Source organism: Typopeltis vanoorti, chromosome 16, assembly GCF_054136105.1.
Source record: "Typopeltis vanoorti isolate ZY-2024b chromosome 16, IOZ_Tvanoo_1.0, whole genome shotgun sequence".
NCBI lineage: Eukaryota > Metazoa > Arthropoda > Arachnida > Uropygi > Thelyphonidae > Typopeltis > Typopeltis vanoorti.
In genome coordinates, this window is record NC_143564.1 from 104,957,831 (window position 1) to 105,076,007 (window position 118,177).

The 118,177-nt window shown below is 35.9% G+C and overlaps 2 protein-coding genes across 2 annotated transcripts; one reads left to right on the forward strand and one right to left on the reverse strand.

The window, feature by feature from the left end:
* Positions 1 to 1,086: 1,086 nt before the first annotated feature.
* On the reverse strand, positions 1,087 to 59,851 carry LOC150098241 (acetylcholine receptor subunit alpha-like). Its single transcript, XM_090406495.1, has 6 exons — positions 59,779 to 59,851; positions 34,008 to 34,165; positions 23,667 to 23,711; positions 18,858 to 18,967; positions 13,351 to 13,889; positions 1,087 to 1,626 (listed from the first exon to the last, which is right to left on the reverse strand). The coding sequence occupies exons 3-6, from the start codon at positions 23,667 to 23,669 to the stop codon at positions 1,277 to 1,279; spliced, it is 1,002 nt and encodes a 333-aa protein (XP_090262621.1). The 5' UTR covers positions 23,670 to 23,711; positions 34,008 to 34,165; positions 59,779 to 59,851; the 3' UTR covers positions 1,087 to 1,276.
* A 9,324-nt stretch (positions 59,852 to 69,175) lies between these two features.
* Positions 69,176 to 117,119, forward strand: LOC150098242 (neuronal acetylcholine receptor subunit alpha-2-like). The gene is made up of 6 exons (XM_090406528.1): positions 69,176 to 69,310; positions 86,367 to 86,533; positions 89,799 to 89,843; positions 93,919 to 94,028; positions 109,206 to 109,599; positions 116,962 to 117,119. Exons 1-5 carry the CDS (start codon positions 69,229 to 69,231, stop codon positions 109,573 to 109,575), a joined length of 774 nt encoding a protein of 257 aa, XP_090262654.1. The 5' UTR covers positions 69,176 to 69,228; the 3' UTR covers positions 109,576 to 109,599; positions 116,962 to 117,119.
* Positions 117,120 to 118,177: the final 1,058 nt, after the last annotated feature.

Sequence of the window (118,177 nt, forward strand, 5' to 3'; positions counted from 1 at the left end):
TTTTGGGAACCCATACAATCTAAGAAAGGGACCATAACTCGTTTTAGTTTCATCATCCAACTGGAGACTATTTAATCATTAAATTTGTTTAAACTGTTTTTCTAAAGGTTGAATTATTATAAGGTTAGCCCTTTATGGAAAAGTGTTCTTAACAAGGCTCACTTTAGCTATATAACATATTATAAGTGCTAGGGCTCTAGCATTGGTCAGACTATCTACTCTGTTATTCACATAATATTTGCATTGTTAATTCTTCACTTACATTGCTTATATCTTGTTTAATTTTTGAATTTTATACTTAAGATATCTTTTGATACTTGGGCAAACATTTTATTACAAATAAACCTTAGAACATAACTTTTCCATTGTAATAAATTTTTCTTGGTAGGCATGGCTTCACATTTAAAAAAAAATTCACCTTTCATCTTCATTTTAGTATTTCATTAATGAAATACTAAAATGAATACTACAGAATTGGCTTTATTACCAAACTGTTGGGGTCAGGTGAGTAACTGTTCAATCCTCATCAGTTTTACTATTAAAAAAAAAAAAAAAAAAAAAAACATTACTGTAACAATGCCTGATGTGAATTTTGGTTTTTAGGTGTCATCATTATTATTGCAAGCAGTGAAAAAAAAACTTTTGTTGCTAGAGCAAATGCATTTATCAATCCATTTATTGCTAAAAGTGAAGATAGTTGCCCTATATTAATGTACAGTGTCAAGTCCTGCTGTAATCAGATGTTTGTGATTGTCTTTAGGTGAGAGATTACTTTCATCACCCACTGTCAGACTACCTCCCTGCTTGCTGCAGTCCTAAAGTGGCTTCAATAAGTTCCATATTTGGTCTTTAGCAGTTTCTGGATGTAGAAGAGAAAATTTGGAGGGGGGGGGGACTTGTTAGTCACTTATTACATGTTTTTCCTATGGAATGTGTATTGATATAGCTCGTGATCAGTGTTAGACAGTCTAATTATTCCACTTTAAAAAAATTGGCTCCATGTATAAAAACAATTATTCTTACACCAGAAATAAATAATTGGCTATCCTTACTTAAAAGGATGCTAATAAATGAAATTTGTACACAAGATAGTAAATCACTTTAATAATAATTATTAAGCAGAATTCAAGAATAAAATAACCATGATTGCATGACCTAACAAAGAGGAATCAAGCACCACTAGAAGACCTGGAAAAAATAAAGATTGGCAGTACAAAAAAAAAGTACAGTTTGACCACATTTAGTTTTTTTTCCCTCTCTTCATAGATTCCAAGGACTAAGTATTCTGACAGATGATGAACACAATTGTATAGATGATGAAAAGGAGTCTTTCTATTACTGTGGCAAATAAATGGCATTGTTCATCCACTGAAAGTTGACAACCTGAAGGTGCCACATTTCCATCCTTTTTGTTTGCATCTTTGTCATCCACTTCAATACCATTTCTCGAAGTAGCTTTTGGATTTGGGGAGAAAATGCATAACACTTTGCCGACTGTACCAAATATAAGTTCATTTAGGAAATTTGGGAGCCGGAAGCATATGCGAAACTTGAAAATGTTGAAGACCAAGATTTCCAGTAAAATTGCAGAAATTATAATAAACATCAATGTTTTCATATGAGTAACTGCAAAAAAAAATATTCATAAATTAAAAAAATAAGTCTGTTTTAAGGTGTCAATTAAATTAAGATGTTTATTATCTTAACTAATAATAAAAATGTGAAAAAAAAAATGTTAATTATTTTTAATTTCTTTCTTTAGCAAATCCCACTATATTTCTCCCCTTTCATTTCTCATGCTTATACCATTAATTTCCACAGATCATACTTAATGGAAAAAATCCAGATCTTTGCATTTAAATCTCCAATTATTAAAGTAATGTTCAATATATCCTAGAAGATTATTTGATCATAAGTTCACTTTTTCATCAACATAGGTGCTTGTAAAAAGATATTACTGTTCATCAAAAATCCAATCCAATATGTTTTCTACTTTTTATTAATAGGTGCTCTCTTTCTTAGATCTTGGAATATATGTTCACTTATTTCAACTGAATGGGGTATAATACCCTATCTAGCTCTTTAATTGCCGATCTCTGCATGAGTTCGGGTTGTTAAAAACCAAGAAATTAATTGCCGTGTTTATTTACAAATACCACGAGTAATAATTTTTTGCAATAAGCAAAAAAACATGGTGGGAGTAGAATAGTATTCTGACTAGAATAGAAATGGAGCAGATGATAACAGGGGAAATTATGTCCACACGGTGTTGAGATACAAGTGTGTGGGAGGGATAGTGGCAATTGTTCTGAAGCAGTATGGTGTGAGGTGAATCAATGAGATATTTAGGTGGGTGTTGCTATGTGAAAGAGAGAGACAAATGTATAGGTAAATTGGCTTAGGAAGCAAGAGAAGAGTGATCATTATGGTAATGTTGAATGGGATGAAGAATAGCATCAGGGAATAAGGAGAATAAATTGGGTTCTTGAAGGACACCTATCTTTGACAATATGTAATGGAGGGTACAAGATGGTTGTGAGTCATCTAATATCAGAGGAGGTGTAATCTTTCTCAAAATGACAGTTACCATGAGGTGATAGCTGAGATTGTCGCCAGCCATGAGAACAACTGTGAGGAAGGGATATGTGGAACTCCAAGGCCAGTGATTATGAAAAACTTGGGAGCTATCTCTTGTAAAGAGGAATTGGGCAGAAAGAGAACAACAGCAATGTCTGAGTTTATTCCAAAAGGTGAAAAGGCTAAATAAAGAATAAATGGCTTAATCTCTTCATCCATCCATTTCTTTATTTAGCCTTTTCACCTTTTGGAATAAACTCAAGCATGAAATCTGAAAGAAGAAGGCACTAACACAAGATGAATACTCGTAATAATTAATTGCATGAAGAGTACAAAGAGCAGCCAAGAAAGTAACTCACCTGGTCAAGGTAGAAATTAACCAAGCCAAGAAAAATCCTAGCGAGTTCAATATTGTGGTAAGTAGAAGAAAGAATGGGATGATGATAATGGTAGATTGGCAACTGCTGAGAGGATACAGTTGTATTCATTGAGCAGTTTGTCAGGATATTTCATGCTCATGAATGTAACACGAGAAACTTGAGTACAGAGAGTATTGGGGAGGATGGACTGATATTAAACCAGATATTAATAATATCTGGTTTACTATTTATTACTAATAGTCCCAGGGAATGAACAGCATGTAGGAAGTGGAGGGGGGGGGTAAGACTGAGACTATAAATTATCAGATATTACAAGGGTTGATAATAGCAGTAATTTCTTTTAGCATGGGTAAGTTAAGAGAAAGCAATGTTTTAGCAATCTACTTATGTACCAGAACATGGTGATGAATTCACTGGATAAGGGAGATGCTTATAAAGTAATATACTTGAATGTTTCAAAGGCGTTTGATAAACTATTACATGACAAACTGATGATTAAATTGAAATAGATGGGACAGGATAAGAGACTAATGAGACATAGCTAACTGGCTGTCAGGTAGCAGCAGGTTATGTATAGACGAATGGAATTGAATAATTATTTATTATTATTTATCTTGTATCTTAATAATATTGGGATACTGTCCAGCTTATTGGAGGCCTTGAGTGTCATGTAGCATTTTTATCTACTTAAAAAGTAGATAAAAATACAAAATATATACAGGGTGTTCGGGATAAATTTGACAGTTTCGTAAGGAAAAAGAAAATCTTCTTTGTATCTATTAAATTTAATGAATTGACAAAAAAACATTACAGGCAGAGTTAATTATAATACTATCAACAAGATTTACTCAAAATAACCACCATTAGCATCGATCACAGCTTCAATTCTGCTTCGGAACCTCGAACAAGCTGATGCTACAGTCTCCCTGGGAAGGGCCGCAAAAACTGTTTTAATTTTATCCATTAACTGGGCTTTTGTATTACTGGAAGTGCGATTGGTGTCTTTTTCAACTGCGCCCCATACAAAATAATCCATGGGGTTAAGGTCTGGGGAATTTGGAGGCCAAACATTTGGACTGGTGAAGTCATAGAAATTTTCAGACAACCATTTTTGACTTTTCCCAGAGGTGTGGCAAGGGGCCGAATCCTGCTGCCATACATACGGCCTACCATTGCCTACCCTTGTTATCCAGGGCTTGACTACAGTTAGCAACTCCACGAACAAAGCCTGAATTCCAATGCCAGGGTTCTTCAACACCTGCTCCTGCAGATTTGCGAGGAATTCTGCTGTACGAACGCAATCAGATAGTCTGCTAGGGATCTTTCTTCTTGCTACATCCTCGTAGTCACCATTGCAAGTCTCTAGTTCATGCCTGATTGTTTTTACTGTATTCAGGGAGCATTGGGCAGCAGTCGTAATATCCTTATTTTGATGGCGGGCACGAATCATCATGATACAAGTTATTCTCTTCCATGATTCAGGTGGGTTCCAGCTATCCATCCTTTCTGACATCTTGTATGTGAATGAAGAAGGGTCCAAACTTTTAAATGAAGAGAAGTGTGTGTTGATACATGTAACTTACGGAAAAATATAATTAATTATAAATATGTCAAATTTATCCTGAACACCCTGTATATAAAATTTTAAAAAAATCCTTAACCCACCCACAGTACAAATGTACTATAGATTCACAAATAAACCTTATATGGGTGGGATCCATATAAAAAATAAAATTACCATCCAAGACAGCTATCCTTTGTAGATGGGAAACCATTTCTGGTCAAAAGCTGCCTTATTTTGTTGTTATATTAATTTACCCATTATGGGCTTGACACTACAGCCATTTCCTCCCCCTCCCTCTTCATATTCATGGAGATTTTGATCTGATCTCCTGCATTCACTAGATGGATTAAAAGATGCATTTTATAGCATTCCCCACTGTATAATAGAATAACTCGAAAGGGAAAACAATAAAGGCCCTTAGCCTTCAAACTGCTCTGGGGATTGCTGGCCTTGTGTTTATGATGATAGTTTACATGTTGATAATTTCATCTTTAACTACTATTTACAACAAAAAAAATATATATATATTCACATATATATCAGTAGCATAATTCTTATGCTGCAGAATCCAGTAAGGTCAAATGAAAAAATACTAGGTAATACTTATTACCTAGTAAATGTTATACTAGGTAATTATTATTCCTTAACCAAAGCACTTTTTTATTATTTTTTGAAGATTAATTAAGTTGCATTCTTTACTAAAATCACTTAAGTAGAAATAGTCCTGAAATATAAATTTCAGTTTCAATCATTCCATTTATAATTAATAAAAAAAAAACAGTATCTGTCTATTAAGAAGTTAGAAACGACTTGTGAATTCCACCCACACACACACACAAAAAAGTTGTAGATAATGAAGAAAAACCTTGAACTTTTTTTTTTAATCTGTCTGACAAGGTTAAGTGGTGGATGTCATTCATAACTTACTTTAATGGCAATACACCAAAGAAACTAAATTATAGAGATGTTTATTAACTGGCTTATGTTTTCTAGATTGCAAACGTTACACTTTACAAAAAAAAAAAATGTATTACATTTGTGTAGGAGTTGATCTCTTTAAATAAGTCTCCCAAATACGTTCACTACCATTACCATAGTAATGGTAGTGAACGTATTCCTTACGTTCTCCAAGGCAGATAATAACAGATCTTCCAGTCTGTTCATAGTGGACTAAGTCACGGGAAACTTCATATGCTCCAGGATATCCACCCTAAGGACAAACTCCATCCTCTAACACAATGTTTCCCAACCTGTGGTCTGGGAGTAATTCAAGGGGGTCTTGTAGGATAGTTTGTTTTCATTAAACTTTATCTTATCATATTGCTCACAACACCTGTTGTTCACACCTGGCCTAATTGATATGCTCATATTCTTCTGAATATCTCCATTTATAACAGTACTGCATTGTCATAAATGACACATTTAGTGTTGTATAATTGTAATTTATTACTTCATCTTTATGATATGTAAAATATAAAAAATTTCGATCTTGGATTTTATGGGGGCCCCGGCAAATTAACATTCGCTACAGGGGGTCTGCAACTTCCAAAAGGTTGGGAAACACTGCTCTAACATATCCTGCTAGAGGATGGAGTCTGTTTTACAAAAATTTGGGAGAATATTATTCTAAGATCAACTCTTACACAACTGTAACACTTTATTTTTACAACCTTAGAGGATACCAAATTAGGACTTTTGTCCATTGCAAATTGAACTGTTTCACCTACCCATTGTCATGTGCAAACTGTAACTTGTTTGCACTGAAGATGCTGGTTTAAAACCAGCAAAATAAGCCAGTTTATAATTTAGTTCTGAATTATAATAATCTGAATATACTGCTATGTATGAAAGATTAATCACTGCATCCCTATTAAAAGTTGTGGTAAAAATAATTCCATGTTCTGAAGAACCATAGGCAGAACTTGTATTTTACTAGTAAACTAGTACACCAGCCTGGTTGGCTGAGGGTTAGTGTATCTGCTCTCCAGCCAAAAGGCTGTTGGTTCGAATCTCGCCATGGGCATGATGTTTATGATTGTCTGTGGAAATAGTAGTGGTTGGCATCATCTACAGCGTTGGTGGATTGAGTTGTGGAGTAGGTGCCCTCCCTCGACGAGTCTTTGGACTTCCTGGAGGTATCACGTAATAATAATAATTTTCCTCTAAGTAAAGTGGCAGTTTTCAAAAAGGTAATTATTCTAGAAAAAAACTAAAGCATATTAGTTAGTTTTCAAACTTTGGAACTGGATTTTAAATTAGATCACTAACTAGAACTTTTTCCTCCTAAGCTTTTTGTTAATTGCTGAACTAGCTGATCTCTATCACTGGATAGTAGGAATTTTCTATAATGACAGCCCAGAAAAATGTATCCATTGCCTATGCATGATTATGTGAATATTGTTATTTGCTGTATTCTTTTCACCCTCACTAAAATGTTGCAGGAACACTCACATAGTTATCTATAGCAATGGTGAAAGGCAGAGAAGAGAAAAACTTAGTTCCGTTAAGATCCTCTCAGACCACAATCTTGTACAAGTCTCCTCTCTCACGGAACACCCCACCTCTAATCACTCCTGACCTCACATTCCTACAAAGGAGCCAATTGGGATGACCTCTGGAATTTCTACTCCTCCTTTTCTTGGGCTGACTATTGCTTCCACTCACTTGTGAATAGGTCACAGCAGGTGTTAGGCTGGCTGGGGCATCGTCCAGTTAAACAAGAGCCCCATTGATTTCGCTAAGGAACCAAGGCAAACAGCAAAAAGTTAGCTGGAACAATTCCTGAAACACCCCAACTCAACATCAGAGTTCAAGATTGGTACTATCAACATAAGAAGCCTGAATGGCAAAGAAATGGAGCTAGCTGAGGAATTGGATAAGTACCAGATTGACATAATAGGGGTGACTAAAACTGGTGAGATATTTCTGAGCAATAAATACAAAATGTGATATTCAGCCAATGACAATCAAGGAAAAGAAGGGGTAGCCATAGTATTCAACACTAAATATTAGGCTAATCTTCTTGAATGGCAGGGAATATCAAAATGGGGAACTGGACAAAGACTTATTTGTACCTATGGTTCTACTAAGGTAGAAGTGGAGGAATTTTTTGAGGCTTTAGAGAAAGCAACTGACAATGAAAAATGAGAAGTTGGTCCTTGTTGAGGATCTAAATAGCAGAGTAGGAAATGATTGCCAGGCATGCAAAGATAACAATAATGGCAATTCAGGACATGGACTGGTTATTACTAGCACAATGTTCCAACATAAAAATGTGCACAGATTCACATAGAAGAGGCAAGGATTAAGAGAGTCTCATTGACTAAGTTATTGTTGATGTTTTCTCACTGGTGCAGGACACTAGAGTGTACAGAGGATTTGAAATTGGAAATGATCACCGTTTTGTCTTCAGCAGGATAAAATTGAATTTCATAGTGAAAAAAAGAACGTGCAAGAAAGTTTTAAAGCAAATAAAAGTTGGGCAGTTCTCAGATGGGAACTATAGACTAAAATACACAAAGATTATTGAAGAAAAAATGAAAGAGTTTGTGAACAGGAACCAAACCTTGGGGATTCAGTGGCAAATACTAAAGAAAATACAGCCTGGTTGGCCGAGTGTTTAGCAGTGGGTTCGAGTCCCACCATGGGCACGGATGTGGTGATGGGCAGTAGATGGCATTGGTGTAGTTGTGGTTCATTGTAAGTGGTGGAGGAGGAGAGTTGTAGAGTGGATGCCATCCCTTGATGAGTCTTCAGACTCCCTGGAGTGTTACATAATAATAAAACATTGATTGATTTAGCCAGAGAAACATATGGTGAGGGTGTCTGCAAGGATAGAAAAATCAGAACTCCATGGTGGACACAGGAAGTTAGAGAGGCAGTGAAGAAAAAGGAGAAAGCATATCGAAAGTTCCTGATAAATAACTCTCCTTCTACGCTTAGAGAATAGAAAGACGATGTAAGATAGCTAAACAAAAGTCATTAGGAGACTTTGGCAAGAATATAGAAAATAAATATCAAGTAGTGGCAAGATATTCTGGAGGTTAGAGGAAAGAATGCTATAAAAGGTATTAGAGATGAAAAAGTGACATGAAAACTGGAGAAAAATATATCCTTCATGTATGGCGTAATTACTTCGAAAAATTGCTAAATGAAACAATCGGTGACAGCACAGAGGTAAAACACACTCAACAGGCATGCAAATCCATACTTGAAGTAGAAAAAGTCATCAAAAGCTTGAAATGTGGAAAGGCAGCAGGAATAAATGATATTATTATTCAGACCTCCATGGAGTCAAAAGACTCATCACAGGAACTCCTTCCTAAGAAACACAAATTCTATCATACCACTCCTTAAACTCATTGACCCTTCTCGCTCTCACCACTCTATCAGGCGATGCATTCCATGGTTCAACCACCCTCCATGCAAAGAAACCACTCCTCCCCCTCTTGCTCAGTTTCCTTCCATAACTTCCAGGAATGGCCCCCTTGTCATCACTCCTTCCCGCTGTTCAACCAAGCGAAAGAACTCCCCAGTTGATCCTGTAACCACCTCTCAACAGTTAAAACTATCTCGATCATATCACTTATCCGTTCTTCTATCAACCAAACTCTGCAGTCCACATTCCCTCAGCCAATCCTCATAACATTGTACAGTTCTGAAACCGTCTTTGTTATCCATCTTAGTACCCTTTCCACAGTTAATTTATCCCCTTCAAATCCTGGAGACCAAATCGGAGAACAATAGTCTAATCAGTCTTATACAATGGAATGATAACTCTTATCGGGTCAATGTCCTTCTCATTATTGCAGCAATCCTCTGCATTACCTTCACCACTTTTGCAATATGTTCCCTAAATTTCAGGTTTCTATCAATCATCAACCCCAGATCTCTTGTCTCTCCTACTTCTTCCAGTATAGTTCCATACAGAGTATGCAGTGTCCCATCGATGTGTCCCAAACCTCAAGACCTTACATTTTGCTGCATTAAACAGACAACCTCATTCATTTGCCCATCTGTCAAGCTTATTCAAATCCACTTGCAGGGCAACCACATCTGCACTATTCCCAGCTTCGCATCATCTGCAAACAACTGAAAATCCCCTGCAGTTCACTGACAATGTCATTGATATAAAGGTTAAACAATATAGGTCCCAGTACTGGGCCCTGTGGGACCCCACTTGTAACCCTCTGCTTCCTTGAAACTGCCCTACCATACACAACTCTCTGATACCTATGGGACAGCCAATCCTGAATCCAGTTGACCTACTTGACATTCAGACCCATGTGCTGCAACTTAAATATCAGCTTATGTCGCACCCTTTCAAATGCCTTTGCTAAGTCCAAGAAAATGGCAGTATATGCATTTTCCTCATCTACTGCTCTTGTAACTTTATTATAAAGGCTAGCATATTGCTAAAACAAGAGCGCCCCTTTACAAATCCATGTTGACTCTCACAGATAACATTACCCTCATCTGCCCAATGCTGTATACAGTCCCTCACTAATTTCTCCAAGATCTTAACAACTACTGATGACACACAAACTGACCTATAATTAGACACTTCCGATCTGCTTAGACACCACCCTTATGCAATGGCACTAACTTACCTTCCTTCCATTCTCTGGGCACCTTTCCGACAGTCAGACTTTCATTGAAAAGCCAGGTCAAAGGCGCTGTCAGTTCTTTAGCACATTCTCTCAAAACTCATGAAATACCATCCAGTCCCACAGCTTTATTAACATCCAGAGTATTCAGTATTTGGAACACACTCTCCTCCTGCACCTCTAAACCTCGAACCTGCCCTATCCCTTTAGTATTAAAATTTACTCCAGGATGAAATACGCCAATAAAATATTCATAACAATTCCACTATGTCATTCTTCCACAATTATTTCTCCTCCTACTGGCCCCATAGCTAAAAAATTCCCTAGGATTTTTTTTGGATCTTAGGGCTAATATCCTCTCATATTCCAGTTTCGCCTTCCTTACCATACTAGTCACGCTCCTGGTCTGTGTCTTATATTCTTCATGCATCTGCTCTTCACCTGTCTCCTTATATCTCTTCCATAGCATCTTTTTTTGCATGCAGTTCCTGTTTAATATTGTTTGTCATCCACTTTAATCCAAATTATGTTCTCTTCTTCACTCGTGAAATACAGCTTACTATTGCTGCTAACAAATATTCCTTCACAATATCCCAAGCACTAATGATATCCCATCCTTCCAATTCCTCCCTCCATGAAACTTGTAATAGAGGGAACAAGAAGTCCAAGTTGACATCTAAGACTTATAATCACCTGCCTTAAAATTCCACATATGTTCCCGTTTCTTTGATACTCCTGCATGTCTATTCACCTTCCAAGTCAAAACCATATGGTAACTCTCTCTCCAACTGGTGGGAGAGATGTCATCTCAGTTATTATCAACTCTTCTGATGCTATGACCAAATCTAAAACTCTTGAACCTCTTGTTTCCTCTACTACATGTTGCCTAAGACATTTGTCCCTCAAGAATTCTAGAAATTCCGTTCCCTTATTACTACATGCATCTTCCTCTCCCCAATTTATATTGCTGTAGTTAAAATCTTCCATAACAATCATTCTTCTTGTACTTACCAAACTCAACTGTCTAAACATCTCCTGGTCCCCACCCTCTGTGCTCCTTGGTTTGTAGCAACATCCCACTAAATATTCTATCTTGCCTACCTCTACCTCACACCATATGCTTTCAAAATCGTTAGTGTCATTGCCTTCCAAAGCCTCCACTCTTAGAGGACATAAGTCATCACTTATCATAAGCAGTACTCCACCAGTATGCTTTCCCTTCCTATCCTGCCGAAAAATACTGTACCTAGCTACTTCTATTCCTGTTATTATGTCCTCTTCTGTCAGCCACGTCTCAGTGATCCCAATAATCTTTGGCCAGGCTGATGCTATCAGCACCACCTGGCCAAATTTATACTAATACTGGCATTAGTATAAAGCATAAAAATGCCATTGTTTTCTATACCCAGCATTATCCTCTCTAGACTCCACTGGGCTCAGCATTACCTGATGTCGTCCCCCTTCTTCCAAGTACCCATTCCCACAAGAGGCCATCCCTGCTACCATCCACCCTGGAACACACCGACTCATTCGGTACAGCAATCTCTCCAAATGCCTACGTCCTTCCTCATTCAAATGCAAACAGTCTCTCGCATACAGTTCCTCTCTGTCCTCAAACGTCCTCCAAGGACCCACATATTCCAATCCTCTCTTCTGACACATTCTAGCTATTATGTTATTCAATATTACTGCTCTTCTGCTCAGCTCATCACTATCATACCTAAACAACACGCACACTATCTTTCCTCTCTCTCTCTCTGTCTTCTTTCGTACAACCTTAAACCTCTCACTGCCCAATTTACATTACCACTCAAGTCATTTGTTCCTACCATCTTATCGACCCTTTCACCCCTCTTAATTGCCATAGCCTGACTTTCTCATTCCTATAATAAATATTGGTATGAAAATCAGTAATAACAAGACAATGACAGGCAGAAACATTGAAAATATCAAATGCGTTGTGAATGGCGAATCTATAGAACAAGTAAAACATTAACTACTTCGGCATAATTATTAGTGAAGATGGTAAATTAAATATGGAAATAGAATCAACAAAGAAATTTATTTGGAATAAGAGAGAAATTAGTCAAAACACTAAATTAGCAGTATACAAGACTGTGTTTAAGGCAATTTTATCTTATGGATCTGAGAGCTGGGGTCGAAATAAAATACTTGACTTAAGACTACAGACATGAGAGTCCTGAGAAAGCTTAGGGTCATGAACAGATAGCATCAATTGCAATATCATATTAAAAATGAGGATATTAGGAAAGAACTTGACATTCTTAGCATCCAGGAATGTGTTAGCATAGCTAATCTCAGGTGGTATGGTCATTTAAACAGAATGGGAGAGGAAAGATTAGAAAACAAGTGTTCTCTGCCAGGTTGGCAGGGAAAAGACCCAGAGGAAGACCTAGATATAAGTGGGTTGATACGAAAAAAAGTGCCTTAGAAGACAGAAATATAAGATCTGATAAGTTCGAGTCTTGATAGGCAACAGATTGATTTGGAGGAAAATTGTAGATAGGAAGTTAGTGATGCTGTAAATTTTTCGTGGAGTACTATCATTTCCTGTATACCCTCCTTGAGGGTACATCATCAGGAATTTGATGATGATGTTTGTGGTACAAACATCATCAAAGATGAACAATTAATCTCACAGATGGTCCATCTCTTATAGACTCACTTCAGTCTATCTCACAGGTACAGTGTTTCAGCACTGTGTCTATTCTGTGAGTAGTTCCAATGGTTACCACTTCAATAAATTGGTAGCCATCATTCCTCTGCTTTCTGTTGCAAATGTTAATACAAGAGTTGCAGCTGCCTGGCACACCCCTTTACTGTGCAGTTGCAAACACACCATACCTGCTCCCATTCATCCTCTTTTATTCCGTTTCACTTCTGTCCTCTGGAACAGCATTCTTCAAGAAGTATTCCAAAACAATTACCACCTGCAACTCTTCAGAAAAAAAAAACATCAAGGACACTATATCAGACCTCATCTGCACTTCACACACAGCACTAATATGTTTATAGGTACCCTTGACTGCTTGTGCATGGAATCAGTATAAAAGAAAAAAAAGAAGTTAATAACATACAAGTGCTGCCTCTTACTCTTCAGGAATGAAAAAGGTTTAGATTTCATATTATATCCAAAGAGCATGCATCTCAATTTTGTAACATTTAAAATAAAGCTTACTCCAAGGTGCTATCTTTTACCTACCTGAAATTTCAGCATCCATTGGGGACTTTGCTGATGAAGCCAAATATAGAAGACACACTGTTAACATAAGTAAGACAAAGCAACCAAGGATCAGCTTTTTTGCAGAGTTGTAAGGTAACCAAAACATGGCTAAAGTTAACAGAATAGCTACAAAACAAGGTCCATTGACAATCTCAGCACCACCAACAGATCGACGTCGCAAGTTAAAAGTGAAAATCAAAGTATAATACGGTTCTGGACAACAATCATATGTTATTGCTTTCCCTATTACAGACACATCCTTGACATCCCAGTGAGGATTATCATTGTGGAAATTGTTGAGTGGGACAGTGTCCTGGAATGGTTTAATAATCATGACAGTACCATCATATGTCCAACTTCCTAATTCAATAGTGCATATCTCTTCTTCAATAGAAAATTCTGATAATTTCCTAGGACACAAGCTGCGAATTGTTGCTGGAGGGACATATGTTATATGTCCTGATGAGTTGATTATTGCATGAGTATTCTCTGCAGTGTCCATGTCAGTAGTTGAGTAGCTGAAAAAATATTTAGCATATAAGAAAATTACCATATTATAATAGTTCGAGTATTTTTTTAACTAAAGATTTAAAAAAATGTAATACATCAAAATATTCGAGTGAAAGAATACATGGTAACTATAGTCACATGGATTGTTAATATACTGTCACATACAAATTCGTAAATATACATTGTAACAACTTAAATAGCTACACCAAAGCATTTAACCATGATTGTATAGTGCATTTTTGTGCCTTTTACGTTAATTTTATATGCATCTTCATCAAACTTTGAATTTACTATTCTAAAAGACTATCAGTATTAGTTTTCTGGTTTTGATAATCCTTAGCACTAGGCTGCCTGAAGAGACTGTTACAAGTTTATTCTAGTTGCCAACTAAAGTAACTTTTTATTATTATTACCCCAAGACCTCATGGAGTCAAAGAATGATCTGGGAGGTCCTTTTATCACACATACATATTTCATCATACTGAGCCTTAACACACTCAAACTCCTTGCAGACACCACACTCTCAGGCAAGACATTCCAATCATTCACAACTCTGCATGAAAAAAACCTGCCTCTCACTCCCCTACCTACACCCTCTTTATACAGTTTCCAGAGATGACCGCTGGTTCTCCCACTATTCTCTGTAGAACTTCTCCACCATTGATCTTATAACAACCCCTTACCAACTTGTAGGTCTCTATCATATCTCCCCTCTTCCTCCTCTCCACCAGACTCTGCAAATTACATCTTCTCAATCTTTCCTCATACTCAACATTCCAGAGGTCAGAAACTACCTTAGTCAGTCGCCTTTGCACCCTTTCCAATATCTCTTCATCCTTCTGAAAACCTGGTGACCAAATCCAGGCACAATAGTCCATGTGTGGCCTAATCAAAGCCTTATACAACAGAACAAGAATCTCCCTACTTCTAGGGAGAAGTAGGGAGATTCAGTGTCCTTCTGGGAATGTTGTGGAGGTGTCCTCTGCAACATTCCCAGAAGCCTTTGTGTTGTCTTCACAATTTTGGCAATGTGTCCCCTAAATTTTAGATCCTTATCCACTATCACCCCCCAGATCTCTTATTTCCTCTATCTCCAACAATATATTCTCACCAAGCATAAATTCTGCAACCCATCTTTGTTTTCCAAAGTTTAAAACCTTACATTTTTTTCTCTGACTAGTTCCTGAGTAAGTTTAACTTTAGCACAGTTACGTAATGTTTCCTTTCCTGGAACTTGGGTTTTAATTTTAACCCTACATCTCCAAAAATGACTATAGAACTTTATTACAGACAATAATATGAATTTTATGATATAGAGAAGCAGCAATTGTTTCTTCAGAGTTTAGACATGTGCATATTAAATGCAACAATGTCAAAATCTTCATGATATTAATTTATTATTAATTTCATATGTGAAAATATCTATGGATAATATTTCTTCAGATTGTTGTATTTTATTACATTATTTTCAATAAATAATTTCTATTAGTAATTATAAGCAATTAGCATATCTCTGAAATGTACTAACACATTTAACAAAAAAGGATTGCGATATCTTTCCCGTTGTTACTCAATTGCCTTTCACAACCAAATAAACTTGGATTATCAGAAATCTGATACTGTTTATGATATGGCAAGTTAACCCTTACATGCTAAGGCTGAAAATTGTGTGTTCTGGCCAGTTTGCCTGCTTTTCAGGATGAAAAAGCCTCCCACCACTACCCAAATTGTGAGAAAGCACAATGTAATAACATATCAGAGTTTACATGGATTCTAAAACATGCCACAAACATATTGCTGGATATTAAGAGTCACTGCAGTAAGTGACAGCTTGGTTAGTAGAAGAACAAATATGGCCAAAATTTGAGATGCTGCTTCTAAGTTAAATATTATCATCTGTAATAATGGAGCTTAACAGGGCATGTCAGAATTAAATGGAGTTTATCCACTTAATAATAACCAGACCAACTGTAAATGAGAGGTGGAGGGGAACATGCAAAAAAGGACAGTTTTCTTCCTTCATTTTTCATCCTTCCACACCTCCACAAGTCATTGTTCAACCAGTTTTGGCTAAATTTGGAATATAACTTATTGTTGAAGCTCTGAGAAATTTGGTTTAATCCAAGTGAAAACTGGAATTATGAAATAATGCAGCTTGAATTATTTCACAATTTCAACTAAACTTGGTATATAGTGATTTCTAACATGGCTTTTTGACCCTCTGAAAAATTCAGTTCAACTAACTGGACTAAAGGGAGAGCATTTGTAAGGAGGGCATAACCTAACCCAGTTGCAATTCAACCTGGAATATCATGGTTTCTTACACTGCTAAATGTTACCTAAAAAAAATTCATCCTGACCTAAAGATAGGGAGGTTACAGGAGTCCCCCCCCCCCTTTCTCGGAAGACAGGTCACATTCTACTGACAATTGTCACATAACAGAAGAAAAACAAAAATAAAGTAAAATGCTACAGCAATTACCACATGTTATCTCATTCAACAGATTTTACCTTGTTTTGTTTTACTAGCTTGATCTAAACATAAGTCATATGTCAAAAATAAATATGTAAACAAAAATGAAAAATTTACTGCTAACTAAGAGGCAGACTGCAATTTATATATGGCCACTTTGTTTTGTTAAAATCTAAATTTCCATTTGAAGTTCACAGTAGTAACAGTAAAAACTGTCACTATAACCTTAAAAATGATGTAGTCAAGTAGCCACTTTTAAATTGCAACAAGCTTCTGCTTTCTCATGTACTTTTACTTTTTTAAATTATTCTAGTAAGTAATCCAAACCTGTGGAAGAGTTAATCCAGTACACTGAAATTCTAATATCTGAACATATTATATACTGGTCCAAAACCTAAGGACACTATTTCTGCAGATTAAACCGCAAATTCAGACAAATAAGATTTCAAGTAGAAAGCAGGTACACATTCAAATTTTCGAATCGAGTGCAAAGGGATCACGTAGTAGCACTTAACAGGATAAAAGGCAATGGAATCCACTAAGTGAGTTGTGTTTGAAGAAGCTCTTTGTGAAGGAATAAAGTTGCAAACTTGATGTCTTGTAATGTCTGAAAGACATCATCTAGATGAGTTCGCATGGGGAAGAATTATTGGAAAGCTTGAAGGCTACAGAATTACTGATATTGCCAGAGAGTTTGAAATCACATAGTATTGTATCCAAGCTCTGGGCAGCACTTTAAACGTTTGCTAAGAGATCATCCTTTCTCTACCATGGAGCATGAAGATAGATTTTTGGTTATAAAAGCAAGATGTAATTGCCACACCATGGCAGATCAGCTTGCAAGTCAGCTCCATTCAAGCACAGGTATGTGGGTATTTCAACAAACTGTGGCAAGATATCTGCAATAAGTAGGCCCACATGCAAGAAGGGCTTTAGTCTGCATCCCTTTATCCACAGCTCATCGTAGGGCATGTTTTCAGTAACATTATATCCATAATAATTGAGCAAGACACCAGTGTGCTAGTGTACTCTTAACAGATGAATTGCTTTAGTCTTTCCTCTGATTCTAGACTACACTTGATCTAGCTTGAAAGTGGTGCAGCTTACCATTGCAAGAATGTTCTTGAATGGGATAGATACGGCAATATATTGGGGTCATGGTGCAGAGAGGCATTAATGTTAATGGACGCACCGAGCTACAAGTGCTCAAAAAAAAAGGGGCCTATGACTGGTGAAATTTTATAGAAATGAAGTTCTTTAACATCATGTTCAATTGTTCAGTGGTACTGTAGGTGAATTCATTTTTATGGATGAAAGTGCCATACCACATTATACATGAGCAATAGATATATTTCTGGAGACCAAGAATATGAATCGAATTGAGTGACCAGCACGCTCTCCAAATCTCAACTGCACAGAACACATTTGGGATGCAATAGGGAGATTACAGCAGCACTTGTCTGTCATACTCCCTTCACTGGTTGGTGTTAAAATTAGTGAGTATTGGGTCTGCTATCACCGATTGGCTCAGTCTCCATATGTTAGGACTACAAAGCAGAGCCTCATCTCTTCCTTACGGGGAATGAAAAGGTGTTAGTGGACAGTGATTCTAAGCCAAATATTGACTACTGTCACAAGAATAGTTAGGCCCAAATATATTATATTAATATTAATCAATCAGCTATAAATCCTAAGTTGAATATTATCCATCCACCAATGTCATTCTCCAGGAGTTGATCAATATGACATAGCCTACTGTTGAAGTGTTCAAATCCAGGTTAAAAAGCATTTTGAAAATAACTAGAAAACTACTCAGGATGCATATTTTTTCTTCTCCATGTTCCAAATATCACTGCCCTTCCTACACCTTGTAGAATTCTATAGTGAAAGGTTAACTGTTCCTCAAGGCTTCTCTTGACACAGCAAAATTTATTATATCTTGGTTTTGAAGATAACATGTGAATCTAATTGACTGGCTGGCTCATGTAGAGCAATCTTAACTGAAAGAACTCAGTATAGTCATTCATGAAGAATGGAGATAACTTTCCAATAAAAGTCTGCAGGATTGAAAAATTGTCACTTATGATACAAACATGGCCCGTAATAACGTAGCTTCTAGGGAATATCAATTTCTTTTCTCTTGCATCTTCTGTTCATATGTAGATTTTTAAAATTATTTACTATGTTTTGATTATCCTACTTAATAATCTGAGTTAACTATATATATATATATATATATATATATATATATATATTGTGTGTGTGTGTACACACACACACATTGGAGTAAAAGTCAACCCCTTGTAATTAATCTTATTTTGAATTTACATAAAACCTAATATCATTCGTGATGTTTTAAAAGAAATAAGTAACCTTTAAAGCCTATAAAGAACAATGTCATGAATTAATTTCAGATAGACAAATGACATTAACAATGACAGATAAATGTAATAATAATGCTAACTGTGAATATAAAAAAAAAGCAATTAATGAATGATAATACCTGTTAAAAACAGCAATGTCAGGTTTCCATATCTCATCATTAGGAACATGCAAGGATTGAAGGCCATCATAATCAGCAGGATTCCACCTCAAATAAATGTCCTGCCATTTCTAGAGGTTTATTAAAAAAATGCTAGTATAAATCAAATATTAATATTTTAAAATGTAAACTTCTAAAAATTATGAAATTGAAAATTCAATTTTAAACGTGTAGAATAAAATTACCTGATTAAACTAGGGTTTAACACTGCAGATAGGGAGATGCAAGGGAAAGATATCAGCAGAGCACGGAAGCTAGTGAAGAAATATTTATCAAGAGCAAATTGCATTTTCCTCAAGTGAAAAAAGAACATGCTTTGGTGTAAAGTGGATGAATAATGAAATCCAACAGGAACTGCATATGAAAAAGTATAAAAACAGAGGTGGAGTGCAGATGCATGGGGAATATGATCCAAGCTAGGAAAGTGACTAGTATAATAGTAAGAAGACAAAAATCAAATACTAGAAGGGATTACAGTAGAGTCCAAGGAAAATCCTAAGGAATTTTTTCATTATGTGGAGTTAGTAGGAAGTGGAATGACTGTGGACGAATGATCCCGTTAGATGTAAAAGGGACTGAAGTGAAAAATGCAGATGACGTAGTGGACTGTTTAAGGATCACTTTACTGGGGCATTTCATCCTGGAAAAGTAGGTTTTATTCCTGAAAGGTGGGAAGTATTAAAGATTTAGTGCCACATTAGAATGTGCTTCAAATAGTAAGTACTCTGAAAGTCAATAAAGCAGCAAGAATTTTAAGAGAATATGCTAATAACTGAGAGCTCCATTTTTTTTTTATTTTATTCATATGGAGTTTCCTCCCTTTTCTCCCCTGTCCCTATTGGGGCAATTTGAGCCCCCTCATGGGGCTAAGTATTTATGGCAGTAGATCCATGTGTTCATGGGGCCGGTTTGCCTGCTTGTGGACAGCAGGGAAAAAACCCTGCTCTCCACACCCAAGACCGGCTAACTTGGCTATGGCTGAAGAAGATCCTTAAGCTTCTCACATCGGCAACAGGAATCGAACCCAGGACACTCCTTCTCCAGGCATATGGTTGCAAAGCGCAAAGCCACTAGGCTAACTCTGTGGACAGAACTCCATTGACATGACTATTCAATGAAAGTCTTGCTAGTAGGAAAGTGTAGAATGAAAGCATCAAACTATAGACCAGTTTGTATTTCCCTTGTAGCTAAGCTTTAGAGAAATGAATAAGAGATCATATACAATATGTAATAGATAGATGTAATATGTAATGTAATGCCATATATAATAGATATCTAAAAATAGATATATACTTCTGTTTGCATTCCTAAATATTTTCTACTACTATTCTGTCACTACTTGTTTCATTTAATAGTCAAAGTAATTACTCCAGACGATAGAATATCTTTATCTCGGTTTTCATGCTAACTTTATTGTCTTCGATTTCTTTTGTGGTACTCTTGCCTCAATTTCTAAGTTTTTTTCAGTAGGCTTTAGAACATTTTGCGACATTCCTGATATTTATCTCCTACATTTCAACCAGTCTTCCTATGACTTGTTTAGCTTGATTTGCAATAATAAAGTAAATGACTTTTTTCCCCAAACTTTTCAAGGATGCAAATCGATACAGTGGAATTACTGAGCTAGCACTTTGCAAGAGTATATATCATCTAGGTGGTGATATTGCAGGAATGAAGGAACCAATAACTTATAAGGGAATTGAAGTGAATGAAATGGAGGTGAATAGTATATTACAAAAGTTTAATGTGAATGCATTTGTGGGATTGGATGGTATACCAGCTTGGGTCTTATGTGAAGCAGCTAAAGAATTGTCAGTGCCCTTGACCATTTTTTTAATTTGAGTTTCGGGTCTGGGTTAGTCCCGAGGGGGTGGAAAGAGGGGAAAATAATTCCACTGCATAAAGGCGGTTCCAAGACTGCTGTTGCAAATTACTGACCAATCTGCATATCAGGAGTCATCAAGGTTTTGGAGAAAGTCAAGAGAAAAATACAGGAATGGATAGATGAAAATGGGATACTGTATGGGGGGGACAGCATGGTTTTGTGAAGGGTAGATCATGGCTGCAGTAACTTGCTCACATTTTATAACACACTGATGGCTTAACTGGATAAGGGTAATGGGTATACAGTGATACTGCTGGACCTTGCTAAGGCCTTTGACAGGATACCACATGGAATTCTAATCAGTAAACTGCAGCATATGGGGATGGATAGGAGGGTGGTTGATGGAGAGATATCAGAGGGTAGTTTATTCAGGGGGTAGAGTCCAAAAGACGACCTGTGTTAGTGGTGTGCTGCAGGGTTCTGTTCTTGGACCACTACTTTTCAATTTGTTCATTAACAATATAGAAAAGGATCTGAGAGGAAGTGTTTACTTGTTTGCTGATGATGCAAAGTTGGGTAGAGCAATAGTGAATGCACAGGATGTCAAAATTTTGCAGAATGATTTGGATAGATTGGAGGACTGGGCTAAGGAGAATGGATGTCAATTTAATGTGGTAAAGTGTAAGGTTATGCATTTTGGAGTGAAAAGATTAGCAGCAGTATACCACATTGGTGGAACTGTACTGCAGGAGATTGATGAGGCCAGGGATTTGAGAGTGTTGGTGGATAGGGAGTTGAAGTTTAGGGGGGAACATTGCAAAAGTGGCTAAATCAGCTCATCAAATCACTTGGTTACTGAAGAATACTTTGACGAGCAGAGACAAGCAAGTTCTTGTTCCTCTGTATCGAGCCTTGATAAGACCCCCATTGTGACTACTGTGCCCAGATCTGGGCGCCAGGGTTTCTTCTTGATGGGGAGAAGGTGGAGAGGATCCAGAGGCAAGTGACCAAGATGATAGCAGGTCTATGGAATGAACCTTATGAGAACAGGTTGAAGATTTGTTAGAACTAGGTTTTTTACTTGGAGAGTGGTGAATGACTGAAATAAGTTGCCAGAGTCTGTTGTGGGAGTCATGTCCGTGAATGAGTTCAAGGCAAAGTATGATAGATACTGTGTGGATGTTGAATAGTCGTTCTTGACATGATGTTTAGGGCCTCCCTCGATGAGTCTAGGAACTCCTTGGAGTTGCCCGTGATGATGATGATAATCTAGTTAACAAAGTATATTGCACATACTGCAATATTTCATTTTTGCATTATGAAAGCATAATGGAAAAATGTTTAAAATGCATGTTAAAATACTTTTCCTTACTTACGAGGACATAATGATACTAATGCTCATTCGATACTTATGTTAACATTGTTTTGATAGCACTTAAGTATATGGGTTGGCATTCTCTTCCCCATCATGTTTTTATTTGAAAAAGGATTTTTACCAACATTAGACTATGAATAACATCACAAAAAGTCGAAATCACACTGTTACCAATGGCAATGAATACTTAGAGTAAAAGTAGTACAGTAGTTTTTCTACATCACACATTCAGTTAAACACAGTATCACAAATATGTCGTTTTTTGGTTAAAGCCTAATTCTTGTTACAGCCCATTTCTTTATTACTGAAATGACTGACAAATGTCCTTGTTATCTGATCAGCCTCTATGTTTCCTATACAGGAAAACTTCGCTTAACGCGAATACGATATGCGTGATAATGTTAAAGCGATTGAGTGAAATGATACTATTTCCAGCTTTAAGCAAGTGATTAATCAGTTAACGCGATTTAGCGTAAAATTACGTTATGCGTAATTTTACGGTGCGCAAAAGTTTTTGTCGCCAATCTTCAGCGAGCGGAAAAGCTGGAAGTCATTAACAGACAAGAAAGTTGCGCAGTAATACGATGATTGTGCGAGACCTGGGATACAGCGACTCTACTGTTTGAACTATATTAAATAAGAGCAAAGAATACAAAGAGCAAGGAAAAGTTGCTACTGCTTCTTTTAGCATGCAGATCAGCCGAAATAGAAGCCATTTAGCGAGCGAGATGGAGCGTCTTCTATCACTCTGGATTGGGTATTATAACCAAAAAAGAATACCTCTTAGTACAGGGAATATTCAGGCAAAAGTTCTCAATATTTGTACCTCATTGAAAGGGACTAAATTTCAAGAGGAATGTGAAAGCTTTACTGCAAGTTTAGGATGATTTGACCGTTTGAAAAATCGAACTGGACGGCAGTGGCGGCCCGTACATAAGCACTGCGACACTGCAGCACCCCCAAGGAAAAAATGAAAAATTTTAATTTTGTTTATAAATAATAACAATGCTTACAACATTATATAAATGCAATACAACATGTTAAAGCTTATGTTTCGACAATGATTGAATAGTTAATTGGAAATGTTCGATTAACGCTTTAGATTACGAAACAAATACACTGCTATCTAACGCAGTGTCGATATTATCGCGTTTCCCCCCCCCCCCCGAGTTCTGGACTGGTAGGCCGAATCTCCTTGCATTCTGATGACTCGAATTTTGAAAACTCGAAAGGGGGTTCTTTCCCCCCTGGTGCATACCCCCCCCCGAGTTCTGGACTGGTAGGCCAGTTCTCCTTGAATTCTGAAGACTCGAAAGGTTTTTTTTTAAGTTCTTACACTGATTTTAAAGGGAAGCCAGTTCTGTTTTTCGTACTGAGAAGTTTTGTCTCACTAAAATACAGGTTGTCTTTGTTTAAATGTAATACAACACGTTTTGGTCATGTCTGCTTGATTTGAAGTACCTAATCAATATCTAAAAACGAAACTAACATTTCATCTTATTTTTAATACACGTTGAAAGTTAAGTGCAAGCATCTATCAGTATAACGTGAAATCATGAAGTTTACTCACCATGTTAAACCAAGCATCGATGGTGAACACACGTTTATCCAAGTCCTGAAATATAAAAGCCACATTTGAATTTACTCTTGACATCACTGTTAAGTTTTTATTAAAGTCAGGTTTATTTTCCAAAGATCTAAGTTTTAGATCTTTGGAAGATTAGTCCTAAAAATTTACATTTTTGGCTATTTCATTTTCATTTAATAAGAGCAAGTAACAATAGACGTTCTTGAAACGTCTGTGTAGCCCAGTGCAAGGGGCTGTAAAATGAATGTCTGCAAGTTAGAAAGAAGATGTATATATATGTGTGTGGGGGGGGTAAGGATATATTATTAAATGTGCCATTGGCAAAGATTTGTTACAATAACGCAATGCATATTCATCAAAAAAAAAAAAAATCAGCTACCGCCTTTTTATTCCCGTATACGGGGAGTAGGCGAGGCCATTTAGCCCTATCTAACTTTTGGAGACTGAGTGGACAGTTCAATCTCCACTGGTACCAATCAGAGATAGATGGCCCAAGGCTATCACTAATTAAGCGGTACACAGTGAAGAGAGACGGCTCAAATGTGCCGCCATCTCGTGGTCCCTAACACAATATATTTAATGTCTGAAATAATGTGGGTTCTACGGTCGATTTTCTTGAGTTTACAGGACAAAAAACCCGAGTTTCCGGGAGGAAAAACCTGCTTGCCCGTACCAGAGATCGACTAACTCGGGAACCGGTCGAAAAAAGGCTTAGAAAAATTTCCTCTAGTCGCGACTAGACTCGAAACCAAGTCTTCCTTTGTGCGGCCAAGCGCCGTGGTGTGCAAACGCCACATCCACTGAGCTACACAGGCTCTCACAATGTATATTAATGGTATAAAATTAACGCCTGCACATTCGAATGCAGATGTAAATATGTAACCCACCAGCTGTATAGCTGTGGGAATAGAAATTGATGTAAAGAGTAAAAATAACATGCATAAAAAAAAAAGAAATATAGAACTAATGTAACATATGTGAAAATAGATATATCTAAAATATGTGTAAAAAAAAAGGGACAAAAAAATGTACTTGCAAACTAATATTGTGAACATATTAGAATAATATGTAAACAACAACAACCATGCTATGTAAATATTGTACAGTTCCGAATGTACATAGCATGTTGATTATACAAATAAAAGCTCAGTGGAAGGGGTTTGTACTGTCCACAGCATTAAATCACTCGAATAAAGCATCGTAAGTTCAATCCTAGTAGCAGACTAGAGGAATTTTTAATAAGCCTTTCTACGACCAGTTCCCGAGTTAGTCTATCCCTGGCACGAGCATGCGGGTTTTTCTTCCCATTAACTGAAGAACCCACACTAGTCTCAGATAGTAAACATAGTGTTAGGATTAGGGACGACGAGATAGCGGCATTTATCAGCCGCCTCTATTCAACGATGCCATGATATGAAATATATGTTTCAACTTCCAGAGAGCTAAGCGAAACAGTGAGTTAGTAAACGTAAAGTCAGTAAACGTAATAGCTAAAAATTTAAATTTTTAGCTATTACGTTTTCATTTAATAACAGCAAGTAATATAATCAGTGATAGCCTTCTGCCAGCTATCTCTGATTGGCTACCAGTGGAGATTAAGCATCCCCATCAGTCTCAAAATAAAAAAAAGGCTAAAACGGCCTCTTCTATTCCCCATATGGGAATAAAAGGTGTTAGGTGATTTTTTTTTTTTTTTTTTTTTTTTTTTTTTTTTTGGACAAATGCAAGATAGTAAATAACTTTTTACAATATATGCATATAAAGCAGCGGCTTCCTAGACAAACACCGACAACGTCAATTTGAGAGTTCTTAATGTATCTTCATTGTTGCGTGACTCCTACAACAGCCGCCGCACATTCTAATTTAAAATGGCTACGTGTTTGCCTTATAAAAATATTACCGAATTCACTAAAATAAAGAGTCAAAAGGCTTCACTTCGGCGATGCAAAAATTATATAAATTAAGTGGATATTAAATCCAACATCAATTCAAAGCCGAATACAGAAACTATAAAAGTTTCGTGAGAAAATTGACCAGAGAGCTTGCGGGAATACACACACACACACTCTCTCTCTCTCCTGTCAATTTTCGCACGAAACTTTTATAGTTTCTGTATTCGGCTTTGAACTGATGTTGCATTTAATTACCGAATTCATATTTTTTGTTCTATACCAAGTGCGGCGCCTTGTGCGACTGCACCGGTCGCACACAAATAAAAGTGGCCGGGGAATGCAGTACAAAGAACCTCCTGAATCGTAAACAAATTGAAGAGTTTGAAAACTCTTCAAAAAACACATTACTTATTATTGGTCCCATGGTATCTGCCACTGAATGGGAATGATGTCAGCAATGCATGGGAAGCTTTGAAAAGATACTAATCTCAATCTGCTAATAATGCATTATTTGAATTGTCCCTACACTTTGAAGAACAAATAGAGTGGGAGTGAAATGGGTTGTAGCTTTAATAATCAAAAGATCTATAAGCAGAGGATGATGTATTATGAATATCATGAGATTAGGATAAGAGGGGTTACGTGATATATAAAGCGCAGGCTAGTGAAAAATTGAATATTAGACAAAAAACTAAGTTGGACATGAGAAGAAACTGGCTGTGCAGGCAACCCAAAAGAATTTCATCCTTATGCAGCAAATAAGAGAATGAATGAATGTGGAAGCATAACTTTAATGAATGCATGCAGTATTGTTCAAATATAAATAAAATAAATCAGCTAACGCCTTTTATTCCCTTAAGAGAGTAGGCAAACTTTTTTCTTTTTTTAATCCTATCTAGCTTTTGGAGACTAAGTGGGCGGTTCAATCTCCACAGGCACACAAGTGCTAACATCGCTTGGTACCTAACAGTAACAGGATATGCTTCTGTCCGAAATGATGGGGGTTCTATGGTCGATTTTCTTGAGTTTACGAGACGAAACATCCCGCTTGCCCGTGCCAGAGATCGACTAATTCGGGAACCGGTCGAGTTGCTCCAGTCGGCGACTAGACTTGAACATAGCTTCGTGCTACCTAGCACAGAGAATGCAAGCGTCACTTCCATTGTGCTATACAGGCCTATTGTTCAATAGTGAGTTCAAACACTTCGCTAAGATCAATTTGGTGTAGGTGACGTAGCACACAGTGCTATTGCCACATTGGATGAAGAAATAGAGTTGCATGAAGAGCCGGTTCTAGAATGTTTGCAGAGCCTGGTTAAGAATTAGGCAATAAGGACAGATGAGATATCAGCATGTATGCTAAAGGAAAGTTCAGCCGAAATGGTCAGGCCTTCGACATGCTTGTATAGTCGGAGTCTCATCTCAGGAAAACTCCCACAGAAGGAAAATGTATGATAATCCTATTTGGCCGAGTGATTAGCATATCCGATTTCCAACCAAAAGGGTTCCAGTTCGAATCTGGCCATGGATGTTTATATTTAGGTGGGAGATGGATTTATTTGCCTGGTATGAGCCCACTTCTCTGCTTATCAGAAGCCTGAAATAGAATAAAAACGTTTCGTGCTTTGTCCTTCGAGCAGGATTTCTGGACTATGTAAAAAAGAAATAAATACAAAAAGAAAATAAAATTAATAAAAAAATAAAGTAAAGATTTAAGAAAATCCTTAGTCCACCCACGGGACGAATGTGCTATAGGTTTTCATAAAACCTTTCGTGGGTTGGAGCCACATTACACACCTATCAGCATGTCTGGAGTGGTAGTGAAGATTTTAGAAAAGCTGGTAAGAATTCACATAAGACATGGATTGCCAGACAAATTATACTTTACAACAAAAAACATAATGGGTCATGTTTTAGCGATCTGCTCATATAAGTTACCGCTGAATTGGTTAAAGTGAATATATATACACTGGTGCTGTTGGATATTGCTAAAGTTTGGTAGGATACTACATGAAAGGCTGTTGCATAAACTGGAGAATATTGGATTGAAATATAAACTCCCGACTTGAATAAGTGGGTGGGTGGATGAATGACATACAGGTATCAGAATGTGAAAAACGGTGGGGGGTGAACTGCCAGATTTAAGGTGACGAGTGATGTTACCACATAGATCACTTCTTGGACCATTGGTATTCAATCTATAGATTAATGATATTGGGATTTCATTAGTAGGTGTTCAACTGTTTGCTGATAATGCAAAGAAAGACAGGGAAATTAGGGACAGCAATTACAGAATTATTTGAATAGGCAGGAAATGCGGACAAATGATTATAGCTATCAATTTAATGTTAATAAGTATGAAAAATCTTAAAGTTAATAGGATGGGAATTTGAAGTTCAAAGGTTCACACAGCAAAAACTACAAATACAACTCAGAAGAATTCATTTTTCCTCTTGATAAGACCCCACGTGGACTATATTGCACGTGGGGTCTTATCAAGATTTAATCTCCTGGGTTCGCACGCGATAATGGAGCTGTGGAAGAGGTGCACAGAAGCGTAACAAAGATGATCTCGGGATAATGGAATGTGGATTACCAAGACAGATTGCGAGGATGTGGACTGAAGACAGTGATAAACAGAAGTAAGAGGGGTGATTCGATAGAAGTATATAAACTTCTGAATGGGTGTTACAGAATATTGTCTGAAATATTTCGTTATATGGAAGGTAGGAGAGAACAAGAAGCCATTCATGGAAGTTTGTGAAATTCAGAAAGAGGTGAAAGGCAGATAGTTTTCTCACCGAGCAGTGGGTGAGTGGAACTGTCTACTTATTTAAGATAACTGCATTATCTAGTGAGAATCAGTTTAGGATAAGGTATGATGGTGTGCGCGACGTATGACCTCTCTCAATGTGCCCTTGACTCCTTGGAAGTCTCTAATAACACACCCGAAATTATATAATTCAGAACTGTAAAATGTTATGCACATAAAAATAAAAATATTAAAATGAGGACGTGAGAAAATGAAGAGGGTGAAAATAAGCAGCAAGTGCTTATTTTCATACACAACAAACTAATACATAGAATGGTGAATTCTCGTGTTAAGCATATCGATGTGACCATAGATACCTCGACATGCGATTGACAGCGACTAAACCAACCCGCTGGATTTGTTGATCTCAATGTGGTTGTGCGATTAGTTTCTCTTTAGTAGTTCTGGTTCTTCCATCACTAACATAAAATCAACTTCAAACAAATCTGATAGTAGTGTTACATGTATTGTAAAAGTATGAATTTGGGAAATAAGTCTTATGATGGAATGAATAAAAAAATTAAAAAATCAGCTAACGCCTTTTGGTTCCCGTATATAGGGAGTACGCTAGGCCATTTAGCCCTATCTAACTTTTGGAGACTAAGTGGGCAGTTCAATCTCCACTGGTAGCCAATCAGAGATAACTGGTCCAAGGCAATCACTAATTAATTGGTACTCAGTGAAGAAGGCGGCTAGCAAGTGTCGCCATCTCGTGGTGCCTAACCTTAACACAATACTTTTAACGTCTGAAAATAGTGTGGGTTCGACGGCCGATTTTCTCGAGTTTACGGGAAGAAAAACCCGCTAGCCCGTGTCAGAGATCGACTAACTCGGGAACTGGTTGAGAAAAGGCTTAGAAAAAGTTCCTCTAGTCAGCGACTAGATTCGAACGCCTTTCGTCGTGCGGTCAAGCGTCGTAGAGTGCAAACGCCACTTCTACTAAGCTACAGAGGATAATGCGAGAAGCTTAGCAACATTCAAAACAATTATACAGTATTGTGAAAAGTTTGCCACTGCATGCAAATGAGAAGAAAATTCTTATTAAAAGCATACAATAAAATGACATTTTGATTAGCTTGAATTCGAATAAAACGATATTATGAAAATCCACTAATTTCTTAGAGGGACCGTTAGCTCTTTATCACCACTTTTCATTCTTTCATTTCACGGTAAATGAAATCGTCACCATCTGCCAGCATGGCCACACGCGAAGAAAATGTGTTCTATGGTTGATTTTTTTAGCTACATAAACAACCAACCGTCTTTCAGTAAGAAAGAATCCTACTAACATGTACCAAGCCAATGAAGTCAAGATAAAGTTTAGTAAGAAAACATCCTACCTTCATGTAGCCCATGACTAGAACTGAACTGAAAATCTTCCACTGATATGAAGTGATCACAAAATTATACGGGCACTTCATAGCATAGTAATAAATCGCATAAGATTATGTATATGATCTTATGCGATTTATTATGTATATGATATCAATTTTTTTCTCTTTATCAATTTGCCTGTATAAATTTTAATCACATGTTGGGTTATTTCACTTTCGAGCAAGGCAAAAATAAAAATTGGAATTGTCCAACGAATATCAGGGGTACAATTTGGGACAGTTGTTTCAATTAAGTGCAAAACACAAAAATCAATCGCAATAATCTAAATGGTGCAGAAATTAATTTTAGATTTCAGCCCTTGGCCAAGTTAAAACCATAATAAGTTACTGATTGATTCATTAAAAAAAAGTAACTCTTCGTTACGTTGCTAATGTTTTCCTTTAAGATATGATTATTTTAAAATTTCACATTCAATAAAACTATATAGATCGTATTGAATACGTTATTAGTAAGCTGCATAGAATTTTTTTAAAGAAAAAAAAACATTGCCAACTCACAGAGATGTGCGTACATTTTAATTTACTGATTATAAAAAACGTTTATATGAAAGGATGAGATTTTTAAATTTAAAAATGCCAGTATAACACAACCATCAGTTCTTCTGGAACTTCTGATACCTTGGCGTCTGCATCGCTCCAATCCCTTCCATTATTATCATTCTTAGCATATAATGATTGGTATGCCCCACTATCTTATATACTGCTACTGTTGCAATGCATTCTGTCTGGAAGCTGCGTGTATTCGCTGTTTAGTTTGTTTGCAAGACGAATATTCCTATCATCCCATATGAAAAGGCTAACTCACTGAGTTGGTTAAAAAATTTATTCTTAGCATCCTAGAGCAGAACCAAAGGGCACTGCATTACCGACTGAGCTCCAGAGGCTCATCCCTCCGCGTATTAACTGATAAAACTCCTGTAGAGGTATAGGTTTGGAAGAGTTTAAAATGCTTGTTGAACTACGGTCATCATGGGGGAGGGAGGGGCTGTAGGCCTCTCTTGAAAAAAAATCAAAAAGGTTCCTTTGGCAGTTATCTAAATTTCAATCATCTTCCAGAAGTTGCCCTTCTGACTCCACCATAAAAATGACCAGGCGTTACAAAATCCACACCAATTATAAACAGCGTTTGAACCGAAGGAAAAACTAGTATGCAATGGTCCATTATCACTGAAGCCAATATCAATATCTCAGCTAAATACCAAATTTCATTGATTAAATTTGAAAAATGAACTATTAGATTGTTAAAATTAAAGCAAAAATTACTCGCGACCTGGGTGATAAGGAATGAAATCTCCCATCTCAAGGGTTGTGGAATATTACAATATATGACATCATCTTCCATTCTCATACAAAAGTGCCAGTGTTTTTGCATCCTATGCAATAGGCAAAGTGGCCAAAGAACAAATGTAATACACTGAAATTGCAGTTACTTCAGTTATAATACCTAACGATATATATACCTAACGATATATGTCTTCTCTAAGACTTGTTTGGAAGCGGGTGTACCCCAGATACGTGCGTACAGGCGTTCCCATTGCATAAACCACTTGTAATTTTTGCATCTCGTCGTCTAGAACACATTGTTTCCAGATAAGTTCTTGCATATAAGGGTGGAGCATAATGGAATCTCAATCTCCGAACACCATCAGAGTTCAGAAAAGCGGAAATATCGTGTATTCTAATTTGAACGATGAAAATTACTCTAAATTATTTTGTAATAATTATTAATGCTTTGAAATAATTTTTGCAGAAAAAAATTATTTTTGGAAGAATTAAATTTAAGAGAGACATTTTTCGGCTACACATTTTCTATGATCAATCGATCAAGAATTCGGTCATCTTGTGTGTAGGCTGGAAGAAAAGCCCAATTAGATTAACGTTCACTTTCATCGATAGTTGAAATATTCATTCCTCAGGATTTATGTAAGTGATAGGTCCTGCACTAGGTTATGCAGGTATAGTATTTGATGTAGATACTAATTTAACAAGACTGACAAAAAAAAAACTAACTTAATATAGTGCCGATTTACATATTTTTGATTTAAAAAAAAAGCGCTGAATTATAGTTTATTTGAAGCGCCACGGTGCTTAATACTGAGGTATAACAGTTATCATGGTAGATACTGTCCGCAACTAGCGAAATTCCACACTACTGAAGATGTTGAAAGTTTATTTTTCACTAGGTTAGACTATAAGAAATTTAGTTTAATCCTTTATCCCAGTGAGAGCAAACAAAGTTTGCGCCTGAAAATATCTTCAGGACTGAATATAGTGTTGTACTATCTTACCTGGGTAAGTAGTGCAACACCAGGGCAACTCGTAGCAAAGGTGGAGCAAGCTATCAACACTCCTATCCCAGTATCTCCCATAATGCAAAACACATCTCCTTGTGGATATGTATACTGTTATGCATTAAGGGATTGGCCACTACCCAGACTAGTTTCGACCTTTATTGAGGCCTCTTCAGTGGGAGCCAGGCCCAGAGTTGGAGATACCAGGCAGAAGCAGTAGCAAGGTCATCTTTACCTATTTACCTTTACCATCTTTACCATTACCTATATTCAGTCCTGAAGATATTTTCAGGCGCAAACTTTGTTTGCTCTCACTGGGATAAAGGATTAAACTAAATTTATTATATTATAGTCTAAAAAAATAAAAAAATTTTAAAAATAATTTTTTAAATAAAATTTTTAAAAATAAAATAAAATAAACTTTCAACATCTTTCTCTAAATCCAGAGTAATTTAATAAAAAAAAGGTGGTAAACCTTTTGGCAACCCCTATAGGTAAAGATGACCTTGCTACTGCTTCTGCCTGGTATCTCCAACTCTGGGCCTGGCTCCCACTGAAGAGGCCTCAATAAAGGTCGAAACTAGTCTGGGTAGTGGCCAATCCCTTAATGCATAACAGTATACATATCCACAAGGAGATGTGTTTTGCATTATGGGAGATACTGGGATAGGAGTGTTGATAGCTTGCTCCACCTTTGCTACGAGTTGCCCTGGTGTTGCACTACTTACCCAGGTAAGATAGTACAACACTATATTCAGTCCTGAAGATATTTTCAGGCGCAAACTTTGTTTGCTCTCACTGGGATAAAGGATTAAACTAAATTTACACTACTGAAGACTTGGAAAGAAGGAATTTATTTATATTTATATAGTTGTAAATGGAAAACTCAAATTTAAGGGCCCTACACTAATATAGGTAACATGTGTTGAATCATGACAAAGAATTGAGGGCTAGAGGAAACACTCTTCCACCTCACAGTATGAGACCAGACGATCCACTATTCATCTGAAATGGCCTTCATGGTTCTTTCATGTTTTAGAAGGGATTCGAATCTAAGCATTTCCAGCCAAAGGCATCACTTAGGTATAGAGGACTATGCATACTTATGCATTCCACAAGCTATAAAATGTTATTATTATTAAAAAAGACTAAAACCAAACACTAAGTTAATAAAAGAGTAATATATCTGAGGATATACCTAATTCTTCCTATTGATTTAAAGAAAAAAATAAAAACACGAAGAAATTACTCCGCTAATGGATTTAACTCGACACCTAAAAACACGGCTCCTTACTAAGCAGGTTATATGTCTCGAAATTCGGTAGAATATGCCACTTAGTGCAGATTACTATAAACATGTCTTTTCTTTTAATATTATCTGTAGGTTCCTTTCTGAATTATGTGTAAATCGTGTTCGTAAAAACTGAATAAAATTTAAGATATCTTGCCTTCCAAAAAAAACAAATAAAGACAAGCTAGAAGAATCAAGTACGTGCATTCATTAATTAGCTGTAAAGTAATGTTGTATAATAAAAACACTTCGCTCGTGTCTAAAAATACGCTTCTTGTCCGGCATAGGCACTTTTTTTCCCCCCTTGAACTATAGTTCTGAGTATCAACAGTCTCTATGCAAACAAAAATGAACTTGGCCTCTTATGAGATATTCCAAGCTACCGATCTAATACTTCTATCGTGACAAGAAACAAAAGTAGAAACTTCATTATCGAGCTGTTGTTTATTCTTTCTCGTTCTTTAGTTTTCGCAGAAGGATTTTTTAGTAGGCGAACTTGAATTAGAGTACAATAGTGTAACATCTACTCCATTTCTGAATTTGAAAAGGTGATCAACACAAAATCGGTTTTAATATATAAATTAAAAAAGTACCAATCCTTCAAAAATATTAGCGAATCATTTAGTGAATTAGTGTAACTTACCAAATCCTGTACGTAGACAGGGCTGATATTAATACGTACAACCGATTCCTCTGTGTGGTGCTTAACAGGGCGCGCATTTTTATCGTAATTGGCAAAGAGATCTTTCCGTAACCTTATGATACTATTTTCTTCAGTAGGCTTAGATAAAAGTAGCCTCACTAGAAAAATATACAAACATTTCTTTAGATCTGATCACTTCATTTATTTTAAGTAGCATAATACTTCAGTATTCTAGAAACACTGATTATACGATTATTCTTCAAATACAATAATTTGTCTACGTGAATGATAACCTCCAAAACAGCTTGAATATAATTTTTATTAATCGAAAAAAACATTTAATTAAAAAAATCAGCCCTTACAGGTCTGTTTGTAAAAGATATATCCCTCAAGTCATAAATATCTGAAGCGAGAGCACGTCTAGCACAAATCAGAAAATTGTTTATAAAGAATGAGCCCAATTCGTAGACCTTCAACTTACTTCATCTTCCCTTCTTGTTAGGACCAATGGCCTATCACGGCCAAGTAAATTGCCTTGGTAGAAACGTGATTGCCGCATGATAAGACGGTTAATCTTGTCTGAAATTCCTTGTCTGTAAATTGCGTGTTCTTTTTCTGCGTGTGGAAGGTTAAAAAAAAAAAAAAAACCTTCCACACTGTACGAGACTGGCTAAATCACCCTCAACTGAAAAGCTAAACATCGGCAATACTCCTAAAAGCTATCGTGTTAAAACTGCTTTTTTTACATTACAACTTCAGTGTACACTTGAATTTTATACAAAAAAAAAAATAATAATCTCAAATTACAAAATGAGTGACGATATTAACAAATAATAGGCTCAATGACATTCTAGAATTAAATATAAATGGAATATCTCCTCAACGCACTGAAGGCCAATGAGGATTCGTAATAATTACGAAAAAAAAAATCCTTTTGATAATTTTCACATTATCCAAAAAATTTAATGCAACATCTAAAGTAGCATTTTATGCACATAATTTCTTAAACCAGTTGTACTGACGCTGAGCGATTTCATAAACCGAGTCATTAAAAAGAAGCAAATATCACTAATAACTAGAAAGTTTCTCGCATCGAGGAGCTCACTGATGTTTTTGAAATAACGGCCCAAGCAATCACGGCTGTAAGGTCAGTTTAGTGGGATGAAAAATCAAGCTTCCTAAAAGAAAATCCCTCTGATCTCTGTTGCGAGATCGGCAAATTCACTTTCATTTGAAAATTCCTTATAGTTTTTGTCTTTTGTACCTTAGACGGAATTGGAAGGTAGGTCTTTCCAATCAAAAAAATAATCCGAGAACTCTTTTTTTTTTTTTTTTTTTTTTTAGCAATTTTATTTACTAGAGGTTGCTTAACTTATAGTACACTATCCGATGAAAAATATCCGAACATCCCTTCATAATAATGGATAAGGCGCTACCTTAACAACTCAGTTCGGGATCAAATGTAATGATGTCATTGCGAAGTGGAATCGCGACCTAGTAGGCCTCTGCAAGCAACTCCAGCACCACCACAACTGTTCGCCAGGAGCTTAAGAACATGGGCTTCCTTGCAGCACAATCACACAAGCCTAACATCAGCAAGGGCAACATCGGTACAGTAGTGTATCACTGATTTTGTGTACGCCGCCACTGGACTTTGCAGCAGTGAAAATGAGTTTTCTAGGATGATGAATGACTCATCATCGGGCAATCCAACGGACGATTCCGGGTTTGGTGGGTGCCAGAAGATCGCTACTGCTCGAATATTTTGTCCCAACTGAAAATTTGGGGCTGTTTTTCATGGTTAGCTGGGCCCTTCTAGTTTCAGTGAACTAGAAGAACCTCATAGAACCTCAACACTGGGGTCAGTAACGACATCTAAACAATTCTATGCTTCCCACTTCATGTCAACAGTTTGGTGAAGCCCTTTCCTGTATTAACACGACAATGCTCCCATCCACAAAGCAAAGTCTGTGCAGGAATGGTTTGATGAGATGGATGTTGAAGAACTTGAATGGCTTGCACAGAGCCCAGATTTCGACCCCATCGAATACCCTTGAGAAGAACTGGGACGTCGATTGCGAGCCACGCCGAATCGTCCGACATCAGTGACCAACCTTACTAATGCTCTTCTGGAAGAATGGAAGAAAATTACCGCACCAACGTATCAAAATCTACCAGAAAGCCTTCCTAGCTTTCCATACCTTTCATATAGGAGTGAGAGTTAGAGGATGAGCAGGCGTCCATATATTTTTGATGAGAGTATACATTAGTATTGTGAATAAGCAATTGATGACGTTACTTATAACTAAAATGAAAATTATTGGCTAAGTAAATATGCAATCTAAATCAGCGCTCCACCTGCGTGTGCACGTAAATCATTTGCAACCGAAATGAAAAAATGCCAGCAGTTAACTTTGAGCTTCTTTCATTCAAGCAAAAACCGATTCCTGCAACAACCTGCAATATTCGGGTGCTATTCTTTTATTATTATTATTTATTTTTATTTTTAAACAGAGTATGAGTGCGTTGTTTTCAAAGTTTTATTTCAATGATACAAGATACTGATTCAAAAATACCGTTCTAATACGTCATAATGCCATCAGCGACTAGTCGTACATGTAGGTGGCATAGTTTTCCCTCCGGGAAACAGGCCAGAAGAATGCAAGTAATTAAATTGCATAATACGCTAGTTGCTTTGCAGAAAACAACTTAATCCACAGCGAACGCTAATTTCGCTTAAAATGCTCAAGACAGAAATGCATTCGCGGCATTTAAGCGAGGGGTTTCCTATATTCTTAACACTACATTAGGTGACTGAGATGGCAATGTTTTTAAGTAATGGTTTCCAATCTTGCATTAGATCTTAAACTTTAGCGTAAAGGAACATTGGACATCATATCCAATGAACATCATCTCCAGTTGTATTTACATCATTGTCTTAGTTATGGTTCACTTAACATACCGGTTAATACTCATACCGATTGGGATCTTAGCGACCTGAATGTGTCTCTCTCCCACATACAAAGTTCTAATCCATGGATTAGCACATTTTTCTTTGGACTTTCACTGAAAACACATTTACATTGAATTTTATGTTATAAAATATAAACAAAGTGTCTTATTTCCTAATCGGTGTATTATTTCATTTCTAAGGATGAGTGAAGCCAGTTAGGTCTGCTGTCATATTTGGTATTTTTTCAAAATACTGGGTGTTGCTGAATCTGTCAGAAACTTTTAATGCTAAAACTCAGCTGTCATCATCAGCCAAATTACGCATATGCTACTTAACGTCCAAAATAAATACTGACCATTTTAAATGTCACTCTGGCAAGCGTGTACTTTTCCACGATAGGATAACTACGACCTTCCTGCTTCCTCATTAGGCTCTAGGACTTCTTCCTGTCGTTCTTTTAGCAGAAAAGGCAATATCGATTAATGTAATTGATATTCTGGCCGAAATAGCATAGTACTTTTCAAAAGTCGCATTGGCATGATAATAAATGATAATAATTGTCCAAAATTTAATTACAGAATATTTCAAGGGCTATATACATCTTAATAATCTTTTTATATAAAAATATAGAAACTGTTATAATCTATATTTTTTTCCCTTTATGGCGCAAATGTAAGACGCAGGACTCTTCTGAATAACTTTCATTCATGGATTCACAGCGTCCCCCCCCCCCCAAAAAAAAAAAAAAATTGTTTTCATGCGAAGATGAGCTAGCCAATCTTAGACGTGAAAGATTCTAGTTATCTCGTAAAATAAATCAGCCTGAGAATGCAACATAAAAATACTCTGAGACCCCTTGGGTTTTCATGCCTCAGCAACCACAAAAACTAATCATAAAAAAATTCTATTAAATTCTCTGCTGTATGAATTTAACATATTTAGTAGTAATGTTGAAAAAATGTGAAAAAAAATTGCGTGATAAGGAAATTATTAACCTGTGGTGGTGGTTCTTGTTTGATCACAGTATAGACTCGAAGACTAATGCTGGAACTGAAGTTTTTAAAGAAAACGTCAGTATGCTCAAAACTACATGGATTTTCGAAACTGATTCGACCAGATTTCATTTTACGGGAACCTCGTTTTATTGTCTTAGTCCAATAACCATGAACAATTAATTATACTTGACAGTAATTTATTCTTCATTCGCCATATTACACTTCACGACTAGACTACTTGTACACAGAGGCTACTGACTTCACATCAATTGCCAAAGAACCCTATAATGCAAAACACATGTTCTTTCTGACGTGTATATTGCTATGCATTATGGGGAAGGGTCACTACTCAGACCGATATCGACCTTTACTGAAGATTTCATTGATTCAATATCCTCGGAATTCCAAAAACTCATGAGTGACCTAAAAAAGGCCACTCTCACGTAATTCAAGAAAGCTTACAAAAGTCTCTTAGCTCTGCTCGAAACACTGCGCCGAACTTCAACTTCACACTGAGAACCACAGACAAGTCCAACTTTACGCTAAGCCTTAGAGAACGGGAGGGCAAGTTGCCTCGTGGAGATGCTTCACGTGTAAACTTTGTTTGCTTACGCTTAGATAAATCATTAAAGGATAATATCATATATTGTGTCAAATATAATTTACTTTGTAACTGGTCTATGTGGCCAGATATGTCTGGCCACATTAGACCAGTCAGTATAGTATGTGGTCCCACTTTCTAACCCCCCCCCACTGTACAGTGGGGGGGAGTTAGAAAGTGAACTCGAAGAATGAACTCGAATCCACAGATGGATTCGAGTTCATTTTTCCAACGGAGAGAAAAATGTCTCGTCGTCTTGGATAGAACTCACCTGAATGCAAGTAGCGATCCTGCGTATACTAACATCACTGATGCTTTCTTCATAAAAGGTGTTTTTCCTTGCTGAACTAATGTGCTTGGTTACACTCATGAGCCAAAACACTGACTACACCGTAGTCTACTGGGCCCCCGTTGGACGAGATAACCGCTTACACTTGGCATTGACTTTAGTAGATCACAGAAGCTGTGAGATATTCTTGACCAACTACTCAGAATAACGTAATGGAAATCAGCGACCGAGCGAATCACTGGCGAGCCATTCCACAAGATACCACAAATGTTCAATGGGATTCAAACTGAAAGAATTAGGCGGCCGGGAGAAAGTACGAGGAATGCTTGGATGTGCTCTTCAAACATGCTTGCACAATGCGAGTCCTGTAATCGGGACACTGTCTTGCGGAAGACCAGATCCATCGGGCCACATTGCTACCATGTAGGAAATACCTGTTGAGAAACAATCCCTGGGTAAGAATTAGTGGTCAAGAGCGGTGTTTCAATAGGGATGAAAGGGCCAGGCATGTTCGTGACTGTACGCATGCTGTCACCACCAGCCTGTTTCTGGACAACCTTGCCACAATGTTTTGGCACGAATGTATTATCTTTTCAGACATAAATCCATCTAGAGTAGTAATGTCATGAACTGAACGAATTACCTAAATACATCCCTTCAATATACATGTAACACTTATTAAACGTGCAAAAAACAGCAGGTGAACCATATAATAAGTAATGAATACTCTTGCCAAACCATACAATAACATGAGATTTCGCCACATCGCATTTATGTAGATTAAATTCTTCGTCTTCATTTTCCAAACATTTCAATTTTAACACTTTAATTTATATTTTTAATTTTTTTAATACATATTTATATATACATAACATGTTCAATAATAGTAAATTTGATAATCATTATAGATCAAGTTTAATTTACTCGTAAATCCAGCCATAATCAATAACTAATTCTTCACTTCTGTATCACGTTGCTAAAGACCCCGCTCCCTCCGCTTTTTCTTTTTTTTCTTTAAACTGTAACATCATAAAATGAACCATTTATAATTCTCTTCTTCACCATCCAAATTATACCTTGGGCAACATGAACTCCTGCTGTTTTATATACGCCCGAACTAATTTCAATTAAATGTGCTAAATATATTTAGCACAATCTGATGAATTATTTCAATAGCAATTACAACTAACAAAGAGATTCTCGTTATTATCTAAATTCTTGTGTATGTATACTAGGGTCATACAACTCGTTAGGTTCCAGACCACCGTAGTATAGCGAATATCGTCATATAGTGAAGTGCTAATTTTGTTTTTTCACTTATACATGCATGTAGTGGTTTAATAACGTTTCAAAGAAGTCATGAATGTGCGTGAATGACGTGTACAAAGCATTAATTTACGTAATTTAAGCAACAGAAAAATTTTGAATAATTTGCAAAATTTTCAGAATAGTTATTCTTAAAAGCTTGGCTTATGGGAACACGACAACCGGTTTGGTCATCAGTCTACACGAATGACAGCTTTTCCATTTCAGAAATAAGATTGTTACGTTTACGCATAGAGTAGTGCAGCACGTTTAATTTTTTTCTTCGTTTTTTGCAATTGTCGTGCGAGGTAAGCTTAGTCTACTGCCTATCTCAGTGTTCGATACACCATCGTCACTAAATTTAATAATTTTCATCTTAATATCTAATATAGTTCTACGCGTCTTCTTATTGAAAGCAACAGCACCACTCCTACTTTGAATTTTACCTGCCATTATTAATAACAATAAAAGAAATAATTATAAACTGTTCATAATTTGCAGCAAAACACCAAAACAGAGAGATACCGAGGCAACGTTGTCGCAAACAAAAAGTTCACACAAACTGCGCATCAGTTGATGCACGGAAGCATCATGTCGCTGAAACCGTCGTATGAACAAAAACAACCTGTATAAATGAGTATTGGTCATAATTGAAACGTCATATGAGCGGATCGTTGTAAGGCGGGATATTATTATATTCATCATTCCTTTCTAAAGGATGTCTATTCAGCTTATATTCATCTAGTACTACCTTCTAATCAAATCAAATCACAGTTTACTTGCATTAAACTCAACTACTCTGCCGAATTTTTCACATGCTATGAAGAACTTGGGTTTTTCCAATGAACTGACTTTTCTGCCCAAACTTCACATCAACAAAGATAAAATATGCTCTTCATATCTGAAAACAGTCAGTCCTCGACTTATTATGGGGTTCCGTTCAGATGTATTTAACAGTTAACATGTCTGAATGCTAAAATGTGTATGTCTTTGTAATATTCTTTAACTAATTTCCTTTCTGCTTATAATGAAAGGTACAAATTATAATATAAAATTTCTGTATACAGCACTGCACTATAATAAATAATGAAACACGTGTACAGTTCTCTTGTGCACTTAGGAGTAAAATAATCAGATGGATATACACTGAGCTCCTGCTTTATCAATTGGACTATTCATCAGAAGAGGTGGGGAAGGCTAGATAATCAACAAATTCTTAAAGTTCAGGAAATGCAAAAAAGCGGGCATCTTTTCTTATATAACTCCGTCTACTATGCGAAATTTTTCCATGTTGAGATCCTTCAACAACCGAACTGCTTTATTAACAGACAAATTTCTCTGCCAATTTTTTAACTGTAAATTTTTCTTGCGGAGTGGGCTCCTGCTTCTGTTTTTTTTTTTTCCTCTCTCAATACCTGCTGCTTCTTCAACTGTAGGTGCTTCCAGCTCTACGAAGTCTTCGTCAGAGTGCTCCTCTTCCACTGTTTTCAACGAATGTTACATCTTCATTATCAACCTCCAACTCTTCGGCTAGCATTACTATCTGTCATCAATCTCTTATAAAGTTTCGTCTTTATCGAATCTTGTGATTGCATATAAGTATGCGATGCCCAGTCCACCAAAAGTAATCACTATCAAGAATATTCTGGATGCAATTCTTAGTTTTTCCGTTACCCTGCCTCTAATACCAATAAGACTACCTGGTCCATAATTCTCTACTTAATGTGAAGAATCGCCCACATTAGTTTAAATTATACTTGCATATTTTCAATGACGGCACTAATTTCAATTACAGTGCCTTCAAACATTCACTGAAGATAATGAAAAGCGGACACCTTAATATCGATTTGGTTCGTTTTTATTGTTTTCTCAATTACGAATGAAGCAGCAAAAGTTCAGCTCAGCGCATTATATCTGTTAATGCGCATGGGTTCTTCCGGTTGGTGTGTCTATTTTGTGAAATTCAAAACCTGAGTTTCCAGTGGGGGGGGGCGGCTCTTTCTGTATGAGACTGACTCGCCTTCGATTGAAAATCCAGAAGGATGTCGTCCGTACTAAGGATTAACAATGTTACATATATATCTGCTTACGACTAAAGAAAACATATCTTCTACATCTCACCTATCAACTGCTAAATCACTTAAGTTATCAACAATTTCATCATCCTGTATTACATTATTAGGTTCAATCTTGCTTTTCAAGAAGCATTTCTGTTCCCAATGATCGGTGTTCGAATGGACTCGCAAAATACTTATTAAATTCGACATCCATTGCTGAATTATTCAAAATTATTACCAAGGCCACTGTTTATGTTCATTTCGTTTATCATTATTCTTCACGTGTACAAACCCAATGGCTAAAATCCCTATAAACTGATAAAATATAATTTTGTCTAATCCCATGACATACAAGTTCATAGCAAAAAGATATTCTAAGTGTAATATAGATATTATCTACGCTGCGTATTTAAATCACACAAAAAATGGTAAAAAATAATAAATCCTTTATCCCTGGTAACAACCTCCCTCTTTTGATAAAGTGCTTTGTAGCAAAAAATATTATCCTGAAGAACATAAAAAAAATGCATATGCTAACAGCATTATGACAAGTCAAGCCTAGAAGACCACAAGTTGAGAATCCCTTCACATAGTAAAAAGAGGAAAAAAAAGTTGCGGTACCACAAAGAATTAAGTTGGAAAAGGTTGGCATCAGCAACGAAGCAATCATCCATCCCCGAATCTCAACAACCATGTCTGTATAAATTTCTCCAAAATTTTGAACAATGGCATTTTAAACCATTTTCAGCTCAGTAATCATAGACCACCCTTATTTTTACCACAAAAAAGTATCTTGATAGCAAGTAATATTTTCGTTACAGGGTGACGAAAATATTACTTTATTGCTTTCGACACTTTATCGACTGTGGTCCCTTACGTTTCCTGACGGTTGTTTTCTGCACTAAGAAGATGCTGGTTTTAAATTCAGAGAAATATTAGAAGCTTAATATCTATTTTTTTTTCTTGTGCATTGCTGTGTGTCAATAGTATACACACTGCTTGAAAAGAAATCAATAGACTCCCCCCCCGCAATTGGCAAGGTGCAACGTGCCATGTAACATCAGTGCAACTGTGTCCGCTGAAACAGCTGTCAGGTTTTTCCCAGTGCACGCCTACTCATATCTTGGTATTGCTTTTTTTTTTTTTTTGGTGTTTAAAGTTACTAATGGTGTTTATTTTGTTTTTAATTTATATATTAACTTACTAACTCTGAGGGTAGCATCCCGCGCTATGGGATTACACAAAGTCGTAAGACAACTTTTTTTTTTTTTCTCTCTCTTTTTCTAGACGCAGAGACTGAAACATGAATAAAATTTTCCCCGTTCCAACAAGGCCTATGACTTTAGGAGTGGAGATAGCAGGATTCAAGGAACCTAGAGTTCTCATATAAACTTTGAAGGAGACCACAGGAGCTGACATGTATTCCTTCAATCCCTATTAGGGAGGAAGATTTTTGTAGGAGCAAAAAATAAAAAAATAAAAATAAAAACATTGTTTCAAGAGACAAACTTCTTGAGGGTTCTCCGTCCAGGGGAAGCATATCATACCAACTATGGTAGACACTCAACTAAGAACATTAAAATGAAGAGCTTCTCCCATGGACTATCTTCAGGCGGGAGACCACGTACCAAAGTTTCAATAAATAGGGAAAAGTGAGCAATATCAAAAAGAGCGTCTCCAAGGCAGACCCCGCATGGTACTCCGGTGAAGCGACTTTCACAATGGAAATACGTTTGCCAGTACTTAATCGGCTAATGTTAAACTATCCCGGAATACAGAGGTAGTGCTTGCGTTACGGCTCGACAGAACATAAGGGAAACGAATTCCCCTGAGCTAAGTGTTTCAACTGTGTGAATGTCGGACACATTTCCAGCTAGTGCCCACACTCCCTGCAGCAAGTGCAACAATATCGAACACGAATTTACACCATATCCTCTACGCACATTCGCAGGACCTCGCAGCCTGCAGGGGACGCAAAGAAGTTGATCGAACTTTTCAAAAAAGTTAGCGGGGAGAAAACCTTCGCACAAACAATCTTGGGCAAAATAAAAGTCAGCTGCTATTTCAACAATAGCAGCCGAAACATCTAGAGCGACAACCGTTTCCTTTTCAGCCGCTACCACAACTCCATCGGCTACAGAAGAGGAAAATACAGCCACCACTCCACAGGCAATAAACACCTTGCCGAGATTCACAAAAGAACCAGATACAACTAGAATTATATCAGCCGAAAACACCTCAACGACATCACAGGTAACTGAAAAGCACAAGACCCTCCCCATAGTAGCCAGTGATCCCCACCCTCCTGCATAAGGAATTGAAGTCGAGGAGGGAGAAACCTTACCATCACTTCTTCACTCTTCCTTTTCTCCCTTATGTGGCACACCTGATCTTCCCCCTTTTTTAAAAAAAAAAATTCAGTAAGCCGATAATTGGTTTGGTTTGCTCTTTCACTGAGGAGTCACGGTTTGAGATTCGTTGTGATAGGATGACATGTTGCAGGTCTATCTGTTCGGCAATTTGGACCATCCCAGGTCAACAATCAGTGAATCATACTTAGGTGGAAGCTCATGGAATCAAGCGTTACCTGCAGCGGACGACCAACTACACTCACCCAAAATGACTATAGGGTACTACAAGGATAATATGTAAAAGTTGCCATTAAATGCAGAGTTCCTGGCATCGACTGGAACAATAATCTGCATAAAAACATTCAGAACCGAGGATCCCAAATGTGAGTTTCCATGGTAGGACTGCAATATGCAAGCCACACACATTACCTGAACTAACATACATACAGAGTCGTCTTCGGTGGTGCAAAGAGCGTGTACACAGGGATATGGAAGCTTGGAAAGCGGCGTTATGGACAAACGAATCGCGCTACACCTCTACCGAGTTGATGGACGGATTCGGCAGATGCACGGTGAACGTCTCTTACCAGAGTGCGCAACCCAAAATTCGGAGGTGGCGGTGTGATGGTATGATCCTGGTTTGACCTCGGACCTCTGTGCTGCGAACAATAAATTCAGAGAGCTATCTGAACATTCTGGACAATGCAATGATTCCTGCATTGTGGCGTTTCTATGGAACTGACCATTGTCTCTTTCAGTAAGTAAGAATGCACCACGTCATAAGTATGCAACTGCAAACCATACAGTTGCATACTGTAACTGCATGGTTTGAGGACATAACGTCATCACACTTGACGTTATGTCCCACAGAGAGCCACGATCTCAACCCTACTGAACCTCTATGGGATGAATCGGGGTGTCGGGTGAGGCCACGGGACGTCCGCCCTAGAACTGTCTAAGACCTCATTACATGCCTACAGGAAAAATGGTTCAAAATTTCCATTGATCGCTAGTGTACACTTGTGGAAAATGTCCCGTAGGCCTGCTACAGTCATCGCAGCGAAAGGAGGTCCTATATCGTATTAAGTTAGGCGCTATGGCTGTTTGTTCCTCACACTGTGGTGTCCGTTGATTTCTTTTCAAACGGTGTGTGTACACACACACACACACACACACACACACACACAATCTTTATTCATTTTTTAAATATCTGTGTAAGTCTTTTGGATTAGTCTTTTTAACATTTTCAAATAATGTCCGATTTCTTTGAGAATTCGATTATTCACTGCTAACTCTAGGTTTAGCAGGAAATTTACTTCTCAGAACAAACTTAAACATTAAATTCTACAAGATCTGCCTCAATGTAACCCGTTTTTTATTTTATTTTTTATTACTATAATGTTGCTCAATTGCCCAACTCTTATCGACCTTTTTTTTTTAAAAAAAAACTTACAATACCCATAATGCCTTATAATTATTACTTTTCCTCCTTAGTTTCAATTCTCCTTGTAAGGATAAATTATTACTAAAAACAATGGATTTCTATGTCTATAATTAAGTCCTCTAATGTTATCACTAGATCCTATCCTCTGTAATAAGTTAACATGTTTCAGATAACTCACGAATTTATTCCAAAAATTACTATTTGTTTTATTATCAGATGTTTCATTCTCCGGTCCAACAGTCATTAGCACCCACCTTTAATCTGCATTTAATTATTTATATAAGTAAAACGTTAATAATATTTCCTCCACTACGGAAACACTCCCATCAATTGTACAACAACGATTATAAAATCCTACACTGTTTTGAATATCTGTTCAGAATGATAATTGAATTCGTATAATCGATTACAACTAATATGCAACAAAAACACGCCTCTATTTTTATTATTCAGTCTCGTCTGACAATACAGTGTGCACTTCCGAATCAGAAATCTAAACAATATCCGGACTTCTCAGTTAATTTAAATCATGAACTTATTCTTTAAGCTTTCAGTTAGTGATAAGAGCGAAATGCCTTCCTCCCTTTCGTAATGGGAACATTCCTTCTCTCCCTTCTCTCACTGTCAGTCAAATTGCATTAAGTTTTCTGTTGTTTCTAAACTTTTATTAAAAACAAAAAAAAAGTTACGAATTTTGTGGACTTTCTCTAGTAATAGTGAGATCAATACCAAATCATTTCCGATTACTAACAAACAATATCAAAATTAATAATAAAAAAAAAACATTCATGTACAATGCACAGCCTACTTAGAATCCAATTAACTTTAATTAAATGCCCCTGCTCTGATCATGGAGACCTCACCATCAAATCTGTACCTTATATTAATAAAAGTTAACTTTTGATTTAACATTAAATTAGTGCCAAACATCACATCCCGCTGTAGTCTTTTGATTGTCCAATTTTAAATAATTTTCCCACCTCTTCTACCAGAAATCGCCATAGAATTCATTGGCAGTATTTAAAGTCAAATATGTGTCTAACGCACAGTCGGATAGGGATTTTACTTATACGAATTCATCCGCCGAAAGCATCGTCTATTTTCTCACAAATTACAAGATTTATCTGTCATCGATTTGTTACTTTCAATAAAAAGTATCGCCTTCTGTTCCCTATCGATTCGTAAGATAACTCAGCCACAGTTATACTCCACCTACAAACAATTCTCATCTATTTAAGCATTTTCCCCATAATTATATGATCAATTAATCCGATATCAGATCCCCCACCAACTGAATTATTCGACTTACCTGCTGCCTATTTATAAGTAATATATATTAGGTTTATAAATAAACCTAAAATATGCGTATTAGCTTCATACTTCTTATAGTCCTGGAAAAATTTAGCATGTGACAATTATCACACAGCGACTTTCTTAGCCAAGTTCTAATTGTTAAGAAACTGCCTCCATTATTTCTTTTTGGTTATCAGTCTAGTATTAATATAAACACAATACCACCATAATGAACTACTCACAATCTGTATTTCCCAACCAAATTCAACAATTTTTAAAACGTAATATGAAGTCAATAAAACGTGTCCGAACACTTACTTGCCTCTACACATACGCCACCTGTCAAACCAAATAGACCTATCTAAATGGCAATGCATTTATAATAGTATATTTATGCTCTTAACGAGTTTATGATCATAGAATTATGAACATCGCATAAATGATTTTACAAGAATTAAAAATCGTCATCACCGTCATCATCATTTATTCATATATGAATTGAGAAATATATACAGAAATATTCATATAACAAAAACTGGGGATGAAAGTAAGCCAAGTTGCTCTGTTTTGTGCCAACAGCAAATGCAACATGGTTTATGAACCTCATCTTCAAATAGAAGTTTGCTTATGCATTTCCAAAACTACTTTCTTGGTCTTCGTCTTCCTCCATGCTCATTAGTTGGCCTGTAGAGAGCAAGAGCACTGAACGTAGGTGAAGGTGGATTTTAAGTTGGTGTCCCAACCATCTCAGTTGACTTTTTTAAAATTGTTTCTATTAGAGGTATTTGCTGGCTTTTTTCAAGAATAACAGTATTAAGAATGTGATATTGCCACCATCATTCGAAGACATGTTGTCACAGAGCTATCGAGGATATTAACTGCTTATTGAGTAGTGATGTTCCATGTAAATATGACTTGATGGATGATTTTGTACAGACGAATTTTGGTATTTGTGGTGATGAGATTGAATTTTCAAATAACAGACTTTTATACAATTGAAGAGCTTTGCATTTCTTTTCACTATATTAATCTGAGTATCGACGTAGGAACCAAATTACGGAGAATCATTTATTTCTTGTCCGCGCGGTTAGCCTAGTGGCTGTGCGCTTCGCAACCATGTGCCTGGGGAAGGAGTGTCCTAGGTTCGATACCCGTCGCCGACTTGAGGAGCTTAAGGATCTTCCAAGTTAGCCAGTCTTCGGCGTGGAGAGCAGGGTTTTTCCTCAGTTTATCTGAGGTTTTACATCCCGCAAGCAGGCAAACCGGCCCCGTGAACACACAGATCTACAGCCATAAATACTTAACACCACATGAGGGAGCTCATCTCGCCCCAATAGGGACGGGGGAGAAAAAGGGAGGAAACTCCACACGAATAAATAAATAAATTTATTTCTTCAAGAATATGGTCATTTAGTTTAATATTTTCTTCTATTTTGTACATTAAGACTTCAGTTTTACAGGGTTGCATTTTATATAAATTATCTAAGTGGTTTCGGGCACTATGAATGTTATTCATAGTGCTTAAGTTAAGTAGTGATTAACTAAAGTTAATCACTACCACATCATCTGCAAAACAGATACTTGCTTATGTTGGTTTTCCTGACAAATCTTCGAGAGTTATTCAGTACCCATTTCCCGTGAGTCTGAATCCATAATTAAGGATAATGATAAAAAGATACGGTTCCAAAACAGTCTCCCTGAAGAACTCCATTGGAAATAGGAAAATCATCTCTCCATTAACTATAATCAAGGCCAGTCATCACACATGTGGATTTTTTTTTTTTTTTTGCTGATTACGACAGGAGATAATAAGAGAGGTGAACTGTTTTTCCGCTGATTAAACACTTGGGATATCTTCTTTGGAAAAACCAGTCAGTTCTGATGTTTTCAAAATCTTGTCTTCAGCCAGACGGGCATCCACAATAAGCCTTTGTCTCCGAAAGATCCTTTGTTTTTCCCATTGTGAGTGAGCAATACTATTGACGAGTACTGAACAGAAGCATTCTTAAATAGTTGTCTAGAACATGTGGTGAAGTATGTGACCAAGTATTTGGCATATACGTATATCTGCCTAAAAGTTTTTAATTCAGTTGCCAGTATGTGCATTTTAATCAGTGCGGTGAAAACTTCAGAAAACACGACATAACTGAAGCGAATGTATTTAGATGCACCATGCGTAGGACACGCAGCAGACAATTATTGAGAATACCACATGAATTATGGTATTCATGTTAAACAAAACAATTAAATATAGCTAAGATGGGATCCATGGCGGTGTGAATCCTTGTTACATTATTTGATAAGGACAAGGATATTGGCGACAACTACGCAATGCCATGGATCGCTCATTCTTGGACACAAACAATGTACGGCGGCAGTGGATCGATAGCCTGTGTTATGTTTTTATGGCAAGGAGCAGGAATTGAATGGTCTTCCTTGAACATTGCTGCCGGCCGAGTACACCTATTGATACTGATCATTTTAAACTATACTGATTAAAGATAGGAGTCTCTGCATCCAAATCTTTGGATGGAAAGATTTTTGCTCGAATCCCGTCTAGGGCGTGAACTTATAGGAGAGATTTTCAACTGAAGGTGAGTCAACCATTCTCATACGAGGGTGCCAGGGTTCGTCAGCAAACAGGCGAACCCCCCTCCGTGAACAGACGTATCTACAAACAGAATACTTACCCTTAGAGGAATGCAGCAGAGATTGGAAAGCCAGCTGCATTAAATTGTCTGAAACCCACAATTAGGGGATTCAATCTTGGATGGACAAGAATTTGGTGGGTGATTGGATGGACGAAAGCTACTTCCATAAATAAAACAGTGGATGATGCGCCATGTCACAGGAATTAGTTACAATGAGTTATATTAGTTATAATTAGTTAAGAGACGGAACAGAACAGAAACTTTAATGATCTTGCCCTTCCCGTCTCCTCTCAATACACCACAGTCACAGATTTTAATACCTTTTGAGTATCTTTGGGATGTGGTAGAAACTATTCCTAATAGGGAGACAACTACATCTAATAAAACACGTCAGAACTGCAGTATTTAATATAATTTTATGGGTGGGGCATATGAGACCGCCTTACTCACTAGCTGCTGAAAAGTTATTATAAAATTGCTTTCTCTCAAACACGGATGTCTGTGAATATTTTTTTAGATATTGAAATAAAAAAAGAAAAAGGATAATTAGATTTTATTCAAAAAGAATTAAACCAATAAACGTGGATTTTTAAACAAAATCCATATTTATTAACAGACTAAAGCAAACAGTTTGCAGAACTTGTAAAAATTATTATTTTTATAGCAACTATTTTACTGACAGAGTACGAGCTAAGATATTTTAGTCAGTGGCGTAGTTAGGGGGGGGGGGGAGAAGGGGGAAGTCCTCCCCGGGCGGCACTTTGAATCTTTTTGAACTTTTGCAGTTAGTTCTAAAATACAGTCTCGAGAACTCATTTCCGAATATTGTAATACTACTGCGAATTTTCCTCACAATTGCTGTAAGTGTTGCTAGTTGTGAGAGGAGTTTTTCTAAATAAAACTGATTAAGAATTACCTACATTACTATGAAATAGACTTCGCCAATGTCATCAACGATTTTGCTAACAGAAAAGCAGAAAAATAACATTTTAGAATTTAGAAATTAATGTTTTACTTCAAAAATAAACATAGTTTTAATTTATTTCCCTATACGTCGTTTTGCCTTTTTGTAATACTTTTGTGTATTGAGAGGGGCGACAAACTAAGGGACCGCCCCAGGCGGCAACAGCTCTAGCTATGCCACTGTTTTTAGTCGCATAGTTACCTTGATAAAGCAAAGATGCCATACCTCACGTATTTCGCCTTTTCAATTGCGCTTTCTTTTTAAGATATTAAAACCATACTTACCAGCCATTCTTTTTCTATCAATCTCTTCCAAGTTAATTTAGGCAGGCATCCTTTTCTTATTCTTTTTTTCCCTTTCGGAATACATATCAAAGGTAATCTCTCTCTCTCTCTCTCTCTCTCTCTCTCTCTGCTGTCCATTCTCAGTACATGTTCAACACATTTCCATCTGCGTTTTTTTCACTCATGATACTTTTTTGCTCATATTTCATATATATCATTATTTGTTACACGTTGGGATCAAAATTTTTTTAATATTTTACACAAATATTTTGTTTTTAAACTAATTTAGCTTTTTGTTTTGGTCAATTTCCATCATATAAGCCTTAGCATTGTTACTAAAGATCTTTATTCTGGTTTTATTATAATATTTGAGTGATTTCCATATATTCCTCAATTTTCTGAAAGTAATACTTGTTTTTGTCAATCTTTACATTATATCCATGGCAGTTTCGCCTTCAGTATCAACTTAGCGCCCACGTATGTAAAATTCTTAACTTCTCCTGTATGCTGAATGATTTTAATTTTTGTGGCATTTGCTATTCCATTTAAGAACTTACGTATTTATTTAAGACCAATCTTTTCATATTTATGCAAAGCTTCCGACTTCGCTTGTATACCAGTGTATTTTGATGATATCAAAATTATGTCGCCTGCATAATCTAGATCTTCCAGCTTGATAGATTCCATTTAATTCTGTTTCTTATACGTGTAACTTTTCTTATCCAATCAGTGACTATGTTAAACAGCAAAGTAGACATCATACAAACCTGTTTCACAGATGTTTCCATGCCATAAAGAACTTGGTTTATTTAGCTGCGTGGAGGCAGCAAACTTATATGGTATATAACGTAAATACTACACGTCTGCCACCACCACCCTACACTATGCTCATTAAAAAATATTGAAAAGAAAAAACAAGTTTTCCACCTACTAATTGCTTACATTCATAGGAATAGGAATGTAAGCAATTAGTAGGTGGAATATAATACAATATAGTCAAAATAAACTGAATTTTATTTTGGTTGTAAATATATAAAGATAATAAAGCCGACTAGTTTCGCACTAATACTTGTGGGCTTCTTCTGCGTTAAAACTACATAAAAATAAATGCAACGAAGGCGAACATGAACAATAACATTATATGAACATGTTGCACGTCATGTCTGGCTCTATTGTATTTATTTTTATATAATTTTAACCCAGAAGTAGTAACGAGTATTAGTGGCGAAACTAGTCGGCTTTATTATTTATTATATATTTGTAATCAGAAACTCATCTTGTCTTATTTTATAATTCATTATTGGTCGAAAGTCTCCGTATACAAATAATATTTTATTTATTCAGTTGTTTCATTTTAGTGTAAACGAAGGCATCATCACAGTAATCAGATTAAAAATATGAAAAAAAAAAAAAAAAAGAAAGAAAGAAAGGAAAATATATTTTAATTTAGCGGAATCGACAGACAGAAGTTAAAACCACAAATCTATTTAGACCGTTATAGTCGGTTATAGACCATTATCATCCCAAGTCCGTTCATATTAGCGCATAGATAACAAAAGTGTATAGATTTATAGTAATTTATATTAAATGCAACGAAATGTTAATGAATAATTAGTGAGTTGTGAAACAGCCTTGTGAAAAAAAAAAAAACTTTCATTACCAACGAAAAAACAGCGTTATTACGCAAAGACATAATTGGCACTTTCGTTTAAAGACATAATTGGCACTTTCGTTATTATCAAAAGAATGCAAGCAATTAGTAGCTGGAATATAATACAATATAGTCAATTAAGTAGCTTCACTTAATTGTCCATATTTGTGATCTTGCCAAAAGTTGCCTGGATTCTTTTGATCTTTGATTGTTGTTAGTAACAGCGATCTATTATTTATAGTATAGATGCATGTAAGCTTGACAGGCATATTTTTTAAAACTGATTTATTTTGAGCAAATTATCTTCACAGTAGGATAGACATTTAAAAGCATTTTATACAGCACACCTTCGCTTTTACGACCTAATTGGAAAGCAATCGTTAAGCAAGCGGTCGACAATCGAAACCTAATTTTTTCCAAAAGGTTAGTGTCATGAATTGAATTTGGAAATAAAATACCACAACGAAAAGACCAACAAACTAAAATACGACACCTAAATAATGAAATAATTACGAAACATATTTTTGTAAAAGTGATGTTAAAGGATTCACTATTTAAAAGCTTATAATAATAATAAGAAGAAGAAGAAGAAGAAGAAAAAAAAAACATGCAGTCTCTTCTGAAGTCGGTAAATTTCTTTGTAGAATGATAACGCATTCCTCACTGTGTCTAAAATCTTCAAGCTCCGTTCAAAATTTGGATCACCAATTTCCAAATTTCTGACTCGAATCTATTCTTTCAGAAAAAGTCTCAAAGTCTTTGTAATGTCAACTTAGTGATAGGATAAGATTGTTCACATTGTATTCTCGAATTCACATATATTAGTTCGCTGGATTGGAGATTGGCTGTCTGATAGGTATCAGCGAGTTTTCTATGGAGAAGCGATATCCCAGAAGAGGAAAGTTGCTAGTGGTATACCTCAAGGGTCTGTTTTGGGTCCATTGCTGTTTAATTTGTATGTAAATGATATTTGTATAGGTCTGAATGATAATATTGGTAATATGCAGTTGTTTGCAGATAATGCAAAGTTGGGGAGAGGAGTAGAGCGGATGCTGTAGCTTTGCAAGAGGACTTGAATACACTGGCTGAATGGGTAAATGAGTGGGGATATCAATTCAATGTTTCAAAGTGCAAGGTTTTGAAATTTGGGAAGCAGAGATAGGATGTAAAGTACACAATCGGTGGAAATATCTTGGAAGAGGTAGAGGAGATGAGAGATCTGGGAATGATTGTAGACAAGGACTTAAATTTCGGGTACATGCTACTAAAATTGTGAAGACAACACAGGGGATAATGGGAATGATGCGGAGGACACTGACTTGCAGAAATAATGATGTTATTCCTTTGTATAAGGCTTTGATCAGGCCACATATGGATTACTGTGCACAGATCTGGTCACCTGGTTTTCAAAAAGATGAAAATGCATTGGAAAAAGTTCGGAGGCGATTGATTAAGGTGGTTTCTGGAATGTAGAGTATGAAGACTGATTGACAAAATGCAATTTGCAGAAATTGGTGGATAGAAGGAGGAGGGGAGGATATGATCGAGACATATAAGCTGTTAAGAGGTTATAAGGAGGGTGTGAGCAAGGGAGTGAAGAGCAGGCTTTTTGCATGGAGAGAGTGGTGAGTGATTGGAATGAGTTGCCCGAGAGTATGGTGAGCGCAAAGACAGTGAATATATTTAAGGCGCGGTATGATAAACTGTGTGTATAACCTCGCACGATGAGTCTTTGACTCCATGGAGGTTTTTATAATAATATTCTCTTTCCGAACATTTAATGAAGGCATAAATATGCACTACATTGTAAATTATTTTAAATTAAACTGACAATAAATGAAGAGAGCGGCATCTAATAATAGTTCGCTACATTTTTTTTTTTTTTTTTTTGTGTGTGTGTTGCTTCCACCCACCAAAGGTTATATTTATTTGCAAACTACAGTACATTTTGTACCGTAGGTGGGCTAAGGATAATAATGATTTTCTATTTTTATAAATTTTATACACGTTTTAAATTTTTTTTTTTTACATAGTCCGGAAACCCTGCTATAGAGACCAAGCATGGAACTTTTGGAATTGACGTCAAGCCTATAATAAACGGAGAAGTAGTCTTATACCGGGCGATGAAATTCATATCCCACCTGAAAGCAATCATAAATACCCATGAACGGGGCGGGATTCGAACCCGCAGTCTATTGGTTGGAGAGAGGATACGCTAACCACTCGGCCAACCAGACTGGTAATTATAATAATTAATATAGTTAATAATTAAGCCCAATTATGATAATTTCTTTGCTAGACAATTAATTATAATTGGATTTAAGACAAACCATAAAAAGTGTATAAAATAAATATTAAAATAATTATCATTATTATTTTTTTCCAAATAATATTTGTGAATTCGGAGAAAATATGTGGTGCTTCTTATTTTTCAAACTATAAATATTATTAGGAGCGCTAAAGCAGCTAATAATGTTGTTGCAGAGGGACACATCAGATTAAAATAAATATATTACATGCTCAGCTATCAAACTCCCAGGAATTGCCCCTGATTACTTCAGAGGAAAGTTCCATGGCCAAGAATTGATAGCAAACTAACAAATCCTCTTTTATATAGATCTTAGATATAGATATATAATATAGATCTTAGAGCCATTGATCGTGAGCAGTGCCACAGCCAAATCTTTGCACAATCAAAATCGCACTATTAAAACATGATATACTCGCCAATAACTGCTTTTACATAGTGCTGCCAATTTTTGGTATATTCTTATTCTAAACAATAATGCATAACTGATTTAAAATTTTATGCGAGGCAACAATTTTTAAACATGCCTTCTTTACTCAACGTGATGGTATCGCCATTGGCTATTTATTAACAAATGGCGATATTATTAATTTATTAAAATTTGTTAACAAAAAAGCATTTGTTATTTATTTCTTAATAAGTTCTTTATATTTCATTTATTTTTGTATACAGTGAAAGATAGACAACGTAGCCAAACACAACGTCAAAATGACAAGAAAATTGCAGACCGTACAGTGGCTTCAGCTCTTCTCAGATATGATTCTCTAATTGGGAATAAATTTTCTCTAGAGAGCATAAAAAATTTAGTGTGATATAGCAACAGACTAGATCTCCAGATCTTCCTGAATCACTGACAAAATTACTGCCTTTTAAAGTATTTTTGATAACATATATACAAGCGACAGTCTGATAGAGAGTGTCTATCAGATAGACTAGGAAACACGTAGGATCTCAAATTGTATGTTTGAAATATTTCCACAGTTTGAACAATTGTGGGAATGGGTACTGTCATACAAGAAACGCAACTCATGATGACAGTTCTCGACGTTCCTCCCGAATCACTGACATCAGTGATTACAGGGATTACAGTTTTTTCCTGACAGAGGATATCGTGTTTCCATTCCACTTCTGTTATTTGCCTATGGGCTCACAGTGGTGGATCCATGTTTAGTAACTAGTGATAATGAGCACTTTTGTGTTCATTATCACTAGTTTATTCTCAACAACGACAACCTTGTTGTTGTTGTTGAGAATAAGTGACAGCTTCTTACAATGTGAATGGATGTCCGGAATGCTCTCGGCAAAGCACTGTCGCCACACTGTGCATGTCTAGTGAACGACAATTTTTCAGCAAACCTGGAGAGATATCGAATTACTACACATCGTTTTTCTTTGGTAAGTGCACACAGTCAGTGGAACATGGATAGGTTCACGAGTAAAAAATTCAGTAACTCAACTGATTTCTTAAGGTCAGATATCTCACTTAACAACCTTGCCGCACTGTCACAATGTTTTCGCTTGTTGTAAAGAGGATAAAGTTACAAATCTGCAATATACAGAAATATTAACTTAATCCTTCTGAGTCACTCTTGCAACACTATCAGGAAGCTTTGAATCAAGACTAAATAGAACTTTTTATTATTTATTATTATTATTTGACACCAGTGAGTCCAAGGACTCATCGAGGGAAGGCACCTGCTCTATAACTCCGTCTCCATCATTCAATCACAAACTGACCGCAACTGCACCAACACCATCTACCGCCGACCCAGCACTGGTATTCCGACACACAATCACAAACATCCATGCCCACTGCGGGATTCTAACCCGCAGCCTTTTGGCTTGAGAGCGGATACGCTATCCACTGGGCAAACCAGGCCGGCAACTTGAAGGTATACCTTCAAGCAGTGCTTTCCAAACTTTTCATGTTGGTGACACACTGTTGTAGACAAACATAATTTCATGGCACAGTAATTCAGTCTGATGTGCTTCTCAATGGGTCACGTGGTCCGTATTAATGCAGACCGTTCAACAGTTGATTCTTGCGTAGTTTCCTCTGTAGCCGATGGATTTTGTTCATCACAAACGTCACCTTCAGCTTTTCTTTTATTAATTAGAAACTTATTCATTTTACTTATCCATTGGTGTTGAATTAACGGGTAATTCAACACCAATTTGATAAATAAAACTGTGCGGATTTATTGTAAAGCTTTAACAGTAACTAAACATAAAATACAAACACCAGCTCTTCGTTTATTCACGTTGCAGTTAGAATAAACATCAATAATAACATCTGTATGAATAAGTGGTGCGCTTTATTTTTAGTGGTCGAACGATAATAATACGATAATAAGAACCGAGCGACTACTACGTGATAAAACCACGTGAATTCGGTTGCATTTATTCTCATTATTTATCGAAATATATTGATATGAAATATTCTTAAAGGTTAAAAATAATTAAAAGATAGTTTGTATATATAATTTTGACGGCGCTAACTAAAAGTCGTACCGGTACTTTGCGAAATGGATTCCACTGTGGAAATTTTCAGCGATTATTCTGTTTAACGCTTTATGTTCGCGCGACACACCTTCACACGGCAGCCGACACATTAACGTGTCGCGATACACAGTTTGAGAAGCTCTGCCTTAAAGAGAAGTAGAACAGTACGGCTGAGGCAGACCAAAATTCGGTCCAAAGTGTTGTTAATGTTATATGAGATTTCACATTTCGTACGAAGTGCTGAAAATCACTTGGAAAGAAGAAAAAATGAATAATAAACATGAAAATGATATTAAAATTATACACTCATTTGATTTTACTTTCAAGAGTTTCCACTAGTGCGGAGCAAATAACGATCTGTTGCTTGTCTATTTAACTTGTGATACTCTTGAATACAAGAATAACAGGGATTCATACCACAAATTCTATCTGATAAAGAAGAGAATATATGTATCTGTTTCTGAGGAGAAGATGAAGTATATGATCCTGCAGTGAATGGCTGACGAATAACTATTCTGATTTCACGAATTTTAATATGTGGCATAACTGTATACCCAATGCTAACTGAACATTTGAACATTGAATTCCATACATGAGAGAGATATTTAGAAGAAATCCAAGCGGAGTTCGGCTGTACTTTTAGAATGAGGCAAAAGTATGATTCGAACAAGAATGGAAGAACAAAATAACGAAACTATACGGAGCTCTGTTATCCCTGAATTGTCTACCAGTTGGGCATCATTAGAGAATGAAATGATCAAGAAAGAGCCTTACCATTTACATAATATAATTACCTTTGCTTCTATAAAAGGTATTTCCATTTCATGAAAATGCAGTAAAGTTGTCATTTTCGTAAAATGGGGTATGTGGCAAAATGTCAAAAATACCTGAAAACACGGTGATACTTTTTTAGAGTTAGGAAAAAATGTTCTTATGTACTACCCCATAAACAATTACGATTAAAGCCAGCATGGTTATGAGATGCAGCTAGTCCAGAATTTCTTTAGTTCACTTTTTAAATATAATTTCATTCGAACAAGGATGAGTGCTTCATTCATGGAGTTTTCTATGCATTCTTTCTTGGCCTTTGGTTTCTTATCTACTTTCAGCAATTTCAACTTCAACCTTCTACAAGGCTGAAGGTCCTTGTTTCATTTACTAGAATATGCAATGTTGCAGAAACCTCTCTCCTCCGCCAGAAGCTTCAGATGCATTCATCAGCGAATAGCAAATCAGGCCTAAAGCATAGCTAGTTATGAGGATATTCCAAGCTTCATGCATTTGCAATTTTGTTTCAAAAATGTACTAAAGCACAATCATTGTTTTGTGAATATTGACATATTTAAAAACTTGTCAACACAATTTTGAAAAGAGATTTCTTGGTGAATATATTTCTTAATGAAGTTTTATAACTCAAGCAATAGTACTTCATTAATTATTATTTTAGTGTTTCGCTGCATATCATTTCATTCAAAATGGCTCTCATTTTGCAATTACTGTCTTTTCACTCCTCTCTCTCTCAGCATCTATTAAAGTCAAATTATAGCATCTAATATGCAATAATTTGACTCAGTTTTTTAGGGCAATGTTAATCAGTATGCATTGTTAATGTTTAAGTTATAAGAAGCAACTGTAATGATAAACTTCAATGGGTAATGAAGCTTAACGCATAAGTGAAGATCGACGACTTAATATTCAAAGCTGCAAAAGTCGGATGTAAAAATAAGTCGGACTACTTAGACTCTCTCTAAGGTTCATAAAAGTTGTCTTTGTTGTTTCAAGAAATAAAATTGTTCAACATTTCAGGATGGTACACCAAGTGAAAAATCACTTTGGTGCTAACAATTGAAGTTACACAATGAAAGACAAGGAAAAACGAGCTAATAAATCGGTTTGTCAATGAAAGTATAACTGCTCAAAATCATCTCTGATTGGTGGTTTATTTTACGCTATCATTGGCAATATAAAAATATCAACAGCACTGATTTATAGAATATCTGTTCTAGATTTATAAAATTAAAACATTCTAACAAAATAGTTTTTATTAATATTATTATTATAGAGATGACGCGTGTCAAACGATACAACTTAAGGTCTGTCAATCATGATGTCAAAACACTTACCATTCAGAAAGAGAAAAGCAAGAAAAAACCAAAATGACGTGGAAAATGACAGCGTTCGTTTCCCGAGCTTCGTAACTACGTGCATCTTTGCCATACCGGCGACTGAAAGGGTTAAATGAAGCGATAACCAACACAGGAACAATTATCCCAGCCTTGGCACAGTTTCCGGCCCTTGTCAGGCATTTCATTAGTCTCTCATGAAACCAATTACCAAAGGGTACATTTTGATTTGAGTGGGAAAACTCTGACAGTATACTATCAGAATACATAGAATACACTCAACCTTTTCATTCTTATAATAAAGACATCATTCTTCTCTTTTCTAAAAGATCAATCTAGGTTGATTCTGTTTTTTGTTTTTTTTCCTGACGACCATAATAAGGAATATTAGTACGAAAATTTTACACTTCAAAGGAAATACTGATAAATATACAATCTTATTAGTACGGAGATGGAGTCTGAATAATCAGGGTACGGAAAAAGAGGATTGTGCAGTCAAACGAACAGTTTGAATAATAACGCTGTCACTCTAAGAATATGTCCAGCTTTTGGTGCTTGTTTATTTCTGAACATGAAATGTCATTTGCCCTTCTCTCATCCTACTTACTGCATTACTCGAAACGTATACACTTTTCTGATAATTCGACAACGAAAGGTTATTCACCTGTAGCATAGTATCGTGAATCTGCAGATAGTTGAGTAGCAAGATGAAACTTCTTAAAATTAAATTAACCAGCGATTTTCGTTAAGAAATTGCTATTCTGTTAGAAATATGTTCTTTTAAGAATGTAGAGGCAATTAACGAAGAGGAATGAGAAATGGTTGGTGAATTTGGAAAGGTACTATGCTCGGGTGGTGACTAGCGAATGCATTTAACTTAATCAGAGGAGAATGTGTGGAAATGTAGTCAATTCTGATGAACAGTGACAGTGAAAATATATGTACAAAATACATACAGAAAAAGACTCGAGCGAAAGAAAAAATAACTTCTTGGATACAGAGGAGGCAACACTTGTAACATGTTGTTCATGCGAAAAGACAGGAGGTTACAGTTAACTCACAGAAAGAGAAATTGCGTCTGGGCTAGAGATTTGTTAATGTCAAAAGTAAGAATGAAAGAATGAAACTTTTTTTTTTTTCGAAAAATTAGAGGATTAAGTTTTGCCATCGTTGAAGTTAAAGTTATCGGAAATTCACTTCAGATTGGTCTGGAAATCAAAATTTATGGCTAGAAGGATATTATACAAGTTTTATTTTTCTTTTTATAATCTATAGTTTTTAAAATGACAGTCTATGAAAAAAAGTGCAATGCACTGTTAGCAGCATACTGTGGAGATCTGACACTAGCTGGAAAAGGTTGTTCATATATTGAAGTAAATCAACAACTTTCTATCGTGGTATTTCAACAATGGTTTGATAGTTTGAAGACAAAGAACCACCGATCAGCACAGGTAATGTGCAACTCAGTCAAAGCAATAACGCAGATCAAAACATAGCATAATGTGAGTTTACTTAATAGGTATCTTTGCCAACTTGATGAAATAAATAAATAATATAGAGATATCAAGAGCAATTACTTGTTTCTACAGCCTTTTCCATTATATCTGTCCAAAACTAAGAAAGAAGACACCTGCCAATTAACAGTGGTGGAATCAGTGGTGTAGCTAGAGATTTTGCCTCCCGGATCCCTGAGTTTGCCGCCACTCTCAATACACACCAAAAATACTATAAAAAGTTAAAACGACGTATAGGGAAATAAATTAAAACACTATGTTTATTTTTGAAGTAAAACTTTAATTTCAACATTTCAAAATGTTATTTTTCTTGCTTTTCCGTTAGCAAAATCATCGATTACATTCATCAGTTGCATCCGTCTTGGGACTGGTAGCTCGGCAGCAATTTCCTCCATTCCGCTCTGTCGATTACATTGACGAAGTCTATTTCATAGTAATGTAAGTAATTCTTAATCAAATTTTATTTATAAAAACTCCTCTCACAACCAGCAGCACTTACAGCAATTGTAAGGAAAATTCGCAGTAGTATTACAATATTTGGGAATGAGTTCTCGAGACTGTATTTTAGAATTAACTGCAAAAGTTCAAAAAGGTTCAAAGTGCAGCCCGGGGCAGACCGCCCACCTCGTCCCTCCCTAGCTACGCCTCTGGGTGGAATCCATACTGGAAAGCTTGTATTAGTGTGTTTCAAGAAGTAGATTGCTGAACGCGTTTTCCATTACTTTATTTATTATTAATGTGGTTCTAACTCCTGTTTCTAATTTAAAAGTGTCATAAAGTAACTCTACTTGTCATGCTGAAGATTACAGTGACATATAATTCATCGAAATCGGCCAAGTGGAATCCAAAATCTGAGCGTGCTAAAAATTGAAGCGTACACCGCGGTTGCTAACGAGTATAGAACAAAGGACGTCGCCATCTTTGCAGCTGTCCAAAGGAAGAAATGTGAGTCATGAAGTGTAACAAATGCCTGAAGGAATTACTGTCCGACGGATGTCATATAACCTGCAGGAAATGCCATAGGAATCTTCACTTTACATGTTCTGGACTTTCAGAAACAACATGGCAATGCAAATCCAATGCCAAACGAGAAGAATGGAAGTGCCTAAACTGTAGAGAGAACAAAGAAATGGCGCAACTGATTACGCCAGAGGCAGAATTAGACGATGAACTGAACAGACAACAAAATACCGATGAGTCTTATAATTTGAGTTCCGTAAATTTATTATTAGAAAAAAGTTTAGAAAATATAAAACTCAGCTTGGTAGATCTTGTCCAAGAACTATTTGATAAACAGAATAAACAAATAACGAAAAAAATTAGCGAATATGAAGAGTTTGTTAAATTTAATAATTTAAGTCGAAGAAGTCTTACTGACAGGCAGCACAAATTGATAAAAGATACATCGGAACTCCATCAAGAATTTAATTCCCTGAAACTACAATACGAAGTTTTAAACCAACAACAACATAAAGACCTTGTCATAAACGGTGTCTTCCAGAAACTGAATCCACAGAAAATCTCAGAGACGTAGTTTTAAAGTTAGGCCGTGCAATTGACATCCCCATAGAGCATAATGATATTCACACCATAAATCGGTTTCCCAGGAAGAACAAAAAACAAGGCTCGCCACGACCCGCACCAGTCATAATTCGTCTGACAAGCAAGGCTACAAGAGACGATCTCATAAAAGCCAGCAGACTGAAAAAACCAGTAGTCAAGGATTTAAATGCATCGCAAGACAATACTTTCTATCTGAGTATTTAATACCTTTCAATCAGAATCTTTTGAACCAAGCCAGAAAAGAAAAAACAGAAAAAAAGTATCAATTTTTATGGATCAAAGACAGCAAAATATTCTTGAGAAAGTCACGGACTTCAAAGTCTATACAAATAAAAAGGTCGGAAGATATAGACAGGTTGCTAGAGTGAAACAAAAGACTCCAACTTAGTTCAATCAATAAGAAGATCTCAACACAACAAAAATGAATGTGAACCATCCGATAGATGTAATTACACCAGAATACATCAGTAATTGTACTTTCGAATCGCTTGATGCATGGAAACAACACACAGTACAAGCGAGAGGCCTCTCAATCTTGCATAATAACATGAGAAGCATCCGAAAACATTGGTTATTGTTACAGGCTTATCTGAGGAATTACACTGATATTATTGATATAATGATTCTTACAGAAGTATCCATAATTAATCACGAAGCGACTGCTTTCCAAATTCCAGGCTTCCAACAACATAGATCATGCCGCCAAACAAAAAGAGGAGGTGGAATATTAATATTTATCAAACAAAAATTAATAGCAAAAGAAACGGCCAATCAGTTTGAGCATGCTGAAACCCTTTGCCTCGAAATCACTAATACCACCAAGAGACAGCATCCCATAATACTAAATGCTATTTACAGGCCACCAAACCTAAACATGATAAAATTCTTGTACGAACTCAATTGCTGGCTTTCAAGTCAAGGAATATGCTCAACTGAATACCTAATGATAATTGGCGACATAAACATAAATATTGCAAACCAAAACCAGAACAACACTGTACAATACCTAGACACGCTATCCATGTATAATCTAATACCAACAATAACATCATGTACTAGAGAAGAAATATTCGGAAATACTATCACTGCCTCCTGTCTAGATCATATAAACGTCCGAGCACCACCAAACAGTTACACTGCATCAGTCATAAAGTGCAAAGTAGCAGACCATTACTTCACCGCTCTAAACCTGCACACCAAGACAATATCCATGCAATGTCCCACAGAAGAAAAGCGATAGAAAACGATAATAGACGAAGAAATGGTCAACCAGGAAATAAGAAAAACAGACTGGGAACACCTGGCAACAGATTCAGCAGATATCTTATACAACAACAACATTAAACTCACACTGGAGGAAATATATAAGAAAGCTACAAAGAAAGTCAGAATTCGTTCAAAAACAACACAACATCCTTGGATAACACAAAACTTAATCCTAGAAATACACAGAAAGGACGCTTTATGGAAAGAATTAAAGCGATATCCAAATAACACAGCTTTAAAAACGGAATATAAGATAACAAGGAATCGCCTTACAACACAAATCAGAAATGCAAAAAGCAGCTACTACAGAGACAAACTAACCTCTGCCCAAAATAACATGAAACAAACCTGGCATCTGATCAACGAGATGCTAGATTTTGTTCCCAACACCACCGCCTCCGAAACCATAAAACACAGCTTCATGAAAGAAAAGACGCAAAACCTATCCAACAACTAGCAAATGACTTTAACTAATACTTTGCAGAATTCATCCAAGAACTGCACAGAAATATTCCCACAATCACAAAACGAGCCCCTCCACTTGGACCACAATCAAAACAGACATTATGGTTCCCAACCATAAAAGAAGCAGAACTTCTCTCTGCAATACATCAAATCAAACCAAACAAAGGCCCAGGAATTTATAGTATCACATTTAAAGATATAAAGAAACATGCAACTAGTTTAAGTCCTATCCTACTAAAATTAATAAATAAAATATTTAAAACAGGACAGATACCAAGTATGCTAAAGGCCGCCATAATCACACCCATATACAAACATGGAAAAAGAAATTTAATCAGAAATTACAGACCCATAGCAACATTACCAATTATCAATCAAATTATGGAGCGGATCATACTGAAGAAACTCACAGCATACACTGAGATCTTTCATATTATCCCCAAAACACAATATGGTTTTCAGAAAAATAATGGGAACAACATCTCTCTTGGAAGACTTTACAGAGGTGATTAATACCGCCTTAGACAAAAACAAAATTGCCATGGTAGTCTTTATTGATCTAACTAAAGCATTCGATACATTTACACATCAAACCTTGTTAGAAAAGCTGAGACATGTTGGAATAGACGGGCCTCTTCACAGGTGGTTTACAAACTACCTTCAAAATAGAAAGTATATCACACGTATCGGATCAAACCGAAGCAGAGGGCTACCAGTAACCTGTGGAGTACCACAGGGAGTTGTACTCTCCCCAACTCTATTCAACATTTACATGCACGATATTAATCAGCTACCACTCAAAGGTAAGATATTCCAATACGCAGACGATACAGCAATAATATCCATCCATAATAACTCAAGCATAGCCAAAACAAATATGCAACATGACATAAATCTGATCATAGACTGGCTCACGAAAAACTCCATACACCTAAACACAGAAAAGACAAAATTAATGATATTCAGAAATCCACTGACTCGACCAATTGATAACAAATATTTAACCATCCAACATCCACTTTCCAACATAAAAAAAACACACAGAACAGCAAAACCACTACAATCACTCAGGTTGAAACAATACGATACCTTGGAGTTTACTTCGATGCAGATATGAACTGGAATAGCCACATAAACCATCTACACAACAAACTCCGAACAATAACTGACAAACTCTACAGGTTAAAAGACATAGTTCCCATACACCTAAAAACACTAATGTACAAAGCACTATGCCAAAATATACTAAGATACGCTATAACAACGTATGCTTTCTGTGCACTCTACAAATTAAATAGATTAATGTCGCTACAGTACAAGATGATAAAACTGATCTTTTGGGAACAAAGAGAAAATAACGACCTTATATACATTGCAATGTCAGAACACAAAATACTGACAGCAAAACATTTATGTCACTACACAGCTTTGCTAAAACATTATTTCGATGCCAACTACAGGACAGTGAGAAATACATACCGTATAAAAAATCTCAGACTACTAATTATATCACATATAATTACAATAATCACTACGGAAAGGCCACGAGAAACTTCTACATCCCAGACATGATAAACAAATTACCTTTTGAATACAGAAACCTTACAAACTATAATAGCCTGAAAAGAGCTCAAATAGGACATACTATGAACAAGAAACACGCGCCCAAAATACCATACAAACTTAATGAAACACAATATATTCGTTCAGGCTTCCAGTTCAGTGACGCATTAATACATTCCAAGTTATTGTGTGTGTGTGTGTGTGTGTGTGTGTGTGTGTGTGTGTGTGTGTGTGTGTGTGTGTGTGTGTGTGTGTGTGTGTGTGTGTGTGTGTGTGTGTGTGTGTGAGTGCGCGCGCGCAAATTTCTCAATCATAGATTTCGTAGCTTCCCAACAGAGCAAAAAAAAAAAAAAAAACAATAAATAATAACTAACTGCTGTCATCCTCACATAAGCTTACATATAAGCTTCGAGGATGAAAGCAGAGAAATTAGTTCTAATCCAAGATGTATTACATATAAACCAAAGTATGTAATGTATTTATTATATGTACACCAAAGTATGTAATATATGTATTATATGTAAACAATGTATGTAATGTAAGTATCATATGTAAACAAATGTAAGTAATGTATCATATGTAATCAAATATATATATATAATAACTGTAACAAAAGTATGCAATATAGAGTGATTATATCCATTGATATTGTATATATAGAGTGTAAAATTGCAAAGAAACATCTGTAATAATCATCATTATGAATATTATAATAATATATGTTGTAAACAGTTATTGTTATTATTAGTTAAAAAAAAACTTTATGTACGAGAAAGTATTTATTATGAATAATTGTCTTCATATAATGTATGTAATTTATCTGAGAAATAATAATAATAAAAAATCAGTTTTATTACCAGAATATCAGTTTTACCATATTTTACCAATGGTAAATCTGATATTCTTGGAACAACCCACACTTATGCAGGCAGCATGGACAGAACACAAAATATTTAAGGTGAAACACTTATGCCACTACACAGTCATGCTAAAACATTATTTCAGCCCAACCTATAGAGTAAGCAGAATAACATATCAGATAACAAGACCACAGTCAACAAACTACATAACATATAAGTACAACAATCACGACGGTAAAGCCACCCGAAACTTCTACGTATGTATGCATGTAATGTAAGTATCATATGTAAACAACTTTTTCAGCTCTCTGTATGTCTCTCTCTCTCTCTCTCTCTCTCTCTCACACACACACACACACACACACACACACACACACACACACACACACACACACACACACACACACACACACACACACACACACACACACACACACTGTTCACAAAGGACATACCAACTGGAGATTAGTTATTTGGCTATTTTAAAATAAGACTGGATTAAGATAAATAATTCTTGATTACATATAATTCAAATATAATTATTTTGTATACTCAACCGGATGACTACAATGATATTATTTGTGCATACTGTGAAAATATATTTTCTATTGCATTTTTCTATTTTTGAATTATTATTGAATTTTCTGTTTATAATATAAAAAAATCATATTATAAACATATCATAAAATATCAGCCAAGTAGTTACTTCAAACTGCCTGCAATCTCCTACTTTCTCAATGCCTGGTTCATTTTTAGATGTTTAAAACGAAAAAATGCCTATTAGATTCGCTTTGTTCGTTATTAGCAAGTTATAGACAAGTTATTATTAACGAAATAATGTAAAATGTCAGAAAATACTGTCCGATTATTATTATGTCCTTATCATAAAAAATCAAAAAATCCGCTAACGCCTTTTTATTCCCTATAGGAAGTAAGCGAGGCTGTTTTATCTTTTGGAGACTGAGTGGGCAATTCAATCTCTACCGGTAGCAAATAAAAAATAACTGGGTCAAGATTATTACTAATTATAAAAGGCAACCAGTGAAGAGAGGCAAACATGTGCGGCAATCTTGTGGTCCCTAACCCTAACATAGTATTTTCGTCGATTTTCTTGAATTTATAGAACGAAAAACTCAAGTTTCCGGAAGAAAGAACCAGCCTACCTGTGTTCCTATTAACTCGGAAACCGGTCGAAGAAAAGCTTATAAAAAGTTCCTCAGACGGCACCTTCAATCGAACTTAGAACAGCCCTTCTTCGCAGCCTAACGCTATGAATATAAACGCCAATCGCGTTTCGTAATAAGATTGCTATTATGAAACAGTGGCTTTACAAAACGATGCTCTATGATCATGTCATGGGCATATGCTATGTTCTTTTTATTATTTATTTCTTTAGCTAATTCAATTCACGACGTGTTCAATGCCTTACAGAACATTGGCGACGTGATTAAATATACTGAATAATCATTTCATTTTACATTTTCTATTTATGATTGATCGAGACAATCTGCAAAATGAAAATGAAACTTCACTAGAGGAAAGTTCCCTATACAGGCATTTATTTCGTTCAGTATTTGTTTACGATCACCTTGATGATAAAGATTTATCATAAGAATAACAATGGAATGAGCAGAAAAGAAAGTTTCTTATGTGGTTCTGTTCTAAACTGAAGACCGCATTATCCCTCTACTTGAGTAGAGAAGGCTGCTCTTTTAAATTGCTACATCATCTCTGATATCGTCAAATTATATTAACGTATATAAACCAAATTACTGTTCTAAAAGTATGCATAGTTCACAATTTTTTAAAGACAATGTTCTATTCGTTTATCTGTGTAAAATTATGCCCATACGCATGTTATTAAATATATTATACAATTGACAGTTTTACGTCACCGAGTACTCGTACAATTTGTCCTCTACTGTCCTTGTCAATTTGTTATTATTATTCTCCATATACTATTCAGGAGGACAGTTTTAAATTGAAGCAATTTCTGCATTTCCTTTCATTAAAGCAATAAGAATTACGTGTAACTGTCGTCATCCTTGTTACGAGGCTTAACATTAGACGTCAAATTTATAGAACATCATTTTAAGATATATATATATATATATATATACACACACACACACACACAGTCGTTATATGGATTGAGAAGGGTTCGTTTTTTCTCATTTCTTTATAGCTGTTATCCCGTGAGAGTTATTTTACTATACGAAATGTGGTTTCAAGGAGGCCATTGCGGCAAGATCGCCTCGATTTCTCATTCTTTCTTCTCGTTTTCATATCTCCTGCTCCTTGGTGAGTATTCTAATATCTGTATCACGAAAAGTGAGAAATCACTTTAACACTCGTGTTTCTTTATTTCTCTTCTTTTCTTTGCATTTTAAATAATTGGTTTAAAGAATGATTCTTAATCTTATGTCATAAGTGGTGATATGCAATATGAATGAACTGTTCTTATTCAAATATATATGAAAAATTATTAAGTATCACAATCTTTTACAATTATTGAGCAGTACTCTGAACCTTACATCTATGTTCATTTTAGCATACAAAACTTGCTTATATATTTTATAATTAATTTCGAACTTATATTCCTCAATGAACTACGGATTTGTGGAAGAAACCGGGGGAAATGCATTACATTAGTTTTTGTTTTTTAGAAAAAAAAATCCTTAAAAATTTCACACCAATATAAAGTTCGCATCATATTAAGTCATTCACTTTTAATGAACGAAACATCTTATTTGTGAGTAGTGTATATTCATAAAAATAATAATAATAAATAAAAAAGATCCTTATTATTTAAGATCCTTAAAAAAATTCACCTCCTTCTAGGGAGGTTAATCATCATATTTCTCATCACCATTCATTCTTAGTAAACTTAACAAATAAAACCCTAAGCTTACAATAATATGTTGAATAAAACCAATCAGCAATTACTGTTTTAAAACATTCGGAGGTTAATGTATCAAAAGTTCAGCTTCTAATGTGCATAATTGCCTTTCTGTTACATTCTACTTTTGTGCGTTTGGTTCTATTTTTGTTGTTATGGTGGTGTACAAATTTAATCAGTACACATTTTTCCAAAGTGTCATTTCCAAAGAAGGAATAAGAATCGAAAAGGAGGAGGAAGATTAGGGCAATGTCTAAATAGAGATAGAGCAAGCCAGTTGGCTGGAAGTGACATTAAACATTTGGTGAAATTTTGAGTACTGATAGTTGTGCTGCTGTCTAGTATTCCATTTGTAGAAAGAATTCTTATCCTTGAATTTCATATGCTAAATTGTATGTATATATGCTATATTTATTATCTGTGGTGATGCGCAATGAGTTAAAGTTTAGAGTCCACTACATAGCCAATGTGATTAATACGTCACATTGAATAACCACTATGTTGAAAAGAATACTAACCTGTAGGGATAAAGAAGTTATTTTCACACTTCACAAGGCCTTGATAAACCGCATCCGGACTACTGTGCTCAGATATAGTCACGTGGGGGTTCTATGGAGACGAGGAAACAGTGAAAAAGATATAGCATCTGCTAACCAAAATTATTATTATTATTATTATTATTATTATTATTATTATTAACACCAGACCTGCATGGAGTCAAAAGACTCATTATAACTTGTTTGTGAAATTTTCGATATGGACTGAAGGAGTGTGGTCTTCAAAGTTTGAGAGATAAAATCCGGAGAGGAGAAGATATATGATAGAGGTATACAAATTACTAGTTAGTAAAAGTACAATAGAGATACATGAGGAGATTTTTCAGCTCATGGCAGGTTGGTTAGGGTAGAACTCGGGGTCATCCCTGGAAGATGAGTAGCGGCGTGGTCAGGAAGAATGTGAGGTCCAAGTTCTTTTCATAGTTTGTAGTGAGTGAAAGAAATAAACTGTCAGTGGAGATTATCCTTAAAAACATTTTATTCTTAAAAATCATGCCTCTCCTTAAAAACAATCACTGATGACGTTGTGAGTGCATCTTCGGTGAATGTTTTTCAAGCAGAAATACGATTTTTAAGAATGCAAATGATTTGGGGAATAAAGTGGAAACACATGTATCACGGAATTACACCTTATACGGTCCTCTCTCGATGAGTCCCTGACTCTCTGAAGGTGTTTACATAATAATAATAATAGTTGTTGTTGTTGTACAATTCTCCAGGAGTCACTCAAAGAAGAAATTTTCATACCAGTTATAACATAACTGCATTAAATATTACTACAACACCATTCAGACAAAGAATCCCACTTACTCACCACTTCCCACATAAAAACACTTCTCACTCTATTATTCACATTTCGCATATATGTGATTATAAGACTAGGACTACTTATTTAACCTCAGAATATAAAAAAGCAATTCTTTTCATATGTCATAATTCCTTATGGCATATTAAACTCCAAGGTATGCGTGCTATTAAGAAATAATTTCAATTTGTAGCAGAGAACGAACTGTGACATTATTTGCCGAAGTACGATATGCATATCTTGCAGATTATTTACAAGTAGTTAATAAAAATGTCCTTTGTCAGAGAATATATAAACGGAAAACTGAAACCACAAACAATGTTACTAAGTGCCATACGTTGCAAGTCGCAAATGTAATATTACTTTGGAAGCAGCTTTTATATAACAATATCAGTGTGCAAATCACTTTTTATTTCATAAATGTCAGTATTTTATTACACAAGCGAAAAAAAAAAATTCTTAGCCCAACCATAGTATTTAATACTGTATAAGTTGAGTACCTATCGTGAATGGGAGTCGTATAAAAATTCATTGGTATTTGAAAAATAATTTTACTAACAGGATTCAAGTTCTGTGCATTGACCCGAACACTGAATTTGTAAGTCATGAACCACACGCCTTGATCAATCTTACAAAAAATCAGCCGAAACGACAAATATGACTAGTCTTCCAGTTATTAAATATTAAAAATACGTGACGTATTAATGTGTATGCACTAATCTTCTTTGTATATTTTGACACTCTCTTGCTGAAATATCTTTCATTTATTAATACATTTTAGACTAATAAAAATAGCAGTTATTATTATTTATGCAAAACAACAGATATTAATCACAATAATTTGAATGATTATATTCAGTTCAAATTCTACCTAAGAATCTATCGTTTGTCAGGTACGTATTTAAATTGCTAATGTTTAATTCTTGTTCTAATTCTTTGAAATTGCATCCAAGTGCACTAATGACAATTGGAATGATCTTGATCCACTTAAGCTACAAGAGATTTTTTGATTGCCAAATCTCTATATTTAGTAATTTTTTATTTATTTATTTTATTATTATTTTTTTTTAGTTCTTCGTGGTCTATTGTGGTCCAAAGACCGATCAGTATATTTTGAAATCTCGGATAATTTTTGTAGTTTCATTTTCCATCATTTTCTCGATTTTATGCTACCATCTCTTTCAGAGGTAGGGAAACCGTATATTTGGCATAAGTAGCAACAATGAATAATCCTGATCACTTGCTCATGGGTGTGTTTATAATCAGTTTGTGCAATTTTGCTACTACAGGCATTGACTACATGTTCCACAGTTTGGTCTTCTAATTTGTCTAATTTGCATTCTAATTTTAACCAACTTCTCCACTGTTCCCTCCAGAAACAAACTGGTCGGTAATTAGATACTGTCATATCGTCCCCACCGCTCCTCACTCTATCTAGTGGTATTTCTTTTCCGGAACTTTTCTGCTGTCAGATATTTACTGAATAACATAATCGAAGACACAGTTGACGCCTTACAGAATCAACTCGAAAGGAGTAATTATATATACTTCATTTAGTCCTAATTTACTTACATCAAGTTTTCTCAGTATATCAAATGCACTATTTCATTAAAAATATCTGGACACTCCTTCGAAGTAGTGGATATGGCTATGCATATCACAATCATGGTTCATACAGGTATGAAAGGAAGCACACGGTCTTTCAGTCGTCATAGATAAACAGTAACAGTAAAATTGGCCGTACTGAAGAGCTCACTGATTTCCGACATGGCACTATCATAGGATGATAGTGCCATGACCTTTTGAAAATCGTAGACCTTTTGAAAAACGCTATTCAGGAAATTTCTACCCTGATCATCTGAGTGATGTCATTGTTAAGTGGAAACGCCCAGGAGCAAGCAACAACAGCACAATTGCAACCTGATGAGCCACATAAAATCAGAGACAGCTGAGTGCTGAAGCGTGTAGCGTGAAAAGTCGCCCGTACTCAATTGAAGCACCACGACTGTTCGTCGGGAGCTGAAAACACGGGTTTTCATGGCGCGCGCGCGCACACACACACACACACACACACACACACACACACACACACACACACACACACACACACACACACACACACACACCGATCAGCAAGGACAACGCTAGGCGTCTGGTGGATTTGTGTTAAACTTTCCACCATTCGAACTCTGGAGTAGTGGAAACACGTTCTCTGGAGTGAAGAATCACCCTTCACCATCTGGCAGTCGTATAGGCGAGGCACAGTTTGGCAGATGCCAAAAGAAAACACTACCTGCCTGAATGCAAGGTATTTCTTGCATAGTGAATGCAAGAATTTTGCAGGATGATTTGGATAGATTGGAGGTCTGGGCTAAGGAGAATGGATGTCAATTTAATGTGGCAAAATGTAAGGTTATACATTTTGGGGTGAAAAGATTAGCAGCAGTATACCACATTGGTGGAACTGTACTCCAGGAAATTGATGAGGCACGAGATTTAGGAGTGCTGGTGGATGAGGAGTTAAAGTTTAGGGGACACATTGCAAAAGTGGCCGAATCAGCTCATCAAATCACTTGGTTGCTGAGGAATACGTTGATGGGAAGAGACAAGCAGGTTATTGTTTCTCTGTATCGAGCCTTGATAAGACCCCATCTCGACTACTGTGCCCAGATTTGGTCACCTAGGTTTCTTCTTGATGGGAAGGAGGTTGAGAGGATCCAGAGGCGAGTGACCAAGATGATAGCAGGTCTGTGGAATGAACGTTATGAGAACAGGTTGAGGATTTGTGGGTTGCAAAAATTGGTTGATAGGCGGAGGAGTGGAGATATGATTGAGACATTCAAATTACTGAAGGGTTTCTATAAAATTAATTGAAGATATTTTTGAGAACAGGGCTGGTTGTGGGAGGATCAGGGGACATCCATGGAAGCTGGGCAAAAGTGTGGTTAGTAAGGGTGTTAAAGCTGGGTTCTTAACTTTTAAAGTGGTGAATGAGTCGAATGGGCTGCCAGAGTCTGTGGTGGATACTGTGACGGTGAATGAGTTCAAGGCAAGGTATGATAGATACTGTATGAATGTCGTATAGTTGTTATGAGCATGATTTGGGCCTCCCTCCATGAGTCTAAGGACTCCCTGGAGTTGCCCGTAATAATAATAATAATAATGTGTCGTGCCAACTATGAAGTTTGGTGGAGGAAGGCATCATAGTCTGAAGCTGTTTCTCATTATTCAGGCTTCCCCCCCTCCCCCTAACTGCCAGACTAAGAATCTTAACGCTGCGGCGTATAATGACATTCTAGAAGTTCTGTACTTCCAACTTTATGGCAACAATTTGGTGAAAGCCATTTCCTGAGAGCTGGAATGAGTAGGCGTATGGATATTTCTGATAAGATAATGTATTTTACATTCTTCTACTTTTATATCTTCTTCTGTACTTGCACCTAATTATTATTATTATTATGATGTGACACCTCCAGGGAGTACAAGGACTCATCGAGGGAAGGCACCAGGTCTACAACTCCGTCTCCACCATTCAATCACAACTGACCACAACTACACCAACGCCATCTACCGCCTACCACCACTGGTATTTCCACAGACAATCACCAACATCCATGCCCACGGCGGGATTCGAACCCGAAGCCCTTTGGCTGGAGAGCGGATACGCTATCCACTCGGCCAACCAGGCTAATGCAAAATATTCCTACCGCACAAAATACAAAACAGCGAATATTTATTTCTACTATATATTTTTGCTAATCACTTTGATACCATCTTTAGTAACTATAGTAATTCCTCTTTATCATTTTTTCTTTTACTGATACAGAAATAAAGTACTTCTTGATTATGCTTAGCTATCACTGTTGTCCTTATAGTCTAATTTTTTTTTCCTGTCTACACTTGTCACCTTTACTGGCATATACTTGATATTCATCATGCAATTGCTGACCACATTCCTGTTTATATCTTCTCCAAAGAATTTCCTTCTTATGCATTTTCTGTCGAATATCATTGTTCAGACAATTTAAACCCACTCTATCTATCTATCTAACACTCAGGCTTTAATAACCAACCCCACTCACTTGAAAGGGGATACAGAACCAATGAAAACATGGTGGCGCCACCTAAAGTCACAAATAAAATCATTCACGCACCAGTCACCAGAAAAATCAGCAGAGGAACATTAGAATCCCAGAACTTGAAGAACAGCTCAAGTATCTCACAGAAGAAAGCCTTGAATATCATTCTGCCTTCCAAGTCATCCAAAGACAGGCAGAATTATCGGTAAAAGGTACTTAGATCGCAGCATGCACAAATAAATCTTTCAGATGCCCCACAAAATATTTTTTCTCTTTGAAAAAAAAAATGCCAGGCAGCAAACTCCATATCTGCTATCAGACTTCAAGATGACAGCATTACAGAAGATCCAAATAAAATTATTATTATTATTATTATTATTGTTGTTGTTCCGGGAAACTCCAAGGAGTCGACAGACACATCGAGGGAGGCCCTATCATCATGTCAAGAACAACTATTCAACATTCACACAGTATCTATCATACCTTGCCTTGAACTCATTCACGGTCGTAGCACCCACAACAGACTCTGGAAGCTTATTCCATTCATTTACCACTCTCCAAGTAAAGAACCTAGCTCTAACACCCTTGTCAACCACGCTCTTGCCCAGCTTCCATGCATGGCCCCTAGTCCTCCCACCACCAGTCATATTTTCAAAAATATCTTCTGGATCAATCTTATAAAAACCCTTCAGTAATTTGAATGTCTCAATCATATCACCTCCAAAATCACCTCTAAAATCCTACAATACTACAAGAATGCATACAGCACTACAGAAATATCCCATCATGCCATTCACGAAATACTGAAAGAAACAAAACAACCTCTGCAACAGATCGGAACCACTTAGAAAACAAAATCACGCTAGATGAACTGAAAACTGCATGCACATCCTTGCCAAAGAACAAATCTCCTGGCCTTGATGGTCTCACGTCAGAGTTTTTCCAAGTCTTCTGGAATCAACTCGGACCACTTCTCCTCAAAACACTGCAAGAAGCCTACCTCAATGGGCTCCCACAATCCGTCATGACCTCAGTAGCACGATTGATACCAAAGAAGGGAGACCACACGGATATCCGAAACTGGCGTTCAATCTCCCTAATTAATACCGATTGCAAAATCATTTCCAAAGTTATAGCAAACAGAATAAAGCCAACGCTGCCTGAAGTTATTGGCCAACATCAAACGTACTCTGTCCCAGGAAGATCAATAGATGATAACCTCAATTTAATAAGAGATCTCATCCACATCGCAAACAGCCAACATGAAAACCTAGCACTCGTCAGCCTTGATCAGGAGAAGGCTTTCGACAGGGTAGAGCACGAGTACCTTTATGAATTCCGAAAGGCATTTGGCTATGGTCCTCTCATCATTGAAACAGTGCAATTGCTTTACAGAGATGCGCACTTCTGTTTAAAAATCAACAACAGGTTCCCTCGCACTCTGGCATACTCTCGAGGGATCAAGCAAGGATGTCCTCTCTCTGGACAATTATACACACTGGCCATAGAACCCTTCTTAAAAAGAGTACACGATACCATCATCTCCAAACGAACCAGCATAATAGAGCCACATCAAAAAATAACACTATCAGCATATGCCGATGACGTCACTGCAACAGTCCGAAATGAAGAAAAATTACCAGAAACCGAGGAAGCACACAGACTATATGCACAAACCTCAGGGGCCAAATTAAATTCTGCAAAAACCACTGGCTTGTGGTCAGGCAGATGGAAGACTAGAAATGATTCCCAGATCGAATGTACCTGGTCAAGCGAAGGACAAAGATACTTAGGTATGCACCTTGGCAACACGAAAATATGTAACACACTGAACTGGATACAGCTGCACAACCGTTTTAAACAGATAAATGGAACAGTATTCGTTCCATATCTTCACTTAGAGGAAGAGTACTAATAGTTAACCAGATGGCTGCGAATGGGTTATGGCATACCCTCAAAGTACTCACACCTCCTGAAGAATTTCTCCACCACATTCAAAAAGCAATCAAACGTTTCCTCTGGAACAAAACTCACTGGACAATACCCTCAACTCTGCAAGCCACTCAGTAAAGAAGCTCAAGGCCTGATTTCCCTTGAAAACAAGATTAGATCCTTCAGGATAATCCTCCTCCTAAACACTTCAATGCAATGACACTTATGTAACCACCTTCGATTACATCACGAAATCATCCACCAGAGGACTTACACTTTCCCCAATCCTCCGAATGGCCAGTCCTGCACCATCTCCTCCTAAACTACCTCATTTTTACAGAGATGCTCTACAGCGGTGGAAAAACACAGAACTTCATCACACACCAACAGAATTAACAGAGTCAGCTATACTTACAGAACCACTATTTTCGAACAGAAACATAACAAGTCTCACAACTGCCAGCATTTTCTTTTCCCTACATGGAACTGGGCAGGAATAAGAGTCACAGGGGACCTCTTAACCCAGACCCCTCGTTAACCCCTCTTAACACGATGAAAGTGGAAAACATTCACAAGCCTACCAATGAAGAACACCAAAACTGAAAAGCAATATCAACAGATGCAAGCTGCTATTATAAAAGCCTATCCAGATATCGCTACACTTCAGGAAATCCGTATTCCTTCTAGAAACTGCTCGGGGCCGATATTTCATCATGTACAATCTGAAGCCTCACTTCCAATTCTTCCCTCCAACTACAAGAAAATATACCACTTCCACATGTCAGTGCCTTCAACTTCGCCCTTCGTATATTCATCCTTAACCCACTAATCTACAAGGCTGCATATGCCACTCAGTTTTCAGTGGATCTACAATAAATCAAAGTGTGCCAAACCAGATTCCGACATACAGTGGAGACTATGGCATAACATCTTGCCAACTCCCTCTAAGCTCTATACATTTCAGCCGAGAGAAACGGATCTGTGTCTACTCTGTGACGTTTCAGGTACCTTGGAACACACATATCTAACCTGTCGCGCAAACAAAGTGATGATCACCTATGCCCTGAATACTGCCTCTAGCACCTGTAACAACGCACACAGCCAAGAAGACTACTGGAATTTAGTCCACACAGAAGAAAACAGACACAGAATATGCAATTTCCTCTTCATCTGCTCTAAGGCCGTTATCTACAGATTCTACCTAAAACACACAAGGAATAACCAGCACCCATCCATCACTGAAACTGCACAAATCCTCATATACGTATATCCTCCGTCGGAAACTATAAAGCAGGCTTTCACTGGAACTTGAGTAGTACTACAAAGAAACAAGAACTGTCGCGAAATTCATAGATAATACGCTTCATCTGAAAGATAACTAAGACTGAAACTGAACTGTAATGTTGAATTCATTTATTGCATTCTCTATTGTATATCCGAAAGGAAAATTTTTCTTTCTCTGTGATATATATACTTATATACTTATAATATGTAAATAGTCATTGTTACCTATCGTCAAATGTATATTTTAATAAGTTAAAAATATATATATACAGGGTGTTCGGGATAAATTTGACAGTTTCGTAAGGAAAAAGAAAATCTTCTTTGTATCTATTAAATTTAATGAATTGACAAAAAAACATTACAGGCAGAGTTAATTACAATACTATCAACAAGATTTACTCAAAATAACCACCATTAGCATCGATCACAGCTTCAATTCTGCTTCGGAACCTCGAACAAGCTGATGCTACAGTCTCCCTGGGAAGGGCCGCAAAAACTGTTTTAATTTTATCCATTAACTGGGCTTTTGTATTACTGGAAGTGCGATTGGTGTCTTTTTCAACTGCGCCCCATACAAAATAATCCATGGGGTTAAGGTCTGGGGAGTTTGGAGGCCAAACATTTGGACTGGTGAAGTCGTAGAAATTTTCAGACAACCATTTTTGACTTTTCCCAGAGGTGTGGCAAGGGGCCGAATCCTGCTGCCATACATACGGCCTACCATTGGCTACCCTTGTTATCCAGGGCTTGACTACAGTTAGCAACTCCACGAACAAAGCCCGAATTCCAATGCCAGGGTTCTTCAACACCTGTTCCTGCAGATTTGCGAGGAATTCTGCTGTACGAACGCAATCAGATCGTCTGCTAGGGATCTTTCTTCTTGCTACATCCTCGTAGTCACCATTGCAAGTCTCTAGTTCATGCCTGATTGTTTTTACTGTATTCAGGGAGCATTGGGCAGCAGTCGTAATATCCTTATTTTGATGGCGGCACGAATCATCATGATACAAGTTATTCTCTTCCATGATTCAGGTGGGTTCCAGCTATCCATCCTTTCTGACATCTTGTATATGAATGAAGAAGGGTCCAAACTTTTAAATGAAGAGAAGTGTGTGTTAATACATGTAACTTACGGAAAAATATAATTAATTATAAATATGTCAAATTTATCCCGAACACCCTGTACATAGTCCCCTAGAAGAATCTTAAATCTCAAGCCCCGATTTTATTAAATTTTTCATTGTAAAAAAAAAAAAAGAAACTATCCCTGAGCAGCTTAGTAAATGAGAAGGATAAGGATGAATATAAGAAGGGCGAAGTTGGAGGCACTGATAAGGAAGTGGTATATTTTCTTGTAGTCGGAGGGAAGAATTGGAAGTGGGGCTTCAGATTGTACATGATGAAATATCGGCCCCGAGCAGTTTCTAGAAGGAATACTGATTTCCTGAGGTGTAGCGACATCTGGATAGGCTTTTATAATAGCAGCTTGGATCTGTTGATATTGCTTTTCAGTTTTGGTGTTCTTCATTGGTAGGCTTGTGAATGTTTTCCACTTTAGGGTCTGGGTTAAGAGGTCCCTATGATTCTTATTCCTGCCCAGTTCCATGTAGGGAAAAGAAAGGGCTGGCCAGTTGCGAGACTTGCTAACTATTAGTACTCTTCCTCTAAGTGAAGACATGGAACGAATGCTGTTCCATTTACCTAGCACCTGTTTAAAATGGTTGTGCTTACTAAGCTGCACATGCCACCCAGTTTTCAGTGGGATCTTCTATATAAATCGAGGTGTGCCAAACCAGATTCCGACATACAGCGGAGGCTATGGCATAACATCTTGCCAACTCCTACTAAGCTCCACAAATCTCAGCTAAGACAATCGGATCAGTGTCTATTCTGCGAAGTTTCATGCACCTTGGAACACACATATCTAACCTGTTCCGCAAACAAAGCGATGATCACCTACGCCCTGAATACAGCCTCTAGCACCTGTAACTACGCACAGAGCCAAGAAGACTACTGGAATTTAGTCCATACAGAATAGAACAAACACAAAATATGCAATTTCCTCTTCATCTGAGCCAAGGCCGTCATTTACAGTTTCTACCTTAAGCACACAAGAAATAACCAGCACCCATCCATCAGTGAATCGGAACAAACCCTCATGTGTAGCCTACGGCGGAAACTACAAAGCAGGCTTTCACTGGAATTTGATTACCACAAAGAAACAGGAACTGTCACAAAATTCATAGAGGAGTGGAATCCAACTGGTACACTGTTCTGGATTGCCGACGACAATACACTTCCGCTGAAGAATAACTAAAAGTGATACTGAACTGTAATATTGACTCTTACTGAAAAGACACATCCTGCCTACCACTAATGTACGTTTTTCCCCTCATTTCTATTGTATATCTAAAAAGAAAATCCTTTTTTCCTGTGATATCCATTCTTATAATATATAAATATTCCGTTTTTTTTTTGTTATCTATCTTCCAATGTATATTTTATCAAGTTCAATAAAAAAAAAATATGGCTGAGCAGGGCGACTGCATCATAATCCACTTGCCAGCATAGAAGTGACATCATCTCCTCCCCCCCCCCCAAAGAAAGGGAAAAGAAAGTTTTTTTTGTGCTTAACAGTGCGAATATTAATCAGCTGTCACTTTCATGTAAACAGATAATACTGTCCTATAGTAATTGTTATGTTCTTCCCCATACATGTCAGATTTTATGTTCTTATACAGTATCATGTCAAATAACTGTTAATGAGTTTAATTTAAAAAAAAAGTAATTCATCTTATAACTGATATTTCGATGTAACATACCCCAACAAGAATATGAGCATGTAACCTCTCTGCCTGACTGCAGAGAAACAAAAACTGGTTAATCCTGTACATAAGATTGTTATGTTTACAATAAAAAAATCTATCTATCTATCTATCTATCTATCTATCTATCTATCTATCTATCTATCTATCTATCGGTCTCCCGGAATGCAGTTTGACATCTTAACTTGTACATGAGCTATTATTACCTGCGTCTCTCAGTCTTGATCTTTGTAATTCCCCATATTCCTGTTCTGAATGAAACCAGCATGTGCCGAACCATCTCCCCTGTTAATACTACACAATCACTCTCACCAACTGGAGGAAGAATGGAAATTTCATTCATTATCATATCTTGCGATATAAACACTAAGTCTAATACTGGAGACGCTCGTGTTTCCTCTTTTTTACGTTATATTATTTAATGAATGACTATGATTAACTAAACACAGAAACTTATTTTCTGTACTCCTATTTACCATATTCTGCTCTGAGGTCTATTCTCCTAATTAAAGCTACCCATAATAATCACTTCCCCCCTCCTTACTCGCTAATTTTGTTAGTTGAAACATCATTCTCATCTCTTTTAATATATCCCAGCCTACACAAACACCGTACCAAATCTTCTATCCTGTTAACTTTTCCTTCACGCCAAATATCGTCAATGCCCATAAAAATTAGGACTACTCCTTTCTTCCAGGAGAGTCTCCGTAAGCCACTCGGTATTGCCAATGACCTTTAGATGGAAATACTTGAATTCTAATAATGACCACGACTCGAAGAACATTTATCAGGGCTTTTCATATGAAGATGAATTAGCCGGTCTCGTGCGGTGGCGGAGGGATTTTTCATTGGGTTTTTTCATCCTGCTGGCCATAAGAACATAAACATATGCAATTAACAACAAAATACGGCCTCAAGACCCATGTTGCTCGGGGCCATAACTCTAAATCAGCGTTTCCCAAACTTCCAACGACGGAACACTTCACAAATTCTGAAATTTTAACGGAACACCTTGGTTATTTTGTAATGTATTAATAAATTAATATATTAATTATTATTAATTATTATTAATCAATCAATTAATTAATTAATAATTACTTATTACCACATTTACAATATTAATAATTAATTATGGCATAATCATAAAGAGTATTAGTACACTTATGTATACGGTGTGACATGTTCACAAATATAAAATTGCATTTAAATCAGTTATCAATCACTGGGCTAGTGAAATCTTGTAGCATATTGTAGTTTCCTCAGGCCAACATTATTAAATTAATTTGTGCTGATTTTCATTGACATATCCCATTCTGATCACCAAACATTTATAATATTATAACTACTTACGAGTGAATGTAGGCTTTTTCTCCTGTGTGCTGGTAGTTTTCTCCTCCTTTTGTACATCCTGGAAATCGTTTTGTAGGCTGGTGGAGGATGACTCCCTGTCTGTTGCGTCATAAACACATTCAATAAGAGATTTCTTAACACCAAAATTAAACAAAGTCCCTTGTCTCTTATTCATATTAAAATTTAAATCTTCAGGCCATTACGTTTAAAATATCACGGCACTACGATTTTGAAACATTCACCCTACAATACGAACTTCCGAAAAAAGTATTCAGTATTATTAGATTTGAAAACCGGATACAGACTACCTTGATCTTCAATTTTGGCGGAAAAATTTTCTTTATACTTCCTTGGTGATTGGTCACTAACATTTGCAACACAGATGTTATTGCTTTCAGAGATACGCCGCCCGCTGTTATAGAGATACGCTTGCAGGCAATTTTTATGACCTGTCATAAACAGCGGTATTCCCTTTCCCAAATGTTGAAAGGTTTCGATGTGTGAAAATTAACGATACACAGATATTAATAAGCGTTCTGGGTCTGAGCTTTTCGACATATTCACGAATATTATTCTCCTCAGAATATTTCCACTATAAAATATGTATTCGTGAAAAATGCTTAGAAAACTAAAATGACAAATTCCAGAACTTCTCGCGGAACACTGGTGTTCCGAAGAAACACAGTTTGGGAAACCCTGTTCTAAATAATCATTCAACGATAACATGTCAAATAACTGTTAATGGATTTAATTTAAAAAAAAAAAAGAAAGTAATTCACCTTATAACTGATATTTCGATGTAACATTCCCCAACAAGAATATAAGCATGTAACCTCTCTGCCTGACTGCAGAGAAGAATGTAACTTTAGTTCATACCTCCTTTTCCGTTTTTATCGGATCAATCACATTCCATTTTAGTCGATTTATGCTAATTTAATAATTAACTATTTCTGAAATCAATAATTGCAATGATTGTTTATCTGTAAAACAAACCTGAAACGTCATTCTCTGTCAACCACGTCTCACTTATGCCAAAACTTCTCGGCCGAGTTAAATCAATTAATACCACAATTTTGTAAGATTTCTTCTCAATACTCTTAGCATTTATTTAAATATATACCAGTTCAATTCAGATCGGAATTGAACTCATACAATTATTCTTAGATCGTCAGTAACTCGTGATGCTGTAACTAAGCATGACTTCGTCCTAATCATTTCTGATAACAATAGGAATCCGTTCTTAACCTCCTCTGGACAACACTAGCATAATACACCCTCATATGCATATAGCTCGCTGACTTTTGTATTGTATACTGAGAACCTCATCTACCTCCATAGCAACTCCTATTTCCCTGTTTCTGCTCATTCACTCTTTCCTTTATCAGCATATGCTATAAATATCAAATGGAAAGCCAAATGTAAGTGTAAACCATTACCCTCAAACAGGGGCGTAGCTAGGGAGGGGCGAAGGGGGCGATCCGCCCCGGGCTGCACTTTGAACCTTTTTGAACTTTTGCAGTTAATTCTAAAATACAGGCTCGAAAACTCAGTTCCAAATATTATAATACTACTGCGAATTTTCCTCACAATTGCTGTAAGTGTCACCAGTTGTGAGAGGAGTTTTTCTAAATAAAACTGATTAAGAATTACCTACATTACTATGAAATAGACTTCGCCAATGTCATCGACGATTTTGCTAACAGAAAATCAAGAAAAATAACATTTTAAAATGAAAGTTTTACTTCAAAATAAACATCGTGTTTTCATTTATTTTCTTATACTTCTTTTGACTTTTTGTAGTATTTTTTGGTGTGTATTGAGATGGGCGGCAAACTCAGGGATCGCCCCGGGCAGCTAAACCTCTAGCTACACCACTGCCCTCAGAAAACTCATAAATATTCGTCAACGAACATTTGTTTTCATTTCTTTAATTTTTTTACACAGCCATATCATACCATAGGAAATAATTGCTCTTCTTTTTATCTCACTGATGCAAATTTGCCAGCAGCGAATGCAAAGATAAACTTTGCATTCCCTGCTGACAAACACCAAGTAATTTATATTATGTCTCAAAGAAAATCTTTCGACACCTAAATCATTTGTTTCCACTGTCCCCTAACGATCTCTGTAACATCACAGCTTCAGTAAAATCCTTACTCTTGATCCCTAGAAAACATGCTTTAATTCTACCGTCTTTCATCTATTGTCCTTTTCATTATAAATATATTGTCAGAATTATTTAATGAAGAGGGAAGAAGAAAGGGACAATAAAAATATTCTAAGGTAGGAATATAATGAATATTGTTTCTCTGAGGTGGGGAGGGGGTGAGCCGTATATCAAGTTCAGAAACCACTGGATTAGCTGCAATCATAAATGTCCGCACTGCCTGAAAATGCGAACTCCCTATTAATTGAGGTTGTAATCAATGATCAGGTGTGTGCTATGTGAAAGACATATCATCTGTTTCTGCATACTGCCTCAGGAAAACAAAAGATTAGCAATTCTAGAATTAATGTCAAAATAACTGTAAATGAATTTGGTTGTTAACATATATTTACATAACTATAAAATTTTGGTCCGGTACAAGGTTATCCAGAACAGTTCGAAAATATTACAGCATTTATAGAGACTGTAAATACGTCATGACCATCGGGCCAAACGGCTAATTTTATCAAGAGTAGCTTTGAAGAAAAAATAAATACTTGAAATCGCAAAAAAATTCTTTAAAAGAAAAATGAGGGAAAGATGTATTACAGGCGTGCACCGGTTTTCCTAAGAGTAAGGTACAACTTTTAAAATACGGCTGTGTATCTATTTGTTGGCAGTTTGAGTGTGGACAAAAATTCAATATAATGAAAAAATTCGCTAAAAACGTTTAGTCAAAAATCATATCGAAATGAATTGCAAAAATTTGCTTATAATTTTTATTTGTAAATCCAATATGCATGTGCTTAATTGATGACTGATCCATTATATTTTTAAAGATTCAGATAAAGCGTTGATTATTACATAAAGTAAAGATTTAATTCAACTGTGTTTCGTTTCTATTTTGAATTGCATTTCTGTACTGACAGAAACTATGTGACTGGATAACTGGCGTGTGCTAAATAGGCAAAATTCATCACCAAAAAGTCAGAGAGAGAGAGAGAGAGAGATTCATTCCTATGGAAAACTTCCTTGGGACATTATCTTCCCCTTTGATCTTTCTATTTTTCTTCATTTCACTAATTAGTGAACTGTTGCATAAATATAATTTCTTCGGCCATTGTATTATTGCCGCACATTTAAGCAAAGAAAACGCTGGGTTTTTGGAAACCGGATCGTTTTCTTCAAAAGTCAAATTAAAAATCGGCGCTTTAATAAATAAATACTAAATAAAATGGTGCAAAGTTTTGTAATAGGTTCCAAAGAGTTGAGCAGCATTATGCTCTTAACTCAACTTTTGAATCACATGTTCACTGTTAGCAAATATTCGAACTCAAGTAATAAATTATTTACATTTCGCTAATAGAAAAAATTTAATTGCATTTTACTAGTAGGAAAAACTAAACTAAAAATAATACTATTTTTTTAAAAAAAAGTTTATTTTGAGGATGTGATTTTTTTTTATTTATTTTCGCACTAGCAATTCCCTGTTTTGGCAAAAGCCTCGCGGATGAAGATGATGCACCTCTGAAAAGACTTCGAAAAGACCTTCTCATGAATTATGACAGGCGGGCACGACCCGTTCACGATCCAAAGACAACAAATATAGTTTCTCTGGGGCTAACTCCAATATATCTGAGAGAATTGGTAAGATGTTTGATTTCTAGTTACATTTTTATAGCAACCTCACATATTAGTGGAGCAAAAACTATAACACAACGTACAATCCGCCTACAAGTGATTAAGGAAAAATGAGGAACCGGTCGATGTGTTTCCTGAACAGATGATTGTGCTTTGGGGAAAATATTATAAGAAGACTGTTTCAAAGATCAGAAGTATATGGAATGAAAGAAGAGAATGAGAAGATGGTTTAGTAAGTCCGAGTCTGAAAATGAACTCTATGGATGGTGACCATCAGCTGCTCGTGTTTACATGATGATGAAGAATGATGATTGGCAAGAACAATTGTTACATTCTCACAGATGTTAAGGATTCTCCAGAATCCTTAACATCTGTTAAGGATTCTGGAATGTTTTTGTTAGGGGGAAATGATATATCACTTATCACTCCCAAATGAGATAACAGTATGCCAAGGGTGCATAAATTTGATTTTACATAATGTTACAAGTTTTATAAGTGATAAGCGGTATCTTGAATGCAAAAGGATACTTTCTGGTATTGGAAGTATCCTTTTGCATTCACCTGGATAAATCTCTATCCTTTAAGGATAGAGATTTAAGTAAGTTCGATAAAAATAGAGAAATATAATCTCGATTAAAAACCGGAATATTATCAACGGTAAGGAAAGGTGAAATGTGATCTTTCTTAAGATAATTAAGATAGGACTGCGTTTTCGTAGTTTAAAAGTTCAGCGACGTGTTCTTACGTGTGTGACGCATGTTGTCATTAGAAAAATAATGGAAGAGCTGTGATGTCAGTGATCATTTTGTATACAAGGAGAAATGTGGACGAATGTACACAGCTGTGCAAGCCTCTGCATTGCAGCAGAAACCTATGGAGAGGACACCATTCACTATGACACGTGGCAAACTACCATAGAGGATGCCGGCAATCTACTTACAAAGAATGGACAGATAACATAAAATGATAGTTTGGTAGGTAAGCCTTTATGCCAGACCTGATCCAATCCTTGGAAATATCAGAAACAACCACGCGAGTTTCTCCAAACCTTTCTATGGCTTGTATTCAGAGAGAGAGAGAGGCTAGCAGAACTGCTGTAGAGAAAGAGTGACGGAATATATGCTGGTGATCATTAATTGAGGGTCTCTAGATAGTGAAGAAGTTAGTCGTTAACGATCTTCAGTTTTTCAAGAGAACTGAGGCGAAGGCAATGGGGAAAAAAATTTCATAGCTATCTTTGAGGGACCTAAGCTTGCTTCCATAATGTCACGTAAATGCTAGACGAATGTGATAGTTGTACAGACCATATAAAATAGACATTAATTCTGAACCACAAATTTTAAGCATGATTCGGGTGGTTGGAGTTAATCTACGCACAATCCTTCATGATAGTCAAAATGAGGATTCTCCTGATATCTTTCTCGCAAAAGATCAGAGGATGTATTTATGTAAACAACTGTTTCGGTATACTGGGAAGTGATTTACTTTGCTTGTCTACAAGATTAATTTCAGTCTTGTAGACAAGTCAAGTAAATCACTTTGGGCGATCTGGATGTGGGCGGTGGAAACATAAAAGTTGCGTCTTAGCAAGAGAATAGAAGGCTCGACTGCAGCTCGAGTAGGAGGCAAAAAAGGTTTTTTCACTAGGCCCTTTCATAGCCTTCATTTCAATTCGTTGATGTTTTCAACTGGACGGGATTTGGGAATAAGTAGAGAATAGAAGCCTAATCAGCAAGGATTATTTCAGCTATTCTGTCAGAGCAGAGCCTGACAGAATAACTGATTATTCTTTCCAGAGGAGGAGGAGGAATTCCGGAAGATATGCAAATAATAATGGTACCAATGCAGTGAAAAATGGCTAGGTGAAAGAAAAGCTGTTGTGGACAAGTTTATGGTCAACGTTACCAAAAGGAAAACTGACTTTTATAGCATATTTAGAAGGAGAACTGGGTAAGAAAAGATCCAGGATAGAATGTTGATGATTACCTGCTATACTAGTGGTAGATCATTATTAACAGCAAATACTTCCGCATCCCTTCGAAGTGGAAGAGGTGCGAAAAATCCCCAAGGATGACTTCACTGTTTGGATGAGTAAATAATTAAGCTGGAAAAAACTTTATAAAATATTATTTTTCGTGATTTCAGAAAATCAGATTTTCCGAAATCTCTATTTTGTTTCGTTTGCACGAAGGGTTGCTATTATATACTAGGCTACAGATGAGCTAAGGATTACACAATCCTGCAAACTCTGATTTAGAAACTAAAAACATGAGCTCTTTCAAGCACTTCATACCTTCAATAGGCAAGGTGATGGTCTTCTTTAATGCAATGAAATTATTCTACAATATAAAGCTGAACATGCAAGATAGCAGCATGGTTTCACCATACTATTCTTACTAAAAATTAGCAAAAATTAAAAATTAAAAAAATGCGGAGTCACGTTAAATAGTCTTAACAGTAGTAATTAAACCTATCCTTCTCCTTGCATGTGAGGCTCATTCTAAACATCATTATCACTTCTTCCAGATCCATAAACTTTAACCTCTTGCAACCTTATCACAGTATAAGGTTTTATAATGCATTTCAAGCAGGGCCTCCATTTCTGACAATCCTTGTGTAGAAAAGACTTGGATTCGAATCCCGCAGGAAGAGAAGAACCTTTATATGAAGTGTTCAACTGAAGACGAGTTAGTTAATCAATTTTATACTAAGATGGTGGGATTTTTCTTCCGAAAACTTTGGTTTTTCATTCCGCAAAACAGGCAAACTGACCAGAATAATACATGCAATTTAGACATAATACCCTGCCTTTACAGATTTAGTTGCTTCGGCAGTAAATCCAAACCAACCAACCAACTGCATTAGAGCGTCTCCCGCTACAGCATTAATCATTTTGTCACCATTAGATTGCAATTTTGTTTCTGAAGTCATAATCTTTAGAATTTGCAGGTTGACATAAGAAAGACGAGACTGATGTTTGTTTCTGTATTTTATCATCGAATAGTTACAGAGATATATGCTTGTCACAATCATAAAGCCCTGCTTTAAAAGCTGGCTTTCAAAATAAAACTCGTATAAAATTAAGAAACCGGATTTATTTCTTTGGGAAATGTAAAAAAAAAATGTCTCCAGAATTTTGTTTTGTAGTTTAACTATTATGATATATATCATTCCAAACTTCTTTATTATAATCACTAATAAAGTTATTTCTGTGATTACTCAAGAATTATGTTCCAAATACTGCTTTTAAAACTGAATTTTCTATTTACAGGACTTCGAAAAACAAGCATTTATTCTAACAGGATGGCTTGTAATGGTAAGTCCCACAAAATCTATCCATATATATATATATATATATATGTATATATATATATATATATATAATTAGTTTGAATGACTATTATACCGAGAATGAAAAAGAAAAGGTTTAATGTTAAGATACTACTAGTTTCGTTGAATAAATCAACTTCTTCAGGTATCACAGGCAAAGAATTATATAAAATAACAGAGACATGATAAAATTACATCAATAAATGTAGTATAAAACATAATAGTTCTATTGTGTTTTATACTAGATCTGTTGAACTAATTTTTTATAACATTATCTACCGAGTAAATATTAACGATAATATATATATATTCTTCTTTGGTGCATCAATCCGAAAATTGGTAAATATAGCAGCACATTACAACATCCTGTCTTGTAACTTCCTTTTTATCTCTTCATAACTCTTAGCGCCAGTTAGCATCATTATGTTATTTATATATGAAATTCTTGGTCTGTCTCGTGGCCTCTTTCCTTCTACAGTCCTCTCCATTATTTCTGTAATCAGGCCCCCATGCCTCAAATGGTGTCCAATTAGGCTTTTTCTTCTCTTATTGATGTGTTTCATTAATGACCGCTGATGAACTATATTCAGAACTTCTTCATTACTTTTCTTTTCTGTCCAACTAATTTTCATCATCTTTCTCCAGCACCAAATTTCAAATGTCTCCATCTTTTTCATGTCTTGTTTTATTAGAGTCCAGGCCTCGCAACCATATAATGCAATGCTCCACATGTATGTTTTCACTAGCCTTTTTTTTGAGCTGGATGCTAAGTCCTTTACTGGTAAAATGTTTCTTCTGTTATAGAATGCTTTTTTGGCTAGGATTATTCGTGCTTTAATATCTGATTGGTTTCTTCCATCTTCTGTGATAAGACTTCCAAGATATTTAAAAGAGGATGCCTGTTGTAGTAGGTTATTATTTATTTCCAGGTTTATTTTCATTGGATTTGCTTTACTTGTAATTAATAATTTTCTTATAATTAATTTTTTGGCTGTACTGTGTGAAGATTTCTTTCATCTTTGTTAGGGTGGCTTTCAGTTTGTTTTCGTTATCAGCTAAAACTGCTATATCATCCGCAAACCGTAGCCAGTTAATATCAATTCCATTTATCTTAATTCCGGTTTCTATTAATTTTTTCAGTTTATTTATTGCATCTTCAATGTACAGATTAAAGAATATGGGTGAAAGAGAACACCCCTGTCTTACACCGCTACGTATTTTTGCTATTGCGGTTTTTGTTGTATTGCTGGCTGTTTCTATTAGGGATTCTTGATGCTTGTAAAGATTAAATATAAGCCTTCTATCTCTCCAATCTACCTTGATTGTTTTTAGGCGGTGAAACATTTGATTCCAGTCAATACTATCGAAGGCTTTCTCCAAGTCAGGAAAGACTATCAGAGTATTTTGATTCTTCTACAATCTTCTTTCAATAACTGTTCTTGGAGCTAGGATTACTTCTCTTGTCCCCTGCTGTTTCCTGAATCCAAACTGGTCATTGCCAACATATTCTTCAACCTTCTTTGTTAGTCTTTTTTGTATAATTTTGAATAGTATTTTCGAAGCATATGATATTAAGCTTATTGTTCGATGATTTTCACACTTGTTTGCATTATTTACTTTAGGAATGGGTATGATAGAGCATTGTGTAAAATCTTTGAGGAAGATCCCTGTTTCATAAATAGCCTTTATGATCTTGAAAAGGTATGACTTAGTTATGTTTTCTGAGTATTTTATTAATTCAGAGGGGATGTTATCAGTGCCTGGTGCTTCGTTGGCATTCAGTGCCCATTCAAATTCATCTTTTAATATAGTTGGACCAATTTCTTCCATACCAAGTCTTGTTTCATCTTCTATAGCCTTGGCATCTAGATATTTTCAACTATATAGATCTTCTAAGTACTCCTTCCATCTTTCCGAAATTTCTTCCTTATCTATAAGTATGTTCCCCTGTTTATTTTTGATAATTGTACTTCTTGTCTTGTTTTGCTGGCTTATTCCTTGTATAATGTTATAAGCTTTATCGATTCTTCCAGTCTTTGTTAGATCTTCTATTTCTTTACATTTCTCTGTATATCATTGTTCTTTTGCTTCTTTACACTTTCTATTTATCATATTTTTTTATATGTTTATATTTGTATTTGCTTTCTTCCTTTAGGGAGGTTTTGTATTTTCTTCTTTCATCTGTTAGATCTAGAATGTCCTGGATGATCCATGGTTTTTTTATTCCTTCCATCTTTCCGAAATTTCTTCCTTATAGATAAGGATGAAATTTCGGAAAGATGGAAGGCGTACTTAGAAGATCTATATAGTGGAAAAGATCTAGATGCCAAGGCTATAGAAGATGAAACAAGACTTGATATGGAAGAAATTGGTCTAACTATATTAAAAGATGAATTTGAATGGAAAATACTAAGAATAGTGATCAGAGCTTTACCCGCCTTTACAATGAGTTGCTCTGGTGTTCTACCATCTTTAGACTTGAACTTTGTTTCAGGCGCAAACTTAATTGTTTGCATACTTGGGATTAGGAGTTAAAATAATCAAGTTTATAAAATAACTTGGTTATCCTAATATATATATATATATATATATATATATATATATATATATATATATATATATATATATATATATATATATATATATATATATATATATATATATATATATATATATATATATATATACATACACGAGTATGACAGGAGAGAAGAAAACAATGGTCTTCTCTGGGAGTTATAACTAGTTAAGTCGTTTTTTTATTATTTTGTAATTTTAATTACGACTGTATATGTTTCACTAACATTACGTAACCGATCCGGTCCATTTAAGGACTAGATCATTGTCATTTGCTGAACTTCATTCACAAATGAACGAATTGGTAACTAAATATACTGTACATATCAGCCACTGAATTAGAAACTTTTATTTAATACCATGTTGGACGTCCTTTAGCCTGAATTACAGCACATTGCGGTTTGATATACAGTAGATTACATAAGGTGTCGGATTGCAGCTACGTTTACAACATATCAGACGCTCTCCAGACAGTCCTTTAACTGGCTCAGATTTAACGGAACGAAAATTTGCTCTCGGATCTGTTTTTCTAACATGTCCCATACATACTTAGATCTGGGCTTTGTGGTGGCAGGGAAGTTGGTGGAAGTCACTATCATGTTCTCTGAATCACTGCTGAACAATTTTTGAGCGATCAACAGTAGCGTTATCGTCCATGAGACAACGCTCACCTGCTGGATAAAAAGTCAACATTGCAGGAAGGAACTAACCGCCAACAATGTTCAGATATTCCTTGGAGAACATCCAATCTTCCAGCAATAGAAGAGGACCCATTACGTACTAACAGAATATGCCCAACACCATGATACCACCTTCAGAAACCACGTGACTTTTTCCAGTCTTCAAGTGTTCCTGATACCACTGTAGACGAACCTTCCAGTTCTTCGCAGAAATCAATGGGTTCCGTATAGGCATGCAACTGCTAATACTGATCCTCTTCCATTCCATGCACATAGTATGGTGAGATACAGGTCGGAAATAGCCTTCATTAAATGCTTCGGTCAACTGTTGCACAGAGGAAGTTCTCTGTCCGCACAAGCCTTCTTAGACGATGGCAATTTCGTTCCTGACAGACTGTCTTAGGATCACAGTTATGCCTCTTAGACAAGCAATGTGGATTATTTTTTCACTGATTAAATACCCGAGATATCTTACCTTTTGAGAAACCAGTCAGCTCTGCTGTTTTCAAATTCCTGGCTCCAGTCAGACGGTAGCCACAATAAACCCTTTATCGAACCGAGAAAGATCTTTTGTTTTTTCCATTGTGATCAACACTATTAACGATTACTGACCTGCAGCAGTCTTAAGTAGTTACCTAGAGCACGTGGTGACGCATGTGATTTGTAATTAGCATATACGCTGGGTAAGTGATCGCTACGTACATCTATCTATATAAAGGTTTCTAATTCAGAGGCAGGTATGTGTCATTTAAACGTGCTTTTATCTTTTTATGTATTTTTTAAATATATATTTTTATTTTCCAGAAATGGAATGATGAGTTTCTTAGATGGAATCCAGAAAACTATGGACATTTAAAATCACTGCATTTATCACCTCAGGAAATTTGGATACCAGATATATCTCACTATGATGGGTAATATATATGGAACACTTTTATGTGAATCTTAGTCATGATTAAATATCAATTGCTTGGTGAATTGATTAAGAATATTCGTGAGCAGGATGAAAGTCTTTGTCTCATTTCTTTCGAATTCATTTTCCTTAATGGAAATAACAATAATCATAATGAATAATAATAGTCAACTTTTCTGATTTCGTTAAAAAAATACGAATTTCAAAAATACTAAAAAGAATAATTCAGAAACGTATATCTGTGCAATAATGTTCGCTTGCATAAATATATAAATTGAAAGAAGAATCAGGAATACTAGTGAAGCTGGCAAAAGAATGTTCTGACAAAAATGAAAGGGTATGACGACATATTTTTGCAGGATGGGCTGGCAAAACGGATGAAGTGTTAGTTATAATAACTGACAAATTGTACTCTCTCAGGAACAGTAGAAAATCAGGAGCAAAATGGAACTGTTTATCTTTGATATCATTATTTTAATATTAAAATAAACTACTATTTTAATATTAAATAGATAATTTTGAGATCCACAGATGGGCAAATGGGATGCTGCGTACTCTATTGGCGGAACTATACTAAAGGGAAAGGAAGAGTAGGGATCTTGAGATAATGGTGTTAAAAGTTGAAATTCAGCGGACATATTGCAAAATGGTAAAGACAGCCACAAGACTAAGGACAATGACCATCAGATAAAGCAGTATTCGTTCGATTGCATAAAACTCTGATTAGACCTCATCTGGTCTAATTGCTAGGATTGTTTACAACGGTTTGGAGGGATGAAGAAAATTTGGAAGCGAGTACAAGGACAGATAAAAACGATTTCAGAAGTGTGAAATATTGGCTATGAGCACAGAATGAAGGCATATAATATGGAGAGTTTGGTAGTGAGGCAGCAGGTGATATGCTTGATGAATAAATATTAAGCAGCAATTATAAAAACTTCAAGTGTTAACTTGTTAAATATTATAATAACCCAGTCCAACTAACCTAAAAAAAAAAACTGAGGAAATATTCTATTCTATTAAAAATATCAACATCTATTTAATCCTAATTAAAATGCCTTTATGCTAATTTGGATTTCTATCTGTCTGTGAAGAGGCACAAATTCCACACGGAATGTTCTTCAAATAGCACTAGCTAAAGTTTTCTTCAATGGAAATGGAACATAACCAGGCCTGCTTTACACAAAACATTCACGATATTCTTCTTCATCCACAAAAAATGAACTAGTACAAAATAATAATAATAATAAGTTCCTCCTAACTATGACATAGTCAAATCTAAAACTTTCGATCCGTGGCCAACTGACTAGATCTTCATATCAGCAAAAGCAATAAGCAAAGCTAAAAATTTCAAAACGCCCCCTCCTCTCTGTCACTCACTCACTCACTCTCTCTCTCTCTCTCTTACTTGTTTGCATAGAATATTTTGGCATACGCTTCTGAAAGTTTTAAATGTTTCATTTAAAACAGTTCAAGCGTTTTTTTTTCTGCATTTTTCTAGACATTAATTTATTTGGAGTATTCATTTATTTTATTTCTGAAAAAAGAGTACAATTGTGTCCGTCACGGAGAATGATAATAATTGAAGTTTCCATTTTCACTTTACGCACAGAAAGTATTAAAGAAATAACGTTATCGTAATTTTACCACAAAATAATTTACATTACTACTATTATAACTTAGAAAAAACTTCGATAACAAATAACACCACAGAAAGCTACCCCTTGCAGATACATCATTCACTACTCAATGTATAAAAAAGGGCAATAATAGATTTCAAAAACTGTTACTTCCGGGCGCTAGTCTACAATATGCTACACTAACTGCAATTACCGCATCGCTTATCATTGCAATCTGTACGCTTAAGCCGTTTAATATATTTTGCATTTTATAGTTTATTTATTTATTTATAGAAAAGTAGAATAATTCTGAGTACGGTATAAGAAAGAAATAATATAATTACCAGTAACTCAGAAAAAAATGAACATGCCTAAGTTTACAGCAACTATTTGTGTAGAAGCTTATTCGTCATGATTACTACATTAGCTTAAAAAATGGCGACTATTAATATTCTCATTACCTGGTTACCAGGCTAACTTTAAAATCTATACTCGAAGCTTTCAGGTGAAAAATGCGGCAACAACTTTTTTTTTTTTTTTCAAATATTTACATATGTACAATGATCATCTATTCAGTATATTATTTTACAAGGTTCAGCACTTTGTGCTACATATAATGAGATTTAAATAGTAATGATGATAACAGTTTTTTTTATATAACGATCATAATAATAATTTACAATTATATTGTTCAGAGTTACATAAGTTGTATAATATTACAGTAGTTTACTTTTTTTTTTCAAGTTTGAAAAGGTGTGATTATACAACAGTATTTACAAATATGCAATCTAAATATTATATTTCCTTATTCTCACAAATATACAGTATTAGGAATAATAATAATAATAATAATACAGTGTCAACTCATGATTTACATTTAAAATAATTTTTTTTACATTGCATACATTTGTTACAGTTATTATATACATTACATACATTTGTTTGCATATGATACATTACTTACATTGGTTTACATATAATACATACATTACATACATTGGTTTTCATGTGATAGGTACATTACATGCATCCAGTTGGTTATTATGTGGGTTTTTTTTTTTTTTTTTGCTGTGTTGAGAAGCTACGAAATCTATGATTGAGAAATTCGCGCCGCGCACTCACTCACTCACTCACTCACACACACACACACACGCACACGCACACGCACACGCACGCACGCACGCACGCACGCGCGCGCGCGCGCACACACACACACACACACACAATAACTTGGAATTTATTGATGCGTCGCTGAACTGGAAGCCTAAACGAATATATTGTGTTTCATTACGTTTGTATGGTATTTTGGGCGCGTGTTTCTTGTTCATAGTATGTCCTCAGAGCTCTTTTCAGGCTATTGTAGTTTGCAAGGTTTCTGTATTCAAAAGGTAATTTGTTTATCATGTCTGGGATGTAGAAGTTTCTCGTGGCCTTTCCGTAGTGATTATTGTATTTATATGTGATATAATTAGTAGTCTGAGGCCTTGTTATACGGTATGTGTTTCTCACTGTCCTGTAGTTGGCATCGAAATAATGTTTTAGCAAGGCTGCATAGTGACATAAATGTTTTGCTGTCGGTATTTTGTGTTCTGACATTCCAATGTTTATAAGGTCGTGATTTTCTCTTTGTTCCTAAAAGATCAGTTTTGTCATCTTGTACTGTAGCGACATTAATCTATTTAATTTGTAGGGTGCACAGAAAGCATACGTTGTTATAGCGTATCTTAGTATATTTTGGCATAGTGCTTTGTATATTAGTGTTTTTAGGCGTATGGGAACTATGTCTTTTAACCTGTAGAGTTTGTCAGTTATTGTTCGGAGTTTGTTGTGTAGATGGTTTATGTGGCTATTACAGTTCATATCTGCATCGAAGTAAACTCCAAGGTATCGTATTGTTTCAACCTGAGTGATTGTAGTGGTTTTGCTGTTCTGTGTGTTTTTTTATGTTGGAAAGTGGATGTTGTATGGTTATATATTTGTTATCAACTGGTCGAGTCAGTGGATTTCTGAATATCATTAATTTTGTCTTTTCTGAGTTTAGGTGTATGGAGTTTTTCGTGAGCCAGTCTATGATCAGATTTATATCGTGTTGCATATTTGTTTTGGCTATGCTTGAGTTATTATGGATGGATATTATTGCTGTATCGTCTGCGTATTGGAATATCTTACCTTTGAGTGGTAACTGATTAATATCATGCGTGTAAATGTTGAATAGAGTTGGGGAGAGTACAGCTCCCTGTGGCTCCATAGGTTACTGGTAGCTCTCTGCTTCGATTTGACCTCGATACGTGTAATATGCTTTGTATTTTGGAGGTAGATTGTAAACCACCTGTGAAGAGGTCCGTCTATTCCAACATGCCTCAGCTTTTTTAACAAGATTTGATGTGTAAGTGTATCGAATGCTTTAGTCAGATCAATAAAGACTACCATGGCAATTTTGTTTTTGTCTAAGGCGGTATTAATTACGTCTGTAAAGTCTTCCAAGAGAGATGTTGTTCCCTTATTTTCTTATTATTTCATATTATCCCCAAAACTTATTGTGTTCTGGGGATAATATGAAAGATCTCAGTGTATGCTGTGAGTTTCTTCAGTATGATCCACTCCATAATTTGATTGATAATTGGTAATGTTGCTATGGGTCTGTAATTGCTGATTAAATTTCTTTTCCCTTGTTTGTATATGGGTGTGATTATGGCGGTCTTTAGCATACTTGGTATCTGTCCTGTTTTAAATATTTTATTTATTAATTTTAGTAGGATAGGACTTAAACTAGTTGCATGTTTCTTTATATCTTTAGGTCTGATTCCATCTATTCCTGGGCCTTTGTTTGGTTTGATTTGATGTATTGCAGAGAGAAGTTCTGCTTATTTTATGGTTGGGAACCATAATGTCTGTTTTGATTGTGGCCCAAGTGGAGGGTCTCGTTTTGTGATTGGGGGAATATTTCTATGCAGTTCTTGGATGGAGTCTGCAAAGTATTGGTTAAAGTCATTTGCTAGTTGTTGGATAGGTTTTACGTCTTTCATGAAGCTGTGTTTTATGGTTTCGGAGGCAGTGGTGTTGGGAACAAAATCTAGCATCTCATTGATGAGATGCCAGGTTTGTTTCATGTTGTTTTGTGCGGAAGTTAGTTTGTCTCTGTAGTAGCTTCTTTTTGCATTTCTGATTTGTGTTTGACATTAATTATTATTATTATTATTATTATTATTATTATTATTATTATTATTATTATTATTATTATTATTATTATTATTATTATTATTATTATTATTATTATTATTATACTCCTTAGAACTCGGAACAGGCTATCAAATCAAGTGCCCTGGTATCATTTGAAGAACTTCCCATATCATCTGTTGCTAGTTCTTCTCATCAAGTTACAAACAACATGCCTGGACTTACCTGTACTAGATTGATCGACACTCGCTCTCATTTTCAGGTGGAATGTGATCCTTGCTTAGGTGCACAGGCCTTCCCTCTTACCAGAATACAACAAAAACAACTTGGTGCAGTGTTGCCACCATTAGGAAGACGTAAACAAGAAGGCCTAGGAAAAGATAACTCGCCCATGACTGATACCTAAACCTAACAGGATTTGTTACTGCTTGAAATAATGTTCTTGGATCGATTATTTTGAGTTTACGGAACGAAAAACCAGTTTCCGGCAGAAAAAAAACAATTTCCCATGCCAGAAATCGAGTAACTCTGGAAGGCTGAAAATAAGCTTAGTAAAAGTTCCCTCAGTCGACGACTAGACTTGAACTTAAGTGTATCTTCGGGCGAGCTAGGGCAGAGGATGCAAGTATCACTTCCACTAAGCTACACAGGACTACAAAGAAAAGTTCAGAATATTGTAAATACACTGGTCTCCAAAACATAAGAATGAACACCATTTCTGAAGATTACAGCCGCAAATTCAAATGAATCAGACAGTGGAAATTTCTATTAACTGATGATTTCGACAAAAAGCAGATATACATTCAATTTTCGAATCGCGCTCAAAGTGATCACGTAGTAGCACTCGACAGGATAAAAGGCAAAAATCTGGGCTAAGCGAATTGTGTTGGAAGGAAGCTCTTTTCGTGAAGGAATAAAGTTGCAAACTTGGATGTCCTGTAATGTCTCAAAACCATCTCCAGATGATTTCACGTGAGGAAGAATTATTGGAAAACTTGAAAAGGCCACAAAATTTCTGATATTGCTAAAAAGTTTGGAATCTCACATAGCGTTGTATCGAGGCTCTGGGTAGTGTTTCAAACCAATGTACTGTGTTTCAGACATTTGCAAAGATGTCACCTCACTCTACCAAGGAACATGAAGCCAGATATTTGGTAACCGATGCACCATTGCAGATCTGCTTGTAGATCGGCTCCATTCAAGCATAGGTAAGGAGATATCTCGACAACCTCTGGTAAAGAACTCTGGCGAACGTCTGCAACAAAAGGCATATACGTTCGAAGGCCTGTAGTCCTGCTTACCTCTATCCACACGTTTTCAATAGTGTTGTATGTATAAAACTTTGGACAAGACACCAATGGCCTAATGTAAAAGTGGTACTGCTTACGATCGATTTTTCTTGCAAGGTATAGATAACAAGGTGCCGGGGTCATGGTGTGGGATGACATTATGCTTAATGGACGCACCGAGCTACAACTGTTGGAAAAAGGGACCATGACTGTTGAACGATATTGCAACGAAGTTCTTCAATGTCATGTTTGATTGTTCCGTAGTGCTGTAGCCGAAGATTTCATTTTTATGGATGATAATGCCATTCCACGTCGAGCAGTGGAGATATTTCTGGAGACCTAGAATATTAATCGAATCGAGTGGTCAGCATGCTTTCCAGATATAAACTCCATAGAATATATTTAGGACGCAATAGGGAGACGCATTGCTTGAAATTCCCTTCCAGAAAACAACGCCTTATTCTCACTCTGAAGGAGTAGTGGGCCAATTTGCCTCAAGAACTCAGGAGTCACTTAGTTCTAAGCATGGTACGACGTTGTGAGAGCTGCATCACATTTCGGGGTTGACATATACCATAGTGAAATGTTTTTCCGCATAGTTTCTGTAAGCACCGTACATTAATTCCTTAATTACGTCCTAAGGAAATTTGTGATTTTTGCCAAAAATGTATTGCAATTTAACTTGTACGAAATTTATAACACACTTTTGTGTAATATATATATTTGTAATACATATTTGGCTGTGTTCATGAAAACGTTTTTCATATATAGTAAAAATGTAGTTCTTCCTTAGTTTTTGGACACCACTGTATAATAATCCGCACAGGAATATACAATCCTTTCAGATTTTATGGGAGAAAAAATGCACTATTTATTACCACTATTCTTCCAATGCTCGAAAGTTAATATAAAGTTGGTGTGAATTCAACGTTACGTAATTCACTAAATCTGTCAAGGTACGACACATGCCCAAAATTTTAAAAGTCCTTCCAATTGACTTTTAAAGCTGAATGTTGGATGCGATAAGAGAGGTAAATGATTCTTAAACTATATGGGGTGTATATACTGTAGACACGTCTTGTCTAAGACTCCATTTTATCTAGAAGTGTTCACAAAAGTGAATATTCCATCTCTTACATTTTTATTTTTATTCATACAGTTTCATTTATAATGGCATGATATTTGACTAAAAAATCTCGTGATAATAAAATTTACATAAATTTATCCACGTTAATTTTCGTTCTAATGTTTGAAGATCTGCGACTCCATCACAGTTAATTTCTTGTTTTCGCTAGCACGGTCCTCTCTCTCTCTCTCTCTCTCTCTCTCTGTTTTATTTCTAAAGTAGTGTGATGTGGCGTTTAAACTTCCTCCTTGATGAATCATTTTTTGTGTATAACGTGACAAATTCATTCATTCGAGAATTAAGTGAAACTCATTATAAGACTATTTTTTCTATGCGAATTTGTGTTATTTATTTCTATCTGTAAACCAAGAAACAAACCACCCACATCATTAATGAAGTTCACCTGGAAATGCTGATTATACTCCTAAATAAAATAGTATCTACATCTACGATAACCAAATAAGTATATTTTGGTTTAAAAATTGTTTTGAATGATTGAATGCATACTCCATAGCTGAAGGAAGGAATAAGGAATATTAAATTCGTAAAACTAGGGATGTGATTTGACACGAATATCCAGAATGAAAAATTCAAAGAAATGCGAACTGTAATTCACTATGATATATCTATAACAGGCATGAGCAGTCATATTTCTTAATTTAGGAATGATGACTACTGAATCGTATGTATATACTCGGTTTATATAATTAAGATTCAAATTATAGAACTTATGCGATCATGGAAATGCTGATGCGAACATACAGCCATTTATTAATATCTCTAGGATAACTTAATCTACTTTGTTAAGAAATGGCATTATATTTTCGCTTACAGGGCACTGGTTGTAAATGTTTTTCATCGGTTCTAGGGTGAGTTGCAAAGGAGTGTTGAATCATTGTATACGAGTAGAAAACTTGGTGCTTTGAATGGCCCATAGCGCCATCTCTCTCCCTCTCTCTCTCTCTCTACACACACAAATTGATATGTGATTTTGACAGCTTATGATATTTTGTGATTTGTAAATCACAAAACACAATACAAAACTATTAATTAATCTATAAATAAATAATCCTTTAATGCTTTTTATTCTGTCTCCAAGGGAAACAGAGCTTCTTTTTATCTCCATTCTTTAGCCTTCAGTGTTAAAGAGGCCAAGCTATCCAATGAACCAAGGCCTTCGAAAGAAAGAAAGAGAGAAGGGAGAGTGGAGAAAGAGGGAGTGCGACTGCAGGTATCTCGTGGCTGTAAATCCTAGCACTCGTATTACTTACTGTCTGTAATAGCGTGACTTCTAAGGTCGGATTTTTTTAGATGCGGTGTTTGAAACCTGAGTTTTTAGGAGAAAATCTCTTACTTGCCCATGCCAAATATCGATCAGGATACTGAAGAAAATCTTAAAAATTTCTTAGAGTAGGTGACTAGAATGGAACAACCTCTAATTAGGCTGGCCATATTTCCTTGGGACAAAAACGGGACATTGGGATGTGCTAGATTGAGGGTTATGTAAGATTCTGTATTCATGAAAAATACGTTAAAAAAGTTTCAGTACATAAACATATTGAGCTTACCACACCACGATCGTGCAATAAATATTTCTCCGATGAAGTGATCCTAAGCAGCAAATTTCGGTCTCTCAACAATGATTCATCATAAACTTCTCACATTCCATGGCACAATTTTGTTTTACAAGTAACATAGCCCTCATTGTCTTAACATAAGTTAGATTTCTCCTTTGATCACATCCTGTTCATAACAGAAAATATTCTCTCAACAGGTGCTGTACTTCCTGGAAGACAAAGAATAAACTACAATATTACAAAAGTCTGGAAAATTTAGGCGTTTTCGCTCATTTCATAAAACATCTGTACCTATCCATCAGATACAGGAATGTTTTCTTTATTCCATGTGTCCAACTTCCAACTGCTTCACAATTATAGATTTTATGAGAGTCCACTGATCGAATACACGATCAGTGGGCGTGTGATGAGTTCCTCGTTCAGGCTGTCCTGTATTTCTTTCCATTCAGGTGTCTTCCCTAGTAGCACCCACTTGAACTTCTCAGTGTTTCCTAAACTGCACTTCCATTTACTGACATATTCTAAGCTGATTTCATAGAAATTCTCAACTACCTCAAAAAAACTTAACCTCATTGATTTCTCCTGAATCTACTAACATTTTCAGTTGATTTTTGACATCAGTAGTTACAAACATTTCACTTTTACTGGACTCTAAATTGTTTACAAGATTTACAATGTTCATGGCTACTTCTGTAGCTGAAATATTATCTTTTTCAATTAAGCTAATGTATGTTTGGAACGTAGACATCTGATCTCTTGCAAATGACAACCACAATTTCAAACAGGGATCTTCAAACAATTTTCGCAACATAACAAGACATTTTTCTTGAGAAAGAAAATAAGAACGAAACCAATCAAACATGCTTAAAATTCTGTCAATTCATGGCAGTGGCGCACCCATGGATGAGGCCAAGGGGCTCTGGCACCCCCAGAAGAAAAAGGAAAAACACTAGAAAATTTTCCAAAAATCTTTTCCTAATTAAAACTTTTTTTTTATTTATGTTGTGTCTTCTATTTCTATACTACTTATGAATTAGTGGCCACATAAGGTGGGAATACCCTATAGCTCTCAGGAATCCCCTCCACTGTGAACGCAAGGCGAACGAAGTGGTGTGCTCTTGCGGACCGAATGCTACTTCGTTAGCCCGAGCCAGGCCAGAGGAGATCACTGGTATTATGTATTGACAATCACTGCAGATGCTCAGTCATAGGTCGTATGCAATGTAGTGTGCATTCTCAAATCGTCTACTCAACTCGCCCCCCCTAAGATTAAATCTTGAGTGCTCGGGCCCCCTCCGAGATTAAATCCTGAGTGCGCTACTGATTCATGGACCCAAGGATAAAAATCTTGTATTTCCATGCTCTAAAAATTTAGCATAATTGTTTCCTGCAAAGTCTGAAAAGTTTTTCAGTTCTTCAACTCTGACTTGTGTATATATTGAAGTATTTGTACACTTTCACTGCAAAAGATTCATTCTCAATTGGTAAACAGTCGACAGCAGTAGAACAGACGGCTCGTCTGAGACGCTCAAGTATTGCCAACATGTATTTATTTTATTTTATTTTATTTTATCTGAATAAACCACTGCAGATTCGATATTTAGTATCGAACAATGCGACTCCGTGGTTATACAAATTACTGATATCCATAATATTGATATACGATTATAGGTTATGAATAATAATTTATTATTGACCAATATTAAAGTATATTTATAGTTTTTATTAAAAACTGGATAAAATTGACATTTTTATTTAAACGACGAGATGGCCGGAAAATATAAAAAAAACGGTACGTATGGTCGCCTACCTCTAATGCTCTATTGTCAGACAGTCTCGCTCTATTGAAGTAGGCACTGTTTCCACATGCTACACAGGAACCTAAAATATATTTATTATATTTTTAAGAAAAAAAAAATTTTTTTTTCATAAAACATACATACATACATACATCTTCAAGGCCCACCTTTCCTAATTGGGTTGTGGGGGCAACAGCTGCAAGAGGAACTTCCAATGGTCACGATCTTTTGCCACCAAGCTCAGATGTTCCAAAAGGTAGGATTCCCAAACGAGTCCACCCAAGGTTTTGGATATAATCTATCCAGCGAGTCCTTGGCCTTCCACTTGGCCTCCCACCCTCTGGCTTGGCAAAGAGGGCCTGCTGAGGGAGCCTCTCTTGTGGCATTCTGACCAGGTGCCCGTACCAAAGTAACTGTGATCTCTCAACACGGAGAAGCAGCGGTTGAGTATTGAAGGTTTCCCGAATTGCAGAGCTTCTGGCTCTGTCGAGTCTTTTCAGCCCCGCAACCCCTTGAAGGAACTTCATTTCAGCCGCTTGGATTCGTGTCCGCATTCTTTCGGTCATTACCCAACTCTCATGACCATAGGTGACCTTTTTCATAAAAAATGTCCATAAATTATATTTCACGTTTTACGTTTTAATATATTACTTTCTCTTCTTAAATATAAAAATGATAAATTAAGATAATGATTGAGTTCTTTTGCCATTAATTCTAATAAACTGTGAAGAAATGGAAGTTCTAAAAAAATCAGATGACGCCTTTCAATTCTTTATAGGGAGTGGGTGAGGTCGTTTTAGCCCTGTCTGAACTTTAGACTGAGTAAGCAGGGTTTTTTTTTTTCTTAAGGTTCGTTTCTGTATTTATGTATTGTGGCAAAAATTCAGTCAGCTTTTTTTATAGTCAGCATATAATTACTGTATTATTATTGATATGCAGGCTCAGTATTTTGTCTCCTGGTTACTGTTGCGCACAACTTGTAATAATTCAGACATCTCTGTTAAGATTATTAAAAGACCTTGAAATTCTTTTGTTTCCTAATCACTTTATTGTAAGTGCAATCTCTAACAGAGTGTAATTATGTACTATCACATGTTATCATTGCTAGCTTAGCTGATAATAATTGCGCAATGATGTATGTTTGTACCTATGTGTGTAATTTTCTCTTCTAGAAGCAGCTCTATTAATACCCTTCGTAGCTTAGTTTCGATGAAGCCATTTTGTTGGGCGAGAACCTGGTTTTCGAATTCTGTTTAGAACCCAAAGAATGTTTATCAGGTCTTATCAGCTAATAAACCCTGGTGAGTTAGCTAATCTCATACGGTGATGAAAGATTTTCTCTCGCAAACTGGTTTTCATCCCTCAAACAGGCAAAGCGGCGTAGAACACTAGCAACACAGGAATATATATTTAGGCAAAATAAGCTTTATCCTAAAATTATGGTTAAGAAGTCAATCATTATTATCATTAATAATATGCCGCGGATTATCATTATTATCAGTAGTTTTAGTAGCAAAGTAGTAGCCGTATGACTAGGATTATATATAAGTAGAAAATTTTGGGAACGAAAAGTAGTGGAGAAGATTCAGAGACGAGTGACCAAGCTGGTGACAGGTCTGTGGAATATTACCTATGAAGATAGACTGAGGGTGTGGGTTGCTGAGTTTAGCTAACAGGCGGAGGAGAGGAGATATATATATATATATATATATATATATATATATATATATATATATATATATATATATATATATATATATATATATATATATATATATATATATATATATATATATATATATATATATATATATATATATATATATATATATATATATATATATATATATAACATTATAGGTTACTAAAGAGACACTATACTCGTTAGATTATTAGATTAACACAAAAGAAAATTTTCAATAGACGGGGAGTAAGGGAGAAAACAAGGGACACTTGAAAGTTCTCGAAGAGTAGTCAGTAAGGGTGTGCAGACCGGGTTCTTTTCTTGAAGAGTGATAAATGAGAGGAATGGATTGCCAGAGGCAGTTTTCACCTCAACAGTTAATAGGTTTAAGGAGATGTATGATAGCCATTCTGTTAATGGATAAAGTGGACCTCTCGCGATGAGTCTTTTGACTGCATGGAGTATAATAATAAATTTTATATTTGGGTGTGTATGCATTTAAAATAAAATGTGTATGGATTATTTTAAAATAATTGAAAGAAGGCGCATTAAACCAATTTTTCTTTACAAAAAAATACAGACTAGCTTATGACGATAATTTCTCTCTCTCTCTCTCTCTCTCTCTCTCTCTCTGTATATATAAAATTTTTTTAATTATTAAAGGGCTATATGTTATGTTTACTCGTTTTTATTTTCTTCTGATATAAATATAGCACGTCACAGATTGCTATAATTTATAGAAATGACAATTTTATGCAACTCCTGCAGAGATGATTTGATTTATCATGCATTTTCTATACTCCTCGTTCCAGTTTACCCATTTTCCAACAGTAAGAATCGCATATTGGCATTTTGTTAATAGAAATTAATAAATGTTAATATATTAAGGGTTTGTCTTTAAATAAACTCGAGACAAAGGAGGTTCAGTTTGTATGAGTCATCATTTAGAATTTTGTATACAAATTTATGCACACAAATATTATCAAGGCCCACTTTTGTATAGATATTTATTCTTACAGGAAATAGAGTTTGGTTTCGAATACTCTTTACATAAGGATAGATTCAAGTGCCTACCGATAGAGATGTTATTTACTATTGCAAACTCTGATCCTCCTCTTATTTTGTATTATCTTATCGCTTCTAGTATTCAGATAAGTAATGGCGCATGCTGTCGCTTTAGGTATGCTTAAAAGTGACCTAGTTATGCGCTGGAGCCCCCGTAGCTCTATCGAAACTGAGCTACGGAGGCTTTTATTTAAAACTTTTAAAACCTTTATAAGGGTTTTTCAGTTACAGTTAGTTAATTTCATACAACGGTAAGTTTTCCCTCCTCCCGTTGCCTTCCTTTCCGAAACTCGAATGTTTAGTCCCTCAAAACAGGCAAACCGGTATGATGAACACACGCATATATGTATACAGACATAGAGTACTATTGGATAAGAATGGCAACGGGAAACCATGTGTTCTATAATAATTCCCTAGTAATGTAGCACTGCTACCCCACCAACCATTGGGTAGAGGAAACACACATCCACACCCATACGCACCCACCCACCTACACACAAAGTCCCACTTTTGGATAGATATTTATTCTTGTGGGAAATTGAGTTTGATTTCGAATACTGTATATAAGGAGAGATTCGCGTGCCTACCGATAGTAGATTTTATTAGATTTATTATTATTTATTAGATTTTATTAAATTTATTAGATTTTATTAAATTTATTAGATTTTACATAATTAGATATTTTTAACTTGGTATTCATCTTTAAATAAATCACTGAGTTGAAAAACAGCACATCTTCCTTTTCTCTTTTTTTTTTTCATATCAGACTTGGGGAACGGACTGACTTATTAACTCAAAATTCTTATGATTTTATTAGAGAGCGATTCGAAAAACCCATTTCTTCCAATTTAAATAAAACAGACAATCTTACATTATGAAATAAAAGATGTATCCTGAAAATAGATATTACCTGATGGTCTTAAGATTTTCCTCATCTACTGGCCTCTTGGGTTTCATAACATCAGTACCAGGACGACAGACAGTAAGGGCATCACATTTTAAGCACTCAGTGGTATCACATTCACCATGAAGTAGCAAGATGGCATTGGAAGCTATCTATCTATATATTCCCTTCTGCCAAATGCCCGGGAGGGGGGGGGCAGCTATATACTACCATACTAGAGAGATGATTATGAGCAAGGTGATTTCCGTACTATATCCTAGGCTGTATCCTGTGTGTGTGTTCACGGGGCCGGTTTGCCTGCTTGCTGGATGAAAAACTTCAGATAAACTGATGGAAAAAAACTCTGCTGCCCACTCCCAAGACCAGCTAACTTGGCTATGACCGAGGAAGATTCTTAAGCTCCTCATGTCGTCGAAGGGAATCGAACCTAAGCCACTCCTTCCCCAGGTTGCGAAGAGCATAGATACCTGTCTAACCGCGCGGACCCATTGGAAGCACATAATGAAAATCCAACAGATCCCCCAACTTAATGGTAGTGTAATATCGGGCAACCGCCGTGAAAACTAAAAGTTTAAATGAAATGTATTTCTCTGCTAAAGTAATCATTAAACTGAGACTTTTCACGCTGTTTCTTCCAAGTTAAATATCTAATGTGATCAAGTTTTCTGTACATATTACGCAACGATCTTGCTAATCTCAAATGCCAAAAGGAAATATTAAAATATTTGCTTTCGGCATTTGAGAAAAGGAAATATTTGAATTTTTACATAACTTAACCAGATATGTAACTTCTTGAGAATCTCAGTAGCTTCATTATTTAGATAGAGGGAGAACAAAAAGAACATCGAGAAATACTGATGAATACTATCATAAATTTTCATTTTTAATGTATTCATTCATTAATTGGAAAATAACCACATGATTATGTTTCTTCACAGATTTGAACCAAACAAACTACTCAGCCTTGACGAACACATCCATGTTATTGTTCGAAACAACGGAACTGTCTTATATGTTCCTTCTGTTACATTTAGTAGTATGTGCACTATCGTCGATGCGGATAATGCCAATGCTGAGCACAAATGCAATATAACTATGGGATCTTGGACATACAATAAAAAAGAAATTAACCCAATACTAAAAACGACAGATGTGAGCATGAAAGACTTCCGAAACACAAATCCTAACTGGACAGTGACAGGAGTTACGGTTACTAGAGAAGAAATAAAATATCCCTGTTGCGAGGAACCATATCCTAAAATCTCTTATAATTTTGCACTTCGTCGCCAGCTTCCTGGATATCAGTGAGCGAACGGGATGTAACTAATACAGGTGAGTACGAAGCTATACTATTTTCCTTTTGTTTCAGTTCAGTCGATTTAGCTGTGTAATCTAAATATAAGAGCCTCCATAGCTCAGTCGATATAGACTAAGCCCTTTGGTCGGAAAGACCTGGGTTCGATTCTCGTCAGTGATGTCAGAAACCTTTATCTAATATCTTTCTACGAAAGGTGAGATAGCCAGTCTCATACGGAGGTAGGGTTTCTTCATTCGGAAAATTGGGTTTTTCGTCGTCCAAAACAGGCAAGCCGGCCTCGTGAACACACGCTCCTATGTCTGTAGATGCCCGTTACGATTTGAAGCCTGAAATCCCACGGAATAGATTCCGTGGGATTTCAAGCTTCAAATCGTAACGGGCCACCAGGCCTAATACGTAAAAAGGAAGAAGATCTAAATAGACTTTAAAAAAAAAATTCATCTCGTATAGATCGCCCACAGTTTGTAGGTCTCTGCTTGGCGTCTTGCCAAGAATAGTCGATTCATGCTGAAGGAGAGAAAGAAATGAAGGACGTATGAATTGGTTGCCAACACGCGAAATCACGTGCTTTATAGGTAAAATTTAACTGTTATACAAGCAACATAGTTAACTACAATGATCATAAAAGAGAAGTTAATTTTCTGACGTGTAATAATAAACAACTCATCCCACAATACGGACTGATTACTCTATTATCAGAATAGATTCTCCTCTTGTTGACATACGCAGATCTGTGGGCAAACTATAATAATAGTTCTCTCACCGGAAACTTGTTTTTATTATATATATATGTTGCGATGCCATAATTTCCTGATGTATTTCCGAAAAATTAGATTAAAAAAACCTTGGGATATACTACGAAATAAGTATTGCAAATTACAAATCACATTCACTTTTCATACGACAATGCTTTCACAATCTGCAATTTACTTAGAGGTTTGTTGACAGGGGAGAGGGTTAGGGTAAGAAAGTGAATGTCAGGATATGAAATATTTGCCTGCAATCTTTAGTGATATCAAATGCCTTTTTAACTGGAAAAGGGAAGCTACTACTTACAAGTACGCATTACATCTTTTGATCATTATGATGAATAATGATCGTAAGAATAACGATTATTATTATTATTACATAATTATTGCGAATGTTAGACTAAAGAAAGTCAGTTGTAATAAAAGAAAGTCAAGTTTTCTGAATTGTTGAGATGGTAGAGCAATTGTGGCAACACAGTGAATAATATCTCTGGATTAAGGTTTCAGACAAACGAAGTAAAAATAAATAAGTAAATAAATAAAGGGTATGTGTGGGGGGTATTCATTGTCAGGAAACATTCGAAAAAAAATGAATGCCATAATGTTAATTTGATGATGGGAAGAGTTAAAAATAAGTAAATGGGAAGCCTATTTTGATTATTAGAAAAAACTATTACCTCGGCTTTAGTTAAAAAGAGTAAGTGCAGTTTTGCATATTGCAGATAGAAATATATTTTATTTAAGTTGGAATCGAGATAATATATGGAAATGACTTCTATTGGGATTTATTGATGAAGTATTTTTTTAGAACAACTATGTTATACCAACTAGCTTCACCAACTTAGGCTGTTGGCATCTTCAGGGTACATAACTGATAAATTATCAGTTATATATATATATATATATATATATATATATATATATATTTTTTTGTTTCTAAAATCAAGGACATCAAACTTAAAAAAACAGATTTAATGGCCAGTTTTGATATTGTTTCTCTCTTTACAAATGTACCTGCTCAAGAAGTCCTCAATCTTCTCAAGAACAAATTATCAAAAAAACTCTTCGCTCTTCTCTCCCATTGCATAAAGTCAGGATACTTCAAATATGACAATAAGATCTACTTACAAAACTCAGGTCTGGCTATGGGCAGCCCACTCTCTCCGATTCTCGCGGATATATTTCTCAACGATTTTGAAGAAAAAGCTATTAACTCCTTTCACTTTAAACCAAAAGTCTGGTACCACTATATTGATGATATTTTCCTCATCTGGGAAGACGGCGTCAGTAACCTCTATTTATTTTTAGACCACCTAAACAAGTGCCATGAAAAAATCTCTTTCACTTTCGAACTGGAACCAGATGACTGCCTTCCCTTTTTAGACCTCAAACTTACCAGATGTGCTGAGAGCATTAAAACCTCAATTTTTAGAAAGCTTACTCATACTGATAGATACCTTCATGCTTCCTCCCATCACTATCCCCCACAAAAATGTGGTATTATTTCTACCTTAGCTCACCGAGCCAAATCATTACTTACAGAAGAAACAGAAATTGAAAATAAACTCCTTTTTCTTAAAAAAACTTTTATTAACAATGGTTTCTCTCCAAAGAAAATTGACAAATTTCTTTCCCCCAGGCACTCAACTAACTACTTCTGAAGATCCCTCTTCCCCAAGAGCCGTCATCTCCTTGCCTTACACCATCTCTCTCTCACCAAAACTGGCCAAGATTCTCAAAATTCTCAAAATCAGTTTCCAGGAGTGTACAAGATTTTGTGTGATTGTGGAAAGCCATACTATGGGCAGACTGCCAAATCAATCCTTCTACATTTGGATGAAGACCGTAAAGATATCTCCTATAACAGGACTAGAGCTAGCGCTCTCTCTAGCCACGTTCTCTTTTCAGCTAACTCAGACGAAGGCCGCCAACACATTGTAAACTGGACTCAGACTTCTAACATCCATGTGTGCTACGATGAACTCGAAAGAAAGATTGTCGAATCTAGGGAAATTTCTCTAGATTCTTTTCATATCAACAACAGCGTGAGTTACAATCTCTCTGATGCACACGTTGCTTCTGTTCAGTACTGGCGCACTCGCGACAGCGCGTAGTATACGTTTGTTTGGAACTCATACTCGCATTTTTTCAAACACGCTACTGTCTTTTTATACTTGTTCTGTTATTACAATTTTAAGTCTCTGTAATTTTTTATATATTTCTTTGATTGTGATACCTGAGGATGTTGATCTATTCAACGAAACTAGTAAACTAGTAGTATCTTTTTAAATATATCTTGTCATCTTTTTATCTCTCGGTAACAGTCATTAAAGCTTCATCATCACACACACACACACACACACATATATATATATATATATATATATATATATATATATATATATATATATATATATATATATATATATATATATATATATATATATATATATATATATATATATATATATATATATATATATATATATATATATATATATATGTGTGTGTGTGTGTGTGTGTGTGTGTGTGTGTGTGTGATTAAAATAAATAAATAAATAAATATATATATATATATATATATATTTATTTATTTATTTAATTTTTATTTATATAATATTTTTTTTTTGAATTTATATAATATATATAAGGCAGAAACAATGGAGAAGTCATATTTACCTATACGAGTTACCAAAAGGTGTTGTTGTTGTTATGATCCATCGAGTCATTTCCGACTCCTGGCGACTCCACGAACATACACTCCATTCCGATCTGTCCCTGACCATGTCTTTCAGAACATCCAAGCGCACTCCAGTCGCTTCTTTAACGCCACCCACCCATCTAATTCTTGGTCTTCCTCTTCTTCCGGCTTCCATAAACTTTAGCAAGCATCATCGTCTTCTCCAGACTGTCATTTGCTCGTATAATATATCCGAAGTGTGACAATTTTTGCTTGATGATCACAGCTTAGAGGGAGCAATCTGGCTTTATTCTGTCTGTTACTGACTTATTGGTTACATTAATACGCTTACTAAGAATACCATGGCCCGCAAAGCAAACAATGGTATTTTTAGTAAGCGTCTCCAAACCCATAATTCAAATGCATCTATCTTCCTTCTTTCACTCTTTCTCAGGGTCCAACTTTCATATCCATACAGCACCATAGGGAATACCATTGCTTTCACGATTCTGATTTTTGTTGCGAGGCTAATATCTTTATTTTAAAGATCCTGCTTAAATTTGTCATTGCTTTCTTTCAGAGTAATAATCTTCTTGTAACTTCTTCGGTACGATAACCATCTTGATCAATTCGGGATCCTAGGAGCACAAAATTGTTAACTGCTTCCATTTTCTCCCCATCTACTTCAAAATCATTAAGTTCACATGTTTCCATAACTTTTGTCTTTTTGAAGTTAAGTTTAAAACAATATTTAGCACCTTCTTCTTTAACTTTCGTAATAAGCTCCTCCAAATCTTCTTTGCATTCTGCTGGCAAGGTGGTATCATCTGCATAGCTCAAATTATTAATATTATTTTTTCCACCAATTTTAATTCCAACTGAAGACTCCTCCAGCCCTGCCATTCTTAAAATATATTCGCTGTACAAGTTAAACAGGCACGGAGATAAAATACATCCTTGTCGCACCCCTTTACCTATTGTGAAATGCTCAGTTTCTTCAAGATCTGTTCGGAAAGTAGCTTCTTGTTCATAATAAAGATTCCTTAGAAGGATAATGAAATGTTCTGGGACTCCCATTGTTCTTAACACATTCCACAGTTTCACATGATCTACAGAGTCAAAAGCCTTGCTATAGTCAAGGAAACAAAGGTATACATTCTTGTGATATTCCTGTGCTCTTTCTATTATTCATCTCACATTGGCGTTTTGATCTCTTGTTCCTCTGCCTTTTCGAAATCCTGCCTGTTCATCTGGCATTTCTCTCTTCACGAATGGTTCCAGTCTTTTCTGAATGATCTTAAGTAAGACTTTACTTGCATCAGAAATCAGTGCTATAGTTCTGCAATTTTCGCACTCTTTTGCATCGCCTTTCTTCAATAAAGGTATATAAACTATGCAATGTCCACTCACTTCACTCTCCAGTGGTACTGGCTCCTGTGTATAATCCTTCTCTTCAAATTTCTCAGTAATATTAGAGTCCTTTCTGTAAAGTGCTTATGTATACTCTTTCCATCTTTCTTTAATGTCTGCAGCTTCTGTAAGAAATCCTTTGTGTTTACTTTTCAATACTGTCACCTTGGCACTAAACTTCCCTGTTAATTCTCTGATCTATTTGAAAAGATCTCTTGTTTTTCCTTTCATGTTTTCCATGTTTTCCTTTCTTCTGGCTTGTCGTTGAAACTCTGCATTCAAATTTCGTACTTCCTGCAAATTTCCTGTGGCCTTCATTTCTTCCTTTCCTGAGCAGTTTTGATGGCATCTTCTGACAGACATTTGGACTTCTTCCTCTTACAAATTGTTGGAATATTCTTCTTTGCTTCTGTTTTAGTTATATCTTTAATCTCTTCCCATAGTTCACCTGGTTCTATTTCACACAAATTGAGTGTGTTGAATCTGTTCTGTATGCTAATATTGTATTCAACTGGTATGTTTTTTCCAAGATTATATCTGATAGACATTTGTGTTGTTTTCTCTTTCTGTAGTTTCACATGTATCGTAGCCACTAATAATTGATGGTCTGTTCCACAGTCTGCACCTGGAAAAGTCTTGACAGACTGAATTGCAGTTCTACATCTTCTTTGTCCAAGCATATAGTCAATTTGATTTCTGTGTTGTCCATCAGATGATATCTATGTGTACAATTTTCTTTTGTGCTGTTTAAAGCAGCTGTTAGCAACAAACAAAGAATTCTCTGCACAAAACTCAACTACTAGTCTCTTCCCTGCAATGTTACGAATACCTAAACCAAAACGACCTGTTATTCCCTGTTCCTCATTCTCTCCCATTTTTGCATTCCAATCTCCAATAAGTATCCATAAATCTCGCTTTGGTGTTGCATCTATCACTTTTTGTAACTTGCCATAAAATTCTTCAATCTCTTCTTCTGATGTCATCATGAACCTGAATGATGGTCATATTCATTGGATGTCCACTCACTCTGAGAGAAATGATTCTGTCAAAAGGTGTTATTAAATTACTCTGGATTTAGAGAAAGATGTTGAAAGTTTTTTTTCCACTTGGAGACTATAATGAATTTAGTTTAATCCTTTATCCAAGTGTGAGGAAACAAAGTTTGCTCCTGAAGTATCTGCAGGACTGATGCAACTCGTGGTGAAGGTGGCCCAAGCTCTCATCACACCTTGTCTCAGTATCTCTCATAACGTAAAGCACATCTCCTTTACCGCGAGTTGCCTCAGTCTGAGGATACTTCAGGTGCAAACTTTGTTTGCTTACATTTGGATAAAGAATTAAACTAAATTCATTATAGTCTAACCAAGTGGGAAAAAAACTTCCAATCTTTCTCTAAATCCAGAGTAATTTAATAATAAGGTGGTACACCTTTTGGCAACGTGTATAGGTAAATATGACTTCTCCATTCTTTCTACCTTTGTATCATCACTTCTGGGTCTGACTCCCGCTGACGAGACCTCAATAAAGGTCGAAACCCGTCTGAGTAGTGGCCCTTCCCTTAATGCATAGCATTATACATGCTTCCGCAAGGATATATGCTTTGCAATATGGTAGATACTGAGACAAGGAGTGATGAGAGCTTGGTCCACCTTTACCACGAGTTGCCTCAGTCCTGAATATACTTCAGGCGCAAACTTTGTTTGCTCACACTTGGATAAAGGATTAAACTAAATTCATTATAGTCTAACCAAGTGGAAAAACACTTCCAACATATATATAGCGTATATATATATAAAATGCCAAAAATTGGCACTTTCTTTGGGGTTTGCTTCAAGACACCGATTTCTGCCTATATTTATTCATTACCACGGCATTAAACCGCATAGTATGTGATCAATACTTAGTATTCTGGAAGGAAACTACATCAGAGCAAACCTTTACAGATGCTATCCTTGCAATAGAAAGATACAAAATGTTAGTAAGTTGAAAACACAGGAAAAATGATAACTGAATCTTCATTATTATCAATCCGTTCCTCTTTTATTTTGGTTTATTTTTTTTATGTTTGATATTTTTGATTAAAGGAATGTCATCGAATGAAATGATAAGTGAAGTTAATTTCATATGAAGCATTCACTTTTTTTTTACTAATTATTAATGTTATGCTAACAGAGTTAAGGTTACACTAACGTTAGTGAATAATGAGATTATTTATTTTCTCTCAAATACACTAAGGTATAGAAAGCATATGCTTTAGTTGTTCCATAAAGACTCACCCTTGTCAGATTTGGACCAAACATACGCACATTTCTCATGATCTCTCTCCCTAAGCCTTCTGTGTTTATTATTCGTGGTTCATGAGAGCCAGATCTATCAAACTGGTCAGGAAATTTCAGTTTGTTACTGAAAGCAGTTGTTATCCAAGAACATCGCATGCATTCTAATTAATAATTTAATGATTAGTGTTTGAATTGTGCTAATTTGATTGAATTTTGCATTTTATTTCTTTCAGTTTTTTTTTTTTTTTTTGTAAATAGGCACCAAAAGTTGTCAAATGGTACATGTGTAGGAGTCCTTGGAAAAGAGGACTATCTGGACTTTTCGCTTTCCTGTTACTTGACAGGCCTACAGTATATGCTCGATTTTCTTCATTCATTTAGTTCAATGTATCCTCTAAAAATATTAGAAATAAAGGATTTTTGTATGCATAAAAACCATTTCTGTTTTTTTTAAAGAATACAAATGACACTTTTTCTCAAACAAATATTAATTACATGAAAAAAGTAGTGGGATATGAAAGCTGCAAGTAATAGGAATTAATTGGGGGTGCCTTTCATTTTAATACTGTCTTTTATAAAATAACTGATTTCTTGGATGCTTTGAACTCATTTTTTGAATTATTGTAAAGAATAATTTGAGAACAATGAAGATATAGAATATTTTTGATTGTTTTATCTCGGTATTTTAATTTCGTAATGCATCCGCACTTATAATTTTCATAACCAAGAAGACCAGTTTCTCAATATCATATGACAGTGCTGTAATTCATATTATAATTGAAGGTGATAATTAAACAACTATACATAATTATTTCCAAATTTCAAAGACTATGTTGGAAGTAAGCTCATCAGAAACCAGTTAGAAAATCATAATCGTGTTATATTGTTATCGCTGGTCCTTTTGGAATAAATCGATTCAAACTAGACTTCATAGATGGAACCTGGAGCACTGATTTGTTTATATCATTATGAAATGAGTGCAACGTGAATCTATTGGTTTACAAAATAAGTACATTCGAGGATGTGAATGATTCTTTCATCACAGTGTAGATGGGTTTAAATTTTAGTTTAATGCAATGTTTCTGAATTATTTGTACAACTGTGAAATGTGTAATTCATCCTGACAAGTTCTGCTACGATAATCACATCAAACTAAATCACTGTAATTTTGGTATTATCCGATAACATTGTGGTTATTTAAGTGAATTCCATCCCTTGCACCAAGGAGATTTCAAAGTCTGCATGCATTAGCAACTAAATTTACTCAAAAATAATATTTTCACTGTTTTGTAGTTTGAACTGATTTTTGAAATTTTCGTGACTAGAACTAATGAGACTTCCTTACTGTAATGTTTAAAAAGATGCAGAATTCATGTGATCTTTTTTATTAGACCACTTTGTTTTATTTTATTATTTCGTAAAAGAGAAATGTGGAAATTTCTCTTTTACGAAACTAATTTAGTTAGTAAATCTG

Coding starts and splice junctions, on each gene's coding strand:
- LOC150098242 (XM_090406528.1), top strand. CDS start 69,229: ATGTGGTTTCAAGGAGGCCATTGCGGCAAGATCGCCTCGATTTCTCAT. Junction 86,534..89,798: donor CAATATATCTGAGAGAATTG/GTAAGATGTTTG, acceptor TTCTATTTACAG/GACTTCGAAAAACAAGCATT. Junction 94,029..109,205: donor GATATATCTCACTATGATGG/GTAATATATATG, acceptor GTTTCTTCACAG/ATTTGAACCAAACAAACTAC.
- LOC150098241 (XM_090406495.1), bottom strand. Junction 13,890..18,857: donor GACATTGCTGTTTTTAACAG/GTATTATCATTC, acceptor ATATTTTTTCAG/CTACTCAACTACTGACATGG. Junction 1,627..13,350: donor AATGGATGCTGAAATTTCAG/GTAGGTAAAAGA, acceptor TTTTTTTTGCAG/TTACTCATATGAAAACATTG.